The sequence below is a fragment of the Bufo gargarizans genome, chromosome 8, assembly GCF_014858855.1.
Source record: "Bufo gargarizans isolate SCDJY-AF-19 chromosome 8, ASM1485885v1, whole genome shotgun sequence".
Taxonomy (NCBI): Eukaryota; Metazoa; Chordata; class Amphibia; order Anura; family Bufonidae; genus Bufo; species Bufo gargarizans.
This window is the reverse complement of record NC_058087.1, coordinates 140,738,014-140,882,192: the sequence shown is the minus strand read 5'-3', so window position 1 is coordinate 140,882,192 and position 144,179 is coordinate 140,738,014. Positions and strand designations below refer to the sequence as shown.

General features: G+C 44.0%; 1 protein-coding gene across 1 annotated transcript; it reads right to left on the bottom strand.

Annotated features, from left to right (window-relative positions):
- Positions 1-36,788: 36,788 nt before the first annotated feature.
- Positions 36,789-142,310, bottom strand: SYT17 (synaptotagmin 17). Its single transcript, XM_044303750.1, has 8 exons — positions 141,987-142,310; positions 124,433-124,450; positions 120,983-121,131; positions 118,187-118,335; positions 116,397-117,016; positions 75,221-75,341; positions 74,239-74,394; positions 36,789-39,440 (listed from the first exon to the last, which is right to left on the bottom strand). The coding sequence occupies exons 1-8, from the start codon at positions 141,999-142,001 to the stop codon at positions 39,244-39,246; spliced, it is 1,425 nt and encodes a 474-aa protein (XP_044159685.1). The 5' UTR covers positions 142,002-142,310; the 3' UTR covers positions 36,789-39,243.
- Positions 142,311-144,179: the final 1,869 nt, after the last annotated feature.

Below are 144,179 nucleotides of genomic sequence, written 5' to 3'. Positions count from 1 at the left end.
ATTTAACGAAGTCGTTCTTGGTAGGGTTTGAAGGGTTGGCGCTGGTAAAAGGGGGGAGGTGATGATCGGCTGCCTGTATCTTTCGCATTACTGTTGCAGTTAGGTGAGCAGTTGGACGGAGTCTGTAGTACACTGAGGGAGGCACGGATATTTTGCTCGGCTTTCTCGTTGGGTGTTTTTTGGGGCGTTGCGGTTGGGGGAACTAGTTTGTCCATCTGTTCATAGAGTGGAGGTTTATTGAGAGATGATGTTGATGTTTTTTCGGACAGGGTAGAATTCGTTATTACACGATCTAAAACGGATGTGGAAGGGAGAGGTCGCAGGGTAGTGTTGTTTGAGATCCCGGACTGTTTAATGTGTCCAGTGCGTTGCATGAGGGCATATTGTGTTGTCTCCGTTGTTGGTTCATCGGGATGGGTCGTTTCTTTCGCGTTATCAGTTTACAGCGGTGTTTAGACGGTGCTTAGGTCAAATAGGAATGGGGTGGAAGGGGTACTCGGGTCATTCGTTTAGAATAGGGGTGGCAACCGAGGCTGCCAGTTGGGGTTTGAGGGACAACGTTATCAGGAGGATAGGGAGGTGGGAATCTGTACGGTTCTGTTCGTACGTCCAGCCAGAGAGGTTGTGAGGTCGGGAGTGATTTTACGGTTGATTATATATGTTTATTTATATATGGTGGTGGCGTGCGGGATTACTCCTGGTATTCTTCTGTGTTTTCTCGATTTAGGTTCGGAGCCGGCGTTGATTTGGGTTCTTGGGCACTCAAATGTTTTTTGGGGTGCTCTCAGGGCAGCGGTCAGCAGCTTGGTTTCACTCGGGAGGTGGCAGTGGTAAGATTGATAGGTCAACGGGGCATGATATGGAGCAGGGTTTTACCGGAATTTCACAGGTATGTCAAGCAAGATAGGGCCCCGGACGTATTAGTCCTGCATGTGGAAGGTAATGATTTGGCTGCCCGGCCGTTTAGGGAGCTAGTACGGGACGTGAAATTTGACTTGCTGCATTTATAGGCGATGTTTCCAAAAATGGTAACGGTCTGGTCAGACATAGTTCAGAGAACGGTGTGGCGAGGGGCGCGTTCAGTTAACGGTATCAACAAGGCCAGAATGGAAGTTATTAGGGCTATTAGCAGGTTTATGTCTAAGAATGGGGCCTAGTCGATTCGACGCGTAGAGCTTGAGAAAGGGGTTGGGGGGTTTTGGCATAGTGACAGGGTATATCTCAATGCTCTGGGTTTGGACATGTGGTGCTTAGCGTTGCAGGAGGGATTGGAGATTGCTGTGCGTGTGTGGAGGGATGCACAGGCTTAAGTGGTCAAGCCGGTGCGTCTGTGGCTGTGGGAGGTCCCTAGAGTCGGTGAATTTATCAGGTGATGAGGATGGGAGGGCCCCACAGTGGGGGCTGGACTCCCATTGGTTGGTGGGCGGCTGTGGCTGAATTATTGGGGTGAGTAGGCTGGGGTGCCTCCGAGCCAGCGGTCAACGGCTGGAGGTAAGTTGGCTCACCCAGATATGGTTATTCAGTGCTTTTGGGGCTTCAAGGACCTCCCCCTCGGTGACTGAACATTTGGTACAGGTTAATAATGTTGGTATTAAAAAAAGGTTATTTTTGTATGTTTGTTAATAAAAAGGCTGCTGTGGACAAATTAATCCAAAATGCGGTGTCTGTGTCATTATTGAATTAAGGTTGGAACTTAGGAATGTAAGGGGGAGTGCGAGTTAGGGTTAATGGGGGAGAAGGGTCGAGTGAACATAACCAGTACCCCCGTCATGTAAACTGTTTTGGTACCTTAAGGCAGAATTTTCATAATGCAGCCATGGAGGGGTTGTGCACCCCTTTAATCAAAACCATGTAGCAAAACCAGACATGTTTACCTGAGGCATGTATAGATGAAGCACATTGGATCATTAGAACAGCTGCGAGTTACCAGTTGTGGGGGGATGGGGGTGTTACTGCACAGTCTATAGCAGACCTTTGGCAATTCATTCATAAACTTTAAGTGGGAATAATAGAGCAACAACACAACAAAGAAAGATAAGAATAGATGCTCTAGAATGGTTACTACATGGGACAATGCAAGTACCAAGTTTTTTGGACTAAAAGACGCACAGTCTTCTTCCGGCTCCCCTCTGCACTCTGTCTTGACGGTGTACAGCATCAGGACGTAGTGCACGTAGGTGTGCTCTATGACATGACACTGCGCAGTATCATGTCACAGTGCAGCGTGGGCTGGAAGAAGACCAGGGAGTGGTGAGCGAGTGGCAACGATGTCCAGAGCAGGCGAGAGAAGATTTTTTTTTATTTATTTCTGATCTCATGTCTGATGGGGTCTGATCTAAAGCTGATCAGGTCTGATCTGAGACTGATTGGGGTCTGATCTGAGGCTGATGGGGGTCTGTTCTGAGGCTGATGGGGGTCTGTTCTGAGGCTGATGGAGGTCTCTTCTGAGGCTGATGGAGGTCTCTTCTGAGGCTGATGGAGGTCTGTTCTAAGGCTGATGGGGTCTAATCTGAGGCTGATGGGGGGCTGATGTGAGGTCTGATGGGCATCTGATCTGAGGTCTGATGAGCGTCTGATCTGAGGTCTGATGGGTGTCTGATCTGAGGTCTGATGGGCGTCTGATCTGAGGTCTGATGGGCATCCAATCTGAGGCTGATGGGGGTCTCATCTGAGGCTGATGGAAGTCTGATCTGAGGCTGATGGAAGTCTGATCTGAGGCTGATGGGGGTCTGATCTGAGTCTGATGGGGTCTGATCTGAAGCTGATGGAGGTTGGGGGGTCTGATCTGAGGCTAATGGAGCTTGGGGTCTGGTCTGAGGTCTGATGAGAAATACATTTTTTCTTATTTCCTCCTCCAAATCCTAGGTACGTCTTATAGTCCGTTGCGTCTTATAGTCTAAAAAATACAGTAGTTACTAAAACAGACATGTCAGCGGAGGTGACAGCTCCTCTTTGTTGCACATGGCTCCTGACAATATGCTCCAATGACCAGCTGTACCCTGCAGGAAATTCTGACTGCAAGTATTTAACATGTCTGGCTGCACGTATTTAACATGTCACTTTGCAAAAACTGAATGGAAAATATTAAGTTAACATTTTTTAACCTCTTTAATTTTTTTTATGATTCTCCAGACATTTATAACATATGTAAAATCAAGATCACCACAGGCAATCCCTTTGATGAATGCCAGCTGCTCCAGTGAAATACTTACATACTTTATATACAGACCTCACATACCTGAACACATTTCCGTGAATATATTTGCATGTTTAATGTGCAGGATATAAGCTAGGTCCACAGGACATGTAAAGTCTGACATGTTCATGCATTGTAGGCTATGCGGCTCTGGCCAACAGATGACATAACATAGAAAATCTTCGAGCAGGATGCAGCATGTCACATGTATCAAGATATTAACAAGAGGATGTTTCACATGGAATTTTTTTTGATGTCAGTGCTTTCAAATTTCAATAATTTTTACATGCAAAGCAGTTTAATGTATGGATGAATACAAAATACAGGAACTTTGAGGTCGAGAGGGACCAGAAAGCAGAGAGGGGACCTGGAAAGTGTCAGAGTGGGACCGGTAGGGATCGCTAGATGAGTATAACTTCTTTGTTTTGTTTTTATTCCATTCTGAACCTTTAAAAAATGAATGGAACAAAAAAAAAATATTAAATGATTAAAAAAATTCCAATATAAATAAAGAATGATGTCCACTTACCATAAAGGAAAACCAAGAAGCTGTTGTGAGGTAGCTAGTTGGGAGGAGGCCATGCTGTCCTACCCATCTAAAAAGAATGTAAGAAGGGAAAGTGACCAAGCATAAAGGGCTGTGGTGGCATGAACCAGTACCTATCTGCTTAATGTGCAATGAGCCCAGAAGGAGCCAGAGTGGAGGCTGGGAGTGGTAGTGGATCTGGCTGTAACAGTCAATCACATTGACTTTCCTCACACTGTTGTTCCTTAGGGCCATGCAGTGAAAGAAGGGGCAGTAGGGCACCCTTTCTTCCGTCAGGACAGTCTGGTTCTGGGGCTTCTTCCTGATGGTAGTTGAGATGCCTGTGATGTTAGGTATTTGTATTGGTGCAAGACAGGGCGAGTAGAGTGGATTGGCCAGCATATGGTGCAGGAGTCAGTAACCAGGCCAGAGGTAACAGAACAAATAGCACCAGATGCAAAGCGATATCTCCCAAGGAAAGAGATCCATCATGCTAGCGCCACCCTGTGGAAGTGACTCCATGTGAGTCAAAATTTGACTTCTTAACAAGCCTTGGAATAGGACAAGGGAAAATAGCCAAGCCAAATATCCATCCATAGACAGCTGTTTCGGGGTGCTTGAGAAGGATTTTGACTACTGGGAGCCTCTTCCACAATGTGGTGCTAGCAAGGTGGATCTCTTTCCTTAGGAGATAGCTCTTTGCATATTGTTTTTCAATGGAGCATTGCCAAAGGTGGACTGACCATAAACTCTACAGGGAAATTCCCCAGTGGGCAGATGCCCACAGGGCTTCCCAAGCCCTCCAGCCTGTCGCTGGCCAGGTACATAATGATCTGATGGCCCCCTGCTCTGCTGTTCACCCTCATAGGCTATAGGCCAGTATATGAGGCAGTGTACAAATGGCGCAGAGACATGGGCTGGAAGAGGCATGTGACCTGCTTTGGAGAAGGCAGCTTGGAATGGGACTCAGGTACTTTATTTTCTTCTTCTTTTCTTGGCTATTTGGGGAGCATACTACTGGGTGCACTATAGGGTTCATTAGTATGGGAAGTCCAGGCAGCAAGGTGGAGGTAGGGTTGGCTTGGTGCCCCCTGCTCCATATCCACATTAGAGACAACTGGAGGATGAGGACAGAACGTGGAAGCTATTAATGGTTACGACAGAAGGGCAGATTCTAGAGGTGGTATTTTATACTGCACATTGGTATTTGGTTCTTCTGGGATGGTATTTTAAGCAGTAATTTGGTATTGCTGACTCCGCCTACTTGTGTTGACCGCATCTACTTGTGTCAATCTGGACCCACCTACAACATGGGGCCACTTCAACTTTTTTCCAGGGTCATTTTAATTTCCTAGTCCACCAATGAGCATTGCCAATACATCTCCATACCATTGAAGACTTCCAGTGAGTTTTAATACGGGGCTTGTCTCTTTAAGCCAGCACCCAACACTAGATGGGAACACAAATAGTGTGCGTTAAGCTAATGGTGATAACAAGAAGAGGAATAGGACTGATTATAGGACTATGCAGTGCTGGAGTGAAGTGGGTGTTGTAGATGCCTGTGGAATGAAGTAGAAAGAGTAAGATAAGGTTACCCCAAGCAAGGTCTGATAAGATGTGACATAACACAGTGATCCTTGAAGTGTAAAACTGCTTTATTTAACCATGTATCTCTGCACTCGACACCGCATCCTCATCTAGATAAAGGCACCAGGTTCATAATTTGTAATGCTGAGTTAAGGATGTTAAATGATGCCTACTATTATCTCTATTTTGTTTGTCCTTTGAGAACTGGGCAGAAGACGTTGGGATATTATGTTACTGTTACACACATTCATTTAGTAAGAGGTTGTGTGACCCCATAAATTCTTAGAAACAAAAAATCATGCAACAATGTAAACTCATAGAAGGAGTAATACTCACCTTACCAATCACCTGACACTCCGTGCCATTGCTTCACTGGTGCCCCCGTTGGTCTGTAATCTTCCCTATCCAACGGCATGACATTTATCTGCTGCAGCCAATTACTGCTCACAGCAGTGACCTCAGTGGTCTTGACACACCGTTGCTGGATCCGAAAGAGACTGGTGGGGGACTGGGGAAGCATTGGCACTTATTTTTACATTGACCTATAAAAGTGCGAAGTAGTGGAAAGAAGGATTTTTTTTTTTACAGTGTATTTTTTTTTTTTAAACCACTCTTGCCCATAGGCTGTGTTTGGTATAGCAGCTCAGACAATAGTGTGCTGTTTATAAAAGAAAAAAAAAAACTGTGTGTTACCATGGATTGGTGGATGCCTCGACAATGGTCAATAATGGCCCCTTTGTTCCTGATAACTGCCCTGTGTGAAGGTGCCGCCGATCGCCTGATGAGCAAGCAAAAACTTGTTCAGCAGGGGAAGGCATCGCTCTATGCAGACACCTAAGCATAGGTTCTGCAATACCGCAGTAGGACTACTGCAAAGGGTTAATTATTGCCAAAGATTTAATGCAATGTTTTTGAGCTACATATTATGATTTGTTATGTTTATGTACTTAATACCAATGTATGAGGCAACCAAACAGGAAACAAATTGGCTGTGATGATTGCAATGCCGGTTCTTGGTAGGGTTGCCACCTTTTCTTCAAGCCAAACCCGAACACGGGTGGAACGCATCGGGACCGGAAGTTGCGTTCCACAGGCCGGAAGTGGGTCCAGCTGTGGAGCGCAAGCTGTAACTGAGGAACGGGCCAAGCAGACAGGATATCAGAGAGGACAGTAGGGTAAAAGGAAACACAAGGATGAACAATAGCAAAAGAAAACATTTAAAGGAAGGAGGGAGGGAGTGTCTGAAGACAGCGCCGCCCTGCGCTAGCATCACAGCTGATCGTCCCCGCTGCTGAAGCCTCACCGGCCGCCGCCACTGACTAACACCCGACGCTGCCGCTCACCGCCATCTGTCAGGTGTGCAAGTCTGCAGTTTGAATCCTGTGCCCGGGTCTGAGAAAGGCTTGTACCCGGGCACAGGATTACAAACCCGGACTGTCCGGGTCATTCCCGTACGGGTGGCAACCCTAGTTCTTGGCAGTCACTTACTTTTAGCTCCTGAATGGCACACCCAGGGGTGCACCACCAATGAGGCCGGGTGAGGCGATCGCCTCAGGCAGCACCAGGTAGGAGCAAGAGGGGGGCAGTGAAAGGGCCATAGGCAATCAGCGCTTTCACTGTGGCAAATGGGTTAGGTTAAGAAATTGGCATGGGGGGCACTGTTTCAGTTTTCGCAGCAGAAATGCTAGGTGCAACCCTGGGCACAACCCTGAAATCGGCTCATCTGTCACTACTCTGTGAGGTCAGCATAAAGTTCATGACGGGTTTCCATTTAGACATCTACATGTCCATAGACCTGCCAGATCGTACTGTAGAACTTGCTGATGTCACGTACAGTAAGTCAGGAAAATGGAACATGTTCAATAAGGTGTTAATACCAGTCAACGTGGCTTGATTCTGGCTGTAGAATCACCTGCATAGAAAAATCTAAGGCAAGGCAAAATATATTATAAAGTACGTACATTTCTGTCCCAGCAGGCCTGGTAATAACTGGGCACTGAATGTCGATCCTCCTCTGGGCTGGTGTTTTTTCCTAGCAGGGTCAATTCCCCTTAGGAGCTTCTCCGATGAGGTGACGAGATGCAGAAATGTTAAGAAGGTGTTACCATTCTGCACGAGGAATGTCAGCTTCCTATATAGAAATGCAATGTATTATTGCAGGCCGCGGATGATTATGATACAGGTAGCATGTGTTGGTAGGGATGCACTTAGTGTAAACTGTTCTCATGACAGTAATAAATGTACAAAGAATGGTAAAAGCATTGGATCACTTAACTATGTGAGCGCTGGACAATCAGCTACAACAGCAATGCAGTCAGGATTTTTGGGTTTTCATGTACTTAGGCTGTGTTCATATTGAGATTCCATTAGGAGTCTCCGTTACTGAATTCCATCAAAAATACCAGAAAAAAATAGCGCCCAGTACCCCGCCCCTTTAACAGTGACCTCCACAGCGACGTCCCTTTATTAGTGAACTCCACAGTACCCCGTCTAGTTAACAGTGATTTCCACAATAACCCGCCCCCTTAACAGTGACCTCCACAGAGCTCCGTTCCCTTAAAATGTGACCTCCACAACACCCCACCCCCTTAACAGTGACCTCTACAGCACCCCGCCCCTTAACACTTACCTCCATAGCGGACAGTCCCCTTTACTGAGACCTCCACCGTTCCCTGCCCCCTTAACCTCTTCAGGACACATGATGTACCGGTACGTCATGTATAGTTCCGATCACCGCCGCCCCGGAGGGCGGTGATCGGAACCCGGTGCCTGCTCAAATCATTGAGCAGGCACCTTGGCTAAATGCACCGGGAGGTCCTGTGACCCCCCCCCCCACCCATGTCGGCGATCGCAGCAAACCGCAGTTCAATTTAGACCTGCGGTTTGCTGCGTTTCCGGATTATTCGGGTCTCTGGGGACCCGATAACCTGGAACAGGATGGTGATCGGTGGTGTGATAATACACCACCAATCACCATCCTGCAATCCTGAGAGGTGATGGTGACATCACCTCTCAGGATCGCCTCTGATTGGTAGGTGGGCGGGCGGCGGGAGGTTCAAATCCTAGCTGCCTGCACGTGTCGGATCTCAGCCAGCACCCCCCATCTGTCCAGGCATCACCCCATCTGTGCCCAGCACCCGATCTGTGCTCCAGCACCCCTATCTGTTCAATCCGGTACATAGGGAAAGGCTAGGGAAAGGCTAGGGAAAGGTTGGGTTAGGCAGGGATAATAAAGGGAAAGTTAGTGGAAGTAAAAAAAAAGTTTCTGATTGCATCAGCCTAAATCGGGTGTCTGGGGTCCACAGCACAGCTGTGTGACCCTAGACCCCCCCAGGGGTGCTGCAGCTTGCCCCGCACTCAACTTTTTTGGGGGCGCAAGCTGTTATTTTTATTTGTTTCTGTGCGTACGCTGACTGTGGCCGGCACTCTTAGCGTCCGGCCACTGTTAGCGCATCACACACCCCACCGCTGATCAACTTCGGATAAAAATTTTTCCCCTTTTTTTTTGTTTTTTTTTTCTGTTAGTTTTAGGGATAAGTACGCGAACACCCGTGCCCCCACACACACGGACACTGAATAAAGATTTACACGCACGCAGACACACACTCCCCTATGGCCCGCCGGATGTTCTCGGCCGAGAAGGCATACGCCCAGCTTGCCTCCGAGTCCGAGAGTCCCAGTGAGGACGAGGATGACCCCACTTTCCTGTTGTCATCCACGTCCTCCTCATCATCTAGCGATGATGATGAGCCCCCAAGGCGGCGGAGTCGCCGCCAGGTGGAGCAAGATGACCGCCATGATTGGGACCCTGTGGCCCACCCTAGTACGAGCAGCTATGGGGCTCATACTAGTTTTCCGGCCCACCAGTTAAATCCACCGCAGCCCCCTGCCGGTGAACTTGTCTGGTATACCCCAGAGCGATTTGAGCCCGTGATTCCTGATTTTGTAGGCCAACCAGGAATCCAGATTTCCACAGTGGGCTTCGCTGAATATTACTTTTTTAGTCATTTTTTCAGTGACCAACTGGTAAATCTAATGGTGGAGCAAACGAACCTGTGCGCCCAACAGTTTGTTGCTCAACACCCGGGCTCCTTTTTGGCTAGGCCCGGTGGCTGGACGCCGGTCAGTGCAGCCGAGATGAGGACATTTTGGGGCCTCGTGCTGCACATGGGCCTAGTCAAGAAACCTCGTGTCAGGCATTACTGGAGTGGGAACATCCTCTACCAGACCCCACTTTACAGTACGGCCATGACACGCTCCCGGTTTGAGGCCATCCAGAAATACCTGCATTATGCAGATAATGCAGCATGTTCCCCCCAAGGTGATCCTGCCTATGACCGCCTGTACGAAATCAGGCCGGTCATCGATCACTTTGGGGCCAAATTTGTACAGGCCTATGTACCTGGAAGGGAGGTTGCGGTTGATGAGTCTCTCATTGCGTTTAAGGGGGAGACTCATTTTCCACCAGTATGTTCCCTCAAAGCGGGCGAGGTATGGCGTGAAGCTGTACAAACTTTGTGAGAGTGCCTCAGGGTACAATTACAAGTTTCGTGTGCACGAGGGGCGAGATTCCCGTATTCAACCCCCAGAATATCCCCCACTCTGGGTGTTAGCGGGAAACTTGTGTGGGACCTTATGCACCAACTGCTAGATAAGGGTTACCACCTGTACGTGGATAACTTTTATACTAGTATCCCCTGTTTTATACTAGTATCCCCTTTTCCAGTCCCTCGCCGCCAGATCCTCATCCGCTTGTGGGACCGTGCGGAAAAATCAACGCAGCCTCCCTGCCCACCCCCTCTAGGTACCTATCCCCAGGGGTGAGACCCGTGCCCTTACCACTGGAAACCTGTTGCTGGTCAGATATAAGGACAAGAGGGATATCCTTGTACTGTCCGTAATTCATGGTAACAGCATCACCCCTGTCCCTGTGCGAGGTACCGTGGCAACGGTCCTCAAGCCCGATTGTATTAAATTTCTATCCCAATTTAGTCACTGACAATCGGATAAAAAACTGGTTCTCAGACTTGAGACACTAAAACTTAAAAAATATTATTTTGTAAAACTAAAATAAATAAAAAAAGTAGACTTATTAGGTATCGACGCGTCCGTAAGAATCTGCTCTATAAAAATACCCCCCCAACCCCTCAGATGAACATGGTAAAAAAAAAAAAAGTTTTTTTTGTCACCTTACATCACAAAAATTGTAATAGCAAGCGATCAAAAAGTTATATGCCCGCCCCCAAATAGCGCCAATAATACCGTCCTCTCATCCTGCAAAAAATGAGCCCCTACATAAGATGATCGGCTAAAAAAATAAAAAAAATGACTCTTAGACTATGGAGATACTAAAATGTTTTTTATTTATTTATTTATAAAAAGATAATATAGTGCAAAACATAAATAAATAAATAAATAAAAAGTAGACATATTAGGTATCGCCGCGTCTGTAAGAATCTTCTCCATAGAAAATACCCCCCCATAACCCCTCAGATGAACACAGTAAAAAAAAGAACGGTCCAAAAAATTATAATTTTTTGTCACCTTACATCACAAAAATTGTAATAGCAAGCGATCAAAAAGTCATATGCCCCCCAAAATAGCGCCAATAAAACCGTCCTCTCATCCCGCAAAAAATGAGCCACTACATAAGATAATCGGCTAAAAACTATGGACATACTAAAATGTTTTTTTTTTCTTTATAAAAAGATAATACAGTGTAAAAGATAAATAAATAAAAGTAGACATATTAGGTATCGCCTCATCCATAAGAATCTGCTCTATAAAAATAACCACCCTGACCCCTCAGATAAACACGGTAAAAAAATATATATAATAAAAATGGAGCCAAAAAAGCAATTTTTTCGCAAATTTTCCATGTTAATCCGTTTTTTTCACTAAGAAAGCAAGGGTTAACAGCCAAACAAAACTTTATATTTATCACCCTCATACTGCAGTTTACAGAAACACCCCGTATGTGGTCGTAAACTGCTGTATGACCAAACGGCAGGGCACAGAGGGAAAGGAATGCCGTATGGTTTCTGGAAGGCAGATTTTGATGGCCTTTTTTTTTTGGCACCATGTCCCATTTGAAGCCCCCCTGATGCACTCCTAGAGTAAAAACGGCATAAAAGCGACCCCATCTAATAAACTACACCCCTTAAGGTATTCAAAACAGATTTTACAAACGTCGTTAACCCTTTAGGTGTTCCACAAGAGTTATTGGCAAATGGAGATTAAATTTCTGAATTTCTTTTTCTGGTAACCTTGCCTCACAAAAATGTAATATAGATAAACCAAAAATCATATGTACCCTGAAAATAGTCCCAACAAAACTGCCACCTTATCCCGTAGTTTCCAAAATGGGGTCACTTTTATGGAGTTTCTAATTTAGGGGTGCATCAGGGTGGCTTCAAATGGTACATGGTGCAAATAAACCAGTCCAGCAAAATCTGCCTTGCAAAAACCATACGGCGCACCTTTCCCTCTACGCCCTACTGTGTGCCCGTATAGTAGTTTACGGACAGATATTGGGTGTTTCTGCAAACTAAAGATTCGGGGCAATAAATACAGCATTTTGTTTGGCTGTTAACCCTTGCTTTGTTACTGAAAAAAATTGATTAAAATAAAATTAGCGAATTTTCATTTTTTGGCAAATTTTCCATCTCCATTTGTCAATAACTCTTGTGCAACACCTAAAGGGTTAACAAAGTTTGTAAAATCAGTTTTAAATACCTTGAGGGCTGTAGTTTCTTAGATGGGGTCACTTTTATCGAGTTTCTACTCTAGGGGTGCATCAGGGGGGCTTCAAATGGGATATGGTGTAAATAAACCAGTCCAGCAAAATCTGCCTTCCAAAAACCACACAGCGCACCTTTCCCTCTACGCCCTGCTGTGTTCCCGTACAGTAGTTTACGGACACATATGAGGTGTTTCTGCAAACTACAGAATCGGGGAAATAAATATTGAGTTTTGTTTGGCTGTTAACCCTTGCTTTGTTACTGGAAAAATGGATCAAAATGGAAAATTTCTGAAATTGTATCTCCATTTGCCATTAACTCTTGTGGAACACCTAAAGTTTTGGGTGGTTTCTATAATGTAAGCCTCACAAAGTGACTTCAGACCTGAACTGGTCCCTAATAATTGGGTTTTTGAAAATTTCAGAAAAATTTCAAGATTTGCTTCTAATATTCTAAGCCTTGTAACATCCCTAAAATATAAAATATCATTCCCAAAATTATCCAAACATGAAGTAGACATATGGGGAATGTAAAGTAATAACTATTTTTGGAGGTATTACTATGTATTATAGAAGTAGAGACATTTTTTTGACTCCATTTTAACAGTGTCATGAAGTACAATATGTGACGAAAAAACAATCTCAGAATGGCCAGTAAGTCAAAGAGTTTTAAAGTTATCAGCACTTAAAGTGACACTGGTCAGATTTGCAAAAAAATGGCCTGGTCCTTAAGGTGAAATAAGGCTGTGTCCTTAAGGAGTTAACAGAGACCTCCACAGCACCCACCCCCTTAACAATGACCTCCACAGCAGTCCGCCCTTTAACAGTGGCCTCCACAGCATCCCGCCCCTTCATGAGTGACCCCCACAATACCCCATCTCCTTAACAGTGATTTCCACAACACCCCATCCCCTTAACAGTGGCCTCTACAGCAATCTGCCCCTTAACACTGACCTCCATAGCAAACCATCCCCTTAACTGTGACCTCCACAGCAGCCTGCCCCTAGGGTGGCCAGTGGTCTGGTTTTAGGCTGGACAGTCCGGCTTTCAGACTCCCTGTCCCCTGTCTGGCGCAGGGTCTGGACGGACACGGGGATGTCCTTTTGAACAGCTCACTCTCAGACAGCAGCACTGTGCTGTCTGAATGTGAGCTGCAGGGAGAAAGTCACCCTTCCTCGATCCCCTGCAGCTGACAGAAGTTGTTTTTTTTTTTTCAATCCCTGTCGGCTGCGGAGTGGGGGCATGTCCTAACTGGGGTGGGGGCGTTGGTTAGTGGACCTGGGGGCGGGGTTTTAAGTCTGTCTTTTGAGGGTGGCCTGAATGGCCACCCTACCTGCCCCTGAATTGTGACCTCCACGGCACTCCGCTCCCTTAACAGTGTCAGCCACAGCGCCCTGCCCCTTTAAGGCTGACCTGCAGCAGTGAAGAAAAATGGCTGGGTTGTTATGGAAACCTGGTGTAAAACTGTGTGTATGTGGAGACCAAGGGCCTGCGAGCTTCTATTGGCTGATAAGGGTCATGTGACCAGGCTTCTATTGGCTAATGCATTTTTGGGAATATCTCAGGAACAGTATGTGCTAGAGAGCCGAGACCCAGTCTAAAATCTTCCCGGACACCTAATGTATCTGTGTGCCAAATTTCGTGATTGTAAATGCGACGGTGCGGATTTCTTTAGCAGACATACACACATACATAAACTCAGCTATATATATTAGATAGACCTATATGTGAACACATTCTTACAAAAGGTCATATATAACCCTGCTAAACACCATAGATGCATTCACATGTTTATATTAATTACATATGTGTATATATATATATATATATATATATATATATATACAGTACAGACCAAAAGTTTGAACACACCTTCTCATTCAAAGAGTTTTCTTTATTTTCATGACTATGAAAATTGTAGATTCACACTGAAGTCATCAAAACTATGAATTAATAGTGATGAGCGGGAGGTGCCATATTCGATTTCGCGATATTTCGCGAATATTCGAATGAATATTCGTGTTATATTCGTCGAAATCGAATATTCGTAATTATTCCAATTATCGCGAATAATATACGATTTTTTTTTCCGCGTATTGCGATTATTTATCTTGATAGTATAAGGCAACGTTCCTATGCTAATTGACTATGGCTAGGCTAATATGTGTATTTTACGAAATTTCGTGATTTGCTCTAACTTCGTCTCTTAGAATATTACGAATATTCTAAAAGACGAAGTTAGAGCAATATTACGAAATTTCGTAAAATACACATATAGATTGTAATTTAGCTAATATAGTGCTATAATCCCTTTTTTTTCCTCTAATTTTTTTTTGCCTCTTCTGAACTTAAGTTTTGTAAAATATGTACACTATTAAAAAATATTACTATAGCAGTATATTAGCTTAAATACAATCTATGTGTATTTTACGAAATTTTGTAATATTGCTCTAACTTCGTCTTTTAGAATATTCGTAATATTCTAAAAGACGAAGTTAGAGCAATATTAAGAACATTTGCAAAAGCCGAAATTGCGATGCGAGTAATATAATACGAAATAATCGCATGAAGATTTCAACTTACCACTGCTATATTCCATATTCTAGCCTAATATGGAATATAGCTGTGCTAAGTTACCACTGCTATATTCCATACTAGGCTAGAATATGGAATATAGCAGTGCTAAGTTGAAATCTTCATGCGATTATTTCGTATTATATTACTCGCATCGCAATTTCGGCTTTTGCAAATGTTCTTAATATTGCTCTAACTTCGTCTTTTAGAATATTACGAATATTCAAAAAGACGAAGTTAGAGCAATATTACGAAATTTCTAAAAGACGAAGTTAGAGCAATATTACGAAATTTCGTAAAATACACATAGATTGTATTTAAGCTAATATACTGCTATAGTAATATTATTTAATAGTGTACATATTTTACAAAACTTAAGTTCAGAAGAGGCAAAAAAAATTAGAGGAAAAAAAAGGGATTATAGCACTATATAAGCTAAATTACAATCTATATGTGTATTTTACGAAATTTCGTAATATTGCTCTAACTTCGTCTTTTAGAATATTCGTAATATTCTAAAAGACGAAGTTAGAGCAATATTAAGAACATTTGCAAAAGTCGAAATTGCGATGCGAGTAATATAACACGAAATAATCGCATGAAGATTTCAACTTAGCACTGCTATATTCCATATTCTAGCCTAGTATGGAATATGGCAGTGCTAACTTAGCACAGCTATATTCCATATTAGGCTAGAATATGGAATATAGCAGTGCTAAATTGAAATCTTCATGCGATTATTTCGTGTTATATTACTCGCATCGCAATTTGCGAAATTTCGTAAAATACACATATAGATTAGATTGTAATTTAGCTAATATGGAATATAGCAGTAAGTTGAAAACGCCACTGACTGGAGCAGCCAGGAAGCCAGGAATCCAAAGGACAGGTAAGAACAACTTTAGAGAAGTGGGAAAGAAAAAAATATAATAATAAAAAAAAAAAAACGAATATTCGAATTCGCGAATATATAGAACGATATTCTAAATATTCGCGAAATCTCGAAATTGCGATATTCGAGAAAAAAAATTGCAATTCGAATATTCGCGCTCAACACTATGAATTAACACATGTGGAATTATATACATAACAAAAAAGTGTGAAACAACTGAAAATATGTCATATTCTAGGTTCTTCAAAGTACCCACCTTTTGCTTTGATTACTGCTTTGCACACTCTTGGCATTCTCTTGATGAGCTTCAAGAGGTAGTCACCTGAAATGGTTTTCACTTCACAGGTGTGCCCTGTCAGGTTTAATAAGTGGGATTTCTTGCCTTATAAATGGGGTTGGGACTATCAGTTGCGTTGTGGAGAAGTCAGGTGGATACACAGCTGAAAGTCCTACTGAATAGACTGTTAGAATTTGTATTATGGCAAGAAAAAAGCAGCTAAGTAAAGAAAAACGTGCAGTCACAAAAACCATCAAGCGCTACAAAGAAACTGGCTCACATGCTGACCGCCCCAGGAAAGGAAGACCAAGAGTCAACTCTGCTGCGGAGGATAAATTCATCCGAGTCGCCAGCCTCAGAAATCGCAGGTTAACAGCAGCTCAGATTAGAGACCAGGTCAATGCCACACAGAGTTCTAGCAGCAGACACATCTCTAGAACAACTGTTAAGAGGAGACTGTGTGAATCAGGCCTTCATGGTAGAATATCTGCTAGGAAACCACTGCTAAGGACAGGCAACAAGCAGAAGAGACTTGTTTGGGCTAAAGAACACAAGGAATGGACATTAGACCAGTGGAAATATGTGCTTTGGTCTGATGAGTCCAAATTTGAGATCTTTGGTTCCAACTACCGTGTCTTTGTGCGACGCAGAAAAGGTGAACGGATGGACTCTACATGCCTGGTTTCCACCGTGAAGCATGGAGGAGGAGGTGTGTTGGTATGGGGGTTCTTTGCTGGTGACACTGTTTGGGATTTATTCAAAATTGAAGGCATACTGAACCAGCATGGCTACCACAGCATCTTGCAGCGGCATGCTGTTCCATCCGGTTTGCGTTTAGTTGGACCATCATTTATTTTTCAACAGGACAATGACCCCAAACACACCTCCAGGCTGTGTAAGGGCTATTTGACCATGAAGGAGAGTGATGGGGTGCTGCGCCAGATGACCTGGCCTCCACAGTCACCGGAACTGAACCCAATCGAGATGGTTTGGGGTGAGCTGGACCGCAGAGTGAAGGCAAAAGGGCCAACAAGTGCTAAGCATCTCTGGGAACTCCTTCAAGACTGTTGGAAGACCATTTCAGGTGACTACCTCTTGAAGCTCATCAAGAGAATAGCAAGAGTGTGCAAAGCAGTAATCAAAGCAAAAGGTGGCTACTTTGAAGAACCTAGAATATGACATATTTTCAGTTGTTTCACACTTTTTTGTTATGTATATAATTCCACATGTGTTAATTCATAGTTTTGATGCCTTCAGTGTGAATCTACAATTTTCATAGTCATGAAAATAAAGAAAACTCTTTGAATGAGAAGGTGTGTCCAAACTTTTGGTCTGTACTGTATATATAGTGCTAACTGTGACCAGTGACTATTCCCACTTTGCTTGCTTTTAGGCCCAGTCATCTAAGCTCAATCCTTTCTTTTTTTTTCTAGTTAGCAGCTCTCTTTTTTTTTTTTTGCTACCTACAGCCACCAGAGGGAGCTTAAGAGTTTCATTCCATACTTTGATGATGTGATGATCCCTTTAGCCTCAGCTGCCGGCAGCCATTATCTTTCAAATCTGGGTCTGTGCAGGGGATTTGGAGATTGTTTTCAAATGAAGCCATAACTGCTGTATAGATGCATTAAGAAATTAATGAACACAGATCACTTTAGATTAAAAACAGTATTCTTTGGCAGATATTCATGTTGAAGGGTAACTATCAGTTGAAAACACTTTTGATATGTCATAGTAACATGTCAGAAGTTTTGATTTGTAGGGCTCTGGGTGCCAAAACCCCACTGATCACTAAAACATAAGGGCAGAAGTGTCAAGTCTTCTCATCTGATCAGCCAACCTAAGAGGAAATCTAAGAGGACATCTATTACTTACTCTACTCTTACCCTTTTTTTATTTTTTAAGATGAGTATCCTTTAAAACTTTAAAGTGGTTATCCCACGGAAAGTATTACTATGCAATGAATAGAGCATTTTAGATTAAGTAGTATTATAATATACATGCAATAAAAATAATTTATTTTTTTAATGTACGGTACATTTCTCTCTCTGGTAGCGCCCCCTGCTTTTTATCCTTCTGGTCCACCTTCTCCTGCATTAAGAGGTGGACTGACATGCTCAGTAGATTTCCTGCTCCCTGGTGCTCCGCTCAGTGTTGGCGCAGTGCTGGCCCAGACACCTTTCATTCTTTCATCCCTACTACTAAAGTCATATATATATATATATATATAGAATAGAAAAAACGGACTGCACTCCCAAGGATCTTCAGTGAAAAAGAGTTTATTCACCCACAGGTGGCACAAGCGATGTTTCGGCTCTCACATGAGCCTTTCTCAAGCCTATATATATAGCTATATCTCTCTAGACCAGGCATGGCCAAACTGCGGCCCTCCAGCTGTTGCAAAACTACAACTCCCAGCATGCCCTAATAGCTGTAAGCTATCCATACATGCTGGGAGTTGTAGTTTTGCAACAGCTGGAGGGCCGCAGTTTGGACAAGCCTGCTCTAGACAGTGGAGAAGGAAGTTTTGGGGACACTATATACCATATGTATTTCTGGAGCCTTATTTGAGAAACTTTTTTTTTATGTATATGAGGAAAGGGTTACCAAGAGCTAACTGCAATACATCCTGGGAGATGCAGAGAAGTCCTACAGATAAGTGAGTTTTAAATTTGTGGGATAAGCCCTTCAAACCAAGTGTGCATGGTGGCTCAGTGTTTAGCACTGGTGCCTTGCAATGCAGGCGTCCTAGGTTTGCATCCAACTAATGACATCATCTGCATGGAGTTTGTGTGTTCCCCCCATGTGTGTGTGTGTTTTATACTCGTACTCCAGTTTCCTCCCACACTACGAAGACTTACTGATAGGAAATTTAGATTGTCACCTCCTCTGGGGGCAATCTGTAAAATGCTGCAGAATATGTCAGTGCTATATAAGTGGGTAAATAAATAAATCAGTCTGCTTGCAGCCACCACTATAGGAAGCTACTGCATATGGATTTACTCAATGGATGCTATATGTCAGTATGCAGTGGTTCTAGCAGCTATAACAATGTAAAAGCAAATAGGGGAAATGATTCAAGTCTATGTACACCTTTGGGAACAATTTTGTAAATTATTTCATTGTACTAATTTTGAACCAAAAATCTTTTTTTCAATTGGTCTTTTTATAAATGTTGAGCCCCTTTCTCTGTACAGCTTTGAGATTGTCTAGTAGCATGATTTTTGTTTTTACTGTGTTCCGTCAAGCAGTTCAGCTGACGGTTCCTTATCTCGGATCTCCTAAACACTCATCATAGCTCAGTTCTTATCTTACTGATAAGAATGTGTATTAAATAGTTTAGAGATAAGGTTTATTAGATGAACGGCACAAAGTGAAAGTACGATTCACACAGCTAGATGGTTTTTAAGAAAGACCAATTGAAAAATGATTTTTAGCTCAAAATGAGTAAAATGCAACCATAAAAAATTGCCCTGAAGGTGTACATAGCCTTTAAAGTGCACCTGAAGTTTCAGATGAATTTTCTGAAAAAGCTGCAATATGTCTATACAGGTGAGATAGCACTGCATCTGACCATTAAAGGGCTATTCCCATTACAGACAATAGGGGCCTTCGTAGAGTGTCCACAAACATAGATAGTGGACACTGTTGTTACCTAGTATAGCTGGTACCAGCTAATCCGGGCCTGGCTGTTACTTGGAGAAAGCAAAATGCTGGTTGGGTGCTTACTCCCCCTGATCCACTCCGGGGTTTATACGTGGTTCATGTCCACGATTGTGTTTTAAAAGTGAGCAGCAGGAAGCAGGGTGTATCTGTGGAGTGAGAGGCTGCAGATCACACACTGCAAGGCACGTGTGAAGGAAACACTGGCCTGTGGACTAATTACCTTACCTGGCTGCAATCCAGCTGTAGCTGAACTGTAAGTTAGCTGGAACAAGCAATAAACAGTGTTGAAGTGACTTTGTTGTGTCCCTGCTAGTGATGAGCGAGCATGCTTGGCCAAATACCTGTTCAGCTCGAGCATCACTATGCTCGGCAGATCCGAGTGCTCGGCTGAATAATTCGGGTGCTCAAATACAATTTAATACAATGGAAGTCAATGGGACACAACCAGATACCCCCTGCTCAAAAGACAAGAGGGTGTCTGGTTCATAAAAAAAAGGTTAGAATATGATGGAAACCCCATCAAAATGGTTTGGCAACAGTATTAAGAGGACAGCTGGATGTGTATTAGACTCCTATTATGTACAACATACAATAGACAACCACACAAAGGCTATATGCCAAAAGCCGGTAAGTGCCCAATCTATCTATCCATGAGACAGATAACAGCCAGCACACCTTACAATAGCAGTCTTGTGCACTATGAGATATTCCAAACCAGCTCTCATCTGAATGAATGAGAACCAGTAAACCTCAAAGTTATTTTGCATCTGCTGGATGGCTTGGGTGGACCTGCACACCTAGATTAATATCATTAGGGCGACAAAAAGTTTTCTGATTGTCCTAACATAATATTTAATAACCTTTCTATACAGTTTTGTCATGTAAAAACTCATTTTTATAAACATGGGCTTATGGGAAAGACATGCAAATAAGCAGAATCTGCCTTGTTTTTCAGCTGTCATAAGACTATAAAAACCTTCTATTGGTTTCACAGTCTCATGACAAGTCTAATATTATTGTTAGAAGACTATGAAACCAAAAGAGGGCGCTGTTCAAAACCCAATAGACTGAGTCTTATGACAAGCTTATTAGCCTTTTGCATAGAAAATTTGCGATTAGAATATTCACGATCTACACTAGGATGATATCTGACACTGGCAAAGCTGGGTAATAACTCAGTGATAAAATCTGACACTGGGAAAGCTGGGTAATAACTTGCGATCTACACTGAGTTATTACCCAGCTTTTCCAGTGTCAGATATTATCACTGACTTACATAAATATTACATAAAATTCACTATATTGCTATATATTATTTTTTTTGAATGTTACAAATAATTGACTTTCCATTATACTCGGGTGCTCGGCCGAGCACATGAATATAGCAATGTGTTCGGGCCGAACACCCGAATACTTTGGTGCTCGCTCATCACTAGTCCCTGCCTTTCTTTAAAACTGGTCATAGGAGCTCACGGCATTACAATGTGCACTATTGATTTATGCAAAGTTGTGTGATAAGTTAGTGACTAATTAAGTGCTTGCCCTCTCCCTCTATGGGCATCATATGTTATAGAGCGATTTGGAATTTCTGAAGCATTGTCTCCTTTCAAAGGCTGGTTCCACTGATTTAAGAGTAAAGCTGATGCAGCCAAATTGTGTCTATAAGATTTTCAGGTATTATAATGGTGATGAATATTTTGCCTTTCATCTTATCCATTTGTAAGTAATTTCTAGTTTGGTTTCCATCTGGATTTAATATATTTTTTTTACCCAGCTCTGATGTAAGTGGTCTTCAAACGTTTCTCCATCTGCTTTGAACAATACCTTACTTTTCTTCTTTAGGTGCTGCTACATCTTCTGTCTCACACTGCCCAATCATTACATCTTCAAGATCACACACATTACTAATGGTAACAGATATTGATATTTGTGTAATGATATCGCAGTATAAATTTACATGACCGTACTTAAATTTTTATTGGGGATATGTAGTACAGTGCATTTTCTGTATTTTAAAAATGTGATACTCAGTGACACTGATACTCCAGAAAACAATCTAGAATTCAATGTAGTGCCCTGGAGCAGGGAGTAGTTTGACATTTGGACATTTTTGGACATTTGCCTATATCCCCTATGCAAAGTTAAAACTTCTTACTTTATTTCACCTAAAAGGGTTAACTTGCACTGTTTAATACTGTGTTACTGCATTTTATATATATGTTGTTATATATATCCTGTTCATTATTACTGTATTTACATGGCTCTGTGGAAAGGGTTAATGAATACTTAGAGACTGTTAGGGCTTTAATTGAGAAGCTGGTAATTTTGCACAGCTGCCATTGGGTTTAAAGAAGAACATAGTTTGGAGGGAAAACCCAGACTTGTTTACCACCATGTTTTGGAGGGAAAAACCCAGGCTTGTTTACCACCAAAAAGCAGACAGCCTGACCTTTTAAATGTCTGGTTTAGCTCTGTTGTTATGTCTGGAAACTTGTTTTTGTCTGGAAAACCTGCTGTGCCATTGAGTATCATTGAAGCTCTAATGTAAGTCTATAACAGACTGTAGCTGAAACAATGTATTTGTTTGTGCTGAGTTTCTCCACTTTACCTCTATCACTAGAAGGTTCTAGTCTAGCAAAAACTGTATATAAGGAGAGCAGTCAGAGCCCCTTGTGTGCTGCAGTTAGGGACCAGTGTTTGGAAGGGAGACCCATGCCAGCCTGCATGAGTGACCAGAAGAAGACGCTGAGATGGGGACGCTGAGCCACAGACCATGGGTCACTAGCCCTGTGACCAAGGAGCCACCAGAACTACTGAGCTACAGATCATGGGCCCTTGATCAGGATGCCAGCCTTCTGAGAGAGAGAGGGACAGCTAACTCAGGCTTTTCCTCAGCATCAAACCCTTCTTCTGCCAGTTAGGAGACTCTGCCAGACTACTGAGTGACGCTGCAACAATCCCTGGATCACCAGCCTTGGACCAGGGTACCAGCCTTCTGAAGAAAAAGAGGGACAGCTAGCTCAGGCCTTTCCTCAGCATCAAACCCTTCTTCTGCCAGGGAGGCGACTAGAGAAGCCAGCCCAATGCCTCGCCTGTATTGTTTTGTACCAGAATTCCTCCAATAAAGAAGCACCCTTGTTTACTGCAGACCCTGACTCTCTGGAATTATTTCCAATTAGGGCGCACCATGCCTTACCATCCCTTCCAGAGAGCACCAACATGTGGTGACACCTGTCACCGCCAGTTCTGTGAGAAGGTCTGACAGACGTTCTTCTCTACCTCTTGTATGACGTTCTTTGTTTTGGTTTCACTTTGTCATCTCCTTTCCTTCTGCCAGGTGTCACTTATTTAGACTAATCGTCTTCCTTTATATTCCCTACCATACTGTCTCACTTTGGGGTTTATACTACTTCCTGGATGATCAGATAAGTCTTTTCCTTTATTGTGTTTCCTTGCTGGCTTGATTCTAGGTGACCCTGTCTCCGTCCGTATTAAGACCCTTGCATGTGTCACACAGTCTTAGGTACGTGGGCATGCAATCGTCTACCATTGAGACCCTTGCATGTGCATAGCAGTCAGGGAGAGCTCTTAGGGTTTTAAAGGGTTCACCTATATGCTCCTTAGTTTGGGATCAAGCCAATCGGTCTTTTTTTTTAAAAGTTCCAGCTATCTGCAAATTCATCCGTGACAACGCCTCGACGGTGTCCGGGGGCCCCTGCATCAATGTATCTTTATTCCTGACAAAATTATTAACCATTTTCTCTTTGATAGGCCTCATGCACACGGCCATTGTGCAGCTGTTCCGTGCATTAGGGACCGCAATTTGCGGTCCCCAATGCACGGGCAACATCCGTGCGGCGGCCGGGACGGATCCAGACCCATTCAACTTGAATTGGTCCGCGATCCGTCCACACTGTAAAAAAATAGAACATGTTCTATTTTTTTGCAGTGTGGAGGCACGGACAGAAACACCACGAAAGCACTCTGTAGTGCTTCCGTGGGGTTCCATGCCTCCGTTCCACACCGCAGCTCCAGATTGCAGACCCATTCAAGTGAATGAGTCCGCATCCATGATGCAGGGAGCACACGGCCGGTGCCCGCATATTGCAGACCCGCTGTTCGCGGGCCTCAATACGGCCACTGCAGGGCAGCAGTCGTGTGCATGAGGCCTTATAGACACAGATATGGCTGCGAGATTAATACTCAAGGAGAGGACAGAGATTGTGCTGATCTTCGGGAAGCAGCGGATTTCAATGCTCGCCACCCTAACAGACCACCCATCTGCCATGGCACAGTTGGAAAACTGCTTGCCAAATTTCACCAAACAGGTTCTGTGTTGGACCTGACAAAAAGTGGACATAACAAAACAGCCAAAGGCAAAGCAACAACAATGGCCATCCAGGCGTCCTTCAGCAAGAGCTCAATGGTGGTTCAACTGTCACAGTTGAACCACCATTGGGTGGATATTGGCTACACACAAATGGCACCTGTACAAGATCCAGTTGCTGCATCCTCCATGAGGACAATTCCGATTGCCTTGTTGAATTTGGGGAACAGGTGTCACACCAATTGGTGAAATTTGGCAAGCAATTTTCCAATTGTTTCATGGCGGATAGGTGGTCTGTTAGGGTGCCGAGCATTGAAATCTGCTGCAATGATTCGGGTATTGCGCTCCCCGAAGATCAGCTCAATCTCTGTCCTCTCCTCGCATGTTAATCTTGCAACCATATCTGTGTCTGTAACAAAGAGAAACTTGTTAATAACTTTGGCAGGAAAAAAAGTATACACACCAAAACAGCCAGTCCGGATAAGAAACAATAAATACCTTTATTCATACATATCGCACAACATATCATAAATACATTGCATAAAGTGCAAAGTGCTAGTCTGTGGATAAAAGGTACCAAACCTGCCCCTGATGAAGCATTAGGCGAAACGTGCGTCGGGACGAGGGAGATCCAGACTCTGGTCACAAGTATATTCATAGTTATGTAGAGACTTGGTGGTTGTGCGGTGACCCCATATTTCTATTTATGTCTATTGCACATTTCTTGTTATTTCTGGTCATCTCCTGTGCAGCAATTTTCTTGCCCTATGTGTGGTTGTACCACCAACGGATTTTTATTGTGTTTTATGTAATATGTATGAATAAAGGTATTTATTGTTTCTTATCTGGACTGGCCGTTTTGGTGTTTATTATTGGGGTTATATCTGGATCGCACTGATCTTCTTCCCCGACATATATAGGAATAAAAGTATGTCACGTCACATTTAAGCACAGATTTGAATTTCTTATCATATTCTCTAGATACAGATACACAGGTCACATGCAACGACTTGGTTCCAAAATGGTGGCATTCAAAATGGCTGCCTTGTTTGACACAGCCCTTCACAGATTTGCTATCTTTCCCTTAGCAATATGCCACACACAGGATGGTGTTCTCAACCAACGTTTTGCATTTGTTCAGGAGTCTCCCTAGTTTTGGACCACGCTGTATATACCGTATACAGGTCTTATCATTTGGTTGACTGCTACAGGACAATATTTTATATTTGATTTTCGGTGGTATAGTCTTGCTGAAATGAAAAACAGAAAGTCAAAAAGTCTAAAAAAATAAATAAATAAAAATGAATATAAGCTTTTCATATTTGATAGAAGTGTAGTGTCCCACTAGGTAAAGGTGGGCACTGCACAGGTTAATGTGTTTCATTGCATTGAATGTCATGTGCATGTTTTCCCCTGTGTTATCTGGGTGTCAGGCCTGTCAGGGTGTAATTTAGCCTCCCAGACGTTAGAGGGAGCTAGAGAGCCCTAGATACATATAGGAAGGCCCAGACAGGGGAGAGTTAGTTCATTCCAGGGGACTAGAGGAGTTACTTCGTCCACCTGAAGCTCCTGAGGCTAGGATAGCTCAGTAGAGACACCCCAGTGGCAGGACAGAACCTCCTGGGAGAAACCCACAGTCCTTCAACAGACAAGTAAGGAAATCCCAGGGAAAGATAAGTAACCCTGATGGGCAGATGCGTTAGAAAATAAAGCAAGAATCGAATACCTGAGGAAGATATTTACCAAGGATTTAAGCCACTATTTAGGAATCCGGGCCTTGGGATAGAAAGCCAGACAGGAGTTCTAGAAAGAACAGTGTACGCTATTTCTGAGGAAAGGTACAACCTGATTCTGAGTGCATTGTGGATTTACCCTCTGAGTATCTTGCATAATCAATACCTGCCATCTTGTGAATAAGCCTACTTGTGAAGCTGTGATTCTAAGAGACTGTGTACCACCTGCATGTACCAAGTTGGACTGTTCAGTAAAGTAACATTTGGTTCACTATACTACCTGTGTACCTCAATTATTCCAACTATCAACCGGTGTGCCACCGTCAAAGGCACTGGCGTCACGAACCCCACAGGGACCTTGCCCCAGGCACTCAAAATACCCGTAACATCCAGGGCACCACATCCACCATCAGGCCTGGTCCCTACATACAGAGTGTGCCCCAGAGGAACCGTGTCTACCTCTCCTTCACTGCCACATGCCTGCCCAGGGTTCTCCAATACAGTGAGCAACCCTCGATTGCCCATAACTGTGACCTCACTTCGCTATACCCTGCAGGTCTGGCGTGTTGCATAAATTGGCGTCACGAACAGGATCACGAACATTCCTGCGTCATTGCGGATATAAAAACTGTGTGCTATTAATTTCCTTAAAGTGACAAGCCCTAATTGTTTTATTGAAAATTGCTGGGCCAAAGTGAACTGTGATAATTGCGGTGTGAAGATTGCATTGTATGGACTATTTTCAGCGGATTTGAGTCACCGCTTGCTGTCAGTGAATAGACAGCCATATTGCCCACTTAACCTGATCGGATTACAAGTGCGCCTCGTGGAGCTGCTTGGCGCGAAAAAGAGGACTTTGGCGCGAAAAGAATTAGGCGGAGCCATCGCCCAGCCAACAAGGAAGAAGAACGCCGCCTACCTGAGTCCCGGAGCTACGAGAGGCCGCGCCCACCTGCTGACGCGGTACGTAGGACGTCCGACACCCGTAGCTGCGCATCTTGCGAGACCTGGAGCGAGCACCACCGGAGTGAGTACCGACTTTAAAAAACTTTTGCCGGCTTCTCCGCTTACCTTACCGGGAGCTTCCCGACCCCTGTCAGGGCACCGGAGGGACCCCCGCTAGTATTCAAAGGCTTGTCAGAAAAGAAAAAAAAAAAGTTAAAGTTACTGCCATTGCCGCTCCGGTCCACTCCGCTACATTTAAAGGGCCATACCCACCTAGCAACGCCATGTCCGCAGCTGAGAAAATCGGACAGGCAGCCCCCGTCGTGCCTGCTGAAGTACCTGCAGCCAACTCTAGGGCCCCTGCCGCCGCGGCACCGCCCAGCCTGATGCCGCTAACCATGCCGTACTATTTCGGGGCCCCCTGGTTCCCACGTTATTCAGGGGAAGCCCACAAGTTAAAGGACTTCAGGGAGCAGATACTGGCCTTGTTCCGGCTTTATCCCATAACTGCTGAGCAACAAATGGAGATCCTCTTAGCTCAGTTAGAAGGGGCCGCCCGCAGGGAAGTAATGTCATGGCCCCGTTCTGAGAAGAGTAGCCTGGAACAGACCTTTGAACGCTTGGGCACCACATTTGAAGCCAGAACGGTGTCAGAAGTTAAAATGCGTTTCTTCAGCAGAAAGCAGCAGCCTGGAGAGTCGCTCCGCGATTTTGCGGTCCTTACAAGAGACGCTGAGAGCTGTAGTCCAAGTGGATCCTAAAGAAGCTGAGGACCAGGACCGGACTCTTAGAGAGCAATTCATTGCGGGCATAAGTACTGAGCATTTAAAGGGCCAGCTACGGATGTTGTCAGCTCAACACCCTCACTGTACATTTTTGGATTTTAAAGAATTGGCCATCAGCATACTAGGCCAGAACCCTGCTCCAGGGCCAGCAGTTTTCCCTGAGCCCCAGGCTTCCCAGCTAAAGACTGTTAATGTGGGGACTGCAGGAGTCGGTCAAGCCACCCAAGCTCCAGTCACGGATGTAGTGGTAGCACTAATGGAGCAAGTAAACTATCTTACTCTAAGTCTAGAGAAGGTGTGCAAGAAAATAGAGGAGTGGGAGAGACCATTGTTACTAGAAGATGAAGGTCCTTTTCCTCCAAGGCTCACACTTGCATATGGAGATGTATATCCAAAAGAGCCTGATGGGCGACCGAGGTACCGGCCCAGAAGTAGAAAACAGCCTGTCTGCCACCACTGCAAGAAATATGGACATACTGAATCAATGTGCTGGCAGTTACAACGGGCAACCCCTGAGGCAGAGGACCACCCCTCAGGAGGTAGAACAGTAGGTCCAAAAGATCCAAGCTGGATGCCTAAGTATGTAGGATCCCGTCCGAAAATTAATATATGTATCAACGGGATACCCTTTGAAGCCCTGTTGGACACTGGGTCACAGGTCACCACCATTCAACGGCCTGCCTTCGACAAGTTCTGGGATCCAAGTCTCCTCACCCAGCCACCAGAGTCCTGGCTAGATATCATCGCTAGCAACGGTAAGCCAGTGAAAGTGCACGGGTATTGGGAACCTACCCTTCAGGTGGGAGAAGCCACCCTGCCACAGCAAGGCGTGATTGTGGTACAAGCCGGAGATAAAGGAGGACACCCTGTGATCTTAGGGACTAATGTTCTTAAAAATTGTTACTCCGAAGTGCTTGAAGCATTGAATCAAACCATATCATCAGCCTCACCTGCTTCCAGAAAAGTTATTCAAAAGACTATTAGTGTGCTGTGTGCCCAACAAAGGTTCGCCAACAAGAAAGGAGAAATTTGTACTGTCCGGATCCGGGATAACCGGCCGGTAATTTTGCCTCCAAATTCCCAGATCATCCTGTGGTGCCGTGCTGTATTAGGGATCCAGGGCCAGGACTATCAAGCCCTAGTGGAACCTATTCCCATTAAAGATCATCCCTTCATACGGACAGCCAAGAGTCTGGTGACCGTGTCTCAAGGTAAAGTGCCTGTCCGTTTAATTAACTTTGGTGATCATCCCATTACTCTCTTTAAGCATTGCCATGTTGCTCAGCTTTTCCAAGTGTCTTTCCAGGATGTGATCCGTCTGCCTGCCACGGAGGCGTTCCAGACCACACAGAGCAGCAGCACCCCAACGGCATCCTGGTGGGAAGAACTACATGTGGGGAACGAATCCACCCCAAAGGAGCAAATAGAGGGAGTCCTGAAGCTGGTGAAGGAGCACCAGCAGGCTTTCAGCAAGCACTCCACGGACTATGGAGAGGTCAGTGTAATCCAACACACCATACCCACTGGCTCTCACCCTCCTATTAAGGAGAGGCACAGACCCATACCACCTACTACCTATCAGTCTGTGAAAGAGATGATACAAGAGATGAAAGACTCTAATATAATCCGGGACAGTCATAGTCCCTGGGCTGCGCCCCTAGTACTTGTCCGGAAAAAAGATGGCAGCATAAGGTTCTGCGTGGATTACAGGAAAATTAATCAAATCACCCACAAAGATGCATATCCCTTGCCACGCATTGAAGAGTCCTTGACTGCCCTGGGGTCATAAGCCTATTTCTCCACCCTAGACTTAACCAGTGGGTACTGGCAGGTACCCATGGCCCCAGAAGATCGAGAAAAGACTGCTTTCACTACACCTATGGGCCTGTTTGAATTCAATTATATGCCATTTGGACTGTGTAATGCTCCAGGAACGTTCCAGAGGCTGATGGAACGTTGTCTAGGCCATAGGAATTTTGAGACGGTACTATTATACCTGGATGACGTCATTATATATTCCAAAACGTATGAGGACCATCTAGAGCACCTGGGTGAGGTGTTTCAAGTTCTTACTAAATATGGCCTCAAAATCAAGCCATCCAAGTGCCACCTGCTGAAACCAGCCGTCAAATATCTCAGGCACGTTGTCAGCGCTGAAGGAGTACAGCCTGATCCTGATAAACTTGCTGCTGTCCGTAACTGGCCTACTCCTACGACCGTGAAAGAGGTGAGAAGCTTTCTCAGTTTTGCAGGGTATTATAGGCGTTTCATCCCGCATTTCGCACAAATTGCAGATCCCATCCAGGAACTCTTGAGGGGGCATCCAAAGAAGGGCCAAAAGACTCCTATTCCTGTTGAATGGAATGAAGAGCGGGAAATTGCCTTCCAACTCCTAAAGAAGAAGTTGACTGAACCCCCTGTTCTGGGTTACCCAGATTATCAGAAGCCATTCCACCTCTACACGGATGCCAGCAAAAGAGGCCTGGGGGCCGTGTTGGCTCAAGTGCAAGATAACAAAGAAAGGGTAATTGCCTACGCCAGCAGATCCCTGAAGGGAGCTGAGAAGAACGACCAGAATTACAGTTCTTTCAAGCTGGAGTTTCTTGCCTTAGTGTGGGCTGTGACCGAAAAGTTTAAGGACTATCTCGCTGCCACACCGTTTGTTGCCTTCACAGATAATAATCCCCTGGCACATCTGAATACAGCCAAATTAGGGACGCTGGAGCAAAGATGGGCCTCTCGCCTTGCCAACTATGACTTTACGGTGAAATACCGGGCAGGCCGCTCCAACGACAACGCTGATGCTCTGTCACGACTCCCCACTACAGAAGCCCCAGATGAACCTAAAGATGCCTGGGAAGAGGTGGAGATGCCAGCGTTCTATAATAAATTTACCCAGCAGGATAATATACGTACTGAGGATTCCCCTGCTGCTGATCCTTCCTCATCAGATGCTCCTGAGTCCAGAGGCGATCAAGAAAGATGGATTAAGCTCCAGTCCGAAAGTAGAGTCCTCGGTGAACTGCTTGACTTCCTTACCAGCGGGAGAATCCCTGAGAGGATCCGCAGGAAGAGTGCAGACCCAGAACTAGCGAGACTGTGGAGACATCGCCATCAACTATTCCTTCAAAGAGGCCTGTTGCTCAGAAGGAGTCTGGATCCAGTGTCCTATGATAGAGTGTACCAAATTCTCCTGCCACGTCGGGATGCCAGCCTGGTGCTGGATATGTATCACAACCAGTCCGGACACTTCGGTGTGCAAAAGACTGAGGCTACCATCCGCAGAAGGTTCTATTGGATCGGGATGAGAGAAGATATTGAGAAATGGTGCCGAGAATGCACTGCCTGTGCTGTGGGGCGGACTGAACGCCATGACCAGAGGGCGCCTCTCCATCCTATTGTAAGTAAGACTCCTTTAGAACTTGTTGCCATTGATCATGTAAAGTTAGAGCCGAGTCGCTCAGGGTATACATATGCCATGACTATAATTTATCACTTCACCAAGTTTGTCGTAGCAGTGCCTGTGAAAGACCTGACAGCCAAGACCACAGCGGAGGCGTTCTGGAAGCATTTCCTGCTGCCCTACGGCTGCCCAGAAAGGATCCTCACCGATCAAGGGTCTGCGTTTGAGTCCCAGCTGTTTCATGAGATGTGCCTGCTACACAACTGCCAGAAGGTCCGGACCACCGCTTATCATCCGCAAGGTAACGGACTCTGTGAGAAAATGAATAAGACTCTCATTGAAATGCTGAGAGCAGTACCCCCTGAGACGAGGGGAGATTGGCCTACTCTGTTGCCGCAGATTATGTACACTTACAACAACACCATCCATTGTTCCACCGGTTACACCCCGTTCTATTTGATGTTCGGCCGACAAGGGAGATTGCCTGCGGACCACTCCCTAGGGGTACAGGTTCCGGATGAGATCAACCCACTGCCCAAGACTGATTGGGTAGTGGAGCACCAAAGGCGTCTTCTTAATGCTAAGGAGATTGTCCAGGAACGGATGGAGATTGTTCGGGAAAGGCAGCAGAAGGACTATGACCAGACTGCCCATGCGGGACCCCTGGCTCTGGGAGACAAGGTATGGTTGAAAAACAACCACCGGACCAGCAAGTTGGACAGCAAATGGGAAAGGATTCCCTACCTTATTACTGCCATACGCAATGCTGCGGCCCACATTTACCAGGTCTCCAGGGAAGGAAAAGGTCCCCAAGTTGTTCACAGGAACCGCCTCAAGCCCTGTATAGAAGGAGAACCAGCGGCAGAGGAGATGGAGCCTGAGCCTACCGAGGAAGAGTTGCCGGCTCCACCTATGGACCCTATGCAGGCTGTGGAGAACTTGATCCATGATAAAGAGCCGCTCCACTGGGCCCTCATGCCGTGGTTGAATTTATTGGTTCCTGCTCCTGTCCCTGTTAGCCCTCAGCCTCAGGACACCTTACCCCAGAGAGCTCCTGAAGAAGCTCCAGAGGCGGGGGGCTCCTCTGACCTTCCTGAATCCAGGCAGGAAGAATCCCTGTCAGTAAGAAGGTCCACCCATTCTACCAGGGGGCACCCACCTGTGAGGTTTGGGGACTACCTTATGGGCCCAGGTAGCCCCTCATGGGAAACCCCTGTTTGACCTTTGTAAGCCTGGGTACGGACTCATGTTTGTTCTTTGAGCCTCCAAGAATTGTTATTTAAGGTTTTTACATTTTGTATGGACTACAACTGTTCTATTATGGACAATTTGCACTTATGGACTATCCTGGTATCACTGATACACTGCACCAGGTCAGCGCCCCTGTTCTCTCACATTATCCTGAGAGAAGAGAACGACGCCCCTTGTCACCACTCCTTTCAGTGATCCTGTTTTCCCTGATTCTGAGTGCATTGTGGATTTACCCTCTGAGTATCTTGCATAATCAATACCTGCCATCTTGTGAATAAGCCTACTTGTGAAGCTGTGATTCTAAGAGACTGTGTACCACCTGCATGTACCAAGTTGGACTGTTCAGTAAAGTAACGTTTGGTTCACTATACTACCTGTGTACCTCAATTATTCCAACTATCAACCGGTGTGCCACCGTCAAAGGCACTGGCGTCACGAATCCCACAGGGACCTTGCCCCAGGCACTCAAAATACCCGTAACATCCAGGGCACCTCATCCACCATCAGGCCTGGTCCCTACATACAGAGTGTGCCCCAGAGGAACCGTGTCTACCTCTCCTTCACTGCCACATGCCTGCCCAGGGTTCTCCAATACAGTGAGCAACCCTCGATTGCCCATAACCGTGACCTCACTTCGCTATACCCTGCAGGTCTGGCGTGTTGCAGAAGTGTCCCCTTAAAATATCTATATAAACTCCTGTATATAAAAGCTATGCAAACAGTACATAGCCCCCTATGTATATGCGTCATCCATAGAGGCTGCTCTGTGGATTTCTCTCCAGATTTGCAGCTTTAAGCAGCAACATGTTTTTCAGTAAATTCTACCAACTACAGCAGGAGTATCAATATCTCTAAATTAAGTTCCTACCCAGAGGAGCACTTATGGTGGCCTATTTCTATGTGAAATGTCGCCCACTCGGAGAAAAAGAAGGTTGCCTAAATTGTCAGTCTCTCTCAGCTGGAGGGTGTGAGTCAGGTCTCATAGGGTACGACAGATCTTCTTGCTAATAATTTTCCAGCACTTATTCCCTTCCTTTCTCTGAGCTGAAATTCCTACTGAAACTAAATAGTATCTGCTGTCAGGGATTATGTAAAAACTTTATTTTAGGGCACAATCACCCAGTTGGAGCCATTTCAAATGGGTTCTCTGGTTCAAAGAACCTTAGTTATACTCTATTAAGGCATTGTAGATTCACAGAGGGAACCAAGAGTGGGCTACAAAGAGGGACCCTCTTTCTCTGGGGAACACATCGTGCATTATATGGACAGCCCATTGATCACAGTGACCTCAATGTAATGCCTCTTTTCTCCTGTGATGGCACTGCAGATGAACTGAACACTTGCTGCCAGGCTTCCCCGAATCCCCACAGATCCCTGTTGCTCACAGGAGGTCCCAGCAACAGAAAAAATTGCGATCAGCTCATTTTGGTGGTAACATTGTCGCAAGTAAAGTTTTTAAAAGTAGACATCCTTTTTAGAGATTATATTGTGCAGTTACTTAAAGGGAGTCTGTCAGCAGATTTACCCCTTTTTAACAGTTGCCATACCGCTGTAGCCGCAAAACAGATGATTAACACAGTACCTTTATATGCTTTGGTGGACTTTTAAATATGCCAAAAACGAACTTTGATGAGGGCTCGCAAGTGCCCAGGGCGGAGTCCACCGGGTTGGAGCCCAGGCAGCTCTGCCTCTTCGGCTCTTATCCCCGCCCAGCCTCCTCCTCTGCTCGCCTATCTGTTGTCTCTCCCCCTCAGCGAGATCCCGCGCCGACGCGATAACTTCCTTGGTCGGGGCATGCGCACTGCCATGCCCATTGCTGACACGGCATCGCAGTAGCTTATGCGCATGCCCCGACCAAGGAAGTTATCGCGTCGGCGCGGGATCTCGCTGAGGGGGAGAGACAACAGATAGGCGAGCAGAGGAGGAGGCTGGGCGGGGATAAGAGCCGAAGAGGCAGAGCTGCCTGGGCTCCAACCCGGTGGACTCCGCCCTGGGCACTTGCGAGCCCTCATCAAAGTTCGTTTTTGGCATATTTAAAAGTCCACCAAAGCATATAAAGGTACTGTGTTAATCATCTGTTTTGCGGCTACAGCGGTATGGCAACTGTTAAAAAGGGGTAAATCTGCTGACAGACTCCCTTTAAGTAACTGCACAATATAATCTCTAAAAAGGATGTCTACTTTTAAAAACTTTACTTGCGACAATGTTACCACCAAAATGAGCTGATCGCAATTTTTTCTGTTGCTGGGACCTCCTGTGAGCAACAGGGATCTGTGGGGATTCGGGGAAGCCTGGCAGCAAGTGTTCAGTTCATCTGCAGTGCCATCACAGGAGAAAAGAGGCATTACATTGAGGTCACTGTGATCAATGGGCTGTCCATATAATGCACGATGTGTTCCCCAGAGAAAGAGGGTCCCTCTTTGTAGCCCACTCTTGGTTCCCTCTGTGAATCTACAATGCCTTAATAGAGTATAACTAAGGTTCTTTGAACCAGAGAACCCATTTGAAATGGCTCCAACTGGGTGATTGTGCCCTAAAATAAAGTTTTTACATAATCCCTGACAGCAGATACTATTTAGTTTCAGTAGGAATTTCAGCTCAGAGAAAGGAAGGGAATAAGTGCTGGAAAATTATTAGCAAGAAGTTTTGCGGCTACAGCGGTATGGCAACTGTTAAAAAGGGGTAAATCTGCTGACAGACTCCCTTTAATATAATGTTTATATTTAAAGGGAACCTGTCATGTGGAACATGGTGTCTGAGCAACAGGCAGCATGTGATAGAGCAGGAGAAGCTGAGCAGATTGATCTATAGTATTGTGGGAAAGGATACAGTAAAACTTGTCATTTATACATTTAAATTCCTGCTCATTCTGGGCTTTGAAGTCCAGGAGGCGGTCCTATCAGTGACTGACAGCTATCTCTGTATACACAGCCATAGAGGGAAGGCTGTCAATCACTGATAGGACCACCTCCTGGACTTCAAAGCCCAGAATGAGAAGGAATTCAAAAAAATACAAGCTTTACTGAATCTTTTCCCACAAAACTATACATCAATCTGCTGAGCTCCTCCTGCTCTACCCCTCTAGCTTACAATGCATTTTCATGGTGACAGGTTCCCTTTAAATGGATCCCTGTAAAAAACATTCTGTATTCTGCTAATTGGTTATTGAACAAGTGGTGCAAAAATCTCTGCAGTTCTTCAACATATTATGTGCTCTCTCAGCTAAAAACAATTGACGGAAATTCTCTACCCAGTGGCTCCAAAGATGGAGCTTTAGTTCATGAGGCAATCTACCTGTAGTCAACATGCATTACTACATTGGTGTGAAGCTCTTGTTTTCAGAATTTACACTTTCAAAAATGCCACTGTGCCAGAAGGAAACCATTTTACATCCATGTCATTAAAGAGCATCTGCTAAAAATGTAAGTCTGTGCACCTCCATTCTCCACTAATTCTTCATTTCTTATCCCCCCCTCCCCCCCCGCCACCTTTCCCTTGCCAGCAGTTCAGGTGCCTGATATGAAAATGTAGCTGTGAATAGCCAAAGGGGCTTCCCAAAAACTCAAGGGGGAGTGATGTGCACTGTTCTTACTCAATGGGAAAGTGCAGATTCCTAGAGGTATTCAAATTTAAAGAGTAACAATTTAGTTTTTTTCCTAAATGCATAGTACAGCCAAATATAAGAAACTTTGTAATATATCTTATCAGAAAAAGTTCATTCCTTCTCCTCTTATCAGGGTACTCTTAAATAACTTACAATTCACTGATCACATTTGTCTTAAGAGAAGATGGCAGCCTGCTCACTGAAGGATCAGATTACATAGAAGCCTATGAAGATGGGAGGAGGAGAAGAAGAAGAAGAAGGGAGGGGCTGATGGAGACAGGCAAAAACATAGAGACTGCTGTTTACTGTCTAATTTCACTGCTGGATCTACATTTACACAGACCAGTACTGCTATGTGATGACCTCTATCACTGCTACTGCTTCTGAGATTGAATTACAGAGAGTTAGGGAGCAGGGTCTCCTGTTTCTCAATGTGTAGTGTATGGGCAGACATGATTCTAGCTAGTCTCCAACTCTCCACCCACCAGCTCAGAAAAAAGTTAGATGTACAACTGCAGCTGTTGTACTTGCTCCAGTGCTCTACAAGGCTGCGAGGGCAGTGAATAGAAGGGCACAACCCTTCTTCCCAGTGAAGCTCACCCTAGGTCTTTAGGGGGCCTCCTGCCTGGGGGGTGGCTGGGGTGCCCAGCTTGCTTAACATCCAATGCACCCCAGCCAACATTAGGCAGTAGACCGTCTAAAGGCCTAAGGTTGCGTCCTTCTATTTGCTGCCCGCATGGCCTAGGAGAGCACTGGAGCAGGGATTTGCCATCGTGAGGACTGCAACCACCCTCATTGCTGCAGACACCACTGTTATCCTCTCCACCTCACTCCTCCCCTGCATGAGGTGGTGTTTGTGTGGCCAATTACATAGTAACATAGTACATAAGGCCAAAAAAATACATTTGTCCATCCAGTTCGGCCTGTCTTCCTGCAAGTTGATTCAGAGGAAGGCAAAAAAAAAAAACACTGTGAGGCAGAAGCTAATTTTCCCCACTTTAGGGGAATAAAAAATTCCTTCCCGGCTCCAATCAGGCAATCAGAATAAATTCTAGGCATATTTGCAGAGTTTTGGACGGATGTGCGCCTGTATAGTTAATGAGGCCAGCGGGCATTCAGGTAGTATCTCTCAATGCAGGATCCATAGAACTCCGCTTGTATGAAACTAGCCTTATACAGACACATTTCACACATCTTTTAGGTAAAATCTGCGTACAAGATATGGATGGCACAAATAAATATAGATTTATTTTTAATAAATATACATTCTTAGACTACACGTTTTATGAACTATACAATACAGCATTGAGCAGTGCTCACAGACTGCTATTGAAATGCATATTGGAAAAAAAATTCAAGCACAAGCATTAGACTTGCAAACGGTATCTTGTATTTTTTTCTTAAATAATGTGCCTCAATACACATCTTGAAAGAGAACCTGTCACCACTAAATACAGTGCAATCTGCAGGCAGCAGGTTATAGAGCAGGAAGAGCTTTATAGCTCTTTTTATGCACTGGAGTCATATGGGCGGTCCTATCAGTGATTGACAGCCTTCCCTGTGTGCTTGGGCATGCACAGTTAACTGTCAGTCATTGAGTAGGACCGCCCACATGACTCTTAAGCATAAATGGATAAATTACAAGTTTTACTGAATCTTTTCCTATAAACTATATATATCAATCTGCTCAGCTTCTCCTGCTTTATAACAGACTGCCTGCAGATCTGTGGTGACAGGTTGCCTTTAAAGTCATATCCCATCTTAAAAGGGGATTTCTGGGACTTTTATAGTGATGACCTATCCAGAGGTGGAGTGATTGATGGGGGTCTGACACCTGGGACCCCACCGATCAGCTGTTTATGCTCTCAGTAGCGCCGCAGCCTTCTCTCAGGTCACCAAGCACAGCGCCGTCCACTTGATAGTGGCTGTGATTGGTATCTCAGCGCAGCTCCATTCACTTCAATGGGGCTGAGCTACGTCTAAGCCACGTGACTGATAAACGTGACGTCACTGGCCTAGGTTAAACTGAGAGAAGGCCACTGCAAGCACCGGTGCATTCTCGAACAGCTGATCAGCGAGGGTCCCTGGTGTCAGACCTCCACTGATTCAATATTAATGAACTATCCAGAATAAAAGTCCCGGAGAACCCCTTTAAAGAGTACCTGTCGGCTCTCCTGACATGTCAGTTTTAGTAAATCTTTGTATTCTCCCTGAAATAGCAATTCTGGAGCATGTTTTCCTCTTTTATTCCTACTAGAAGTTCAATGAGTAAACCAGCTCCTGGCTGCACCATATGTGGCCTTTAGTTAGCTAACCCTTGTTAATGGTCTTTCCTGCTTCCTAGTGATGATAACCAGTAGATTAACTGGTGAAAATTCATCTGAAATTATTTTATAGGGTCACAGGTTCGAAGCAAGTGATCTATCAATGTAGGGCAAACCCAGGGCTTGCTCATTTTCTCCTGGCAACACCACACCACAAAATGAACATCGTACGCCTCCCTGTGGCTGTGGATAATTATAGGGTATGGCAGAGTCTGGCCCAATGGATCTGTAGTTGCAACACGGTTTTAATTTATGTATTAAAAATGATGTTTTTGGGGCATTTTTCTACAGTGATGGATCCAATTTATTGATTTGCATTATTTATTTATTTATTTATCATTATTATTATTTATTTGATTATTCCTTTGCATTTATTTATCATTGTTTATTTGTATTTTTATTTATTTATTTCAGTGATTTCTTGCTAGAACTTTATGGCTACATTGACAGCCGGGTGTTACCAGTTGGGGGGGTATCTCTATACTCTGTGACACTGTCCAATTAGTGCTGACTGTGTAGGAATACAATTAATTGATACATTTCTGTGGAATAACAGAGGAACAGGGAAAAAAAGCCTCCAGAATTGATATTTAATGGGGAATGCAATTATGTAACATAGCAGACATATCATGAGAGACGACAGTAAGAGAAGGGTAATTGTGCATCTGAAGAGGAAAGATAATTATTCTGCATTGGCCACATGTTCTCACTGCATTACAGTATCCTGGGCGATTGAATCACATATGCTTTATTGTAATATATAGCTTTATTTTAACATTATATATATATATATATGTATCTTGATATATTAAGATATCTTCCAATCAATATCTATAAATACGGATTTGTATTTTTACTGTATAAACAAGTATATAAATATAGATATGTGTCAGCGCACAAACATACTCACGCACATACGTCAACAGATATAGAATTTAACGTATAAGGAGGAAACTGCATTTCGGAGAGGTGCCACGTATTTTCAATATTTTTTTTTTTCATGATTTAATTTTTTTACCACATTCACAAATTAGACTACATATACCAAGATCTCCCTTTAAATGGAGTACAATAGGTTGGATGAATGACAGCGCCCCACAGGCTCGTCTTAACACTAATAGTCCAGATTTTGGGACTTTTATACACAGCTCTCTACGTCTTTTGATTCTCGCGATGGATGGATTAGAGATTGTGATGGGTGTGCAAGGCCTTGAAAGTTATAAGGATGATCAGCAAATCGCAAGACGCGGTCAGAACAAGCTGATTAGACCAACATTTAACACATGATTTGCATCATGAATATGTACTGAGGCACATAGGCTAAATGCCGCCGTTCAATCAGAAGCAGAGGAATAACGGCTCCCGATCCCATGGTTCCTTGCGACTAAGCGTTGCGTGACGCCACTTCCCTCGGATCTCACGTCACCTCCAGTGAGGCTGGTGATACTCTGTCACATTCTGCACGGGACCTCAGGCTGTGCCACTGCTCCACTGCCGTCCTGTTCGAATTCAGCATACGTCGCCAGTGGTTGGATTCTGGGGAGCCCGATGAATACTGACCAATGACTATCCTGCCAATAAAGTCATTGCTGCTTTTCATGTTGTGTCCATACACTGCAAAATAAAAATAAAAATCACATTTTTGAAGGTCATATGATTTTTTTTTTTTTTATCCTATTAAATGCTTAAAGGTGTCCAGTTTAGAAAACCCATTTTCATATACCATTAAGGGTCCATTCACACGACCGTATGTGCAGTACCCCCCAGACCTGGGGTATCTGTAATTGCTATATTATGTATTGTTTGTTATGTTAATGTTATGCCCTGTACAGAAAAGGTATGGTTGGCAGGAACAGGGTTAACTACTCTGGGCTGGTCCTGCTTCCTGCCAGGAGGGAGAGTTTGAGTCCAGACAGTGAAGAGAAAGAAAGCACATGCTTTAGAGATTCCTAGAACTGAGACAACTTCCACCATAAAAGCTACAGCGTGCTTAGTCAGCAGACTGACTAGCAACCACAGTTTTACAGATTCTGCTGCAGGTGAGGGACTACAGGTCAGACACCCATCCAGGCCAATCTAGCTCCAGGCCTGCATCACACCGTGGACACCTATACCCAAAAGTGCCTGCAGGTGTCATTTAATTTGCAGATGAGCAGCCACAATACTTCACCATCTGGTGACAGAGATTGCACTATGTACCTACTACTACTGGAAGTACTAAATTATATTTTGCTCTTTTATACTTTTAATTCTGGCCACTACCAGTCCAATCCACTGCACCGGCTCCTCACGGGCTCGCTGCACGTGTATTTTGCAGTCAGCAAAATATGAATCTGCAAAATAGGGATGGTATCTGCGTTGCATCCATTTTGTTTTGTGGACTCACTGACAATGGCCTTGTGAATTGCATTTTGTGGCCAAGTACAGCACATGAAATATATCTTTTGAATAACAGAAATATGGATGCGGAAAGCACATGGAAGACATCCGTGTGCTTTCCGCACAGTATATCCATTCCAGACCACAGACCCATTAAAGTCAAGGGATCCACAAAAAAGAAAAAATCCATATTTTGCAGATCCGCGTTTAGCAGACTGCAAAATACATACAGTCGTGTCAATGGACCCTAAAGCATACAACTGGCCACATGTGATCAAGCCACACAGACCTGCTACTGCCAATGACCATAGGATTTTGCAGTAAAATTGTGTGACTATTGGCTGCCATAGGTGGAGGTGTCTTGGTCGTATGTGGTCAGCCATGTTGTCAGGCCATACCCTTCGGGAATTCTGAATTAAGAAATGAGGTTTAACTATTCTGAATCCTCATCTCTTTGCCAGATTGGACAGCAGTAACAAGGAGTGTCTCTTACGCTGAATGGCCTATCCTGCCCAGCATTATACAGAATAATAGATTTGAGTGGCCAGGGTGCAATACCTAATTTCCACTGCAGTGGCAGTGCAGAGAGATTGATCACTTACAATCAGATTTCCTCCACGATCACAGCTGATTGCTGGGGATATTAGCAGGAGGACACTTTGTGGTCTGTCTATTGTTAAGAGACCCTTCTAAAAAGTAAGGATTGTGCAAAGTGGAGAACCCTTTAGGGCTCTTTCACACAAGCGGATGCCGCGAGGGTAATCCGCTGCGTGAAAGAGTTTCAAGCCCCGCTCTGGACATAAAATGATTAATAATGCTCTCTGTCTCTCTGTGATCTTTTTACTACAAAATCACAGATAAAGTTGTCACCGTGATTTTGTAGTAAAAAGGTCACAGAGAGGCACGGAGCATTATCAATCATGTTAATGCTCCGTGTCTATGCTGTCCGGATCGGGGCTTGGCTCTCTTTCACGCAGTGGATTACCCGCACGGCATCCGCTCGTGTGAAAGAGCCCTTAAGATGGATATCCAATTTTGGTCTTTAAAATTCTAAAAAGTCAATACCAATGGGAATTGCTACTTGCCATTTGGTGTCAATGGTGTTGCAGTCGCTGCATTTCACTTGTCACAGTGCGACACCATTGACACCAAATGGCAAGTAGCCATTCAACTTATTGTCGCTTGATACATGCAGTGAGCCGCACACAATCCCACTAGCAGAGCTGTATTGTATACTAGATGCACATAGGGGCAGATTTATCAAAACTGGCTTAGTTGCCCACAACAACCAATCAGATTCCACCTTTCATTTTCTAAAGAAGCTCTAAAAATGAAAGGTAGAATCTGATTGGTTGCTATGGGCAAGTAAGCCAGTTCTACTTTACACCAGTTTTGATAAATCTCCCCATAATGTAATTGGCTACAGAAAGAGAGGATCACAGGGGAATTTTTTATTATTGCATTTTACTCATTTTGGGCTAAAAATAATTTTTTCAATTGGTCTCATTAAAAAGGTTTATTCATTTCTGAGATACAAGGATTAAAATCAGTCTATCTGTAAGCTGTCACTTTGTTTTCTTTGAATCCTGTCATCTGATGGCTCAAGCGTAGCTCTTATCGCTGATCTCCTGACCTGATAAACAGTCATTATAGCTCAATTCTGATCACACTGATAAGAATATAGCTTAAATAAGTGTTTATGAGGTCAGGAGATAAGAGCTACACATGAGCCATTAGATAACGGGATTCAAAGAAAACAGAAAGTGACAGCTTGAAAACAGACTGAATATTAACCCCTGTAACTCAGAAACGGCCGAACACTTTTAATTAAGAACAATTGAAAAAATGATTTGTAGTCCAAAATTAGTAGAATGCAATCATTAAAAAATGCATCCAAAAGTGTACATAGCCTTTAAAGTCAATTACTAGGATCAAGTTGGGGATCAAGTTTTCGGATAAGTGGCCTATTATCCAATTTTACCATATGACGACACGTTTCATGACTCTAGACCTCATTTCTCAGATGTTGAGTGGGAAGATTTCCCCTAAGCCAAAAAACTGACATTGTATAAGCACCCGTGGGTTTGCATACATCACACTATATGGCCCATCCAAGATATGTTAGATGAGTAATTGGACCATTTAGGGCGAGAGCTAATTCTAGCTGTTTGTTAGGGAACACGTAAAGCATTTATAATCCAGGCCGTCTGCCATATGATGACGCAGAGGACACGTTCCAATCCTGTAGACGTTAACCCTGTTGAGATTCTCACTCTTTAAGTATATCTGCTGTCAGATTGCTGATTCTCGGATTCCAGTCATGCTATATATGCCAAATATATTTATAGAGGTCTGTGGACATGACATATGCCAATAGAGTGCACTATATGTACGGTATATCTTCCTTTTTAACTGCATTGAAAAGCTTAAAGGGGTAGTCTCATCTCAAACAATGGGGGCATATCGCTGGGACCCGCACCTACATCGAGAACGGAGCCCCGAAAGTAATTGAGCGTGCACTGCGCATGCGCAACCACCCTCCATTCATTTCTATGGAGCCTGCCAAAAATAGCCGAGCGCTGGCTCGACTATTTCTGTCAGGCTCATAGAAGTGAATGGGAGTGGTGGCCGGTCATACGCGGTGCGCTCCTATTCACTTCTATGGGGAGAGCGCTTGGTGATGGCCGGACCAGAGTCCTCCAGCCACCACTTTGCGGGGCTCCATTTTCGATATAGGTGTGACCCGCACCTATCAGACAATGAGGGCATATCCTAGCGATATGTCCCCATTGTCTGGGATGAGCAGCCCCTTTAATTGACTCATCGTTTCAATGTTTCTATACAATAGGAGTCAAAGGGCAAAGTAGAGAAACTGTATAGGTGTACAACCACATACATATGGGGCATATCGCCAACATATTTTCACAGTAGTACAAACAGAACCTAAGTAAGTGTTCACAATAAACTGTCCATTAAAGAGGTTATTTCCCAAAATTAAAACTGTGGTTTGACTCGCCTGTCTGGAGGACTTTCTTTCCTTTCTGTGGGTGAGCAGCAGCTCATTAAGCTCCTGTATCCTAGGATGCATTGCAATTAGCTATTGTTGACCCCTTCCTCCCTTCATAGAAAATAGCCCCTAACGTACAGCCTTAGAAATACATATAGTATGTCATGCCCCCACAACTTCCTTCTCAACTTCTAGAGAGAGATTTAGCTATGTATTTTACACGAATTTAGTAGTGGGGATGAATAACCGAAAGATAGACAAAATTAGTCAAAGGTGAAACTTTACTAAAATGCAAATGTGTCACTAATTTGAATATACAGTGACAGTGTCATAAAACCTGCTTTTAATAATTCGCATAGTGAATAGATGAATATTTTACATCTTCCAGTCTTCACTGTATTACTATAGTTTTCAGTTTACGTTTGTTTATTAGACTGGTAAATTAGTTGTGTAGTGTTTTTTTTTTGTATAATTTTGTATTTTTATAGTATATTTTGCACTGTAGGGCTCCTTGTAGCTTCTGCCTCTGAAGTCATTAACTGAATGCCTTTTACAATCCATACGAAGAGAGGAGATTGCCAAAAACTAGAAACAAATAAGAACTTTGCTGCCCTCAACAGGATTAATGATTAACCTTCAATATAAGGAAATAAAAACCAGTTCTACGTGTTAAATTGCTACATAATAAAATAAAATACAAGCCAATTTGAAAAAAATCCACATTTCTAACATAACTATAGGAGTTGTGTGGCTCATTTTTATTTATTTTTTAGTTTAAAAATGGTCACGATGGCATGAAATAAAGGAAAAAAGAAGTGATGCTCACCCTCACCGCTTGCATTCTGAATTGACTGCTCAGCCAATCACTGGCCGTAGTGGTTGCCCAACGCAGCTTGTGATTGGCTGAGCACTTATTTCCTGTGTGTCAAGAGAGAGTAGGAAGTAGAGTCCAGCAGGACCCTCAGAAGGAAAGTGTCCGAATGGGAGTGGTGAGTGATCAATGAGGTATCATTTACCAATGTATACATATAGAAACCTATACGTCACCTAATTAATGCCCAGGTATCAATCATCAAATTTTTTGAATCCCTAGTTTATTAATGGGTTCCTGCACAATGCTGAAAGTGGTATATGGAGGCTAACATTTTGGTAGGGTCCACCGTTCCCGTAAAAATCCTCAAGACTTGTTTTCTGGAGAGTTTTTAAAGAGGTTGTCAGGTTTACAAACCCATTTTCAAAAACCCTACAGAGCAATGAGGGGAACAAAGAACATATCTCTGACAATTACCTGACAATCTCAAAAAAAAATATGAAACTGAGCATGTGTGTCCACCTAAGTAGATAGACGTGCACATTACTACACAGATTAAGCACCAGTGGGTGCTGTTATAATGAAGTAAAGAGAATACCTCACAAATGGAACATCTTTGTAATAGAAATTACAAATGTAACTCGTTTTTTATGCTGAATTATATTAAAATATCATTTAATCGTGACACAACCCCTGTAAGATGCGTTGCTTTATCAGAATTAAAAATCCTTTCAATTTATGATTTCAACTTTATGATCTTGCAGTCTGGTGGCATGTCAACTCAGCAAACCTCAAATTTTTACCACTAAGTAAGAATCACAAGGGGAGAAAAAGCTTCCTACGATGCCTATATTGCACAACCTGTCGAAAGGGGTTCCCTGTTTTGGACAATACTTGTGTATTAGAAGTGTCCTCCACTGACAAGCATCACCACAGGTCAAAGGAAGCATGACACAGTCCCCATTAAAGGGGCTCTCCGGGATTTTGATATTGACGGCCTATCCACAGGATACATGATCAATATAAGATTGTGGGGGTCCGACTCCAGGCACCCCCTCTGATCAGCTGGATGAAGAGGCTCCTGAGTTGCATGAGCGCTTAGGCCTTTTTCTAGACCAGTGACGAACGTTCATCAGTCACATGGCCTTGGGGCCGCTCAATCCAATGCAATTTATGGGGTAGAGCTGCAATACCAATCACAGCTTTTATCCAATGAATAGAGCTGTGTTTGGTGAGCTCAAGGAGTCTGTGACGCTCACCAGAGCTCTAGTGAGCGCCGCAGCTTTCTCCAACAGCTGATCAGCGGAGGTACATATTGAGATTGCAGGCCCAGAATAGGAGACTCCCCTCTATTAACTCAAAATTCCCTAAAATGGTATTTAAAAGTACTTTTCTAGATGTTGCTGCTACATAGTTATGGTGCCCCCTGGTGTCCTTTTCATTCCCTCTCAGAATGTCCACCTGACAGGCCCAGTGTTGGACACACATGATCGGTAGCTCAGACGCTTCCCCTTGATTCTCTTGTATGCAGACAATGGAGTGAGTCCTGCTATTGTGTAGACCAGCCAATAAAAATCAGAGCAGTGGATGCAACTTCTTCTCTCCACCAGTGGCCACAGGTGGACATTCTGAGAGGCAATCAAAAGAACAGCAGGGAGCGCCATAGCAAGGATGAAACAGCAATATCTAAACGAAAAAGAAATAGTGAACCATGGTACAACCTCTGTAAAAAAAACTTTTTAGTATGTTCACACAGGTGCAGTATTTGCATGGCAGGCCAGTCCCACACTTTGCATTAAAAGCTCTTGAGAGCCTTTGTCATTGAATTATAAAGCACCTCGGAAGATGAAAATCAAAACATGAAGCAATTATTCTTGTCAAGCCTCAGAATTTCCATGCCAGGCATTTGTCCTTGGTTGGTTAAAGCATGGAACATTTCAAAGAAACACAATAGAAAGCAGAGATGAATACATTTTCTTCATCTCGTGGACAGCGTCCAATGACAACCCTCGTGGGCAGCTGGGAGCCCAGAATTTGGAAGAACAATTGTCTACAACATTCTCATGGTTCTTATCTCCAATTGTTGCTTGTAACATTGAACAATATAGAAATGAGGGCAGGCATGGTGGTTCACCCGGCCTGTTGCTCAGCCATCTGCATCACAGAAGATGTTACTCTGTCGCAGCTTGAGCACAGACGATTGCCCATTCTGTATGACTGGCAGGTCCCTCCTTGCGGTATGCTTACCTCTTTGTGCCAGACGTAACTTTGCTATTTTCCATAGAAACGTATGTAGGGCCATTTGCAGTGCATTGGGACAAGCATATTGGAGCTTATTATTCAGTTCTGTTTGGGAAGGGAATCATTGGATGAATGTCCATGTATACCAATGAGATATGGAAGATTGCAGTAGGAAAATCAGAATGAGGGCGTACGTAGATCTCATAGGGCATCATAGCAAAACAGTATGACCCCACCAAAACACACTTCCAGGTAACATTAAACACCTAGCATGACAAATTTACTATTTGTTTATTAAAAAGAAGAAAAGAGTGGGGAGCTCACTGTGTAGGAATTTATACAGTTACCATTGATAATAATGGAAGCTGTAAATAATAATAATAATTTGCACTGAGCTCCCCATTGTGGTGGCAGTGAATCTATGTCAGGAACAGGAGATGCAGTTCAGCGTTTACCGCCCTCCCCCAGGCCCCATAGCTGTTGCATGGTCTACCTTCTTGGTAGATATGTCACTAATCTTACCGATGCTTAGCCATTCTTGGCATCGGATGAGGAAGAGGAGGTAGCAATGGCCGCCACCCAGTGGTCTAACAACAGTACCCAGATCAGCCCAAGGAGGGTGGTCCCCGCTGTTGCTGCCTACTCCGAGATCTCTGTCAGTGGTGGTGAAGTTAAGGATGATGATGTGTTGACGTCACGTGGGTGCCCACAAGATAGGAAGAGGAGGCAAGTTCAGAGGGAGAGACGGAGCAGCAGATAGGGAGGAGAAGGAGGAGAAGACCAACACTCACCTAGGGACGACCGCTTTAAGAAGGCGCCTGGCCTCCCATCACTGAGCCCAGTGGGAGCAACGCCGTCAGAACCCACAAAGCCACATTCCCAGAGCTCCACGTCCTGCTTCTTTTCTTTCTCCTCTCTCCTCCCATTTGTCCTCCACCTTCCACCATCCCGTTGTTGCGTTCATCTGACACAAGGAAGGCTTCTGTGGCCCAAATGTTCGAGTGTAAAAAAATGATGACGCCAGATAATCCTCTTGCCCAATGGCTGACCGCTGGCCCGTCGGAACTGCTAGCACGCCAACTACTGCTATATAAATTGGTGGACTCGGAGGCCTTTAGAATTTTTTTGGGCCATTGGCACACCGCAATGGAAGGTATATGGTCATGTTCAGCGGCAAGTTAATATATCTGTGGCACATAGTGTCGGTGCCAAGATACATCTGACCACAGACACGTGGTCTAGCAAACATGGGCAGGGAAGGTAAGTAACTTTTACTGCCCACTGGGTGAACCTTCTGACGGCCGTCAAGCATGTAACCCGTGGCACCCATGTGGATATGGTGTTACCGCGACGGATTGCATGCAGACCTGCCTCTTCTTTTATTCCTCCTACTCTATCCTCCGTCTCCTCCTCGGCTGACTCCTCCTTTTCCACTGTTACCGCCTCTTCTTCTGCACCCTCCAAGCTCCCCAGAACCTATTCGACATGCCAGGGGAGACGTTGCCATGCTGTGCTGCGGCTGTTGTGCCTGGAAGCCAAGAGCCACACCGATCCTGCACTCCTTTCAGCTCTGCGGTCACAGGCCGATCAGTGGCATTTGATGAGATCACCAAACTGGTCAGTCACAACCAGGGCGCCATCAGTGTCATCGTACCTTACGCCTTCTTTCTGGAGCGTGCATTGCGTCGTGTCATTGATCAAGCCATCAAGGAGCAGGAGCTGGAAGATGAGGAAGTCGCAATGCTGAATGAATTTCCAGGGGAACTACTCCATCTGAGACAAGTCAGCAGGAGTCTGAAGAGGACTCAGAGGTGGATGGTGGCTGGGGGGAGGAGGAGCAAGAAGAGCAGGCTTTAAACTTTTCGGGGATCCCTGGTGTTTTCCGTGGCTGGGGGGAGGATGACATTCTCCTTGGCGATGAGCAGGAGCCAGGGCGCTCCACCGCTTCCAATTTAGTGCAAATGGGGGCCTTCCTGCTCCAGTGTTTGAAGAGGGACCTGTACTGGGTGACAACGTACTTGGACACCCGGTACAAACACAAAATGGCGCACATGTTACCAGCATCACAGAGGGCTGTCGGAATGCAGCATTTCCAGGCCTTGCTGCGAGAGATGCTTCATTCTGCTGTTGCAGGCACTGGCAAAGGAATTTCCACCCACAGCGAAACAGGTGAGGGTACCAATCCTACCGCGCCTGCAAAAAGAGGGCGGTTTGAAGATGTGTTGGTCACTTCGGATATGAGATCATTCTTGCAGCCAACCCATCGACAGCCGACCTCCGGATCCAGCCTCAAGGAACGCCTAGACTGACAGGTGTCCGACTACATCGGGTTAACGGCCGATGTGGACGCTTTGAGAAGCGAGGAAGCCCATAAGAACCTAGGATTTGGAGGAGGAAAATAAGAAAAATATTTTGAACCAAAAGGTGTGCTTTTGGTGGGTTTTAAACTAATGGTGGTCTGTGGATGACACTATTATTGGGGATCTGTGGATGACCCACTGTTATGGGGGCTCTGTGGATGGCACTGTTATGGGGGATCTCTGGATGGCTCTGTTATGGGGGATCTGTGGATAGCACTGTTATGGGGGATCTGTGGATGGCACTGTTAATTGGATCTGTGGATGGCACTGTTATGGGGATCTCAGGATGACACTGTGATGGGGATCTGTGGATGACACTGCTATGGGGGCATCTTATGCTATATATGTGTCATCCACAGATCCCCCCATAACAGTGTCCCTGTGAGTAAATGACCCCCAATAAAGCGGGTGGGGGCCGACATCTGGTGTTGTAATAGCAGCGGGGTCCGGTGCAGTCACTGTATTCTATTACACTGGGTCCCGCTCACTGTAGTATTAATAGGCAACGTGTAGGCATGGGCACTGTTTTAAACTATAGTAATCCTCTGCAGCATAGAGTGCATAGAGTACGGTACTCACTTGAAACTCCTGTAGGCAGGCCGGGCTGGCGACGGCAGCGTAATGTCATTCACTACGTCACGCACCTGCTCCTCCCACTTTATGATTGAAGCAGGTGCGTGATGTAGTGAATGACGTTACGCTGCCGCTGCCGCCGCCCGCCCAGCCTGCCTACAGGAGTTTCAAGTGAGTACCGTAACGTATGCATCTCTAGCCACATAATCAAACCCCTGTCTCACTCCTCTGCCTCTCATTATGGTGGCGTATGAAACGCATTCACCATAAGGACCTTCTAATGTCACAGGGTCATGTGACTGTGCCCCGGTGTTATCCGGTCACTGTACAGAGGTGTTATCCGGTCAATGTATGGCTGTGGTATCCAATATCTGGATGGCCATAACTGTATCCCTTTCCCTGCCCACGCCATCATTTTTTAGACTTGGCATGAGAGTGAAAAATATGCAGATTGCGGTGCTAAGGACCTTATTGTATTATTATTCGGGGGTAGGGATGATATCTTTATATTATATAGATTCTAGTGTATTAAACTGTGCCCTGTATTTCCCAGTAGAAATGATCCTTGGGAAACACAGTCCTCATCCCTGACCACCAGGAATGGGTAGCGCTTTGTCAGTACAAGGCGGCCTCCCCTCCCCGCCACGCTGCTCCGCTGTGTACTGGTGCTTATTCTGACACTAGGGCTGGGTTTACATCCTATTTTTGCCATCCATTTAATACATACCAAAAATGTATGCGCTAACAGATGCCTCAATCTGATGCCGTACAGTGGCGTTCGTTCAAAATACAGTTCCATAAAACAAAAATATCTATGGTTGTCGGAATTAGACGGCGGGCTATCACTCCCTTTCTTTCAGGGATATTACTTATGTGCACAGGTTCAGCGATGTTGTAGATTCACTGATAGTTTATTAGCACAGTATTTGCTGCAGGTTTTGGGAAAACCAATAGAGAATATTTTTACATGTTTGGAGTCTGGTTATTTGGGGGTGAGGAAGTCCCTATTGATTCCTTGGTCCCTACAAAGGGTTTGGAATAAGCTTAAGAGGATTTTGAAAGTCTCTCACTCTTTTGCTTTTACCCCTTTGTGGGAGAATAGGAATTTGACAGAATTCTTTAAAATTACAGATTTTGCTTACTGGTCACGTAGGGGGGTGGTTAATATGTCTCATATTTTCGTATGTGGACATTTTAAATCCTTTTCTTATTATAATTTCACGGGTAATACACTATTAGATGTCTTTATGTATTCACTTTTAAAACACGCCTATGAGGCCTCTAGTAACAAAGGTTATATGTGTCCACGGGAGAATGTATTTTTTTATTATTGTTACGCCCAGATAGATGAGAGGGTTAAGATAGCTAGCCTATATAGTAAATTTCGAACAGCATTAGCAATGGTGACCCTATATAAAAGTTTGAGTAAGTGGGAGCAAGAGTTGCATTGCTCTCCACTACAATGGCCTAGTATTTACAGGAATGTAAGGAAGGCAACATTCTCTAACGCCCATAGATTAATCCAATTTAAGATCCTCCACCGGTTGTACTATACACCAAAAACCCAAGCGAAATTTTCCCGGAATAAAGGCAGAGACTGCTGCTGCCCAAAATGCGGGTATGTGAATGCAGATTTTAGGCATATACTCTGGGATTGCAGTAAAATAAAAAGGTATTGGGAACAAGTTTTCGAAGCTCTACAGAAGGAGTCCTCTTGGAGGTATAGTCCTGGGATGGTGACAGTGCTGCTGGGAGATTATGCCTTAGATATGGAAATACCGGCTCGGGTTAGACAGATCTGGATGAGGGGTTTGATGGTGGCAAAAGTTATTTTAGTCAGACATTGGGGCTCTGTTTCTCTACCCTCGATAAATGAATGGATCCTGTACTATCAACAAATTAAAGTGTATGAGGATATGGAAAGAAAGCGGAGAGCCGCACGTAGGACTTTTTACATATAGTTACTAGTGAGTTGAGTTAATAAAGGTCACTATGTTTACAGTAAGTTTATAGATTATTTTCATACTAGGTCACGCCTCTAACTCTGCCCACAGCATAACTATACACACCCAGTCCCCTTAATGCCCCTCATAGTAATTATTCCCCCTTTATAACTGCACATAGCAGTAATGCCCACACTGTGCCTCCTTCACAGCAGTTATGTCCAGATCTGTGCCCCTTCACAGTAGCTATGCCAGATATGTGCCCCTTCACAGTAGTTATGCCCAGATATGTGCCTCTAACAGCAGTTATGCCCAGATATGTGCCCCCTTCACAATAGCTATGTCCAGATATGTGCTCCCTTCACAATAGCTATGTCCAGATATGTGCCCATTTCACAGTAGTTATGCCCAGAGATGTGCCCCTCACAGTAGCTATGCCAGATATGCGCCCTCCTCACAATAGTTATGCCCAGACATTGTGCCCCCTTCACAGTAGTTATGACCAGATATGTGCCCCCTCACAGTAGTTATGTCCAGATATGTGCCCCCTTCACAGTAGTTATGCCCAGAAATGTGCCCCTCACAGTACCTATGCCAGATATGTGCCCTCTTCAAAATAATTATGTCCAGATATGTGCCCCCTTTACAGTAGTTATGCCCAGATATGGGCCCCCTTCACAGTAGTTATGTTCAGATATGGGCCCCCTCACAGTAGCTATTTCCAGATATGTGCCCCTCACAGTAGTTATATCCAGCTATGTGCCCCTTCACAGTAAATATGTCCAAATATGTGCCCTCTCACAGTAGTTATGTCCAGATATGGGCCCCCTTCACAATAGTTATGTCAAGATATGTGCCCCTCACAGTAGTTATGTCCAGATATGTGCCTCTCACAGTAGTTATGTCCAGATATGTGCCCCTTCACAGTAGTTATGTCCAGATATGTGCCCCCTTCACAATAGTTATGTCAAGATATGTGCCCCCGTCACAATAGTTATGTCAAGATATGTGCCCCTCACAGTAGTTATGTCCAGATATGTGCCCCTCACAGTAGTTATGTCCAGCTATGTGCCCCTTTACAGTAGTTATGCCCAGATATGGGCCCCCTTCACAGTAGTTATGTCCAGATATGTGCCCTCTCACAGTAGTTATGTCCAGATATGTGCCCCCTTCACAATAGTTATGTCCAGATATGTGCCCCTTACAGTAGTTATGTCCAGATATGTGCCCCCGTCACAATAGTTATGTCAAGATATGTGCCCCCTTCACAATAGTTATGTCAAGATATGTGCCCCTCACAGTAGTTATGTCAAGATATGTGCCCCTCACAGTAGTTATGTCCAGATATGTGCCCCTTCACAGTAGTTATGTCCAGATATGTGCCCTCTCACTGTAGTTATGTCCAGATATGTGCCCCCTTCACAATAGTTATGTCAAGATATGTGCCCCCGTCACAATAGTTATGTCAAGATATGTGCCCCTCACAGTAGTTATGTCCAGATATGTGCCCCTCACAGTAGTTATGCCCAGCTATGTGCCCCTTTACAGTAGTTATGCCCAGATATGGGCCCCCTTCACAGTAGTTATGTCCAGATATGTGCCCTCTCACAGTAGTTATGTCCAGCTATGTGCCCCTTCACAGTAGTTATGTCCAGATATGTGCCCTCTCACAGTAGTTATGTCCAGATATGTGCCCCCGTCACAATAGTTATGTCAAGATATGTGCCCCCTTCACAATAGTTATGTCAAGATATGTGCCCCTCACAGTAGTTATGTCCAGATATGTGCCCCTCACATTAGTTATGTCCAGATATGTGCCCCTCACATTAGTTATGTCCAGATATGTGCCCCTTTCACAGTAGCTATGCCCAGATATTGTCCCCCCCCTTCACAGCAGCAGTGTGAGGTCTGACACTACATTGCGCTGCTGCTGTGGAGCCAGGGCCATATTTAGATTTTATGCTGCCTTAGGCACTTCCTCCCCCCACTGAAGTCCATATTTTATATAGCTGACAGTAAAATGCTCCCTAGGCCTTCAGCTATCCCTCAGGACTCCGTAATACGCTTGCACAATCAAAGGGTTGACCTGTTCCATGTGCAGCTGAAGGCATCTGTGTTGATCCCATGTTGATAAGTGCCCAAATTGCTGAGAAAAATTATGTTTTATTATCTTACAGGTCTCCACTGCTGAGCGCTGCCTCTTTCACATGATGGTGATCTCATCACAGGTCCTACCACCACTTTCAGTTTTGAAAAGATCACATGACTATGATGTCATCGCAGGTCCTTCAGCTATGGAGTACAAGCAGAACGGGCAGCAGATTTACAGTAAGGCTACTTTCACACTAGCGTTGTTATAATCCGGCAAACAGTATGCAAAATGATTTTTTTTTTTTCTGGATCCGTTAGACAGATCCGGTGAAATACAGGATCCATCTGATCCGGAATAACTGATCCGGTATTTAAATTTTTTCAAAGATCAAAAGCGAAACTAGCTCCTCCTATATCCCGAAGCATGCGCAGACTGGAAAACCGGATCCGGCGACGCGGAAATTTTCGAAACACTTGGTATCGGATCCGACATTAATACATCTCTATGGAAATGAATGCCAGATCCGGCGAGTGTGGTATTGTTCCGGGATTTTGGCCGGAAAAAATACCGCAGCAAGCTGCGATATTGTGTCCTGTCAAATACCGTACAAGGGAAGGAACGGAAGACATCCTAAAGCATACTGAATGGATTGCTTTTCATTTAGAATGCATTAGGACAAAACTGATACGTTTTTTTTCTGGTATTGAGACCCTTTACCGGATTTCAATGCTGGAAAAGAATAACGCTAGTGTGAAAATACCCTAAGTCTTAATCAGGCCCCCACCCCAAGGCGACCAGCTTACCCTGGCAGAGGCAGGGAGGGAAAAAATAAATAAAAACACCTCAGCTGCACAGGCGATATGTCCACCCCTGCATCAAATGAAGCCATAAGTTTCACATGTTTTAGGAAATGTACTAAGCTCCTTATAAAAAAAAATCACTATTGGTTATCAGCACAGTAAGGTTCTGGGCAATTTCAAGAAGACAATGATTTTTTTCTAGTCAAGACATCATTAACCAGATGATCAGTGAGACATGGGTGACCTGTTGGTGTGCGGTTCGCCTTGTGATAAGGTATAGACGTGGTCTTAATGCTATAAATAGTTGAGTCATCACTCAGCTCCACTTATGTCTCTCGTCACGTTAACAATGTGACCAGTGGTGGGACCTCTGTATAATGAAGGTGTGATAGATACTGTACCATGCTGGGAAGCCTTCCCTGGAGGTGGATGTGTTAGACATTAATAGGACTTGAAATAAATAGTACATGAGGGCTAACTGGGACATATCTGTTCACGAGTTAATTACATACATAAAACAGGGATGTCTAACGGCAACCCCCTCATCGCCCATTTCAACACTATACTGTATCTAACGACACTGCAGCTAACATCTGGTTTAGAGAAAAACTAAAGTAAATTCATACAGTATAACACATACCAACATACAGCATTTCATAAGATTTTTAGAAGCATATGTATGTACCTGAAAAGTTGGATGACTGTGGAGCTGAGGACGGACTGCCGGTAGGCCGAAGAGCCAACCGTTCTCCCCTCTCCCCTCCTTTCCTGAATCCAATGAACTTCCTACAAAACCACACAAAATACTTTCATCTTGGGTGGTGATCGGCCACAACTTTTATTTGTTCATTTGTAACATCATCATCAACCAAGAGCGTTAAACTGCTCCAACCCACTAACACATGCCGCGGTATGCCAGCCACTGGACTCCCAGCTGGCATGTCCGCCCTTTCAGCTTCACCATGTATTCTAGATGTCTCCAAACCGACACGGAGGACTACACCGGCTCGCCCTCCTCTCTCGCCCTCCACCGGCTCTGACCACCACCCAACAAAAACATTGCTTGTTCCACCCAATCCTGCAAACTAGAGAGGAAAATATCTAGACCATTATCGGAGAGATGCACTCCATCTGGCCGCGTCAATGCCCAATTGTCGCCTTTAAGTTGCCAATGGCGAACCACTATGCCTCTCCGGGACGTAATAAAGCGGAAAATACGAGAGTTGACCGTTCTGCTGCATTTTTCCATAGCCTCGGAGTCTCTAGCGCCATGCCAAACCACGTGGGGGATGATCTCCGACCATACGAGTACTATCTCTGGGAAAAAAGAAGCCAGGCGCTCCATGTCAGAATGCATTAAAGTCATGAGCTCAGCAAGCCACAAGGAACAGAGATAATTTCCGCCCGCGTGTATCACGAGGATAACTGGACCTGCCGTGGCCCTGCTAATATCCACCACCTCCGGAAGAACTTCAGACCACTGAAGGCCGCTGATAACCCTCCAGAAAACGTCGACATCACGAAAACCCAGGGTCCGACCATCCGGCCTGCAATCCACTCCGCCCGGCCTGCAATCCGCTCTCTGGGCTGCCCAGAAGACATATGAGTGACCGATGATCCGGAAGGCTGGACACGGGACCCCTGTAAAACAGCATAAACATCTGCATAACTGGATTTTTTTTGTTTATATTTTTATAATAGGGATCACGGAAATTAGACCACCGGCAACAGATTAGGGCGGAGATAGGTCGCAAAACACCTGGAGCATCATCTACCGATTCTCATAACGTCCCTGGCCGCCTCGGTCGCCGCCCCAATGCGGAAAGAATGCGTCCCGAACTCCCGAGTGTCGTAACCAGCGGCTACAAGGCAGCATTTGAAAATGGCGGTAAATTGAAATTTCGTGAGGGGGGAGCAATCTTGGTGCACCAAAAAACTACTGCCGTCAAGGCACAAGCCGCTGTAAGTTGTGACCAAACAAACTGGGCAAGCGTGATCAGAAATCGGGTGAAGCGGGATCCATGCCCCCCTGCCAAAACATATACGTTATAGAGTGCTGAATCCTGATCCGAACAGACCCATTCCCGATCGATACATCGCTGAAGAGGAGGCCTCCTGGCTTATGGCGCGAAGGAGACAATAGCTCGCTGATGCTAAGGGTCCTGAAAAAAGCAAGGCTAAAGCTGACGGATAAGAGGATAGCCTCGAACTGTGAACCGCAAACCGCAGGAAACGACAAACCCAAGCTGCAAAGTAATTGGTATGAAATCGTCCGCCGGCATTCTGAGCGGACACTTTCCTTACACCAAGCCTGCAACGTCTGCGTGATAAAAAAATGTTTTTGGGCGTCGCGCCATCCGAAAAGACAGAAATAAAAAGCAACACCAGACATACGTGTTGGGCAATCGCAAGCGCAATAAGGGTTCTACCGTAATCTACAGTCTTGTGTCCTCCTGACTCACATCCCGAGTGCTGACAGTGTCAAGCCACTCACCCCATGCCTTATTATGTGCTCTCCAAGTCGTCGGAGTGACCGAAGAAGAGATCAGTGACAGTACCTGCTGTCCACCAGCCTCCAGAGGTGCGGCGGGCACAGTATGCCATCCTAGTCCGCTCCCGGAAGGAGGGTCCAAAATTCCTGCCAATGAAAGCGAGAGAGAGCATCAGCAATTACGTTAGAAGAACTCTAAATACCGAGAACCAGTAAGGACGAGGACTACAGGCTATTAATGCTATGGACAACACTCAAATTATCCGTCCGAAAGCATATATGTCGATTAGCAAACTGGGAGCCCCAGATCTCAACCGCCACGATAACAGGAAACCGCTCTAACAAAGTTAAATTCCTACAGAGACCACATGCCCGCCAAGACTCCGGCCAATAGGATGCACACCAAGAATCACCGAAAACAGTGCCAAAACCACAAGAGCCTGAGGAGTCTGTGAACAAGGAAATCTCAGTATTGGAGGACTCGGGGGGCCAACAGACACCCCCCGAGTGGCAAGGGAAAGCCGACGATAAAAACCCTGCCCATAGGCATCACCCGGCATGCAAAAACCAGTAAACCCAACAGGGACTGAAGCAGACAGCTTTGACAATTTGTCCCCAGGTAACCGGAAAACCATCGCAACAGTATCAATCTAAAAGCCTAATAATGAAAGGCAAGTCATGGGACCCTCCGTCTTGTCAGGGGACACTGGAACTCCAAAGCGTTCTATAAGTTAGAAAAAAGTATTCAAAAGGTAGCAACAAGTCTCACCTGAACCCAGGGCAACAAATAAAAAATCGTCCAAATACTGAATAACAGATCGGAAACAGGTAACAGAACGAAATGTACTATTTCGAAAATAATGGAAGGATATGGAGCGACCCATGGGAAGGAAAGTATCATAATAATTAAGACAGTCGATATAGCAACAAGTGATAACAATCCAGATGAACCGGGAGCAGGCGAAAGGCAGACTTAATATTCGACTTTGCCAAAAGGGCGCCGCGACCAGCCCTTCTGACCAGAGGTATCGCCCTATTGAAGGAAACATAGGACACTGAGGCATCCTCGGGAGGGATGGCATTGTTAACCGAGGTCCCCTTCGGATAAGAGAGGTGATGAATCAGACGAAACTTACCTGGGTCCTTCTTAGGAACTATACCCGGGGGGAAACACGAAGGTTCGGATAAGGTGAGGAATTAAAGGGGCCCTCTCTCCTACCCATGAAAACCTCTTTAAACAGCTTATTTCGGAGAGCCTCTGAATGCTCTCGAGCTGACTTAAGGTTCTGTGAAAAAAAAACGGAAACCTGCTCAAAACAAAGGGGATAAAAAAAAACGAATGTGAAACCAAAACGAAGTTGAGCTGCATCCGATTTATTGAGGTAGAGGTCTAGCCAGGGGGTCATCTCGGTGACATTCACCGGGGTCTTTAGAGTCATTGGGCGTGGAGGACTTCTAGACTTTTGGTAGAGGGCGGTTACATCGGATGGCAGCGTAGGGGCCCCCACAAGAGGAGCACTCATGCTTGTATTTGCACAGGCCTGCGAACCGGTAATGACCTTCATTGAAAAACCAACAGGCTCCAGGGTGATGGACGGCCATCGATCCCGTTGCTGAGGAGACCCCGGGAAAGGGTGGCCTCTGAGACAACATAAGGTGGTGCCAGATGTCCGTGGCCTTGCCCCCCACCCTATATCCAGTTGAAGGGACAGCCGGCGACGGAACTCCTCGTCATATCTCCACCACACAGAACCCTCATGAGCCTTATAAGCGCTGTATATGGTTTCCTGATAAATTAAGTGTTCCGAACAACGCTCCAGATGCCGCTGACCCATTACACAACCTAACACTGAAAAGGCTTGTAGCCAGTTATTCATGGTTCTGGTTCTGTTTTTTTCAGACGGACGGCGTTCCTTGTCCACCATATGTTGGTCTATCGTAACTAGGGACCAGATATCGACGTATTGATTTGCCCATATTTTTTCTTTTACTTCTTCTGCCAGGTGCGCCCCAAGCAGGTTAACACCGCAGAAGAAAAAGTCTTTAATCAAGCCGGCTGAAACTGGAGGGGGTTTGTGCAAAGGAGCAGGGGTAGGCGGCCATCTAGCAACCCATGTCCTCAGCTCTATACACAAAATCCCGGTGACAGGTTCCCTTTAAGGGCCATGACAACATCAGAACCCTGGCCACCCGCCTCCCACTCACCTGTATATTGAAACTCACCAGACGCAGCAGGAACCGGAGTCACCGGAGGAACCGCGGATGTAGACGTTGCTGGAATCGTCGCTGGGACCGAGGATGGACGGGCCGGAGGACAAACCAGGCTAGAGACCCTGGAAGATCGAGAAGGCTCCCACCTCTTGCGTATTTAATGGGACACTGCACCACACTACACAGATTTGCCCAACGAAACATCCGAAGATGACAGTGAGCGCCATCTGGAGGATCTGGAGCGCCGTCTTCTCCCAGAATCCTTTGAACGGTGATAGGACTGGCTCCTGCGAAAACCATGCTGGTGCCAACGCCTGTACTCCACAGATGATGAGGAAGGCGAACGGCGTCTGCGTCTATGAGGTACAGCAGAAGTGGGGGCAGGGGGGCCAACCATTAAAGGGGGGTCCTACAGGGTAACGGAGGTTACCGCTGGTGCAGAAGGCTAAATAACCTTCCCCACACCATTATCCTCCAGTGGGAGGGAAGAAGGGGGCTCATTTAATGTGGAGGGACACGGTGGTGGAGAGGGGGGCTGCTCTGCAGCCGAGGATGAGCTATCCTGCGCACCCATAGCTGCTAATACACTGATCTCCCGCACACAGGAAGGCTGCTGGGAGGAAGAGCTGGCCGCAAAAGGAAGGGGAGGGGGTACAGGAGCGAGCTGCACAAAATGCTCTCTCCTCCTACTATGGTTAGAGGCAAGCCTGGGAAGTGATGGAGTGGAGGGATAGGGACCTACAAGGGGAGGGGACTGTGATCTAAGTTGGGGCGTGTGCGCCGTGCAGACCACCACGCCCCTTACTGCAGCTGGAAGTGGGGATGTGAAAACGGAGGGGGAAGGGAAAGGCTGTCAATAAAAGAAGACAGCCAGCCTTCCCCTTGTGATGAGAGAGGAGCCAGTAGAGCCACCTAGAGGGGATCCTCAGCGGCCATCTTGCCTGAGAAGTGCTGCTGGTGAGTACAGAGATTCACAGCGATTCTTCAGCCAAGAAACCGTCCAGAAAGGGGATGGGGGGGATATATAATCTTAAGGCGTGGCTAGCACCGCCCAGGGACCAGGAGGGTGGCAGTCAGCCTGGCTTAACCCTTTCCTTGCCTGCAGTCCCACATCACCCTCCCTAGATGGTCAGGTGCTCTCCAAGAACTACAAATGTAGGTCTGATTACTTGGCAGTTTTTGTTCTCCATTAACTTACCTTTTTAACCTTTTCTGAGTATTCCAATCTTTGGGTATCACACACTTTTTTATATAACCCTTTTGGTAATACAGTGAGGAACAGAAATATTTGAACACCCTGCGATTTCACAAGTTCTCCCACTTACAAATCATGGAGGGGTCTGAAATTCACATTGTAGCTCTGAGAGACAGAATAAAAAAATTAAAAAAAAAATGTATGATTTTTAAATAATTTATTTGTCTTGCACTGCTGAACAAAAGTATTTGAACACCTGAGAAACAGCAAGAATTTTGACTCTGAAAGACCTGTTACTGTGCCTTTAAAAAGTCCACCACTACTCCACTCATTAATCTAACTTAGTAGCACCCGTCTGAGCTCTTTAAAGACCCCTGTCCACCCCACAGTCAGTCAGACGCCAACTACTACCATGGGCAAGACCAAAGAGTTTTCAAAAGACACCAGCGACAAAATTGTGGCCCTCCACAAGGCTGGAAAGGGCTATGGGGCAATTGCCAAGCAGCTTGGTGGAAAAAGATCAACTGTTGGAGCAATTGTTAGAAAATTGAAGAGGCTAAAGATGACTCTCAGTCTCCCTCGGACTGGGGCTCCATGCAAGATCTCACCTCTTGGGATATCACTGATAATAAGAAAGGTGAGGATTTAACCCAGAACTACAAGAGAGGAGATGGTCAATGACATGAAGAGAGCTAGGACCACAGTTTCAAAGGTCACTGTCGGTAGAACACTACGCCGTCATGGTTTCAAATCATGCATTGCACGGAAGGTTCCCCTGCTCAAGTCATCACATGTCCAGGCCCATCTGAAGTTTGCCAATGACCATCTGGATGATCCAGAGGAGGCATATGAGAAAGTCATGTTGTCAGATGAGACTAAAGTAGAACTTTTTGGTCTAAACTTCACTTGTCGTGTTTGGAGGAAAAAGAAGGATGAGTTGCATCATCCCTACTGTGAAGCATGGGGGTGGTAATATCATTCTTTGGGTGTGCTTTTCTGCGAAGGGGACAGGACAACTGCACTGTATTAAGGAGAGGATGAATGGGGCTATTTAGTATGAGATTTTGAGCAACAACCTCCTTCCCTCAGTCAGAGCATTAACCACTTCAGCCCCGCTAGGTGAAACCCCCTTCATGACCAGAGCACTTTTTACACTTCGGCACTACACTCCTTTCACCGTTTATCGCTCGGTCATGCAACTTACCACCCAAATGAATTTTACCTCCTTTTCTTCTCACTAATGGAGCTTTCATTTGGTGGTATTTTATTGCTGCTGACATTTTTACTTTTTTTGTTATTAATCAAAATGTAACGATTTTTTTGCAAAAAAATGACATTTTTCACTTTCAGCTGTAAAATTTTGCAAAAAAAACGACATCCATATATAAATTTTTCGCTAAATTTATTGTTCTACATGTCTTTGATAAAAAAAAAATGTTTGGGCAAAAAAAAAATGGTTTGGGTAAAAGTTATAGCATTTACAAACTATGGTACAAAAATGTGAATTTCCGCTTTTTGAAACAGCTCTGACTTTCTGAGCACCTGTCATGATTCCTGAGGTTCTACAATGCCCAAACAGTAGAAAACCCCCACAAATGACCCCATTTCGGAAAGTAGACACCCTAAGGTATTCGCTGATGGGCATAGTGAGTTCATAGAACTTTTTATTTTTTGTCACAAGTTAGCGGAAAATGATGATGATTTTATTTATTTATTGTTTTCTTACAAAGTCTCATATTCCACTAACTTGCGACAAAAAATAAAAAATTCTAGGAACTCGCCATGCCCCTCACGGAATACCTTGGGGTGTCTTCTTTCCAAAATGGGGTCACTTGTGGCGTAGTTATACTGCCCTGGCAATTTAGGGGCCCAAATGTGTGAGAAGAACTTTGCAATCAAAATGTGTAAAAAATGACCGGTGAAATCCAAAAGGTGCACTTTGGAATATGTGCCCCTTTGCCCACCTTGGCAGCAAAAAAGTGTGACACATCTGGTATCGCCGTACTCAGGAGAAGTTGGGGAATGTGTTTTGGGGTGTCATTTTACATATACCCATGCTGGATGAGAGAAATATCTTGGCAAAAGACAACTTTTCCCATTTTTTTATACAAAGTTGGCATTTGACCAAGATATTTTTCTCACCCAGCATGGGTATATGTAAAATGACACCCCAAAACACATTGCCCAACTTCTCCTGAGTAAGGCGATACCAGATGTGTCACACTTTTTTGCTGCCAAGGTGGGCAAAGGGGCACATATTCCAAAGTGCACCTTTTGGATTTCACCGGTCATTTTTTACACATTTTGATTGCAAAGTTCTTCTCACACATTTGGGCCCCTAAATTGCCAGGGCAGTATAACTACGCCACAAGTGACCCCATTTTGGAAAGAAGACACCCCAAGGTATTCCGTGAGGGGCATGGCGAGTTCCTAGAATTTTTTATTTTTTGTCACAAGTTTTTTATTTATTTTTATTCTGTCTCTCAGAGTGGGAATGCACCTACAATGTGAATTTCAGACCCCTCCATGATTTCTAAGTGGGAGAACTTGCAAAATCGCAGGGTGTTCAAATACTTCTGTTCCTCACTGTATCATTTAGCATTTATGGAGAAACCACATTCAGTCAGAGATGAGCTAAAATGCCAGACACTGGCCAAGGACAAGAGTAGGACCATGTCTAAGGTTGAGTTCACATATGTCAGGAGGTTTGGAGCCATCCCGAAGTGGAGCACTAGATGCCAGAATGAATTTCACTCAGCATCTTCTAGTGTTCAGTAGGCTCAACTAGGCCATGATGCCAGATCTGTCAACTGGCTAGATTTCCTCAGGAGAGGCCATCAATATCTGATTGGGGGCAGGTCAAACAACCCACATTCCTGCCAACCAGCTTTTCTACAATAGCTCCAGTGCTGTAAGATGGACTGCAATGAATTGGGATAAGCTGCAATGCCACACACCCCATGAACAGGTGTGGCTTTACTTTTGGAAGAAAACAGTCATGTTTTTCTACCTCTGGACAATCTCTTTAATTCCATTTCTCTACAATTTATGGTACTCTGTTAATGCAGGCACTGTTTTAGTGATAGCACTCGGGATCAGGTTTCCATTAAAAATATCTCTGTATTTAGCTTTTCTTCAACCCTGATCAGTCTTTCTGACTGATCAGGAAAACACCCCCACAGCATGATGTTGCCTCCACCATACTTTACGGTAGGGATGGTATTGGGCAGGTGATGAGCAGTGCCTGTTTTCCTCCAGACATGACACAAAAAGTTCAATCTTGGTTTCATCAGAACACAGAATCTTTTTAGGTATTGATGGGCCATAAATCCCAGATTGGTGTAGTGCTGCAGTGATGGTTTATCTTTTAGAAGTTTCTCCCATCTGCACACAGGCTATCTATAGCTCAGCCAGAGTGACCACTCTTAGCAATGCCCTTTGTCTCCGATTACTAAGATTTTTTATTTTTATTTTATTTATTATTATTTGGGGTAGCTCTACGAAGAAATTTGCAAACATTTCTAAAATTCTATTTTCACTTTGTCATTAGGAGGTATTGAATGAAAAAATGATTGGGGAAAATTAGATTTTTTTATTTTAGCCACAACATAACAAAATGTGAAAAAATGAAAGGGTCTGAAGACTTTCGGAATGCACTGTATATGCAGCCATTCTTATGGACCATCTTGATGGGACAGGGCTAAATCAGAGGACAAGGAGCTAAATATACTGTATGGGGGGGGGATTTTGATTTTATATGCAACCCTAATGGCATTCATTGTAACTGAATATAAATCATAGTTAAGTCAGAAAGCTAGTGATGCAGGTTGAATACATCTTGAAATAATGAATTCAGCTAAGCCTCAGGTTGCTGTTAAATATTTAATCAGAATTTATAAAAGCTAACAGCAAGAAATACATGATGCATTTCCTATTTTGAAAAGGCAGGGGGGCAGAACACAGGACTTTAATCACCCCTGTTTCTACACAATAAACCACTTATTATGAAGAACGGAATTTTTACTTCTAGCGCCTCATGCTGACCACCAATGCTCCCAGTACTTCACTCACAGCAAAGGCTCTTTTATTCCAGGAATCCTTTGTAAGCGCCCAGTTGGGGAGCGCCTTTCAAAGGGCAGATTTTGTAATGCTGGCAAACACACAACCCTTCGCTAGCAATGATCTGCACTTTCCTTTGAAATTTTCGATTTATAAAAAAAAAAAGTCAGTTTAGCCGATGAAAGAAAATAATGATCACGACTAGAGACAAAAAGGTGAAACATAAATACAAATCTGTCCTTGGTTTTCTCAAAAGCACGTTTGGGGGAATTTATCATTGTAGACATATTTGAAATTAGCTTTTAGACTAGAGTTGCTATGCGCACCTGTGCCAATTTATGAAATTGGCACATAGTAATAATAAATTTGGCGCAGGTGCAAAGTAGTTGGACCTATTTCAGTGAATGTATGCCTGGCGGATGCCTGGTGTGGAGACGAGCGACTTTTCTGCAACCTTTTTAAAAAAAATATATAAATGAGACGAAGAAGTGATCTACAAGGAAAATGCAACCAAATTTTCACTCCACTTCTGAAAGTGGCGCAGAATAGTGCAGGCAGGAAAATGCTGCAACATTTTGCACAACAGAGGCCGTCCGACATCACTTGCGACATTTTAGTGCCAAAGAACTGGTGTAACACATTTGATAAATGCCCCTCTTGCCCCCTCATGTCTAGCGGTTGACAGCTAAGGAATGTTATGATTGAGATGATGGCAGCAGTAAAGCTTGGATCTGTTCACACCAGAAAAGTGTAGCATGGTGTGTCATTACTCTTAGAGGCTCTCCTCTCTCTGCAACTGCTGTGCCCTCTCCACTTTTTGCTGAGCCCTCTCCACATTTTGTAAACATCATCATGCCTGGCCCTGTCAGTAAAAGTGCAGAGGGCGCAGCGGTTTCAGAGAGAGCAGAGACTCTAGGTGTAACAACAACGCCCCCGTTGCTCCTTCAGGTTCATTTGCATATATTAAAACTTCATTTTTCTCAGCAATGCGGGCACATATGAACATGGGACCAACACAGATGTCTTCATCTGCCAAGTGCACATGTAACAGGTCAGCCAGTGTCATAAGGACAAATCTGCTGACAGATGCTCTTTAAGCAAATTATTTGCAGAGTTACTTATGTAGTAAGTTGTATGATAAGTGGTTAAAACACAGTTTTATTTTATGTTACTGCCTCTGGTAATGCTATGAATATTAACAATCTCTTCATAACAGTTATTGTATTACACATCCCTCCAATCCTAAAGGGCATCCTTGAAATGATGGATCAGATGAACTTTAGCAATGTAATTTTTTGCCAAGTCATTAATATGCACAGAGGCCTTTCCTCAACCCAATCAGCTTTTACAGGAAAAAGTGTAAAAACCTTCCTACCATCATACTGTGTTCCCTCTGCTGCATTAAAAGGCTAGCATCAGTTAGATGTGAATCACCTTGTTTAACCTAAGACTGAACGCTGTGACACATCCCTGTCTGCAAGATGCCTTCCAGTCACAACATTCCCTGCCAGCTATCTTTAAAGCCATGTCACAAGAAGATCTAAGTGTGAAGATGACAGGTACTAGAAATCATGTTGAATACAAAATAACATACCAGAGGCAGAGAAGATGCCAACATAATGACGGATCTACAGACTCCTATAGCTTATCTGTACAATAGCTATTGGGCCAAATAACACCAAACCAGTCAATCTCTGAAGATTGACTTGACTAGGACAACCCAAATCAACACGCAGATTGTCTTCTGTATTTTGGGTCCTCCGCAAATGAAATCAAGTATTTATTTATTTATTATCTTCTTCTAATGAATTCACAGTTGCCCTTTATAGTCTTGGTGAATTGTAAAATACATCAAAGAGGATTTCTGGGACCTCCAAAAATTTTACATTAAGCTGGGAATGAAGCCTAACCCTTATTAATCTGCTCAATCCCCCACCATTGTGATGGTCACGGTAACATTTGCTACTGATGCTGCAGTGATCACCTGGAGTAGTTGGTGATGCCAGGTGATCGATGCAGCCTCATCAATGATCTGGGGTAGTCAGGCACTTTGGGGGAAATTTGGTGCAAAGGAAAAAACTGGTTCAGTTGCCCATAGCAAACGATCAGATTGAGCCTTTCATTTTCAAAAGAAGCTCTGAAAAATGAAAGGTGGGTTGCTATAAAGGTCTTCCTTTGCACCATTTTTGATAAATCTACCCCTTATGTTGTTACAGTGACAGTCTCACCACAGGGGTGACATACCTGACTACTTCATATGACCACTGAGGTCAGGCCACAGATTGACTGCAGTGATCATGTGGAGTAGTTGGTGACATCATCACTGCAGCACTAGAAACAAAGACCACTGGGACCTCTGAAGCAGCTGCGCATCCCTGCCCTACTGTGCAATTTTTGGGGGTCCTGGAAAACCCCCATAAAGGTTTATCAAGAATCCATCAACTCAAGGTATTTGGAAGAGTATGAGGTTTTTCCACCATATTGCGTATGACATCACATTAGCACATACCATAACTCATTAATTGGTTTGGGTTTTACAACTGGGACCACCACCAATCAACAGAACAAAGGCACTGCAGCCCTCAGTGCAACTCCTGACACAATAATTTCTGTAAAGTACTGGCTTTGAGACAGCACTCTGCAGTTAAAAAATCCAAAGGGGCCACTGCGCTTTAGTAGACCTGAAGCTCCTTTTTTCTAGAAATACTAGAGGATCCAAGAAGTCAGTGTTGTGGTTATGACCCTTTCTACCAATACAGTGGGGCAAAAAAGTATTTAGTCAGGCACCAATTGTGCAAGTTATCCCACTTAAAAAGATGAGAGAGGCCTGTAATTTTCATCATAGGTAAACTTCAACTATGAGAGACAGAATGGGGGTAAAGAGTACAGGAAATCACATTGTAGGATTTCTAATGAATTAATTGGTAAATTCCTCGGTAAAATAAGTATTTGGTCACCTACAAACAAGCAACATTTCTGTCTCTCACAGACCTGCAACTTCTTCTTTAATAGGCTCCTCTGTCCTCCACTCATTACCTGTATTAATGGCACCTATTTGAACTTGTTATCAGTATAAAAGACACCTGTCCACAACCTCAAACAGTCACACTCCAAACTCCACTATGGCCAAGACCAAATAGCCGTCGAAAGACAACAGAAATACAATTGTAGACCTGCACCAGGCTGAGAAGACTGAATCTGCAATAGGCAAGCAGCTTGGTGTGAGTAAATCAACCGTGGGAGCAATTATTAGAAAATGGAAGACATACAAGACCACTGATAATCTCCCTCGATCTGGGGCTCTATGCAAGATCTCACCCCGTGGGTTCAAAATTATCACAAGAATGGTTTGCAAAAATCCCAGAACCACACGGTGGGACCTAGTGAATGACCTAAGGCTACCATCAGTAACACACTACGCCGCCAGGGACTCAAATCCTGAAGTGCCAGACGTGTCCCCCTGCTTAAGCCAGTACATGTCCAGGCCCGTCTGAAGTTTGCTAGAGAGCATTTGGATGATCCAGAAGAGGATTGGGAGAATGTCATATGGTCAGATGAAACCAAAGTAGAACTTTTTGGTAAAAACTCAACTCGTCGTGTATGGAGGAGAAAGAATGACAAGTTGCATCCAGAGAACACCATACCTACTGTGAAGCATGGGGGTGGAAACATCATGCTTTGGGACTGTTTTTCTGCAAATGGACCAGGGCGACTGATCCATGTAAAGGAAAGGATGAATGGGGCCATGTATCGTGAGATTTTGAGTGAAAAACTACTTCCATCAGTAAGGGCATTAAAGATGAAACGTGGCTGGGTCATTCAGCATGACAATGATCCCAAACACACCACCCGGGCAACGAAGGAGTGGCTTCATAAGAAGCATTTTAAGGTCCTGGAGTGGCCTAGCCAGTCTCCAGATCTCAACCCCATAGAAAACCTTTGGAGGAAGTTGAAAGTCTGTGTTGCCCAGCGACAGCCCCAAAACATCACTGCTTTAGAGGAGATCTGCATGGAGGAATGGGCCAAAATACCAGCAACAGTGTGTGAAAACCTTGTGAAGACTTACAGAAAACGTTTAACCTCTGTCATTGCCAACAAAGGGTATATAACATAGTATTGAGATGAACTTTTGTTATTGACCAAATACTTATTTTCCACCATAATATGGAAATAAATTATTTCAAAATCAGACAATGTGATTTTCTGGATTTTATTTTCTCATTATGTCTCTCATAGTTGAGGTATACTTATGATGAAAAATACAGGCCTCCTTTGTTGAGGAAGGGTTGAGACGTATGCATGTATATCCATGCATGCCCGCAAACACGTGCGGGCATGTATGGTATATATGCATACATTAACCAATGCACCATGGGATGATGTGCGCAGATGTGCCCAGCATCTGCGCACGTCTGCCCATGGTGATCCCCAGGGGCTCATGGTGGCCCCTGTGGGATATATGTGATTTATACATATACAGACGTGGACAAAATTGTTGGTACCCTTTGGTCAATGAAAGAAAAAGTCACAATGGTCACAGAAATAACTTTAATCTGACAAAAGTAATAATAAATTAAAATTCTATAAATGTTAACCAATGAAAGTCAGACATTGTTTTTCAACCATGCTTCAACAGAATTATGTAAAAAAATAAACTCATGAAACAGGCATGGACAAAAATGATGGTACCCCTAACTTAATATTTTGTTGCGCAACCTTTTGAGGCAATCACTGCAATCAAACGCTTCCTGTAACTGTCAATGAGACATCTGCACCTCTCAGCAGGTATTTTGGCCCACTCCTCATGAGCAAACTGCTCCAGTTGTGTCCGGTTTGAAGGGTGCCTTTTCCAGACTGCATGTTTCAGCTCCTTCCAAAGATGCTCAATAGGATTGAGGTCAGGGCTCATAGAAGGCCACTTTAGAATAGTCCAATTTTTTCCTCTTAGCCATTCTTGGGTGTTTTTAGCGGTGTGTTTTGGGTCATTGTCCTGTTGCAAGACCCATGACCTGCGACTGAGACCAAGCTTTCTGACACTGGCTAGTACATTTCTCTCTAGAATTCCTTGATAGTCTTGAGATTTCATTGTACCCTGCACAGATTCAAGACACCCTGTGCCAGACGCAGCAAAGCAGCCCCAGAACATAACAGAGCCTCCTCCATGTTTCACAGTAGGGACAGTGTTCTTTTCTTGATATGCTTCATTTTTTCGTCTGTGAACATACAGCTGATGTGCCTTGGCAAAAACTTCGATTTTTGTCTCATCTGTCCACAGGACATTCTCCCAGAAGCTTTGTGGCTTGTCAACATGTAGTTTGGCATATTCCAGTCTTGCTTTTTTATGATTCGTTTTCAACAATGGTGTCCTCCTTGGTCGTCTCCCATGTAGTCCACTTTGGCTCAAACAACGACGGATGGTGCGATCTGACACTGATGTTCCTTGAGCATGAAGTTCACCTTGAATCTCTTTAGAAGTCTTTCTAGGCTCTTTTGTTACCATTCGGATTATCCGTCTCTTAGATTTGTCATCAATTTTCCTCCTGCGGCCACGTCCAGGGAGGTTGGCTACAGTCCCATGGATCTTAAACTTATGAATAATATGTGCAACTGTACTCACAGGAACATCTAGTTGCTTGGAGATGGTCTTATAGCCTTTACCTTTAACATGCTTGTCTATAATTTTCTTTCTGATCTCTTGAGACAGCTCTTTCCTTTGCTTCCTCTGGTCCATGTCGAGTGTGGTACACACCATATCACCAAACAACACAGTGATTACCTGGAGCCATATATATAGGCCCAATGGCTGATTACAAGGTTGTAGACACCTGTGATGCTAATTAGTGGACACACCTTGAATTAACATGTCCCTTTGGTCACATTATGTTCTGTGTTTTCTAGGGGTACCATCATTTTTGTCCATGCCTGTTTCATGAGTTTATTTTTTTACATAATTCTGTTGAAGCATGGTTGAAAAACAATGTCTGACTTTCATTGGTTAACATTTATAGAATTTTAATTTATTATTACTTTTGTCAGATTAAAGTTATTTCTGTGACCATTGTGACTTTTTCTTTCATTGACCAAAGGGTACCAACAATTTTGTCCACGTCTGTATATGGGCCTGTGCCCCCTTATATAATCTGTGCCCCCTTGTCATCTGTGTCCCCTTTAGATGTCCCTAATATTGATGTATACATGTGTATGGATGTGCCCCAAGCATCTATACACATGTATATTATATAAATCCCCCCCCCCCCCTCCTACACCTGAAACCAGGTGCATCGGTGTGAATGTGCCCCAAGCATTCGCACCGATGCAATCTGGCTAATTACATCAGAATGACTGGACAAGGGTCCGGTCATCCTGATGGATACAAAGAGCTCAGATTCAACAGAATCTGAGCCCTTTGTTGTAATTATCTCCAGCGCCGCTGGAGATAATTACGCATGATAGAAGAAGGGGAGAAGCCTCCCCTCCTCCTATTATGCGCATTCCGACAGTGCGATTACTATCGCACTGTCCGGAATGCTAGGTGCAGCAGGCGGGAGATCAAAGGCATCTCCCGCCTGTCTGCAGCGCGTCCCCGATGTGCTGGCCGGCGCAGTGATGTCATATCACTGCGCCGGCCCACGTGGATGATGGGGGGCCCGCGCGCGCGCCCCCTGGTGGGCGGCGCAGCGCGGGAGTGCGGGCGGCAGGGTTTAAATATCCGGCGGCCCGGCACAGAAGGGAGTGAGGGTCTGGGCCCCCCACGTGGAGGAGAGCGCAGGCAGCCACCCGGGCTGCGCTGCGCTGATAAGGAAGATCGGGACCCCCCCACACCTGGAGGAGCGCATCCTGCACTCAGGAGAGGCCCCCCCCGACCAGACCCCCCCACCTGGAAGGTGAGCGCATCCTGCGCTACGGAGTAGACCAGACCCCCCTGGACGAACGAGCAAATCCATAAGTATCACCCCCTTAGTACCCCCACTCCATTAACCCCTATCCCACCAACAAAATAGCCCTGACTCCATACCACTCCCAGCACCACTTCCCCTGATTAACCCTTTCCCTGCCAGGCATCTAACCCCTGGTGGTTATCACCCCCTATATACCCCTAATGACCCTGGTGGCCCTGATTAACCCCTGGGTTACCCCAACCCCTGCATCCCCTGGTTCCCCTGCATCCCCTGGTTCCCCTGCATCCCCTGGTTAACCCCTGCATCCCCTGGTTAACCCCTGTCTCCCCTGGTTAACCCCTGTCTCCCCTGGTTAACCCCTGCCTCCCCTGGTTAACCCCTGCATCCCCTGGTCAACCCCTGATCCCCTGGTAACTACATTTGCAGGGTATACTGTGTAGCCCTGCAATACTAATCCTTTGTGTTTGTGGTTGGCTTACACCCCTGTAAGACCACCGTTAACCCTCGGTGTACCCCGTAGGGACAGTGCAGACGGGTGGGTTATTGTTAATATTACTTGTATGTGTGTATTGTATAGTTAGTTTGTGGGTGGAATTTGGGAACGTGTAGTGTAGTTGAGTACTGTATATTTTGTGCTGTATTGTTAGTGTATTGCGTGCTTGGTGTATTAAATACCGTTATATTTGTACCCTTTGTGTAGTGTGTACTTGTTAGCGGTAGTGAGTAAGGCGCATGCAGCTAGCGTAGCGATTAGTGTAAAGTATAGCGAAGGTATTGTGTGTTGTTATTATATAAAGGCATAAATAGGCGGAGTCATCACTAGACGGCTCCTCCTATTTAGGAATATTAATTATCGATATTCGCATAATATTGGTGACTAATATTCCCCCTTTACATCCTTCATCTTTTTAAGTGGGAGAACTTGCACAATTGGTGGCTGACTAAATACTTTTTTGCCCCACTGTATGACATAACTTAAGTTGGCCGAACAATGCAGAGAGAGAAGGTGCTCATAGGGTAAGTATGTAAGACATCTCAGTCCCTGAAGTGATGTGTATGCGCTCCCCCTTATTAGGGTGGTGAGTGTGTTGGAGATATAAGGTTCGTAGGTGGAGATGATGACGTTGCTGCAGCCAGTGGCTGTAGTTTTGGATGAAATCCTCCAGGCAAAGTCGCCAAAACGCCGGAGGAATATCACAAGAACAGAGAGGTGAGTAGGGGAGGAGTACCCATTGGGTTCCACCCAACTCAACTGGTTGAGGCAAGCGCAGAAGATGACCAGCAGATGAATAGAATGAGCTTTATTCAAGGGTAATATAAAAAAAACAGACAACGGGTTTCGGGGGTTCTAGGACCCCTTTATCAAGTCTTTTTTGATGAAGTGATATGGTGGGTGCTACTATAGAACTCAGCGATATTTGTACTGCGTGCTGGGAGGCAGTACAGCAGCTGTATCCCCAAACGCATTGTCCAGTTTTTTTTTAATTACTCATCAATAAAGCTCCTTCTATTCATCTGCTGGTCGTCTCCTGCGCCTGCCTCAACTAGTTGAGTTGGGTAGAACCTAACGGGTACACCTCCTCTACTCACCCTTCTGTTCTTGACATTAGTATAATGTCAGCAAAACCGGATGTCCATCTAATATATATGGGTAGAAAAGAAGGACCAGGCAGTTGGAGTTCCTTTTACTAACAGGGAGATAATCCACCACCAGAGGTGTCTGTCAGAATCTTTTTCCCCTCTTCCCATTCAGAGAGGAGTCGGCAGGAATAGCTGAGCATATAGCCATTCTTACTATCGCTCTTTGGGGTACATTATCAACCAACTTGAGACAACAGTATATTTCTATTACAGAATCCATGTGCACAAAACCTTTAGAGGTCGCCATATTGTGCCTTTGTACAGTGCCATATTACAGAAGTAATACAGTGTCACTATTTTTTCTGTCATTTTGATGTGTAAAAAGACCTCCATATGAATTCATGTGCACATAATGGTACAGTAGGGTCCCACAGAAGTCTAGAGGTGCCAGGAAACCATTCATGAAGTAGTTTGCAGAAGGAAACCTCTTTGTCACCAGTAGCTTAGTTAATTCTTTACTATAGTCCGTAATCGATTCGTTGGCCAAGCCCAGAATGCATTGTCGGACTGGGGTGTCTAGGGCCCACCAGTAAAATTTATTAATTTATTTTGGGGGCCCACCGTACAGATACATTCAAATACTACCTGCTCACACAGCAGCAAGATGGTACCAGATGATTGAATATGGGGGTCCCTGCAGCAACTTTTAGAAGGTAGGTCCTGAGGAGAAGAGGACACTGGCAGCTTTCCTCTATACCTAGAAGTCATCTCAGCTCTGATCGTGTCTATAATAATAAACTGTGGAGTTTCTTTGATAATCTATCAAGTTTTTATGTAAACATAGGCTGGTTGAGGTGCTGCACATTGTATATATGTATGTAGTGCAGTAAGTCTACTGTGTTATGTGCCACTGGTGCGAGACGAGGGGCCCACCGGGGGATTCACCTGTACCTCTGTGGGCCAGTCTGAGCCTGCCAGAATGTATTGGGTGTTGTAGTAGCTTACTCCTGATAACCAGAATACACAACATATGGGCCATTTTCTGTGCAGTTCCACAATGAAATATGACAGGGATGGACAGGATAATAGCCAAAGGCTTTCCTGCACTTATCTCTGTGACTGACAAATGCAGCCTGCAAAAACTGCAAGGCCAGAGGCGTCTGCCCTCTGCCGCCTGGCACTGTTTAACCCATGGATCATGATTCAGTGCCGAGATCACTTCCAATACTCTGTCCATATGGTTGCAGCGCTGTGTAGCATCCATCGGGCCTAGCCTAGAGCAGGGATCAGCAACCTCCATCTGTTCTTCCTTCACTTCTAACAGAGTTACAAGAACAGCCAAGTAAGTGTGCATGCTGGGAGTTATAGTTGCATAGCAGCTGGCGTCCTGAAGCTTGATGATCCCTAACCTAGAATCAAGGGCACTTAGCTTGGCTGTAGCACTGCTCCCCCTGCTGGTGCCGTGTTGCAGCACTGTCAATCATCGTTATATCAGATTGCAAAATAGGGTCCTACTGCTTCTTTTCCAAAAATAATGCTTGTCCCCATGCAGCTCAGTCCAGAGTTAACTTAAAGGGGTTGTCCAGCCTTTAGGATTATTTTAATGGTCCACAGTAGCATGCTGTACAGAGGATAGGTCCTCAGTATAAAAGTCTTGGAAACCCCCTTTAAGATCGTAGTTTGGAAACATTTCCACAGGGCTGTAAAGTGCAGACCATCCTATTTTTTTCTCTCCTATTTTCTAGACTTCATCTGACCACTTTCACCTACCTGTAAAGACCAAGCTGGCATTCTCAAGTTCTTCTTGAGGAACTTTGAAGCTGAAGGACTCATTGTAAAAAGGATCAATGGTAGCTCTCATGCAAGATGTCTTTTTGGTCTTTGCTAACTTCAACCCATGAACCAACTGGATTTTCACAAATGGGTCTGGAAAAAAAAATACAGTTCAGCTATAAATATATGATAAATATGCATGTACCTGCATGAAGACAGAGCTTATACAGATCAAAAAGAATCCATGCAAGGTTAGACCTCACAGCAAGAATCGGTGTATGGAGCCTATACGGTGTATCGCCATATGGTGCACTATATTCTCCCCTAAAAGCCATATGCATGCTATGGAACATGACATGATTTTGCAGTCATTTGCCACTCACTTACTTTTTACCGGCTATCTTAAAGGTTTTTTATTAGAAGAAACACAAAGTGGTGGCCATGAGTCAGACCTCCTGCTGCTCTCTTCTTCTGCAGGAAATGTCTCGAAATGCCATCTCAGCCAATCACTGGGCATTTATAGACATTTCCAACCTGTAAAGACGGGATCTGGAAGTCGTGAGTACTAGGGCAGCTTCAGCAGAGCTATTAGATTAGATGAGCATCATTCCATATATTTTTTTTAAGGCACCCTCAACCCACCAATTTTGGCTTTTGCTAGAAAACCCCTTTAAATAATTAATTCTAGACTCTAGACATTCACCGCGTATCCATAAACTAGATCAGTGGGGGGTGCGACCACTGAGATACACACAAGCTGAGCTAGGCTGATCTATAGTTGTCAACTCAGTGCATCTGCTCTCCACTGGTAGGGGATACATCTTTGTGGCTAGAATGCACCTTTGAAGATCAGAAATGTGCAATAAAATCTTTGGGAGGGGGGGGGGATTTTTTCACTGCCATGTCTACCGATCCAATTAAAATTTCTATTCCACAGGTTTTCAGCTAAGACAGATACATGGACAGGCAGAAGCCTTACCAGATCCCTGGCTCATATCAGTCTGAAGAAGCTGTTTTGCTCGGATAATATCCACGTTCAATCTTCCAGCACTTGGCAGGTAATTAAGAGACAGAAGCAGCTCTCCCAGCTCCACTTCATTCTAAAACAAGAAGATATATCAGCAAGACATCTAGTGACAAAGATTCTTCCGTTCTGTTACCACCGCCCCACACTGTGATTCTGTCATTTACAAAGCAGACAGACTAAAGCCATACATCTGGATATTATCTCTATGGAATAGGAATATAATCAGCGGTCGCTGTTAGGTCGTCTCAGTATCTAAGGGTACTTTCGCACTAGCGTTATTCTTTTCCTGTATTGAAATCCGGTAAAGGGTCTCAATACCAAAAAAATGCATTCTTAATGGAAAGCAATCCGTTCAGTATGCATCAGGATGTCTTCCGTTCCATCCCTTGTACGGTATTTGTCCGGCCAAAATCCCAGAACACTGCCACACTTGCCGGATGTGGCATTAATTTCCATAGAGATGTATTAATGCCAGATCCGGTATCAAGTGTTCCGGAAATTGCTGCATTGCCGGATCCGGTTTTCCGGTCTGCGCCGGGACATAGGAGGAGCTATTTTCCCTTTTGATCTTTGAAAAAAATGAAATACCAGATCCATCTAACGGATCCGGAAAAAAATGATTTCTGTTTACATATGGTTTTCTGGATCCGGCAGGCAGTTACGGCAACGGAACTGCCTGCTGGATCCGATCCAAACTACGCTAGTGTGAAAGTACCCTAAAACACTTTTATAGATATTATAGCAATGGCCTACACAATACAGATGGGAGCCACGTACACTACATAGTACAGTGTATGGACACCTGAACAGCACATTAAGGCCTCATGCACACGACAGTTTTTTTTCACGGTCCGCAAAAACGGGGTCCGTGGATCCGTGACCGTTTTTTCGTCCGTGGGTCTTCCTTGATTTTTGGAGGATCCACGGACATGAAAAAAAAGTCGTTTTGGCGTCCGCCTGGCCGTGCGGAGCCAAACGGATCCGTCCTGAATTACAATGCAAGTCAATGGGGACGGATCCGTTTGACGTTGACACAATATGGTGCAATTGCAAACGGATCCGTCCCCATTGACTTTCAATGTAAAGTCAGGAGTCCCTTTACTTTCACACTTGCGTTCATATAATGCAGACGGTGGCTCCGTTCAGAGCGGATCCGTCTGCATTATATTGTTAAAACATTTCTAAGTGTGAAAATAGCCTCAGACGGATCCGTCCAGACTTTACATTGAAAGTCAATGGGGGACGGATCCGTTTGAAAATTGAGCCACAGTGTGTCATCTTCAAACGGATCCGTCCCTATTGACTTACATTATAAGTCTGGACGGATCCGCTTGCCTCCGCACGGCCAGGCGGACACCCGAACATAACTTGAAGCGTCCCCATCACCATGGGAACGCCTCTACGTTAGAATATACTGTCGGATATGAGCTACATCGTGAAACTCATTTCCGACAGTATATTCTAACACAGAGGCGTTCCCATGGTGATGGGGACGCTTCAGGTTAGAATATACTGAAAAACTGTGTACATGACTGCCCCCTGCTGCCTGGCAGCACCCGATCTCTTACAGGGGGCCGTGATCAGCACAATTAACTACTCAGGTGCCGCACCTGAAGGGGTTAATTGTGCTATCATATCCCCCTGTAAGAGATCAGGGCTGCCAGGCAGCAGGGGGCAGACCCCCCCCCCCTCCCCAGTTTGAATATCGTTGGTGGCACAGTGTGCGCCCACCATCGGGCCCCTCCCTCCCTCTATTGTTATAAATCGTTGGTGGCACAGTGTGCGCCCACCATCGGCCCCCCCTCTCTCTATAGTAGTAACAACCATTGGTGGCAGTGTGCGGCCTCCCATTTCCCCCCCCCCCCATCATTGGTGGCAGCGGAGTTCCGATCGGAGTCCCAGTTTAATCGCTGGGGCTCCGATCGGTAACCATGGCAACCAGGAAGCTACTGCATCCCTGGTTGCCATGGTTACTTAGCAATAGTACAATTGTAGAAGACTCATAGTTACCTGCTTGCTGCTGCGATGTCTGTGACCGGCCGGGAGCTCCACCTACTGGTAAGTGAAAGGTCTGTGCGGTGCATTGCTAAAGAACTGTCACTTACCAGTAGGAGGAGCTCACGGCCGGTCACAGACATCGCAGCAGCAAGCAGGTAAGTATGAATCTTCTACTGTTGTACTATTGCTAAGTAACCATGGCAACCAGGGCTGCAGTAGCTTCCTGGTTGCCATGGTTACCGATCGGAGCCCCAGCGATTAAACTGGGACTCCGATCGGAACTCCGCTGCCACCAATGATGGGGGGGAGGGGGGGGAAATGGGAGGCCGCACACTGCCACCAATGGTTGTTACTACTATAGAGAGAGGAGGGGCCGATGGTGGGCGCACACTGTGCCACCAACGATTTTTAACTATAGAGGGAGGAAGGGGGGGGGCGATGGTGGGCGCACACTGTGCCACCAACGATTTATTACAATAGAGGGAGGGAGGGGGGGGGCGATGGTGGGCGCACACTGTGCCACCAACGATATTCAAACTGGGGAGGGGCAGCCCTGGCAGCCCTGATCTCTTACAGGGGAATATGATAGTACAATTAACCCCTTTAGGTGCCGCACCTGAAGGGGTTAATTGTGCTATCATAACCCCCTGTAAGAGATCGGGTGGTGCCAGGCAGCAGGGGGCAGTCTTGTACAAAGTTTGCAGTGTATTCTAACTAGAAGCGTCCCCATCACCATGGGAACGCTTCTGTGTTAGAATATACTGTCGGAAATGAGTTTTCACGAAGTGAAAACTTAGATCAGAAAAAGCTTTTATGCAGACGGATCTTCGGATCCGTCTGTATGAAAGCAACCTACGGCCACGGATCACGGACACGGATGCCAATCTTGTGTGCATCCGTGTTCTTTCACGGACCCATTGACTTGAATGGGTCCGTGAACCGTTGTCCGTCAAAAAAATAGGACAGGTCATATTTTTTTGACGGACAGGATACACGGATCACGGCCTCGGCTGCAAAACGGTGCATTTTCCGATTTTTCCACGGACCCATTGAAAGTCAATGGGTCCGCGAAAGAAAACGGAAAACGGCACAACGGCCACGGATGCACACAACGGTCGTGTGCATGAGGCCTAATATTGATGACCTATCCTCAGGATAGGTCATCAAGATCAGATTGGCAGGGGTTGAACTTTTGACACTCCAGACGATCAAACATTTGTAGAGGTTGTGGTGCTGTGGTGCACCAGAAGGAGCACTACCATTCTTACACCTATCTACTATCTCTAATAGTTAGCAGAGAATGTCATCTGTATATATAATTTCAGGTTTGTTCATTAGGTGCTATGTAACTGTTATGTATTGTATTTCATGCAATGTGCCTGGTTTCTGAATGAAACTTGCCAATCCATTCTCCGCCCTTTTGGGTAGAAGTGGGCTAGTCCTGCTTCTTACTAAGGGAGGTGTTGCATAAAGCTGTAGTTGAGTTGCGAGTAAAGTTGAGATGGAGTGAAGTTGAGAGTTGGAAGGAGAGAGTGAAGCAGCATGGAGTGAGGGAACGTTTCCCCTCACTGCTGCAGGAGCTTTGGGAAAGTAGCTCAGAGAGCAACATACTCCTGATATATAAAAGTACCTCTGGGAGGCAAAACAGACCCTACTCATCAAAACGGGTCACAGGATACCTCACTCTCATAAGTAACTGAAGCGGATAGGCTCCTCCTAGGCCAGAAACCTCATGTTCGATGGTCCCATGACCTAAGCGTAGCTTACTCCCAAGTGAATAGGCAATGAGCTGCAATACCAAACAGCCGGTGAGCCGCAAGGCTAACCAGACTTTTCAAACATCTGACCGGTGGTAGTGCTGAGAGTCAGATCCATACTGATCAGATATTGATGACCTATCCTGAGGAGACACATACATGAACATGATACAGTCTACAGCAGCATCATTACAAAAGTATTGCCATGCCCATGTGCTGGCGGGCATGCTCCGCTGCAGGCAGCACTGCCGGCATCTAGTTGGCATAGATACAGGCTGGGCACTCCCTCGGCAGGAACGCCTGCCAATCTGAATCTTCTCTGGCACATCCTGCACATTAATGTCATGGGATCAGGAGGTGCAGCCTATTTAAACAGAGAACTTGCTGCCAACAGGTTGCCTGTGATTGGTGTTTATCTTCCTGGATAGCCTCACTAACCTTATTCTTTGTTAATGCCTACTAGATTCTCAACCTCTGATTTGGACATTGACCTTTGCTTGACAATTTGGACCCTGACATTTCTTTCTGGTTTGGACCTTGGCTTGGTATTGTATCGGACTTATCTATTTCTGGTTTTCCCTTTCTGTTCTCTTGGTATTGACTTTGGCACGGTTCTGACTCTGATTCACGGCTCCTGATTTGGTTCGGTTTTGTCTCTCGTGGTTCTGAGGTGGCTTGTCTGTTTCCATCATATGCCTGTTTTTGTGGCTGCCGATCTGCCGATAGTTTATTGTTTTTTTTTGTCCTACTGTCCTCCCTCCCGTATAGACCCCTGCAGGGACTGCCAATCAGTTGTGGGCCACCATCTAGGGAAGATCAGCAAATGCCAGGTCACAAGTAATACATTCCTATTCCAAATGATGTGACCCCCTAATAGCATGCTATTACTTGTATGTATTTATCTGTGCTTTTGCGAAGAAACTGTCCAGTCCGATTGACCTTTTGCTCATACAGGTTGTCACCAGAGCATTGTACATTAGGTTCAAAAATAAATGCTATACAAAACCTCATATGTTTGGTTCCCAAGAACTGAAACTGTGACCTTTATACCATTGTTCATGCAATGCTTTATAAAGAAACAAAAAGTAAACTGCACAAAAGCCAAGAACACAAAAGAACCCAAAGGAAATATCATTTTTTTTATCTGATTGGTAACAGGCAGCTTCTATCACTATAAAGGCAGATAATGTATAAAGACTGTAATATATACAATATCACTGCTGAACCACCCAACTGTAAATGTACAAGCAAAAAACAACTAAACTACAGATAAGGATACTCCGAATGGCTTTCCTTTGCATAAACTAGTGCTTACACTACAAGTACCGTACATCTTAATTAGAGATGAGTGAATCGAAGCTGACGAAGTGGAATTAGATCCGAATTTCAGGAAAAAATTGATTCGCAACGAATGCAAATTTCCTCTTGCTTCATGGTAACGAATCGCAATTTTCCTAAAATGGTGCCTACACAGGAAGGCGGGATCACCCATATTGACATGCCTGCATGCAGCCAATCAGCAGCTAGCCAGCCCTGTAATGTCACAGCCCTATAAATACGTTGGCCATTTTACAGTCAAGACATTTTCCAGCATTCAGAGTGCAGGGACAGACGTGTGAAGACGCTAGGGACAGCAATTGGAAAAACAATTGTGGAAAAAAAAGACAGAAAAAACTATTTATAAGTGCAGGGAAAGGATAGGGAGGAATCATTTCACAGCATCTTAGTGCAGGGAGAGATGTCAGAAGGTGCTAGGGACAGTCATAGGAAAGCGATTGACAAGTGCAGGGAAGGATTATTTGGGGATCCAAATAGCCATTAGACAGCTCTGTCATTCCAGTTTTTTGTGATTGGGATGCAAGTGTTATGTTAAAAAGCCTTTAGTGGCTTATATCTTAGTATCTTGAGTATCTTATCTCAGTACTACAAGAAAAATATATTCTCAGTTCACTTCTGCAGTTATTTCTGGTGAAAGCGTCTAGGGGCGTATTTTATTAAAAAAAGAAAAATATATACACACTGTTGCAGTTATTTCAGGTGAAAGTGTATAGAGGCGTATTACAGTAAAAAAATTAATAATATATATATATATATATACACACTGCACTGTTGCAGTTATTTCTGGTGAAAGCGTATTGGGCATATTCCAGTCCTGTCTCATGGGTATCGGTAATTCTCATAGCAGGCCACAGTGCCGGGAAGCCCGGGTAGTCTCTCCCTATTATTAGTTTATAGTGTAGATTGGTGGTGACGGCCACCTCGTGGGTCCACCTGCCAGCAACCGTAGATAGAGACACCATAGCAGTGGGGTAGTCTTTTAAGTCTCCATGAATACACATTACCCCGACTTTCCGGACAGTATCCTCAGCTGGCCGTACCAGTGTAGCCCTTACCAGGGACACCAGACTCCCTGAGTCCATCAACGCCATCGCCAGAGTGTTTCCTACTTCCACCTGGCACAAGTGGTTGTTGTCTATAGTCTCTGGGGTACCGGAGGCACACAGCTTCCTGGTATATAATGAGTGGCGGTAGCCATAGTTAGTGTCCACGGGCTCACCCCGACAGGTACAGTCAGCTCTTACGTGGCTAGGCTCCTGGCACCGCCAGTAGACTATCGGAGCCGGGTCCGTCGGGCGTACATCCTAGGCGGGTTTTGTTGGCACAAGTCGCCGGGCTTGGGGTAGAGATTTCCAGGATTTGACTGCCCCCTCCAAAAGTACCCCCCTGTAGATTCCTGGTAGCCTTATAGCGTTCCACCAGTTCCACCATCTCAAGGGCATTACCAGGAGATACCTGGCCGATACAGTGCTGGAGACGGTATGGCAAAGTCCTCCAGAATACATCAGCCAACGGACGGTCCAGCATAGCAGTGGAACTCAGCACATCAGGCTGCAGCCATTTTTGCAACAGGTGTAAAAGATTATAATACTGATGTCTCGTGGGTTCAGCCGGGTTAAACTCCCTCTGATGCCCCCGCTGGGCCCGGACCAACACATTCACCCCCAGTCTTGCCAGTATCTCACCCTTTACTGTCGGGTAATCGACCGCTTGATCGTCCGGTAAGTTGAAATAAACCTGCTGGTGTCCGGATGCCAGAAACGGAGCGATGACCTCAGCCCATTGATCTCGGGGTAGCTTCTTCCTCACGGCCACCTTTTTGAACACCACCAGATAGGTTTCAACGTCACCCCAGGGGGTCATCTTGGGGATCGCCACACGGACCACTTTCTGGGCATCGTGGACGCTCTGGGATGCTCCTGCCGCCTGTAAAGCCATCACATGCTGTAACAGAAGCTGGTTTGTTTCTTGCTGCTGCTTATTAGCCTCTTGCTGCTGCAGGTTAGCCTCCACAAGGGTTTTCACGACAGCTTCCATTATGTCGAGGGACACAGGTTTTAATCTCGCTGGTTTGATGTAAAACATACAACTGTGCCGGGAAAAAAATAAAACTAAAATTTTACGGCTTTCACTTCAGCCTCACTGCGCTTACCCGCATCCTCCACCAATTGTGGGGTTTCGCTCTGGTAGATAGGATAAGCGGACGCAGTACAGAGGCAAAATACAAGTTCTTAACTCAAACTTCAGTGTTTATTCACACTTGCGGCAGTTGCACAAAACAACAGGTCACTTTGCAGTCTTTGGTGTTAATTCACACACAATGGAAAGTTCATATTGCACAAGTCACCTTGTTGGCAGTTCTGCCTCCAGTAGTCCACAGCAGGCTTTAGGGGGCCTGTGCCCCCTGCACATGGGTCTCAGCCCTCCAGTCCAGCACAAAACCTCAGATCCCAACACAGAGACCCAGCTGCTGAGCCCAGCTGCCTATTTAAGGACAGCCAGGTGCTGCCAAAACCCAGACTGACACTTAAACTCCGGTCCGGTATTTGACCTCACCTGGCTGTCCCAGACAAAACCCCTCACTGTGTCACAATACGCACTGCACTGTTGCAGTTTTTTCTGGTGAAAGCGCATGGGGCGTATTACTGTAAAAAAAGAAAAATATATACGCACTGCACTATTGCAGTTATTTCAGGTGAAATCGTATAGTGGTGTATTTTTACTGTAAAAAAAGAAATATATATACGCACTGCACTGTTGCAGTTATTTCTGGTTAAAGCGTCTAGGGGCGTATTTCATAAAAAAAAGAAAAATATATACGCACTGTTGCAGTTATTTCAGGTGTAAGCGTATAGGGGCGTATTAAAGTTACAAAAAGAAATATATATATATATATATATACACACTGCACTTTTGCAGTTATTTCTGGTGAAAGCATACAGGGGCGTATTCTAGTACTACATGAGAAATATATTCTAAGTTAACTTCTGCAGTTATTTCTGGTGAAAGCGTATAGGGGCGTATTACAGTAAAAAAAAGAAAAATATACACGCACGAAACTGTTGCAGTTATTTCTGGTGAAAGCATATAGGGGCGTATTCCAGTACTACAAGAAAAATATATTCTAAGTTCACTTCTGCAGTTATTTCTGGTGAAAGTGTATAGGGGTGTATTACAGTAAAAAAATAAAAATATATACGCACTGCACTGTTGCAGTTATTTTTGGTGAAAGCATATAGGGGCATATTTCAGTCCAACAAGAAAAATATATTCTCAGTTCACTTCTGCAGTTATTTCTGGTGAAAGTGTATAGGGGTGTATTACAGTAAAAAAATAAAAATATATACGCACTGCACTGTTGCAGTTGTTTCTGGTGAAAGCGTATAGTGGCATATTTCATTCCAACAAAAAATATATATTCTCAGTTCACTTCTGCAGTTATTTCTGATGAAAGCGTATAGTGGTGTATTACAGTAAAAAAAGAAAAATATATACGCACTGCACTGTTGCAGTTATTTCTGGTGAAAGCATATAGTGGTATATTTCAGTAAAAAAATTAAAATATATACGCTCTGCACTGTTGCAGTTTTTTCTGGTGAATTCGTATAGTGGTGTATTTCAGTAAAAAAAGAAAAATATATACGAACTGCACTGTTGCAGTTATTTCAGGTGAAAGTATATAGGGGCGTATTACAGTAAAAAAAGATAAATATATACGCAATGCACTGTTGCAGTTATTTCTGGTTAAAGCGTCTAGGGGCGTATTTCATAAAAAAAAGAAAAATATATACGCACTGTTGCAGTTATTTCAGGTGTAAGCGTATAGGGGCGTATTAAAGTTACAAAAAGAAATATATATATATATATATATATACACACTGCACTTTTGCAGTTATTTCTGGTGAAAGCATACAGGGGCGTATTCTAGTACTACATGAGAAATATATTCTAAGTTAACTTCTGCAGTTATTTCTGGTGAAAGCGTATAGGGGCGTATTACAGTAAAAAAAAGAAAAATATACACGCACGAAACTGTTGCAGTTATTTCTGGTGAAAGCATATAGGGGCGTATTCCAGTACTACAAGAAAAATATATTCTAAGTTCACTTCTGCAGTTATTTCTGGTGAAAGTGTATAGGGGTGTATTACAGTAAAAAAATAAAAATATATACGCACTGCACTGTTGCAGTTATTTTTGGTGAAAGCATATAGGGGCATATTTCAGTCCAACAAGAAAAATATATTCTCAGTTCACTTCTGCAGTTATTTCTGGTGAAAGTGTATAGGGGTGTATTACAGTAAAAAAATAAAAATATATACGCACTGCACTGTTGCAGTTGTTTCTGGTGAAAGCGTATAGTGGCATATTTCATTCCAACAAAAAATATATATTCTCAGTTCACTTCTGCAGTTATTTCTGATGAAAGCGTATAGTGGTGTATTACAGTAAAAAAAGAAAAATATATACGCACTGCACTGTTGCAGTTATTTCTGGTGAAAGCATATAGTGGTATATTTCAGTAAAAAAATTAAAATATATACGCTCTGCACTGTTGCAGTTTTTTCTGGTGAATTCGTATAGTGGTGTATTTCAGTAAAAAAAGAAAAATATATACGAACTGCACTGTTGCAGTTATTTCAGGTGAAAGTATATAGGGGCGTATTACAGTAAAAAAAGATAAATATATACGCAATGCACTGTTGCAGTTTTTTCTGGTGAATTTGTATAGTGGTGTATTTCAGTAAAAAAAAAATGTACATACGCACTGAACTGTTGCAGTTATTTCTGGTGAAAGCATATAGGGGCGTATTACAGTAAAAAAATGAAAAATATATACGCACTGCACTGTTGCAGTTATTTCAGGTAAAAGCGTATAGGGGCATATTGTAGTAAACAAAGAAAAATATATACGCACTGCACTGTTGCACTTATTTCAGGTGAAAGTGTATAGGGGCGTATTACAGTAAAAAAAAGAAAAATATATACACACTGGACTGTTGCAGTTATTTCTGGTGAAAGAGTATAGGGGCGTATTTGAGTACTACAAGAAAAATATATACGCACTTCACTCTAAGTTTTTTCCGGTCAAAGCGTATAGTGGCGTAATTCAGTCCAAGCAGAAAAATATATTCTCAGTTCACTTCTGCAGTAATTGTGGTGAAAGTGTTTAGTGGCCTATTTCAGTACAAAAAGAAAAATATATTTGTCGCTTTTAGGGGTGTTTTAATTTTCGTTTAATTTGTTTAGTTCAGCTACAAGTATGTCAGGCAGAGAGGTGCTAGGCCATGCACAGAGGAGTGGCAGAGGCCTAAATGTTTCTTACTCTGAGTGTGAAATCAGAGTAAGGGGGCGTGGCAGCAGGAGTCGCAGCATGAGGCCTGAGCTCCGGTGTCATCTAGTGGTCGTGTCTTGACCAGCAACCCTGCGGTTCTTGATTGGTTAACTCGGTCATCCACGTCATCCCAAGTGACATCAGACACCCCAGCCAACAGTCGGTGGGTTCGTCAGACACAACCCTTAGTTGGCATGGCCCGGGAGCAGGCTCTGTGCCCTCACCTGTCCTCATCCTGCCTCTGTCCTTTTCTGTTCCCTCACCGCAAGAAGTACTACATGTTGTAGGCTCAGCTCCACTTTTCAGCGAGGACGAGCTACTAGAGGACAGTCAGCAGCTACTGGCTAGCCAAGATCTGGAGGAGACATCCGCTGCTTCCTCCGCTAGGCGGGCAAGTAGTGATGAGGAGAGTGGCGTGGGAGGTGGTGTTGCGAGTGGTCAGGCTCCTGACCCAGAGACCGTTGAGGAAGACATCAGTGATGTGCAGACACTACTCGATGATAATGAAGCCGATCGCACTTGGGAGCCAGGTGCAGAAGGGGCTTCATCATTATCAGTAGAAGAGGGTGGCAGCTTGCCGGTGAGGAAGTGGCTGAGCCAGCAAGGTGGTAGCATGGCTGGGAGTCAGCAGGGTGGCAGCAGTGGGAGGTCAGGAGCCAAACGTGTCCAGGGTACACCACCTGCTTCGCAGCAGCCTACCTGCCCGGGAACTTGTGGTGCAGGGGTTCACGGAGGCAGCGGCGGTAGCAGTCACTCAGTGCAGAGTGTTGGGGGGAAAATCACCTACTCGGCGGTGTGGCAGTTTTTTATTAAGCTGCCAGAGGAGGTTAACGTTGCCATATGTAGAATATGTGGGCCGAAGGTGAAGCGTGGCCAGGGTGCCAATGTTGGCACAACGGCCCTGCGTCAACATATGCAGCGTCGTCATAAAGTGGCCTGGAAGAACCGTGGCTCCGATGTGGTGTTCCAGGTTGCTGCATCACCCAGTGGCACACACCCATTTTCAGCCAGTCAAGGCTCCACCACCTCAGCCGACGGGAGCTGTCTGTCATTCCCATCTTCTGCTGGTCCAGATGCTCACGTTCCACTGCCATGGCTGCTGGGGAGGGGTGCGGTGGCAGGAGCAGTACCAGCTCCACCAGCAGCAGCCTGAGTCTTCAGTCACTGATGAGTAGCTTTCTTCACCTGCATAGTAAAGAAACTACTCACCATCAGCAGCAGCAGGTAGACCTGATGCAGGACCTGAACCAGCAGGTGGTGGCATATTTGGACAGCACCCTGCCACCCCACATTGAAGATCCGCGGACTACTGGGTAGCCAAACTGGATTTGTGGCCGCAACTAGCAGAGTTTGCCCTGGAAAAGCTGTCCTGCCCGGCCAGTAATGTGGCATCAGAGTGGGTGTTTAGTGCGGCGGGGGCCTGTCCACCCAAAATGTGGAAAGATTGGCCTTTGTCAAGATGAATCAGGTGTGGATCAGCCAGGATTTACAACCACCAATTCCTGATACATCAGACTAGATCATCCATGGTGCCACACCAACACTTTGATAAAAGAGACCGGTTTCTTCTGACTAGCTGCCTCAGATACTACTCTTTTGCTGCCACCCGCCTGATGCCACACATCTGATGCCAAGTGCTTTTTCTTTCAGCCACCTTTATTAGTGGGTACTGTTATTGCCTCCCACCACCCCACTCTGTCACCTTGCCACTTTGTGGTCTTCTGATGCTGCTGCCATATCCACATTATGTCACCTTCCCACTCTGTGGTCTCCTGATGCTGCTGCTGCTGCCATATCCACATTAGGAACGAAAGTGACTTAACAAGTCATAGAGATTACACCCCTAAAAGAAGCGCCCAAAAAAAACTGAGTATATCAGAGAGAAATTTTCGTATGCAATTTAAGTGTTCAATCGATAACTACCTGTAAACGGAAGTAAGTCATCTAGCCAGATCAGGGTGACCATGAAAGAAAAGTGGAGTCCATGTACAGTAGGCACACCACTATAGCATATTATAATCAACAATAAGTGAAAGTAGTCACATATAATAACCTTATGGGGGTATAATAGAATAGCCAAAGGTAATAGTCAACTCACTTCACGGGGGGTGGCCAGCTGGATAAGCTCAAGACACCAGCATGGACCAATACCCCCCAATCCGGAGCGCCTGTAGAGTCGTCCAAAGCTGACAGTTGCCCAGTAGGAAATGAAAGGCTTCAATTCAGTGGTATTGTTGAAGGCTTTGGCTTCTTTATTGATTCATAAAAGGCTCAACGCGTTTCGGGGTATGCAGACCCCTTCTTCAGGAGCAAATACAGATAAAAATAAAAATAAGGTGACATATCCACATTATGTCACCTTCCCACTCTGTGGTCTCCTGATGCTGCGGCCATATCCACACTATGTCACTTTGCCACTCTGTGGTCTGATGCTGCTGCTGCTGCCATCTCCAAACTATGTCACCTTGCCACTCTGTGGTATCCTCCTGCTGCTACTGCTGCTGCCATATCCACATTATGTCATCTTGCCACTCAGTGGTCTGATGATGCTGCTGCTGTTTCCATCTCCAAACTATGTCACCTTGCCAAGCAAGCACTTGTAATTACACTACGCCACTGCTCCACAGTAGATGACACGTAGTGTAATGACCAGGAAGTAGCACTCGCATGGAGCACCGCCTCATCTTCAAACAGCTGATTGACGGGGTTCCGGGTGTCGAACCCCTGCCGATCTGATATTGATGACCTATACTGATGATAGGTCATTAATATACTGTACATGGCTGGACAACCCCTTTAATATGGAACTGGTTCTCCTTTGCAGCTAAAACAATTTCTACTCTTCTGAGAAGACTTTCTACAACATTTGTATGTAGGAGTTTTTGTCCATTCATCCAGAAGACCATTTGTGAGGTTAGACAGTGATGTTGGATGAGAGGGCCTGGCTCGAAATCTCCTTTCTAGATTCATCCCAAAAGTGTTGAATGGGGTTGAGGTCAGGACTTTGTGCGGGCCAGTTAAGTTCTTTCAGACCAAACTCATCCAACCATGCCTTTATAGACCTTGTTTTGTGCACTGAGGCACAATCCAGCTGGAGCAAAAAAGGGCCTTCCCCAAACTGTTCCCACAAAGTTGGAAGCATACAATGTCCAAAATGGCTTGGCATGCTGAAAAATTAAGATTTCCTCCTCTACCAAAATTTACAGTTGGCACAATGCAGTCAGGTAGGTAATGTTCTCCTGGCATTCGCCTAACCCACCAAACCTAGACTAGTCCATGAGAGTGCCTGATAGAGAAGTGTAATTTATCACTCCACAGAACATGTTTCTAGAGTCTAGTGAGTGGTGGCGTGCTGTACGGCACTCCATCCAACGCTTGATATAGACCATTGTTTGGTGATGTAAGGATTCCCTGCAGCTGCTCGACCATGGAAAACCATGCCATGGAGCTCCCAACATAGCACAGATGTTAATGCCAGATACATTTTGGAACTATGCAGCTGTTGAGTCAGAAGAGTGTTGGTGACTTTTATTCACGTGTTCAGTGCTGAGCAACTGTGCTCTGTAAGTTTACATGGCCTCCACTTTGTTGCTGTGGTTCCACTTTGCATTAATGCCACTCACTTGAGGGTGGAATATCTAGGAGGTAAAAAATTTCACAAACTGATTTGTTGCAACGGTGGCATCCTATTACCGGAATTCAGTGCACTCTTTGGAATGAGCCATTTTTTAACAAATGTTGGTAAAGGCAGAATGCATGGCGTGAGGCTGGCTTTTATACACCTGTGGCAATGGGACTGAATGAAACACTTGAACTCATTGATTAAGAGGGGTGTCCTAATACTTTTTCCCATATAGTGTATCTATCCCAGTATTTTCGCAGTTTGCTCGTTAATGTCATCATTGTTAAAAATTTATGAGGAGATGTGGCAATGAGTAACAATAATCTTTCAGCCATGTTAAAAGATCTGATCGACAGAAAAGGAATGATCTACCGCTCGTCATTCGATTGTTGCGTGCTAAGATGATTGCTCAATTTTTAACGATTATATGAGAATTCATGTAACACACCCTTTGGTACGTTCACATTGCTAGTAGTTCCATCAGATCTGATTGGAAGAATAATACTGATTACATATGGAGTTTTACTGATGGTGACTATACTTTATATACAGTATTTTGAACTGATTGTCATAACGTGCGTCAAGATGGTTGCACATTGTATAGTAACAAGTAAAGAGATTTGGTCCCGTGTTTGATATTTTTTTACACGGTGATACCTTGACAGCTGGAAGACCTTCAATGCACAAGGCCATTCGCTGTGATCAGTCAAAAACTGGATTTCCATACATGTGATACAGGTCATCCCTCTCAGAAGTCTGGTTTCATTGTTGTGTTACAAGAAAAGTGCAAAGGAAATACTGTTAGTGCAGCAATTCCTTAAGGATCCGGAGCAGAGGTTTGGCCCAGTAGTAGCTCACACCTTCTATCACAGTGGCTGTCTCAACACTGCTCCCTAGGGCCAGTGCAGGGCAAGGATGGGGCATCCTTTCTCACCTCTGGGCATACCCTGATGGTATTGTAGCTGGGGTGCCCATGATGTTAGCTGTTTAGATAGGTGCAAGACAGGGCATGCAGTGCAATGGCCAGTGTATGGTGTAGGAGTCATAAAACCAGGCCAACATCCCTTTTTTACTTAGAGAAAAATAGGGGTTGTAGTACATCCAACAACAATATGGACACAATGCAAATCCTTTCCCCAGATAGAGAGGTATGAAGGCTGGCAAAGTGGCAAACAATGGCACTCTTGGTATGCTATCTTGCTAAAGTCTTTCTCACTAGAATTTTTCACTGATAACTGCAATCTGGCAATTTTGTCTGTAGTGTCCACTCCACTGCAGGATAAAGGTCTTTAGGGACTCGTCTGGTTAGGATGTGGATGTATGACGGGTGTTTTAACTGTAGCCGCACACAAGCAGCAAAGTCTGGTTAGCTGTAGTCGCAGATTTACTTGCTGACTCCTTTTTTTTCTCTCTTTCTTGATGTAGCATAAGCAGTAACTTTCACAGAGATCAGTTAGTCTCTGAATCCTGAGGCCTAAGAATAAAGAGCACATGGACTTGCTTCCTCCCTTCTCACACACTAGTCTCTACCCTAATCGGGAAGTAGGACCAGTCCATTCTTGCCTCTCCTTAGAGGGATGGAACAGGATGATTAACCCTGTCCCTGCCATCCCTTCCAGGCCATGATGAGTGTACATTACATTAAACGAGATAACATTTGCAGATACCCCGTCTGTACTGGGGTCCCGCATTAGCACAATCCTGTTATGCATAGGGATGCATAGGATTGTTATGGGGGCCCTGGAATCATCATTAGTAAACAATGCTGCATCTATGACTGTAATCCATGTTGTTGGAATTGCTTGCATAAAGTTTTCAATAAATGAATGAATCAGAAAAGGATATAAAATCAAAGTGTGATCAAAAGGAATGCACCAGCGAGTTACACAACATTTTTTATGTAGTACAAGAGTAGCTGCTGAAAATATAAAAATGAAAGAAAATGCTATTAACATGACTGTGCAAGTGTAACAAAAATCAGGAATAAATTGTGCACAAACCTTTCTGCTGACAATATATTCCTCCAAAACAGAGGACAGAGCCAAAAATCTGTTTTCTGCAAAATTACCGGTATATGAGGGATTATACAAACAGCCTCAGACTCTCAACAATATATGACTTGTTGATGAAAATACCTGGCCTGAAATAACACTGCATTATCTACAGCTGTAGCTGGGAATCTCCCTACTCGGTGTAAAGCATACATCTGAAGTGAGGGATGCAGGAGACCAGTGCAGCACCCCTTTTACCAGACCCTGCCCTTATTCTGCAACCATGCCCCTTTTCATATGGAGCCCATCTTATTTCATATGGTGGTCCATCATTTCCCCACCACCTCAATGCACTTTGAAAGGTGCGGCTGCCTTCATTCTAATGACGCAGTATCATGGCACTGCATACTGTCAGAGTGCATTGAAGGCTCCTTTCCAGTGGAATGCAGCAGTTCATAGTATGCCCGGGAGATCTGCCAACTGTACTGGGAGGTCTCTCCTTTTCCCAGGAGAGTTGGCAAGCATGGTATAAAGATTGCAGTTGATAAATCCGGAGTGAAGTTAATTAACATACCAAACCACATCCACTTTCCCATCCATTGCAGGACTTAATAAATTACACCCAAGGTTTTTATTATCCAGACATCACTGTATTTATCACCCGTCTACAGTGACATCACAGTGTTTATTATACCCTTATTGTGACATCATTGTATTTATTGTTTTATACTGTGACAGGATGGTGTTTAATATTTACTGCACTGTGACATCACTGTGTTTATTATCCTGTACTGTGACATCACTGTGTTTATTATCCCTGTACTGTGACATCACTGTGTTTATTATCATGTACTGTGACATCACTATGCTTATTATCCCTGTACTGTGACATCACTGTGTTTATTATCCCTGTACTGTGACATCACTGTGTTTATTATCATGTACTGTGACATCACTACATTTATTATCCCTGTACTGTGACATCACTGTGTTTATTATCATGTACTGTGACATCACTGTGTTTATTATCCCTGTACTGTGACATCACTATGCTTATTATCCCTGTACTGTGACATCACTGTGTTTATTATCCCTGTACTGTTACATCACTGTGTTTATTATCCCTGTACTGTGACATCACTGTGTTTATTATCCTGTACTGTTACATCGCTGTGTTTATTATCATGTACTGTGACATCACTGTGTTTATTATCCCTGTACTGTGACATCACTGTGTGAATTATCTCTGTGCTGTGACATCACTGTGTTTATTATCCTGTACAATGACATCACTGTGTTTATTATTTACTGTACTGTGACATCACTGTGTTTATTATCCCTGTACTGTGACATCACTGTGTTTATTATTTACTGTACTGTGACATCACTGTGTTTATTATCCCTGTGCTGTGACATCACTGTGTTTATTATCTCTGTACTGTGACATCACTGTTTATTATCTCTGTACTGTGACATCACTGTGTTTATTATCCCTGTACTATGACATTACTGTGTTTATTATCCCTGTACTGTGACATTACTGTGTTTATTATCTCTGTACTATGGTATCACTGTGTTTATTACCCCTGTGCTGTGATATACCTGTGTTTATTATTTACTGTACTGTGACATCACTGTGTTTATTATAATATAATTATAGTATAATTATTACTACTACTATACATGTAGCGGGATATCATTGAGTGCATTATCCATGTTCTTTGACATAAACTTAAGAATAATTCCTGTGTAGTGAAGATGCTGTAGGTATGTCTGGTGCTAGTGGTGGCCCAAGGAGGGTACCACCAAGCGGTGCAGTTGTGTGGCACTTGCAACGCAGCTGGGCTGCATTCGTATCGCACCGCCATACGGGCCACAGCGGGCTCTAATTAAACTAATAAGACTACACTAAACAGTGCGGTCTAGGTTTAATTACAGCCCGCTGTGGCGTGTACGGCAGAATGCTAGTGATGGCCTTGCGGTTCGCCCGGCGGTTGGTTTTGGCGAACTTTGCGCATTCGCAATCCCCTAAACATGCGAACATATGGCGATGTCTGCGCGCGCCATATTATTTTGCATTGCGCCGAATTTGACCCATGACACATCCATCAGGTGGGACAGGACAGCCAATTGAGATGTTTCAGCACATGGACACACCCCCAACCCTATAACAGAACCCAATCTGGCAGCCATTTTACATTATGTGTTTGGCCAGTGTAGGGAGAGGTCGCATTTTGGAGCAGGGACAGGCTGTTAGTAACTTAGGGACACCAAACGTTAGCTAATAGGGCCACAAAAGTCTTTTTAAGGACTGGTAACGTTGCTATCGGTAGGTGTGATACACAGAGGGGTGTGATATACTTATAATATACTTTCTAACATAGAAAGTATATTATAGTGCAGTTGTATGCTTCCAGAAAATACTGATTGAGGGCTGCGATCTATCAGCTTCCACAAAATAGTGATAGAGGTTCTCCATATACCTGCGTCCACAAAATTACTGCTTGAGGGTGATATACCTTCTTCAACTAACAACTGATTGACGCCTTCCATTTATCAGCTTCCACAAAATAGTGATAGAGGTTCTCCATATACCTGCGTCCACAAAATTACTGCTTGAGGGTGATATACCTTCTTCAACTAACAACTGATTGACGCCTTCCATTTATCAGCTTCCACAAAATAGTGATAGAGATTTTCCATATACCTGCGTACACAAATTTACCTTACCGATGCGTAGCTATTCTTGGCATCGGATGAGGAAGTAGAAATGGCCGCCACCCAGTGGTCTGACGAGTGCCCAGATCAGCCCAAGGAGGGTGGTCCCCGCCGTTGCTGCCTACTCCGAGATCTCTAATGTCAGTGGTGGTGAAGGTGACGATGATGTGTTGATGGACGTCACATGGGTGCCCACAAGAGAGGAAGAGGAGGGGAGTTCAGAGGGAGAGACGGAGCAGCAGATAGGGAGGAGAAGGAGGAGAAGCAGACAGAACTCGCAGTGCACAGGAGGCAAAAAGCACACTGCAAATGTATCTGGAGTGAGCCATCCACCATGCGCAGTCACATCTTGTGCTCCCAGGACACCGGCACATGGCTCCGCAGTGTGGGCTTTTTTTACGTGTCAGCTGCTGACAATAGTGTTGCCATCTGCAGCCTGTGCTGTCAACGCATAAGTCGCGGTAAGCCCAACACTCAACGAGGGACGACTGCCTTAAGAAGGCACCTGGCCTCACATCATCGAGCCCAGTGGGAGCAACGCCGTCAGAACCCACAAAGCCACACTCCCGGCGCTACACATCCTGCCTCTTCTCCTTCTCCTCTCTCCTCCCATTTGTCCTCCACTCCACCTTCCACCGTGCCGTCGTCTTGTTCATCTGGCACAAGGCAGGCTTCTGTGGCCCAAATGTTCGAGCGTAAAAAAATGATGATGCCTGATAATCCTCTTGCCCAACGGCTGACCGCTGGCTTGTCGTAACTGCTAGCCCGCCAACTACTGCCATATAAATTGGTGGACTCGGAGGCTTTTAGAAAATTTGTGGCCATTGGCACACTGCAATGGAAGGTCCCCAGAAGGAAATATTTCTCCCAGAAGGGCATCCCTGAAGTATATGGCCACGTTCAGCGGCAAGTTAATATATCTCTGGCAAACAGTGTCGGTGCCAAGATACATCTGACAACAGACACTTGGTCTAGCAAACACGGGCAGGGAAGGTACATAGCTTTTACTGCCCACTGGGTGAACGTTCTGACGGCCATCAAGCATGTAACCCGTGGCACCCGTGTGGATTTGGTGTTACCGCCACGGATTGCATGCAGGCCGGCCTCCTCTTCTCCTCCTCCTACTCCATCCTCCATCTCCTCCTGGGCTGACTCCTCCTTTTCCACCGCTACCGCCTCTTCCGCTGCACCACCCAAGCTCCCCAGAACCTATTCGACATGCCAGATGAGACGTTGCCATGCTGTGCTGCGGCCGTTGTGCCTGGAAGCCTAGAGCCACGCCGGTCCTGCACTCCTTTCAGCTCTTCGGTCACAGGCCGATCAGTGGCTAACCCCGTTCAATTTGACAGTTGGTAAAGTCGTGTGCGACAACAGTGCCAATCTGCTGAGCGTGCTGAAAATTACACACATGCTGTGCTTGGCACACATCCTGAACTTAGTCGTGCATCAATTCGTTGCCAAATACACCGGGGTCCAGGATGTCTTGCGGCAGGCCAGGAAAATCTCTGTCCGTTTTAGAAGATCTTACACGACCATGGCTCACCTTGCTGACGTTCAGCAGCGACACCACTTGCCCTTCAGACGTTTGATTTGTGACTGCCCATCACACTGGAACTCCACCTTTTATATGCTCGATAGTCTGCTCCAGTAGAAAAGTGCCGCTAACGACTACCTGACTACTGGTCAGTCGCAGCCATGGCGCCATCAGTGACATCGTACCTTACGCCATCTTTCTGGAGCATGCATTGCGTCGTGTCATTGATCAAGCCATCGAGGAGCAGGAGCTGGAAGATTAGGAAGTCGCAATGCTGAATGAATTCCCAGGGGGGCTACTCTATCTGAGACAAGTCAGCAGGAGTCTGAAGAGGAGTTAGAGGAGGATGGTGGCTGGGGGGAGGAGGAGGGGCAAGAAGAGCAGGCTTTAAACTTTTTGGGGATCCCTGGTGTTGACCGTGGCTGGGGGAAGGAGAGCAAGAATGACATTCTCCTGGGCGATGAGCAGGAGCCAGGGCGCTCTAGTGTTTTAAGAGGGACCCCAGTATAAAAAGTATAAAGGTCAAGGACCTGTACTGGGTGACAACGTACTTAGACCCCCGGTACAAACACAAAATGGTGGACATGTTACCAGCATCACAGAGGGCTGTCAGAATGCAGCATTTCCAGGCCTTGCTGTGAGAGATGCTGTGAGAGATGCTGCATTCTGCTGTTGCGTGCACTGGCAGAGGAATTTCCACCCACAGCGAAACAGGAAGCGGGTACCAATCCTACCGCGCCTGCAAAAAGAGGGCGCCTTAAAGATTTGTTTGTCACTTTGGATCATTCTTGCAGCCAACTCATCGACAGCATCCCTCCGGATCCAGCCTCAGGGAACGCCTAGACCGATAGGTGTCCGACTACATCGGGTTAACGGCCGATGTGGACGCTCTGAGAGGTGAGGAACCCTTTGACTACTGGGTGTGCAGGCTTGACCTGTGGCCAGAGCTGGCACAATTTGCCATGGAACTCTTGGCTTGCCCCTTGTCGAGTGTCCTGTCTTAAAGGACATTCAGCACAGCTGGGGGGCTCGTGACCGATAAGCGCACTCGCCTAGCTCACGACAGTGTGGACTACCTCACATTTTCAAAAATTAATGAGGCATGGATCTCAGAGGAATTCAACACCTGTGATGACCACGTCTAATTGTATTTCCTCATGCCAGCCCACACATATCCGCCACCACACAGAACAAAGAATGGTCCTTGCCTTATGTACAGTATATACAGCGGCATAAAAGGCCTTTTATGTCAGGTGAATGCTAATTTTTGGGGCCTGTACTGGCCGACAGTTACATATTTATCCTGTGACCGTCTAATGTACCTCCAGCCACAGAATCCAAAGTTCTTTGCTGTCAGGGGAATGCCTATTGCCTAATTTTTTGGGCCTTTTACTGGCCGACAGTTAAATTTTTTATCTCTAGACACATAATCATACCCTTGTCTATCTGCCTCTCATTATGGTGGCGTATGAACCGCATTCACCATAAAGACCTTCTAATGTCACAGTGCCCCCCACCCCGTACTGTGCCCCTCACCCCATACTGTGCCCCCTTATAACCTGCATTGTGCCCTCTTACCACATCCTGTGCAGTGCCCCTAGTCATTCCCTGTACTGTGCCCTCTTATACCATTTTATCCAGTCACAGTATGGCGGTGTTATCCGGTCACTGTACAGAGGTGTTATACGGTCAATGTATGGCTGTGGTATCTAATAACTGGATAGCCATAACTGTATCACTTTCCCTGCCCACGCCATCCTTTTTTAGACCTGGCATGAGCGGGAAAAATATGCAGATTGCGGTGCTAAGGACCTTTGCGCCACAATCGGTGTCAGAAATACACCTAACATAGACGTATTTCTATATAATAAATGACCACCTAATTGTATTATTAATCGGGGGTAGGGCTAATATCTTTATATTATATAGATTCTAGTGTATTATACTGTGCCCTGTATTTCCCAGAAGAAAATGACCCTTGGGAAGCACAGTCCTCATCCCTGACCACCAGGACCAGGTAGCGCTCTGTCAGTACATGGCGGCCTCCCCTCTCCGCCACGCTGCTCCGCTGTGTACTGGTGCTTATTCTGACACTAGGGCTGGGTTCTCATCCTATCTTTGTCATCCATTTAATGCATACCAAAAATGTATGCATTAACAGATGCCTCAGACTGATGCCGTACAGTGGCGTCCGTTTACCATACAGTTCCATGGTAGAAAAAAAAAATACTTTAACGTATGCCTTTTTTTTTATGAACTCTACAAAACTGTGGAGTGCTGCACATTTGTATACATCAAACCGATAGGAAATAAAATATTTCTAGGATCCAGCAGGGCACATATTTGAGAGTTTCCCTTAGACACATAAAAATAGCGCCTGATTAAAATACATATTTTTTGTGGGAATTTTTGCCAATGACCCCCCTCTGGTATATCACTGTCCATGTTGTGGGACTATTTGTGTACTTCTAGTAAGTGTTTGCTGGCTGCAAATATGACCTGAAGGTTTTTCAGGTTCGCCTGCCATTACAGTGAATGGGGCCCACCGCGAACGCGTGGTTCGCGAACATTTGATCGCGAACGCGCATTCACAATCGCGTATTGTCCCGGCCGATGTTCGTCCTTCACGCAAGCACCACACAACCGCACAGTGTGGTTGTACCCCAAGTGTTCCTCAAGAAACATATAACATTACATTTATATTTTGTGTAAAATTGGAGAGATGGGTCTCCTGCAGATTTTGCATTAAATTACACTTCTTGGTAATTTAGAAATTTGTCATTGCCTAGCAAACAGAAGAGCTAAAAAATGATTCTTTAGGTAGGACTCCAGTTTTCTCCGGAACTGTGTGACTGACCCAGTGGAAGGGAAATAACATCAGAATACAATGTTCAGTACTGCATGTTCACATATAACGTACATGTCCTATTGTGCACAGTGGTAGAATATCCTCACTGCAGGCACAAAGCACATTTGCAATTATACATCAGGACATGACAGAACATGCTTCATGAAACCACCGCAGCGTTCCTAGGAGGAATAAACTGTATACGAGCAGCGGTCTGATGCCAGTATACAAGCAGCGGTCTGATGCCAGTATACAAGCCACAGTACACAATGGGCCAGATTTATCATGACTCTGACAGCTCACTCCACTTTCACATACGGCTAAAGTCAGTTTTAGCCAAGTCAGATTTATGATCGGCCCTTTAACACTGTAATAAATGTGGTTTGATGGTAGCAGTTTATCCGTCAGTCAGCAGCTTTACAAAAGTCGCACGTCTTTACGAAAAAGTCGCATCTTCTATTAAAAAGTCTCATAAGATAAGCATGTTCCTCACTAGAGTGAAACTGTGCATTTTTTGGGGATTTTTTTGCGACTTTTTAAATAGTCCCAATAGTAAATCTGTCTAGAGATTCATTTACATAGGAAAACACACCCACTTTCAGAAAACTGGCGAGCATAGTGCAGAGCAGAAAAAAGTCGCAAATTTGTGCGCAGTTTTAGCGATTGCGCAAAAATTTTAGACTTTTTCACTCCATTATTCTGACTTGAGCTAATGATAAATCCGGCCCAATGTATTTAGCTAAATCCACCAATCAAATACATAACTTGATGCTACTGGGCCCTGAAACAAAATCTGTAACTGGGCCCCCATCTATGTGCTATGTATGGGGTCTCCTCCTGAAGACATCCAATGTCCATAAAACCCTTTAGATGTCATAGAGGGGGGGTCCCTGTGCATGGTCCACTAGTTGCTCCAGTTTCAGTGGAGGTCAGGCTCTCTCTACTGCAGTCTAAGGCCTATTGCACACGAATGTGTGCGCTCCGTGGCCGCATTGCAGACCGCATTTGTGGATCCGCAATACACAGGCACTGTTTCCGTGTGCATTCTGCATCACGGATGTGGACCCATTCATTTCAATGGGTCCGCAAATCCGGAGATGCAGAATGGTGCGGAACGGAAGCACGGAACAGAACCCTACGGGAGCACTACGGAGTGCTTCCGTGGGGTTTCGTCCCGTACTTCCGTTCTGCTAAAATATAGAACATGTCCTATCTTTTTGCGGAACGGCTGGATCGCGGACCCATTAAAGTGAATGGGTCCGCGATCCGCTGCGGCTGCATTGCGGCCCGTATTTCTCCTGCACGTTCGTGTGCAGGAGGTCTAAGGCAGAACATTGTGTAGTGATGTGAACTGTAAAATGCATGGGAAAGTCCCGGAAGTGGGGTATATCTCTCCCAGGTTCCTCAACTGGCTGAGGTGGGTGAAATCCAGAATGACGCAGGCTTAGTAAATATAGGTGCTGGAGCTATTTTCTTTATTTATTTAGGGCTGGATTTTACTTGGATTGGGATGGTAGGTTTTGGCAGTGGGACCTCCCAACCAGTCCGGGGCAGGTTGTCCCTAGCAGGAAGGGATCCCCAGGTGAGGCCTGCTCTAATCAGGCTGGGATCAAGCACCTCCCAGTGTGTCAGTCTGGGGAGAGAGAGAGAGAAAGAGTGTTTGTGAAGCAGAATTTCAATAGTTTCTATGAGGAAGTAAGTTCTAGACTTGACAGCGGCGAATCAATGGATGTCGTATATCTGGACTTCTCCTAAGCATTTGACACTGTACCACATAAAAGGTTAGTATATAAAATGACAATGCTCGGACTGGGAGAAAATGTCTGTAAGTGGGTAAGTAACTGGCTGAGTGATAGAAAACAGAGGGTGGTTATTAATGGTACACACTCAGATTGGGTCACTGTCACTAGTGGGGTACCTCAGGGGCCAGTATTGGGCCCTATTCTCTTCAATATATTTATTAATGATCTTGTAGAAGGCTTGCACAGTAAATTATCAAGTAATTATCAAGTAAGTAATTAACACTGAAGAGGACAGTATACTACTCAGATGGATCTGGATAGATTGGAGGCTTGGGCAGATGAGGTTTAACACTGACAAATGTAAGGTTATGCACATGGGAAGGAATAATGCAAGTCACCCGTACATACTAAATGGCAAAACACTTGGTAACAGTGACATGGAAAAAGATCTAGGAATTTTAATAAACAGCAAACTAAGCTGTAAAAACCTGTGTCAGGCAGCTTCTGCCAAGGCCAATAACATAATGGGTTGCATCAAAAGGGGCATAGATGCCCGTGATGAGAACATAGTTCTACCACTTTACAAATCACTAGTCAGACCACACATGGAGTACTGTGTACAGTTCTGGGCTCCAGTGAACAAGGCAGACATAGCAGAGCTGGAGAAGGTCCAGAGGAGGGCAACTAAAGTAATAACTGGAATGAGGGAACTACAATACCCTGAAAGATTATCAAAATTAGGGTTATTAACTTTAGAAAAAAAGACGACTGAGGGGAGATCTAATTACTATGTATAAATATATCAGGGGTCAGTACAGAGATCTCTCCCATCATATATTTATCCCCAGGACTGTGACTGTGACGAGGGGACATCCTCTGCCTCTGGAGGAAAGAAGGTTTGTACACAAACATAGAAGAGGATTCTTTACGGTAAGAGCAGTGAGACTATGGAACTCTCTGCCTGAGGAGGTGGTGATGGTGAGTACAATAAAGGAATTCAAGAGGGGCCTGGATGTATTTCTGGAGCGTAATAATATTACAGGCTATAGCTACTAGAGAGGGGTTGTTGATCCAGGGAGTTATTCTGATTGGAGGCGGGAAGGAATTTTATATTCCCCTAAAGTGGGGAAAATTTGGCTTCTACCTCACAGGTTTTTTTTTTGCCTTCCTCTGGATCAACTTGCAGGATAACAGGCCGAACTGGATGGACAAATATTTTTTTTTGGCCTTGTGTACTATGTTACTATGAGTCCTGCTGAGGCTCTGGGTGTGTGATCTCAGCTAGCAAGGCTGAGGGGCCACAAGGCTAGGGTATAGCCTGAAGTTTGGGGGATGCAGTGACGCCTGTGGAAAAAGGGTCAGGAAAGCCGCATATGATGTCCATGTGTGAACTGTGCTCTACGAGTGAGGTAGGGACGTATATTTAGAAATATAGAACAAGTCCTATTCTTGTCAATTTTTCTGAAATTTCTATAGAAGTGGGAAAAAAATGGCAACATGCACACGGCCAGGATCCATGGTTTACAGACTGAAGGCTAATAGCAATTCATTCATAACTTCTATTAGAAATAACAAATGAATGGCACAACATAAGAATAGTCATAAGAATAGATGTTACACGGGGAATGCATGAAGCTATTAAAACAGGCCTGTCAGGAACGGTTAAAGTCCTCTTTAAAGCAGCTCTGTCACCAGGATCAACCCTATTAAACCAGACATACTGGCTGCTAGGGCTCATCATGCTGAATAAAACCCTACCTTTCTTTTGTCTGTACGTTAAACGGCTGCAGAGAAATGTGCGTTTGTATTCATATACAAATGAGCAATTTGAGCACCAGGAGGTGGGGCTGAATCATCGGAGCACTGCTCTGTAACACACCCCCTGTGCTCTGCACACGCCCCCCTCCACTTGACTGACAGGGCTAGACATCAGAGGGCAGAGCGGCGTCCTGGCTATACATATCTACTCAATAGCGTACCGTCAATAGCAGCAGACCACACAGTTTCTATGGGGCCCGTGAGCTTCGGGGGCCCGGCCAGGTTGAATGGCCCTGCCCCCTTTCCGACCTGAATACGCGCCACATACAGATGCTGGACAGATAAATGCCAGCCCTCCTGAAGCCCCCTGCTACTTGCCACTGCTGCCAGCATTAGCTTCCATCTGTGAGAACAGTCAGCTAGCCAATAAGCAGGGAGATGCTCTGCTCCTTACTGGTCAGCTGACTTGTAGGTGGAGCCACCAAACCTCCACTAACTTTGCCTGCGGATGTGCCTCAGTCCAGCGTCATTACAGGAGTAATGAGAGCACTGTGTGAAGGCTCTACCTGCTCCAGAGTGGCCCTCAGCTCTGTGTAAGGATACATGCACACGACTGTATGTATTTTGCGGATCCGCAAAAAAAAAAGGATGACATCCGTATGCCATCCGTTTGTTTTTTTGCAGATCCATTGTAACAATGCCTAAAACGGACAAAAATAGGACATGTTATTATTATTTTTTTGTGTGTGGCTACGGAACGGACATACGGATGTTGATAGCACATGGTGTGCTGTCCGCATTTTTGGCGGACCCATTCAAGTTAATGGGTCTGCATCCTATCCGCAACAAAAAGGAACGGAAACAAAATACGTTTGTGTGCATGAGGCCTAACTGATTAAATCCAAGGATCCAACACCCTGAACCAACCTGCTGGTGAGCTGACATGTAGCTGCAGCATTCTTCACATTGTGTGTAAGTGTAAAAAGACACATAATACTGCAATGTGGAGGGGATGTGCTGGAGTCTATACATACAGTACAACTATACACAACCCCCCATAGACATATACTTCAAGTTCTGAGACAGGTCCAGTCACTGCCCCTTATTGCTCTATTAGTAATTGCCTATTTCTATTAGGGCAATGTTGGGGGGGGGGGGGGGGGGCACATACAGTTGCAAGAAAAAGTATGTGAACCCTTTGGAATGATATGGATTTCTGCACAAATTGGTCATAAAATGTGATCTGATCTTCATCTAAGTCACGACAATAGACAATCACAGTCTGCTTAACTAATAACACACAAATAATTAAATGTTACCATGTTTTTATTGAACACACCATGTGAACCCCTAGACTAATGACATCTCAAAGAGCTAATTGGACTGAGGTGTCAGCCAACTGGAGTCCAATCGATGAGATTGGAGGTGTTGGTTACAGCTGCCCTATACAAAACACACCAGTTCTGGGTTTGCTTTCCACAAAAAGCATTGCCTGATGTGAATGATGCCTCGCACAACAGAGCTCTCAGAAGACCTACGATTAAGAATTGTTGACTTGCATAAAGCTGGAAAGGGTTATAAAAGTATCTCCAAAAGCCTTGCTGTTCATCAGTCCACGGTAAGACAAATTGTCTATAAATGGAGAAAGTTCAGCACTGCTCTACTCTCTCTAGGAGTGGCCGTCCTGTAAAGATGACTGCAAGAGCACAGCGCAGACTGCTCAATGAGGTGAAGAAGAATCCTACAGTGTCAGCTAAAGTCTCTGGCATATGCTAACATCCCTGTTAGCGAATCTACGATACGTAAAACACTAAACAAGAATGGATTTCATGGGAGGATACCACAGAGGAAGCCACTGGTGTCCAAAAAAAACATTGCTGCACGTTTACAGTTTGCACAAGAGTACCTGGATATTCCACAGCTGTACTGGCAAAATATTCTGTGGACAGATGAAACCAAAGTTGAGTTGTTTGGAAGAAACACACAACACTATGTGTGGAGAAAAAGAGGCACAGCACTCCAACATCGAAACCTCATCCCAACTGTGAAGTATGGTGGTGGGTAGTGTTGAGCGAACTTTTGTTTTAAGTTTGGCATCTAAAGTTCGGGTTTGGGTTATCGAAAAATCGCGTTACGGATTCCGCTACCACGGACATGGTCCATGGTAGCAGAATCCTTAACGCGATTTTTCGATAACCCGAACTTTAGACGCCGAACTTAAAACAAAAGTTCGCTCAACACTAGTGGTGGGGGCATCATGGTTTGGGGCTGCTTTGCTGCGTCAGGGCCTGGACGGATTGCTATCATCGAAGGAAAAATGAATTCCCAAGTTTATCAAGACATTTTGCAGGAGAACTTAAGGCCATTTTTCCACCAGCTATAGCTCAACAGAAGATGGGTGTTGCAACAGGACAACAACCCAAAGCATAGAAGTAAATCAACAACAGAATGGCTTAAACAGAAGAAAATACGGCTTCTGGAGTGGCCCAGTCAGAGTCCTGACCTCAACCCGATTGAGATGCTGTGGCATGACCTCAAGAAAGCGATTCACACCAGACATCCCAAGAATATGGCTGAACTGAAACAGTTCTGTAAAGAGGAATGGTCAAGAATTACTCCTGACCGTTGTGCACGTCTGATCTGCAACTACAGGAAACGTTTGGTTGAAGTTATTGCTGCCAAAGGAGGTTCAACCCGTTATTAAATCCAAGGGTTCACATACTTTTTCCACCTGCACTGTGAATGTTTAGATGGTGTGTTCAATAAACATGGTAACATTTAATTCTTTGTGTGTTATTAGTTTAAGCAGACTGTGATTGTCTATTGTTGTGACTTAGATGAAGATCAGATCACATTTTATGATCAATTTGTTCAGAAATCCACATCATTCCAAAGGGTTCACATACTTTTTCTTGCAACTGTACATGGTGCAGACACAGGAGTAGAGCTTGCACCATTACCTGTTGGTGTCCGCAGCTGGCAGGATTGGAGCTAGTTCCAGTTCTGCCATAGTAACACTTTAGATGCTGTGTGCTGACATAACAAACATAATACACATACAATTTTATTAAAAGTAAAAAAGACTCACGAAAAACACTTCACAAGCTTTTTTTCTCATTAATATCAGATTAAACCCCACACCCCAATGAATCAGCTACAATAATTCAATTTTTTTATTGGAACGGGGGGGCCCAATTCTGAGTTTTGCTATGGGGCCCCATGATTTCTATGTACACCCCTGTATCTACTGTATATATGTGTTTTATACACACTCTGTGCTATAGCTTCATCACACTGAGATCTGCTTAGAGGTCTGCTATAAATAGGGATGAGAGAATCGACTTCGGATGAAACATCCGAAGTCGATTCGCATAAAACTTCGTTCTAATACTGTAAGGAGCAGGAGCTCCATACTGTATTAGAATGTATTGGCTCCGATGAGCCGAAGTTAATACTTCGAAGTCTCGCAAGACTTCGCATAATAACTTCAGAAATTGATTTATACTGTAAAAAAAACATTTCCTGAACTCGGGTTTGGTTCCAAGGTAATGTTTTTTTTACAGTACAAATTAATTTATGAAGTTATTGCGCGAAGTCTCGTCAGACTTAGTGAAGCAATAACTTTGGCTCATCGGACCCAATACACTCTAATACTGTACAGAGTAGAACCAAGTTTTATGCAAATCGATTTTGGATGTTTCATCCGAAGTCGATTCGCTCATCCCTAAATATAAAGACAATGGTTATAAACTTTTACGTGGCAATGCTATAGCTTAGGGGATAAGAAACTGGTTTTGTACGTGAAGATTCCAGGCTTCAATCTTAATAGAGACTTTGAGGTTTTTTTTCTTCAGATATTTATTTTTTCTTCCACATCTATCGCATAAGAAAAGTCTATGTCCTTATTATATCGAAAATTAATGTTTTTTTTAGAAAGCTAATAAATATTACTCACAGGGAGTGAGAGAAAAGAACGCAACCGGCACTGCTACATGCACCCATGCAGTCACTGGAGCACATAAAACACTTGGATCCCGAACCTTCACGGTGGTGCTTTGTCGGTGGTATAGTAGTTATGATGATAGCAGAAGAAAAAAGCACCGCGGCACTCACCACTGGTCACAAAGTTGCTGTTTGCAGTTTTATTTTTCAAATACACATCGTGGACGCAGACAGGACACCAGGGAATGGATAGGCTACAGCTGTTTCGTGCTGTGTTGCGCTTTGTCAAGCCTTGACAGCTGTAGCCTGTCCATTCCCTGGTGTCCTGTCTGCGTCCACGATGTGTATTTGAAAAATAAAACTGCAAACAGCAACTTTGTGACCAGTGGTGAGTGCCGCGGTGCTTTTTTCTTCTGCTATCATAATAAATATTACTGGTTTCTTCATAATCATGTATTGTGTCTATGAATAAAGCAGTAACAGGTTTTAGAAAGAAAAACACTATTCTCAATATAGTAAAGCCTTGTTATTATATAATTATTTATTATAGTATAGCCTTTAATATATGGTTTTAAATAAAAAGAAAAAAAAAAACATATACCGGTACCTCTCCTGAGACTTGAACGAGGAATGTCTAAATTCTAGGCAGATCACTATACCACTAAGCTATAGCAATACCACATAGAGATGGATGGTTTTCTATGCTTATAAACTCACAGCACAGGTGTCTCCATAATCATACATTCTGCCTGTAAATACATCAGTAATTATATATATATATATATATATATATATATATATGTCAGGTCCATAAATATTGGGACATCGACACAATTCTAACATTTTTGGCTCTATACACCACCACAATGGATTTGAAATGAAACAAACAAGATGTGCTTTACCTGCAGACTGTCAGCTTTAATTTGAGGGTATTTACATCCAAATAGGTGAACGGTGTAGGAATTACAACAGTTTGCATATGTGTCTATAGCTATAAAGGGGTTGTCCTGATCCATCTGCAGTAAAGAATAGATCCTGCACCGTTACTCCGGTTCTCTTAGCAGGGTCCTGTTTACCAGATGCAGCAGTGATGTCATGTTAATAACATGTCACCATTGCAGGTGGCACGGCTGAGGCCACCTACATGATGTCATCGCTGCAGCCAGGTAAGCAGATCCCAGACAGGAGAAATGGAGAGGCAGCATGGGAGTTGACAGGTATGTAACAAGCTGTACTTTATTAGAAGTGGATCACATATGTTGTTCGGTTTCCTCCTGGACAACCCCTTTAAATCTAGGTTGAACAATGATTGCTAAGCGCACATGCATAATATTTAGGTAGCATTATATTGCCAGCAGGTAACTGTTTTGGCTGATCAGTTGTTTGAATGATTTTAAAACTGTGAAGGATCCCTTGCCTAGCCTCCAGGAGGTGGAAGCCTTAGGCCTCTTTCACACAGGCGTCATGGATTTGGGCCGGATAAGATGCGGCTGCGTCGCGGTAAAATGTGCGATTTTTCAGCGCAAGTGCAAAACATTTCCGTTTTGCACGTGTGTGAGAAAAATCAGCATGTTTGGTACCCAAACCCGAACTTCTTCACAGAAGTTCGGGTTTGGGTTAGGTGTTATGTAGATTTTATTATTTTCCCTTATAACATAATTATAAGGGAAAATAATAGCATTCTTAATACAGAATGCTTAGTACAATAAAGCTGGAGGGGTTAAAAAATAAAAATTATTTTACTCGCCTTAATCCACTTGTTCGCGCAGCCCAGCTTCTCTTCTGTCGTCTTCTTTGCTGTGCAGGAGGAAAAGGACCTGCGGTGACGTCACTGCGCTCATCACGTGGTCCGTCACATAATCCATCACCATGGTGATGGACCATGTGATGAGCGCAGTGACGTCACCACAGGTCCTTTATCTCCTGCACAGCAAAGAAGAAGACAGAAGAGAAGCCGGGCTGCGCGAACAAGTGGATTAAGGTGAGTTAAATTATTTTTTTTATATTTTTTTTTAACCCCTCCAACTATGCATTCTGTATTAAGAATGCTATTATTTTCCCTTTTAACAATGTTATAAGGGAAAATAATAATGATTGGGTCCCCATCCCGATCATCTCCTAGCAACCATGCGTGAAAACGCACCGCATCCGCACTTGCTTGCGGATGCTTGCGATTTTCACGCAGCCCCATTCACTTCTGGGGCCTGCGTTGCGTAAAAAATGCACAAAATAGAGCATGCTGCGATTTTCACGCAACGCACAAGTGATTCATGAAAATCACTGCTCATGTACACAGCCCCATAGAAATGAATGGGTCCATATTCAGTGCGGGTGCAACGCATTCACCTCACGCATTGCACCCGCGCGAAAATCTCGCCCGGGCTTTGGACACCTTAAATCCATTTTCCTATTGAATTGATTGTACTTTTACAAATAAAACCGATTGCGGTATATAAACTACAATGCAAGCTGCTTGATGCCATTCTGTGCTAAATTCCTCACATGCTCAGTCTGTCGCTCCTCCCTATGCTTTCATAAGGATAAACTACAGGTGGCCATTCATATCAGACATATGTTAGCCGAACACACTCATTTCGAGGGACTATCCAACCATCTAATGTGTATGGGGCCTCTTGACTTCCCTGACGGCTGATGTGTTTCATCAAGTCAATCCTTTTTTTCTTAGGAGATAAGCAGCTTCCAGAAATGTCTGGCTCTCCTATTAAGAACACTAGGGATCGGAAGGGACAGTTGTTGGCTGATAGCTATCTAACATGATGGCCAGCTTAAAGGGGTATTCCCATCTGAGACAATGGGTGCATATCGTTAGGCTATACCCCCTTGTCTGATGGAGTGGGCGCACAGCGCATGTGCTGCTGCCTTTCAATAATTTCTGTGGGGCCTCCTAAAATAGCTGAGCGCTGGCTTAGCTATTTCCGTCGTCCCCATAGAAATGAATACATCGAGAACGGAACGAGGAAGGTGGTGGCTGGAGGACCCTAGTTTTTTCCGGGTCCGGCCACCACCAAGTGCTCTCCCCATAGAAGTGAATGGGAGCACGGGGAGCTTGCGCGGCCACTGCTTTCATTCATCTCTATAGGGACGACCAAAATAGCCGCTCCAGCGCTCGGCTATTTTCAGTGGCTCCATGGAAATGAATGGAAGACAGCCGCGCCGTGCGCCCTTCTTCACTTTGCCAGCTGTGTTTACACGATAGGTGCAGGTCCCAGAGGTAGGACCCGTACCTATCAGACAATGGGGGCATATCCTAGCGATATGCCACCCCCCCCCCCCATTGTCTGAGATGGTAATACCCGTTTAAGCTCAAATCCTTTTTGGTTAATGTTAATTTTATTTGGTTTTATTTTTTAGATTTGACCTTAGATTAGCATCAAGAGAGTTCAGAAAAAAACTGCAAAACTGAGCCATCAGACAGCTTATTTGTCACAGAATGGCATAAAGCAGCTTTCTCTGTAGAGTATATACCTGCAAGCTGCAAAAGACAAACAGCGGAACCTTTTTACTGAAAGCCAATTGTAAATCAATTTTATCTGTAAATGCATGCAAGCTGCAGAAACCAAACAGTAGATTTTATTTTTTAACGCAAACCAACCGCAAATATGTTTTACCTGTAAAAGCCCATGCAATGCAATAAAACTGGGTAGAAAGGTGCCCATAGCATTTCCCAGAGCATATTTACCCTTAGGAACTAAACCCAGTAGAACCCGGTTTGCTAATTTCATGGCATCTATCATAGCTGCTCTTCTCCGCTGATGGACAGTTCCGGTCCGCCATCAATAGATAAGTGGACGCGCATACAAGCAGTCTCTATATACTACGTGACTGGGAATTTTCCATGGGTCATTCTTCTTTTAATTAGATCCCACTGTATTCCTGTCACAGCACACTGTCTAGCAGCTGCCAGCTTCAATTCCCCATCCCTAAAGGATGATTTAATAGATATTTCCCTGGATTTTTTTTTCACCCGAGCATAATATTGATTCAAAATTGCTTCTCGTACATAGAACCAGGGGTCATCAGGGTCCATATTGCTGTTCCCACCATTAAGCCCTGGTAATCCGTTCAAGCTTTTAACACTAATTACCAGAGTTATCTGAAATGAATAATGATTTACTCCCCCGATTCCAACAAGAATTATTGGGTCAAAGCGGCATACAGAATGCCCATTTTCTATGTGCTAATAGGCACTAAAGGGGTACATTTCCTCTGCCAGTCACCCTGCTGCCCTCCACCACCATCTTGGAAGCTTCTTCCTCTGGGAACCTTCACACCAGTCATTCAGTGGAGACATGCACTGTATAGCACAGCTGCTTCAGAACATCTTGAAGAAGGATGCCAATCAAAGACTGACATGAAACTGTGTCTTCCCTCCACAAAGAGGGTCTGCGGTAATGGAGCTGGGTGCTGTACAGTTTGTAGTTATATTGGATTCCTCATCTGCTGCAGAGCCTCGAAAGACATTCACATCAAAACTGCCGCAGAACCTCTTTAAGAAGGGTGGTGAATTCAACTTCTTCAATCAATGATTTGCACGACATTCCCAGTTCCTACTGAAAGAGGTTCTGCAGTAGCTGACGAGTGTATTTCAGGACCTTTTTAAGAAGAGTGGTGAATTCAACTTCTGTAATCAATGATAGACTTGGCACTTCCAGTTCCTATTGAAAAATAGGTTCTGCAGCAGCTGAGATGTGTATGACAAAGCTTCATGAAACAATATCATTGTATCAGTTTTCTCATCTACTGAAGAGCCTCATTACACATTCACATCACAGCTACTGCAGAACCTCTTCAAGAAATGTAGTGAATTCAACTTCTTCAATCAGTGATTGGCAAGATGCTGCCAGTTCCTACTAAAAAAAAGAGGTTCTGCAGCAGCTGGAGTGTGTATTACAAGACCTCTTTAAGAAGGGTGGTGAATTCAACTTCTACAATCAGTGATAGATCTGACGCTTCCAAGGCATCATGAAAGTAGTATTAGTTTTGTCACTTGCTACAGATCCTCATAACACATTCACATCAAAACTGCTGCAGAACCTCTTTAAGAAATGTAGTGAATTCAACTTCTTCAATCAATTATTGATCGGATGCTCCAAGTTCCTATTGAAAAAAAGAGGTTCTGCTGCAGCTGGGGTGTGTATGACAAAGCATCTTGAAAGTATATAACACATAACACATTCTCAACACAGCTACTGCAGAACCTCTCTTAAGAAGGGTGGTGAATTCTTCAATCAATGATAGACTTGACACTTCCAGTTCCTATTGAAAAATAAGTTCTGCAGCAGCTGGGGTGTGTCTGACAAGTCATCATGAAAGTAGCATCAGTTTCCTCATTTGCAGCAGAGCCTCATAACACATTCTCAACACAGCTACTGCAGAACCTCTTTAAGAAGGTGGTTAATTCAACGTCTTCCATCAATGATTTGCATGACATTCCAAGTTCCTACTAAAAAAAAGAGGTTCTGCAGCAGCTGGGAAGTGTATTACAGGACCTTTCTAAGAAGGGTGCTTAATTAATTTTCTACAATCAATGATTGACCTGACACTCCCAGTTCCTAATAAAAAGGAAGTTCTGCAGAGGCTGAGGTGTGTATGATAAAGCATCATGAAAGTATATCATATCAGTTTCCTCATCTGCTGCAGAGCCTCATAACACATTCTGCAGAGCCTCTGTAAGAAGGATGCCAAATTCAACTTCTTCAATGGTTGACATGATGTTTCCAGTTCCAATTGACTAAGAGGTTCTGAAGCAGCTGGGATGTATATTACAAGGCATTATGAATTTCAGCTGTTTAGTATTAAAGGGGTTCTGAAGGAATTAAGAAAATGCAAATACCCAAATATTACTTTATTATAAATTTATTCCCAAATACCTTTAATTTTTTATAATGGCTCATTTTGTCTAGGGAGCAATCATTAGGAGAAATAAAAAGGCCGCCGCCTATTAGTAAACACAAAACCCGTCCTAATCACACAGGACAACTTACTTCGGAGCAGTGAGCTAAAGAGCTGCCTCATCCTCCTCGCTGCTCTGCTCGTCAGGAATTATGATAATGAACACAGTTTAATATGACCTATGTCTGATGACTAATGAATGTCTGTAGGAATGTAGTTCATGAGGACACGTGAAGCACAGCGATGAGGGACAGGACAGACCATGATTATGTGGTGCTGTGGTAATGGAGACTGCATATAAGAGCTTCTGCTCATTATACACCCCCCACCTCATCTCTGTACTTCATGTCTCCTCATGAACTCCATTCCTACAGAGATTCAGCTAAAGATCTTATCAGCTGTATTCAGGATTCTAACCCTTAACAAGCAGAGAGGAGGATGAGGCGGCTCTTTACCTCATTGTTGTGAAGTAACTTGTCCTTCTGTGTGATTAGGACAGGTTTTGTGAGAACTAATAGGACGGCGGCCATTTTATTTCTCCTAATTATTGTTTCCTAGACAAAACGAGCCATTATAAATAATGAAAAGTATTTGTGAATATATTTCTAGTAACGTAATATATAACTGTTTTAATTTTCTTAATTCCCGGAGAGCCCCTTTAAAGGTTTTTTTCAAGTCCCTCCCAGTCACTGCAGCCATGACCTCATCTTCTTGGCTGCCATGATGACGTTCCCGTATACACAGGGCACAACTTTGGCACTGTTTACCCAGCTGCAATGTGTCACAGCGGACGTACACTTTGTACCAAAGATAACACACCAACCAGGCTCTGGACGAGAGACAGGGGAAGGGTCACCTCCTCGCTTATCCCTGACCTCTTTCCCTGCACTGCTCAGCCCACAGCAGACCTTGAAGGTAGGTGTGCTAGTGTCCTCCAGCCTGGGCTAACAAAAACCCTGAACTCCCTAAGATGGTGAAGTGGGGAGATAGGAGCAGTCTGCTCGCACAGAACCTGGATGGACAAGAAGACACAAACAACCGAACTAGCAATGACACTTATCTCTGAGAGCAGGAACTGACAGCCAACCTTCTCTCCAAGCTTCCCAGACCAGAATGAACAGTATAATCCGCTCAGGGCACTGGGCAGTGTGCTATTTAAACTAGAGACCCCACCCAGTGCACCTGAGAGAGGCGGATCCAGCACGGCTCCAAAGCAATCACTAAACTCGTGCTGCTATCCTGGCTGACCTCCGCACATCGTCAGAGAGGGGCATGACACAATGATGACATCACATGACCATTGCAGCCAATCACTGACCTCAACAATATTCGTCATGTGGAGTATACGGGCAAGTCATCGCTGCAGCCAAACAAAGCTCAGAAGGGCGATACTGGAAGCGGCAGGGGGTGAAATAGGGGAGTATATGTTTTTTTTAGTTTTTTTTTTTAGGACAGTTTCTGCCTGGGGGATTATTTTTTTTCTTTTTAGAACTTGAACAACCCCTTTAAGAATAGAAGAGGCCTCCTTGGGTGTAACAGCACCCAACCTTGTGTTTTGTAGTGTCACACGTCTTTAAATTCCCTGATTTTCCTGTATATAAAAACAAGTACGAAGAACAGCAGTGTTTTGCAGAATTGCTAAGTGAACATAATTGTACAAAAACAGCTGGTTGCATAGGAAACTTTAATTGTACATTAGTTGCCCTGGATACTGCATCGGTCAGACCTGCTCCAAGGGTCCTTCTCATATCTGGCACAACTGCTTCATCATTATAGCCAGAGCCAGAACATATGCTGCTAATGTTTATTTATGATGCAGTGGAAAGAGCAAATCCATGAAGAACATGATGTTCAAGATCATTCACTAAGAATGAGTCAAACAAAAGTGGAATTCCAATTGGTTCTCCTAATACCTTCACGGAAAAACTCTCCAGGTCTACTTTATGGAAAGAACAAGTTCATCTTGACATGCTCTCCAATGACCCAGAACAGAACCAGGTGAAACCTCTAAGAATACTTCCCTAGATATGGAAATAGGCAACATCCATCTGTATTCGACACATACAAATCTAGGGAATGCGTATATAAGTTTATGTCGGTGCTTAAGACAGCGAGCCATGCCCCCACTGACATGGTCCCAGGGTTATTCCTTAATTATTATTATTCCATAATTTAGCGCAGCTCTGGAATACCACTTAGAAAATCCCTTTAAAGGGATTGTCCAGTTTCAACGAGTGGATGCACTGGGGAATAGCCTAAAATAAATGATTAAGCAGTGCTTACCTAGAAGATCCAGACTCAACACTTTGGTTCTCCTGGTGGTGCTCTGTTTGCCCAAGTGACATCACATGGACAACGTGTGATGTTGAAGCCAATCAATGGCCTCAGAGGTGCATTTTAAGAGGCCAGTGACTGGCTGCAATGACCGCCCATTGTGAACATAGGGTCATCCAGGGGCGGATTGGGAACTCAAAATGGCCCTGGAAAAAAAAGGTAATAGTGGCCCCATGTTGTGGGTGGAGCCAAATTGGTGGAAGGTGTGACCAAGACAAATCGACGGGGTCAGCAAACCAGCCTATTTTGCACCTTAGTGACAAAGCATTCATGTTATTTTTCTTCCTCATGTCCCAAGAGAGCACCTTTCTTATTTTTACGCCAATGTAGCTGTAACGCTCATCTCTCCGGAACCCCCATAGAAATGAATGAAGCAGCTGCAAGTATGCCCGACAGGCCGTTCCATTTATTTTGGGTGCTCCATGTGGCCCTTGCTTCTTTTTTTTTTGTTTCACCAAAACCTGGCTTTGTGTCATTCATAAATGACCCCTATTATTCCTGAAGGTCTGAATGCACAGATTGCCTTTACTTGATCAATCGAAGGATGCAGTAAACTGCCAGTTTATAAAGGGCGCTGGCACATTTAGTGGCTCTGCCGCATTTATGGTGTGGCAAAAAAAGGCAACAATATACCTGCATTAATTGTGCGTTTTCTTCCAGTAAACAGCAGACCTAAATTTTGCTGTGTGTTTTCCTTTTGCTGGATGAAAAAATGCATCATAAATGCAGGTATATTGTTGTGTGGTGCATTTTTTTTTTTTCCGTTTTTTTTTGCTGTACCAAAATGCACTTATGCGGGCCCAACTTGAATGGGACTGTGATCTATCCACATCGCTAAAAAGTAGAACATGTTTGAACATATTGAATAAAACTTTGAACATGTTCTATTTTTTTGCAGTGCGTTGGCACAGAGAGAAACCCCACGGAAGCTCTCCATAGTGCTTCCATGTGGTTCCGTTCTGTATGATACCTTCCAGATTGTGGACCCATTTAAGTGAATGGGTCCACATCTGTGATGCGGTGCACAAACAGCTGGTGCCATGTATATTGCGGACCCGCTGTTTGGGGGCCGCAATATGGGCTCGGTATAGCTTTACTGCCGTTATACAGGCAATCCAATGGATTCCTCTGGTCCTGGTGTGCATAGTGAAATTGACACCTATTTACCACATTGAAGACAACCTACTGACACAAGTGTAATGTCATGTTTATGCAGGACATTATCTTGTTCAGCTATGGACAATTGATTTACAGCTCCGTCAAAGGGATGGTGGCCAGTGCCCTCTCCCCCCCCAACAACCCTTCCCCACCGTGAGGACTCGGCAGCTCATAAAGATAATGTGAATTAAATAATCATTGACCAAACAACTTCTAAACTAAACTACACACAGTCAGACAGTCTGAGAGCTAACCATCATTTTCCCCTCCTCAGGGTAGGAGTGGTCTGGAACTTTTCAGTCGCTATCTCGTTATCATCACAGGCAGAATTACAATGACCGATATCACCTCTGTATAGATAACACAGGATTCACCATAGATGATATCAAAGCTTATCTGCCCCCTCCTGACCACTGCACAGGTAACAGAGCATGCCTAGAAACCTCTCCCATAAAAGTCAATGTGGTCCCCTCTTGTCCATTGTGTCTATAGTCCATGTAGCTGCTCTCAAAGAGCAGGAAGTCTTAAAGGGCATCTGTCAGTAGATTTGTACCTATGACACTGGCTGACCTGTTGCATGTTCGTTTGGCAACTGAAGACATCTGTGTTGGTCCCATGTTTATATGTGCCCGCATTGCTGAGAAAAATGATGTTTTAATAAATGCCTATGAACCTCTAGGAGCAACGGGGGCGTTGGCATTACTCCTAGAGGCTCTGCTCTCTCCGCAATCTGCCACACCATCTCCAGTTTGATTGATGGCCCAGACATCATCACACCTTTTTAGAGTTTTATTTTTTTTCATGAGAACTGCTTGTGGATGTGGCCTCTGTAGGTGCACTGTTCCAGGAAAAGAGACACCAGGACCTCAAGTTGTGGAAGACAAATATGCAATAGTGTCAATCCGCACCGGGAAGGGGACACATTTTTTATCTTTGCTATGGACCACCACATCTACTGAGACTATACATGACTGATGAATAAAAAATGTAAAAAAAAATTACCACTATACACAAAAAGCCAAGCCACACCTCCCAGAAAGCAAGTACTTATCCAATACATCAGTCATTTTTTATTTCTCAGCAAATAGACCCCCCACCCCCATGTGCTCTTTCCATCCATGAATATATGATGTTCAACCTACCTGGGAGCTTGGTATTAAAGCTTTCCACCAATGTCCTCCTTTCACAAGGTCAACCTCATTCAACGGCATGGAGACTTTCCCAATAACACAATGTCGTGAAAACTTGTCAAAATCCACCACGGTCAACAGCAATGTTCTTCTTTGGGCTTCTAAAAATGGGATGTCAAAAGTGTATCTCTCCTCAAATACTGGATTCTGAGTCTTACGTTTGACTCCAGTTTGCTTAGAGTTCTTCTGATCTGGCAGTAGACATATCTTCACATACGGGTTTGAATGAGCCATGTCTTGCCTGGAACCATCGTAAGATATGGGTAGTGGTAGGTCCCTAGCCTCTATCACTCTGACAATCAGATAGTTGTGAAGCAGATCATACTGAGTGCTAAAATGCAGCATGCCTAATTGATACTTGGTTAGAATTTCATCATCTGTTAATGAGTCTACATCATCGTTACTGGAATCGACAGGATACAGATGGGGTTCAAATTTCCTAAAATAGTCCTCAGGGGTATATGTTTTCCTCAGTACGGTTGGTTGCACAATTTCTTTTTTTGCCCCTAATGCACCAAACTCAATTGGTTTAATGTCAATTAATGGAGAACTTGGTCTTCTGGATTCTAAACCTAGAAGATAACAATATATGATATTTTATGTAAATACTATACAGGTATGGGCGCGCTAATAAAACTAGATAAACATCTCACAATCTGTAACACAAAGCCATACAATGAAAATGTTATACTAATGCCCTTTATCGAGTGTGCAATCTGGTTACTGAACTGCAGAATAAAGGTGTCAAAGGCATTATTCTCCGGTTCCTTAAAATCCACTTATTAAAAGTCCATCAATATAAGATCTTGGTGTCCAACTCTCGACACCCGACTGATCAGCTGTTTACTAGATTCGGCTTCATACATTTAGTAGCAGTTGTCCCATATTATAGCTGTGCCCTGTTCAAGTTAATAGGACAGAGGTGCCATACCAGGCACAATCGCTACTGAAAGTATACAGCTGCTCTATGTGAAGCAGTATGAAGGCCCGCAGTGGTCACTGGAGCACCGTGGCCCCTTCAAACAGCTGATCAACAGGGTAACGAGAGGCTGCACAAAGGGGTGTGCCCATCTCAGACACCGATGGCATAAGTGCAAGGCCGACCTCTGGAACTCGCTCCTATTTCCAGAATGGGCCCTTCGAAGTGAAGGGGAGTGTACCGCTCAAGCATGGCCACCCTCTGTTCACCACTATGGGAGTACTGAAAATAGCCAAGTGCTGACTCGGCTACTCCTGGCAGCTCTATACACATTAAAATAACAAAATTGTTATTATATTGTTATATTGGTTATCACATCCACCTAATTGCTATCTTGTGTAGGATGTCTATTGTGGTACTTGTGGTCCGCTGCGAGCATCCTCCACTGTATGCATTTTTGCTGGAGATTGCCATTAGCAACGGGCTACAAGTGCAGGATTTGCTGCCCTGTATACACATAAGGGTTTGAGCACTTCCTGCCTGTTTAACACCACGCCATTTCTTCTGTTTATTAGCTCTATACACAGCTGCTACCATCCTGAAAGACCCTCTTCATATCACACGCAGATGTTCAATGTGCCCTCTAGGAGAGTTCGGCTTTGCCACTAAATCCATCACTTGATTACATTGTAAAAAAAAAATTCTACAGACTCAAGTAGAAGAATTCTTGAGTCCAAAATATTAGAGCTTTATACCTTTAGTGCTAGTGGTGGGTTCAATAATAAAAGATGTATACATAAGTTACAGTATTGAGAAGTCTTACTTGAAATGCGCCTAGTAAGACTATATGTAGATCTGGATGTATCTGAAGAAGATCGTCTTCTGTCAGGTGATGTTTCCTGTGGAGTCGAAGGAGGCTCACTTGTTGCATTGTCCAAATCTCCTTCCTTGTCTTCACTGCGATTATTTATCCTGGTAAGTATAATGAACCACACATTTGTAACAACATGTTGATATATAGACAATGGAAAATAGGCAGTTCAGGTGCTTGCCTGGGACCAGAGGACCAAATTGCACAAAGCCTTGATGCACATTTTGGTTTTATTGTGGTTTCTGAAGGACCTACAGAAGGACCTCCATATGGTTACGTGACCTCTCGAGGTCCTCAAGCCAAGAAGGAAGATCAGCAGCTAGGCTAAGCAGAAGCTGCTGTATAAGTTTAGGTGGTCTATATTTATGCAATGTGAATTTATTTAGGTCTACCCTGAGTCTGTATGTAGTCTATATAGTGCAGGGGTGCACAACCTGCAGCCAGAGGGTCACATGCGGCGGCCCTCAATAACATTTTGTGCTGCCCCCCTACATCTGATAACAGATATGTATGTCTAAGTCTTGTGGTTGCTCACATGTATTATTTTATGTATTCTCCCATTAGATGGGAGTCCTGGAAGTTTAACGAGATATTTGTGGCATACATTGTGTTTTCGATATGCAATAAATGCAGTATTTCAGTTGGTTATACCCTTTTAATTTTTATTTCCGACCCTTGTGGTTGGTTCAGTCTGACAATGTAGTCCCCAACCATAACATGTTGTGCACGGTGCACCCCTGCTCTAGGGTCTGTATTAGTTTAGAGGGTCTACGCTGGGTCTGTATTTAGGGGGTCTGGTTTGGGGATCTGTACTTAGAGGGCATGGTCTGTAATTTTTTTTTCTTAGCAGGGGTCTGGTCTGAGCACTGTGACATTATGCCCTCAACAGTATTTTTTTGTTGCATATTTACTGCAGAGTTTACCCTGGCAAAGGGTGAAATCTCTGGTGAAAATCTGTAGTATAAAATAACATGATGCAGATTTAAAATCCGCACTGCAGGTCAATTTCTGTACGTATTCTGTGCAGATTTGCTCTGTGCTGATATTATAAACGCTAGAGTGTATCCACCCTGTATGGATGTACCCTAATATTTTAGGGTTCTGGGATCTCTATTTTTTTAAGAGGCATATAGACTGTTTAGGGGACTGGGGCCTGTATTTGGTAACAGGGGGAAGGGTTATATTTATTCCTGGGTCTGTATTTATTCTGAGGATTGGCCTGTAGACTTAATTTATTTATGTTGCTATATAGGTTGGGGATGGCTGCAGAATCAAGAGGCAAAACTCTGAGGTCTTGAGGAGCAGTTGTCATGGCAGTCTGGGCTGGACGGAGAAGAAAAGGAAAGATAAACCATGACCTATGAGTCACTGGCTCTGTTACCTCTCCTGATGTGTCTGATTGACAACTTCGTGTTACAATTCTCCTTGTCAATTGGATGTCTCCCTACACAGTCTGATACTATCAGCGATGACCGAATGCTGTCAGTATTCAGGGACAGGGGAATGATAACACCCAGTTGTCAATACTAGAAGAGAGAGGTGATGTGGAGTATGTGGAGTGATGTGGAGTATAAACACAGTGAGGCATGGGAGGGCAATACCATTGGAAAAACCTAAAACCTATAGTTTACTTAATCTGTAACACTATATATATATATATATATATATATATATATATATATATATTAATATAGGAACAATCTGTGCAAACACTGATGCAATGAGTTATATCTGGTGAGGAGGCTAAGGGGATAGTTCCTGACAAGGTGATTCAATGAACCCCAAAGTATACTTTGGTCATAAACTGATACCTTGGACCCTGCAGTACCATAACACAGGATCAGGTTTTCTTGGAGCATTCCTTTAAAATGTTGCATGTATATGTTTTGCAAATTCTGCCATACAAATAATACTACTACTATTTTCATACCTGTCAGTCATCTTGGTTAAAGCTATATATATATCCCAATCACCCATACTGCTACATAATGAGGCAGTGTTAAGGACTCACTGGGGCAGATTTACTAATTCTGTATATGACATAAACGTAGACCAGACGCCTAGACCTGCAGCAGATTTATCACGAGGTTAAGTCTGGATGATAAATGTTGTGCAGGGAGACGCCTGTTTCTCTGACTCTATACCAACTATTGTTGGCTTACTTTGAGACAGAATTTTATGCTAGAATTGTAGCACAGTTTTGGCAGAAAACATCACATTTTGGGCCGCACCCATTTCAGGCACAGCCACACCCTTTGCAGTAAGCCACATCCTCATTTTTACACTAGGTGCAAATAATTTCTCAAAACCTAGATGCGTCAAATTACGCAACAGTTTTGACGTAATTTACACCAAAATCTAGGTGTACGTACATTAGTAAATATGCGCCTATTTTTATTGTTTACCTCCACCTCCCCAAAAAAAAAACATGCAAAAACAATAATGGTACGGCTACACGGTGACACTGGTCAGGAGACAGCTGTTGAGGCCAGGACTACAGGGGCATCACAGTTTAGCAGTGATCCTATAGAAATGAATGGGGTCGCAGCATGAGTCGCACATTTACCGCGACTGCAACCACTGAATAGCAAAGCAAAATAGCAGACCCCACTCATTTCTATAGGATCACCGCTATACCGCAATGTCCCTGCGATCCTGGCCTCGACAGCTGTTGCACGACCAGCGTCGCTGTGTAGCCGTACCTTCAAAACAAGCAATACAGTATCATGCAGCCGCCACTATACTAACAGCCATGGTGGTGTTTGAGCAGGAAAGGGCCCCAGGATCTCCACTTCATCTTCACTTGACTGGCAGCAGCTGCATTCGTAACACTTCTGACAGCAGTTTCTGCACGTCCACCGACATAGCAGCAGATCAGAGATTTTGGATAGGAAACCCTGTGCCCAAACATAGCAACAAGTAGCAATTTGTTATGTTGACATCGTACTATAGAAATGATCAAGAGATTACATGGTCAAATCCCCAAACTGGGCTAAAACAATGTAAAAATGTATAAACTGGTTAAATAATAACATGATCAAAATTTTGAAAATAAATAAATGAAAGGAGGCATGATTAGTATCAACATGTCTGTAATGACCCAAACTATACAATTATCATGTTTAGGGATGAGCAAATCGACTTCGGATGGAACATCCAAAGTCGATTCACATAAAACTTTGTTCTAATACTGTACGGAGTTCCTGCTCTGTACAGTATTGGAACGAAGTTTTATGCAAATCGACTTCGGATGTTTCATCCGAAGTCGATTCGCTCATACCTAATCATGTTATTTAAAGGGCATCTGTCAGCAGATTTGTACCTGGTTGACCTGTTACATGTGCACTTGGCAGCTGAAGGCATCTGTGTTGTTCCCATGTTCATATGTGTCCGCATTGCAGAGAAAAATGATGTTTTCATATATGCAAATGAGCCTTAGGAGCAATGGGGGCGTTACCATTACACCTAGAGGCTCATTTGCATATATTAGAACATCATTTTTTTCAGTAATGTGGGCACATATGAACATGGGACCAACACAGATGCCTTCAGCTGCCAAGCGCACATGTAACAGGTCATAGTTACAAATCTGCTGACAGATGCCATTTTAACTTGCACAGAGAACACCATAAAAATGTAGGAAATGCTATTTTTTGTGTCATCCTACCTCCCAAAAGACAGAGTAAAAAAAGTAATCCAAAAGGCTATGTAATATGTACCATAAAATGGCACCAATGACAGTCAACTCATTCTGCAAAAAAAAAGTAAAACATAAAAAGTGTATTAAATTTGGCATTGCCAAAATTATGCTGACACTTGTAGCACACAGTGGATTCTATTAAAGGGGCTGTCCAGATTCAGAGTTGAACCCGGACTGAACCCCTTCTTCACCCATTCAGTCCCTATGCTCCCCCTTGCCCTGTGCTATACAGCTTGTTTTCAGATCCAGTGATGTACTGGGGGCTTCTGATGGGCATGCTAGGCAGAGGTTTCCACCTAGCAGTCAGCCTGGTGACATCACCGGCACTAATGGGCGGTCTTTAGCATTGCCCTAGCCTGTAAAACACTCCGCCTAGCAGTGTGCCAATGTAAACAAATAGCCTTTACCCTGCGCTAGGCGGAGCATCGGAGCATGAAATGGCTGAATGGGTGAAGAAGAGGGTTATGTCCGCTTTCAGCTCTGAACCCGGACAACCCTTTTAAAAACAAAATTCAAAGAATTGCCGAATTGCTGTCTTTTCTCATTCATCCCCCATCCCAAAATTTTTTAAAAGCTTTTCAATATATTCAATGTACCATGAAATGGTAGTTTTTTTTAGAAATGGGGAAATCTCTAGCATTTGATTAATTAATTAATTAATAAAGAGTATAGATTTTAATCTTTAAAAACCTACCTGCGGAGTCCGTAAAATGGTTCCCATTAAAAATACAACCCTTTCCCCAAACCACATACAGGTCCTTCTAAAAAAATTTGCATATTGTGATAAAGTTCATTATTTTCTGTAATGTACTGATAAACATTAGACTTTCATATATTTTAGATTCATTACACACCAACTGAAGTAGTTCAAGCCTTTTATTGTTTTAATATTAATGATTTTGGCATACAGCTCATGAAAACCCAAAATTCCTATCTAAAAAAATTAGCATATTTCATCCGACCAATAAAAGAAAAGTGTTTTTAATACAAAAAATGTCAACCTTCAAATAATGATGTTCAGTTATGCACTCAATACTTGGTCGGGAATCCTTTTGCAGAAATCACTGCTTCAATGCGGCGTGGCATGGAGGCAATCAGCCTGTGGCACTGCTGAGGTGTTATGGAGGCCCAGGATGCTTCGATAGCGGCTTTAAGCTCATCCAGAGTGTTGGGTCTTGCGTCTCTCAACTTTCTCTTCCCAATATCCCACAGATTCTCTATGGGGTTCAGGTCAGGAGAGTTGGCAGGCCAATTGAGCACAGTAATACCATGGTCAGTAAACCATTTACCAGTGGTTTTGGCACTGTGAGCAGGTGGCAGGTCGTGCTGAAAAATGACATCTTCATCTCCATAAAGCTTTTCAGCAGATGGAAGCATGAAGTGCTCCAAAATCTCCTGATAGCTAGCTGCATTGACCCTGCCCTTGATAAAACACAGTGGACCAACACCAGCAGCTGACATGGCACCCCAGACCATCACTGACTGTGGGTACTTGACACTGGACTTCAGGCATTTTGGCATTTCCCTCTCCCCAGTCTTCCTCCAGACTCTGGCACCTTGATTTTCGAATGACATGCAACAGTCCAGTGCTGCTTCTCTGTAGCCCAGGTCAGGCGCTTCTGCCGCTGTTTCTGGTTCAAAAGTGGCTTGACCTGGGGAATGCGGCACCTGTAGCCCATTTCCTGCACACGCCTGTACACGGTGGCTCTGGATGTTTCTACTCCAGACTCAGTCCACTGCTTCCGCAGGTCCCCCAAGGTCTGGAATCGGTCCTTCTCCACAATCTTCCTCAGGGTCCGGTCACCTCTTCTCGTTGTGCAGCGTTTTCTGCCACACTTTTTCCTTCCCACAGACTTCCCACTGAGGTGCCTTGATACAGCACTCTGGGAACAGCCTATTCGTTCAGAAATTTCTTTGTGTCTTACCCTCTTGCTTGAGGGTGTCAATGATGGCCTTCTGGACAGCAGTCAGGTCGGCAGTCTTACCCACGATTGCGGTTTTGAGTAATGAACCAGGCTGGGAGTTTTTAAAAGCCTCAGGAATCTTTTGCAGGTGTTTAGAGTTAATTAGTTGATTCAGATGATTAGGTTAATAGCTCGTTCAGAGAACCTTTTCAGGATATGCTCATTTTTTGAGATAGGAATTTTGGGTTTTCATGAGCTGTATGCCAAAATCATCAATATTAAAACAATAAAAGGCTTGAACTACTTCAGTTGTGTGTAATGAATCTAAAATTTATGAAAGTCTAATGATTATCAGTACGTTACAGAAAATAATGAACTTAATCTAAATAATTTTTAGAAGGACCTGTACAGGTATGCTGATGGAAAAAGTTCTAAATGAAATTTAAAAAGAAATGCTGCCTTCTGAAGGCCAAAAGAGGCCAAGTACACCGCTCTGCTATCTCTGGACCCCCCATAGAAATGAATGGAGGGGCTGAGCGCTGAGTGGCCGATATCCATCCACCTTCCATGATAAAATGTTCGATTTCCACTCACCTCATTTATTGGCTCCAACTGTCCTTTTTGATATCCGCAATGAATTCAATGGGAAAGCATTAAGAGAAAGAACAAAACCAATTTAGTGTTTTTTTTTTTTTTCACAGAATGTTGTCAGGACAAATTTGTGACCACCTGTCATGACTATCAAACTTAGACTATCAGCTTCCATAATTGATTTATGTGGAATTCAAAGAGAATGTTCTAAAAGTAGCAACCATGTAGAGACTGTCCATTTAGGGTTACACAGTAAATAATTCCCAGGGAGAATGAGGAGGGGGATGCAGCTCCAGTCTCTCTCTGTCAGACTGCATGCTGTGAGAGGGAGGGCTAGCTGAAGTGGGGAGACACCTGCCTGGGTTATAGTAGTGAGCATAGCACCAGCATCACACCGAGAAGAGCCCGCTGCTCAGCAGGCATGGAGAAATAAAAGGCAGAAAAAGGAACAAAAAAGATCTAAAACACACGTTTTTGACTGCACTAAAATTGAAGGGGTTGTGCAGAGCAAAGATATTGATGATCTATTCTCAGGATAGCTCATCAATATCAGAACAGCAAGGGGTCCGGGTCCCGCCACCCGCACTCAAGAGGCTGTTTCCGAGCACGGCTTTGGCTTCAAAACTACCCGTGTCGTCTCTTTTGCAGCGCTGCAGCAATGTAATTACAACAGCGCAGTGCTAATTACACGGCACCTCTTCTACAAGCGAGATGGCGCACAGGTAATTTTGAAGAAGAGACAACGCTCACACACCTGCCGCTACCTCTTCGAATAGCTGATTGGCGGGGGTGCATGTAGTTGGAGTCCCTGATCTGACACTGATGATTAGTGTTGAGCGAACTAAAGTTAGACCTCTTGCACACAAACGTTTCTTTTTTCCGTTTCCATTCCGTTTTTTGCGTTCCGTATACGGAACCATTCATTTCAATGAGTCCGCAAAAAAAAAACGGAATGTACTCCGTATGCCTTCCGTTTCCGCATTTCCGTTTTTACGTTCCGTTCAAAGATAGAACGTGTCCTATTATTGTCTTCCAAAACGGACAAGGATAGTTTTTATTAGGGGCCAGATGTTCCGTTCCGCAAAAAACGGAATGCACACGGATGTCATCTGTATTTTTTGCAGATCCATTTCTTGCGGACCGCGAAATACTGAAAAAGTCCTACAGTCATGTGCAATAGGCCTTAACGAAGTGGAATTTGATTCAAATTTCAGGAAAAATCCGATTTGCCACGAATCCGATTTTCCGGGCACTTTGTGGTTTCCGAATCAAGTTTTCCTGAAACGGCAGTAAAAAATAAAATACATTCACTGATGACGGGCTTTTCGCGATCAAATGGATGATGTTTTTTATTTTTTTATATTTTTTTATTTGTTTCAAGCCCTGATTAATTCTCTGATATGTGACTCTCAGATGCTGCAATCAGTGTTGAACGCGGCATCTAAGGGGTTAAATGACGGGGGGGCAGCGTGATCGCCGTTCCCCTTCATTGCTCCTACTCTATACAATGGAATTGCAATTCTTTGCAAAGTAATTCGAAACAAATCAAATTTCTTATCAAAGTTTGGCGTAGCAGCCGAATCGAATTTTTGAAAATTTCGCTCATCACTACTAATGATATGATATATCCTGAGGATAGGTCATCAATATTATATACTATAAATATATAATATTATACACATGGTACATGGTAGAATACACCCGTAGGTTCACTGTCTGGAGGATACAGAAAGTAGTGTTCCTAGTAGATAGGTCTGTGTTATTAGAAACTCATCAGGGAACATAATTGTAAATGGTCCAGACACATTGATCATTAGCCTGTGATTACTAAAGCACTAGGCACATTAGATAACAGGCAAATTAATGAGTGGTAAAGCTTAGTGCCGCTATATGCCCTTTTTGTTAACTATGCAATAATGACCAGCGATTAAGCCAATTACAAGGGGAGAATTAGTATTCTGCGATCAGGCTGCTAATTATATTACTACAACTTAGCACCGACAGTAAATTACCCTTCATGCTACTAGGCAGGTGTGTACAGGGAGGAAAGAGGGACCAACAGCAAACATTAAAGACTATGGACACCTTTGGGGGGATTTTATTTTCTATTACTGCATTTTACTCCTTTGGGCTAAATATGTTTTTTTTCAATTGTTCTTTACTAAAAAAAAAGTTTTTGTTCCCTTTCTTGTTTTTGGGTCCGTTTCTGATGCATATACCAGTCAAATTTTATAGAAATACTGACGCTGCCATTCAAGTTGACATTCAAATGACACTGCCATATAATAGCTAAGGCTACTTTTACACTAGCATTAATATTTTCTGGTATTGAGTTCCGTCATAGGGTCTCAATACCGGAAAAAAAAAACGCTTCAGTTTTGTCCCCATTCATTGTCAATGAGGACAAAACGTAACTGAACAGATCGGAATGCTCCAAAATGAATTCCGTTCTCATACTGGAGATTTGCTTTCCGTCCTAGGATGCGGAGCAAGATGGATCAGTCATGACCCACAATACAAGTCAATGGGGATGGATCCGTTTTCTCTGACACAATGACGGATCCGTCTTGGGTATGTTAAAGATGATACAACCAGATCCGTTCATGACGGATGCAGATGGTTGTATTATCAGTAGCGGAAGCGTTTTAGCTGAACCCCGCCGGATCTAGCAAAAACGCTGGCGTGAAAGTAATATAATAATGTAGACACATACAATGTCTTCATAATATAGCCTCCTGTATATACATAATACTGGAACTTAATGCTAAATTATTACTGATATATACTGTACAATATACATAATACTGCCACATATGTCCATATAATTCTGCAATTTATCACCATACATGACTCCATAATATTTGTGTATTCATCCAAATAATACTGCCATATAACAGCTAAATAATATACCCATACTGTGTCTAAATAATACTTCCTTTTGTACATACATAATACTGCCTACTGTATATACATAATACTGCCACTTAATGCAAAATGTTTGCTGACATATACTGTACACATAATACCAACTTATACGCCCACATAATTCTGCACTTTACCACCATACATCACTTAGTAATACTTGTCCATTCAGGCATACCAGCAGATTGCTGGTGAAGGGTCATGCCTGCGGCGATCAGGTCATGCTGGGAGTTGTAGTACCTAAACATTTGGCGGACCACAGGCTACATACAAATAAAATAAAAAAAAGAAGAAGAGTAATAAAAAACTGAAAAATCACACCGAGCGCCACGAATATAGACAACATAACCAATGTGCTATTGTCCCATATTGTTACAAAATTTAAACAGCTATTTCAACAAATATGGTAAAGGATGGGGAAACTGCGTGAAAAATGCTGTGGCCTATAATTTACTTATGTAACTATAAATAAAGGGTGACAAGGATACCAATCAGCTGAAAATAGGTGGGAGGTTCAGTATGGATTTTGTAGCTCAGACTTGGGAGATTGTCACTGTCGCCCATGACCTTCTCGTGGCCTCCCAGTTCACCGTCTAGTAATAGGGGATGGGTGATTGCAGGATTGTTTTTCCATCAGAGGAAAGATCTTAGCTTACAAATTAACGGAGGATGTAACCATAGAAACATCTGCAAAGGATGGCACGGCCACAGACCCTCTCACCTCTCCTGGGAGACAGGAATCAGACACCACAGATGATTCCTCTCGTTTGCCTTCAGCATTTGCAACAAGTAAAAAAATAAATAAAAATCAGACACTCCTCTCGACGTACGGCGCTTTATCACATAAATCCCCAGCAGGGCTGGTGGGCATAAATCTAATCATAGTGGATACAAGCCGCTCACTGAGCCAGTCTTGATGAAAACGAGAGAGGCCTGTCTTGTCTTATTGGCAAGGTTATTCAAAAGTCCTTTAATATCAGATAGTTGAAACAAGAAGGATGACGTCATATAACAGTGAGCTCAGGAAGCTCCATATGTCGCTGTCTAAAAATTTACATGGGGAAAAAGTCTAATTACAGTGGGAAAAAAATGTCATTCACTTCATATCTAACACAACATGTTAGTTTTGGTGTATCTCCATAAGGTTTCTACAAAGAGTTGGTAACATTTTTTGGAAACACTGAGGGGAATTTACCACAAGGGTAATATTTGACAAAAGTTTCTGGTTGTTTCATAAACTTGTCTCTTTGAAGACTACGGGCACCTTCAGCAGGGTTGGACTGATCCTCTGGTACTCTGGTGGGCCAGTTCAACCCTGCTGAAGGCTCTGACAATAATAGACCCCTATTAAAACAGGGCTGTTAAGGGCCTATGTACATAAAGGGTGGGCCCTCAAAATCATTTCCTCTGGAGGGCCCAAGGAACTTCACTCCAACACTGAACTTTGGGGGATTTTTTTATGATAGCGGTTTACTCTTTATCTTCATTTAAATTTTAAAGTAGTTTTTATTATACATTTGGTTACAAATCAGTCTATTTGCCAACTGTGAGGCCTTATCTCTGATCTCCTGACATTCATTTAAGCCATATTCTTATCAGTTCGATAAGAGTTTAGCTATAATGAGTGTTTATGAGGTCAAGAAATCAGAGATAAGGCTTCACATAAGCCATCAGCTGAACTCAGGAGTAACAGTCTGCAAGTAGACTGATTTTTAACCTCATGTATCATAAAAACTGCAGATTTTTTTTTTATAAAGACCAATTGAAAAATAAAAAAAGATGTTTCACTCAAAATGACTAAAATGCAATCCTAAAAAATTGTCCCGAAGTTGTCCAAAGCTTTTAAACCTGACTAAAAAAGCTACTCCAGTTTTCCTATGCCACCCATTGTCACGGACGGTGTACAGGAAACAAGACAAAGCAACATGCATATGACTGAGTGGATCCAAAGCTAAGGAACCAAAAGGGAGACCCCTGCACAAGACCTGAGACTTTCCCTGGCTGCTCAGCCTATGCAAAGATCCCAGAGGTGGATGGTTGCATATCCACGTACCTCGACTATAAAACCCCTGAACACCCTACAATAGTGAGGGGACACTACCACCGGCTCCCTACACCAGACACGGAGGGGGTCAGGGTCACCTGGGATCCAGCAAACAGAAAATAACAGATAAATGTTCAGCACTTAACTTTGTAGCAGACTGGAAAACAAGATCAGCATGCACACACACTCCAGGAAGTAGTATAAGCCGCCCAGTAATGCACCATGGGGAGGAATTTAAAGGGAAGCAATCAGTCCCACTACATGACAGCTGAGAGAGGCTAACGAGATGAGGAACTGAACAGCACAACAAAGAGAACTCAAGGAGGAGGTTCTGAAAGGCTTCTGTCAGAGCTTCTCAGCTGTCTGGTTGTGACACCCATCTACTAAAAAATCTCAGTGATAAATCTGGAATTAAACATAGCTAACCATTCCCACTTTCTCACCCATAATTCAAAACTAGAGTAAGTGAGTCCCAAAAAGTCATGAAAGCACCAGTTTGGGACTTTTTGAAGGCCCACTTAGTATTTATCATAACACATGGACTGCAAATGAGGGACGACAACTGGTTATGAGATGAGCTATGAAGAACTCAACAGTTGTCCACGTCTGTCATAAACAATACCTGTATAGCAGAGCTTGCCAAACTTCTTTGGGTCAAGGAACCCCAAACCAGCTAGAAACCACACTAAGTTGATTTCACCGGATCAGAGTGGTCACTTGGTGGTCCATGGTGGAGTCCCCACTGTGGACTGCAAATGACCACCGTATGGGCAACACATTGTCCAGCAGAAAATTAAAGATAGACCAAACTTTTTAAAGACACGTGCCCTGATCCTTTGTATTGACAAAAACCCAATACTGCCAACCTAATGCCTGAGTAGTGCCCATGACCCCATTTATCAGACTTCTTCTTCAGTCTCCAAAATGAATTCAGACACATGCTGATGCTGGGTGAGGATAAAGCAACATAGCCACCCAGTGAGACTTCTTTACCCAGGTCCCTATCTTCTCTGGTGCATGTCCCTGAATGGTGCAGGCATATGGTACAACGGACACCATTTGGAACCCATAGACCCTGTCACTGAAAACTGGAAAAACACTGTTATATTCCACACCAATATGTATTTCAGTAAAAAATAAAAATAAATTAATGGAGCCTTACAAGACAATATATTTTACACATATTATAGTTGACCTAATATACTTGGCAAACGGTCCACACGTTCTATTAATGGAAGAGATATAATATCATCTGTAGTAATTTATAGATATCGGTGATATAAAATATAAATGAAATAGATGCAAGTCATCTGAACACAAGACAGCAGTAGTTGATGTGATAATAGCACATCTAATACACTAAAAAACAACCGATACAAAGTAACCATGATGATTATCAGATTATAATTGACTACATTAGGGATAGCATAGAAGATTCTTCCCAACGATAACTTTCCCTAATTCAATTTGTTACATTTTTTATGCCTTCTCACAAATGATTTGCACAAATCATATACCAAGACCACCCTTACTTATGAAATATCCCCTTGTTAACAAGGTAGAAGGTACATACCCAAACCTGATCACCAACCCCATGTATCTACAGTATCTCTGTAATCAATATTAAGCCAAGCTCAATGCTAGTCATACAGTCGTACACACCCTTTGAATCTTTCCACAGAGACGCACAGACAAGGATCTGCCTAGGTGGTCACACAATGACTTCAATGATCTATATAGTTTTATAATATATGACTACAGGTTCCCGGTATCAACTGATGGCATTATAATTAGAAAACAATAGAATATACCGATATAAATCGATGACATTTAGCAAATTATTCAATGCTATAGGAATACTTACAATCATTGTCTTTGGTAATCAATGCAAGGCAGAGTGTGCGTGTGCTGCACTGATATTCCAGACCCACTGATATATTAGATTACATTTGATTACAGTGAGATGAGATAGTTGCGTAGCAGTGGCTGCTCATAGATTATGCCAGAGAATCCTTCATACATATATATATATATATATATATATATATATATATATATGTGTAGAATAATGGGTACTACGGACAATAGAGATGGTCTAAAAAGCAAGTGGTGGGAGGGATGATAATTGGCACCGAGGAGATAGATAAGTGTGGGAGGGAAATGGAGGATAAAAACATGTTGAAGGTCAGAACTTGTATGGTATTGAAATGATGGGTTAGGACTTCAGGGATGGGAGGTGGGGAACAGCAATTATGGGAGAGAACTTGGTAAATGTGGAGGAAACAGCATGGAACAGGACTGAGAAGGAGGAAGTGCAAGCTAGTTTGAAAGTTAAACTGAACCACACACACATTTAAACCCTTTTTCTTGACACTTGGTCCTCCTATGGTTGCCCAAGATTAGAACTTGATTGGGGATGTGCTTCAATACCAGACACGGCCCATGGACAAGAGTGACACTGTTTCAGGAAAACTAAAGCAGACCTTTTTTTTCTATATTTTCCTAATCCTGAACAACCCTTTTAAATGCCTGGTGATTTTCCAACTAGTCCTCTAGTTCCAACTAGTTCTTTAGGTTACTTTGTAAACCTAGTGGATCTAGTTGTCTTTTTTTTGTGTAGCTGGTTCAGGAATTTGTGAAGCACTAAAGGATGCAGCATAAATGTAGTCAAAAACTAGTCTAGACATAAGGTAGGAGTTCAGAAGCCAAACATGGTACAAGGGGGAACAACCTAATAACTAAAAGTTAGGAAACAGAGAAGATTAGCCATTCAGACGAGGTACCAAGAGGTCAGAAATTAGTATAGTTAAACAATCCATCTCAAAGGGTATATGATGAGCAAGGATAAGTTAGATAAGAGCAAGGTACAGGGTGGGGCCACAATAACTGGCAAGACCAGCAGGACAATAGATTTTAGTAGAACAATGTCTTCTCTGATTGGTTGGAAAGCCATATACAATGGGTATTGGTGCCACCTGGTTCCTGGATCGGTCAAGCTACAGAGAGCAGAGTCATGTCAGGACCGGGAGATGCTGGCCTGGTATGTTTTTTAAAGGAAGAAAATGGAAGAAATGGTGGAAAGGATGTATAAATGGAAATACTGAGATGAACGTAGATCAACTGGAAAACTTAATGTGATTGACAAAGTATAACATGCTTGGTCAATACTAATGTCAATGCACCGTTTATTTTGATTTCTGCAGCAGGGTATATGTTAAGGCAGGGTCACATTACTACTGGGTGGCATCTCCTCTTACTGTGATACCACTCTGGCATGATGACGGTCATAAGGATGCTGGATATTCTCCTGAGGTATGTCATTCCAAGTTCTTTCAACTTGGACCCGTAGTTCAGCCAAAGTGGCTGTTGGCTGCTGTCCATGGGAGATCTGTCACCCCATCTAGGAAATTCTCAATAGGGATGAGATCTGGAGATCAAGCTGGCCATGGGTGCTGCTGGATACCCTGAAGGGTACGTTGTGTAGCGCGGGCAGTGTGTGGATGAGCAATATATTGTTGGAACAGCACATCTCCTGGTTCCAAAAAAAGGCAGTAGGACTGGTTACATGATGTCCTCGACATACCGAAGGCTGGTCAAATTTCCCTCCATGAATACAAGACAGGAACGGCCATGGTAGCTAATGGCGCCCCACACTAAGTCAGCTGGTGTTGGTCCTGTGTGTCTCTATCCATGGAGGCAGTAGGCCCTCTCCAGCCTCCTGGGAACTCTGATATAGAAATTATGGTAAAATAAACCAGAAAATATGGCAACATATGTCCAGTCTATAAGAGCAGACATCTAGCACTGAATGGATCATGAAACAATGAATGGGAAATCTTCTTGTCTGATGTAAAAAAAAAAGAGTCCTCCATATAAGTGTGAATGTGCCGTGTACTACACCGTAGCCTACTCACATTCGCAGCACCAGGCCCAGTCACACTGGAATAGACTGTAACTGCATACACAATTACTGGTCATCAGCGCTCCAGATATTGATTCCTGTACAGTCACACACACTAAAGCGGTGTTCACACTTACGTCTGAGGTTTTGCCATCAAAATGACAGAATCTGATAGACTCCGTCAACGGGGTCCATTGTTCACCACCGGTGTCCATTGTAAAAAGACTTTGGCACCGCGTCATGGTATCTGTTGTTTAACTGAAACCATGATGCAAATGTAAACAGAGCCTAGGCCAAAAGTAAGGGTGCAACCTGAAATCACATCCATCCTTCACAACATCTCAATGCATAACTATTATGTTTCAATGGACCTTTTTCCTGTTAAAACTGTCTCCAGTCTTCCATCCACTAGATTCTGGGCGCAGGAATTTGAATTAAGTAAATAGAAGAATTGGCAATGCTCCAGTCTCACAGTACCTTCTCTAATCCAACTACAAAATATCAGGGCCTTTAAAGGTAGGTTACAAACTCATGTTCTGGTATTAAAGGAGGTATTGTACCATGAACAATCAGCAGAAGGCATTCATTTAGATATTGCCATATGGCCCATTGGGCCCTATGTAATGTGTATGATTGAAGTCATTGAACCCAAGAAGCAGAATGGTTGCCCAGAAAGTGGACAGAACTATGCCATGATCTTCTACCACAGCAGCTGAGCTGATCGTTCCACTCTCAGTGGGGACTACATAGCATTCACAATCACAGCACACTGGCCCACAGCCTATACAGTACATTTATATAATAGTATCACGTTACCACAGATATACATTACACAGCGATCAGCCATAACATTATAACCAGAGGAAGGGAATAACACTGATGATCTCATGGCGATGACGTCTGTAAAAGGGTTGGGATATATTGGGTAACAAATGGATGTGTTGGAAGTCAGAAAATGGGCAAATGGGGTCATAGGTGACCTTAGCTCATTGATGAGCCTGGGGAGTAATGGCTAGCCCAACTGGTCTGATCCCACAGAATAGCTAGTGTAGCACAAATCACTGAAAAACCTACTGCTGGCTATGATAGAACAGTGCCTGAACAAGCAGGGCATTGCAAGTTTCTGCATACGGGACAGTGTAGCCAAAGACTGGTCAGAGTGTCCATGTTGACCATGTCCAAAATGGCAGAAGGTGGCCTGATCTGATGAATTCCATTTTTTTCATTATGTGGATGGTCAGATGCATGTGCGTAACTTACCTAGGGAAGAGATGGCACCAATGTTCTGCTGAGAAGCTTGGGCACTGGCCTTCAGCTGGACATTTCTTTGACATGTACCATTTACATAAACATTGTTAAAGACCAAGTGTTGCCCTTTGTGACAGAGTATTTCCTAATGGCAGTGCCTCCAACAGTCGGGTAATGTGCCTTGCCTCACTGCAAAAATAGTTCGGGAATGGTTTAATGGACAGGGCAAAGAGTGCAAGGTGATGGCATGATCTACAAGCTCCTCAGATCTCAGTCCAGCTGGGCACCTGTGGGATAAGTCCGATCCATAGAGAACCAACCTCAAAGGCCTTAGATTCCTGCCGCTAACATCTTGGTGCCAGATACAACAGGACATCATTAGAGGTTTTGTGGAGTGCAACCAATGCCGGGTTTTAGCTGTTTTGGTCTCATGAGGACGACCTGCACGATACAGGGCAGGTGGTTTTAACCCATAGGCAACATGTGGCTTATGTATATATACGGATTCACTGTACATGTACAGCGCTGTGATGGCACAGGCTCAGGAGCTGGGCCCACGCCATCAATAGTAGATGTCAGCTGCAATAGCCAGGTTCTGAGATACCTCCAGTCCAGGCCATTTAAGCTCTTAGACGCCACATTCAATAGTAACCAAAGTATTTAAAGGGAACCTGTCATGTGGATAATTGATTATAATCTAACTAATTATATACAATCATTAACTACTAAAAAGTGCCTTAGATGTATTCACTTACTGGTGTGACAGATGGCTACCTCATAATATACACACAAAGATGCCGCATGCTAATGAGATGATTTGAGTCCGGCGTGATGTCATTGAGTCCAGCGTATATTTAATTCAGAGCTATAGCCACTCCCCTGCCCACCTGCTGCTGATTCATATGGAAACAAACTGTCATTCAGCAGCAGGTGGGCGGGGAGAGTCAGGAGCTCATGAATATTCAGGACTCATCATTATCAGCTGGAGCTTTTCAATACAAGATGTTGGCAGATTGACTGGGTCAATTAAAGAAAGTGACCCAGCAGTTTGCTAAGAGAATCAGTCACTTATTTATGTTGCCCTTAGTTAGGACACCATAAAACTGGTGACAGGTTCCCTTTAAGGGATAGTCAAAGGTAGGGGCACTCTCTGTCAATCCTGCAGCGATTGGTTGCTATGGGCCTAACAATGTTCCCCAGGTTTGCCATCTTGGTACATCTATTAGGCCCTGACCTGGTGGGATTAAAAAAAGTTTAAAAAGTTTAATAAAAGGTTTTAAAACACACACATATAAGGCTTCTTTCACACTGGTGTTAGGCTTGTCCGTAGTAACATTTGCACAAGTGTGCTCCCGGAAGTCCGCCCCAGCTCCAATCACCATAATGGGAACGGGACGGAAATACGGCCGCAGGACATGCGATGACGGGCCAGACAAAATCCTGTATGGTAAAGCACTTGGGCTAAGACATAAACTTCCTATTTAGCTGAAGCAGTCTGTAAGCGGTTTCTCCTGGAGTCCTGTCTCACTCAGCTCCTCCTCACTCCTACCCCCCTCCCCTCTCCATAGAGGTGTACTATAATCCTTCTGTGAGCTGCTGGACAGATTCAAAGATAGCAAGAGGGGTGGGGGTAGAGGTAACCAGCATCAGAAGTAGACCTTCCTCTCTTGCACGTAATATTGATTTATGCAAAGTGGTGTGATACGTAGTGATTAGAAGATGAGCGAATTTCATATTTAGAAATTTGTTCACGCTTCATTGGTGGTTAAAAGCAGAATTGTGTTATGGATTCCGTTACCACGGACCATAACGCAATTCTATCATGGAATGCATAACGGAATGGAGGCATTCCTTTATTCATTCCATCATAATAGAAGTCTACAGGCTTCGTTATGCAGGGGAGTCCGGAACAGATCTGTTATGCAGCCCATAGACTTCTATTAGGACGGAATGAATAACAAAATGCCTCTAAAGGCATTCCGTTATGCATTCTGTCATAGAATTGCGTTATGGTCCGTGGTAACGGAATCCATAACGCAATTCTGCTTTTACCACCAAATGAAGAGTGAACGAATTTCATAACATGAAATTCGCTCATCTCTAGTGGTGATCAATTATCTGCTCATTTGCATATGGATTATTTTGCTGCTCGATAAGTGAACGGTATCATTCCATTCAGCTGAGCTAGCCCTACAGGACATTGCGTCTGGTTTAATAGTGAATTTCCTGGTAACAGGGTTCTCCTTCAGACAACCCCTTTAATGTTCTGGTTATAGAAGTTATGATATAAATTATTATAGCAAATATTTGTGTGTATGATGAAATACTCCGTGTTTGGCGACATGTCAGAGCGTAATGCAGGTTACTTCAGGATGATAATAGCCCAGGTGACAGATAGATGGAAGCGTTACACAGATACTGAATAGCCAGTGTCAGCACGGTGTGCAGCAGTAGAATAGAATGCGAGGATACCGTCGAGAGTATTAGTCATGGGTAACCTGACATGGCAGCCCATCTGTAACAAGTGAGTAACATCTGCTGCCCACATGTTCAGCTGTTACTCCTCACCATGTGGGCTCTAAAGCCTTGGGGCCCATTCACACTTCTGGATCCTTTTTGCAGATTCAAATATTCGGACTGTGCTGCATCGGTAGTTGCCAACTGTCCCGAATTTGCAGGGGCTGTCCCTGATTTTCAGAGACAGTCCTGGCAAATTCGGCCAGTTCCGTGTCTAACGTGGGCATGGCGAACTATGGCACCGCCCACACGTGGGTGTTTCCGTGTGGAGTCAGGACTTTCCCAGGGGCGGGTGCATCTGAGTTTTAAATCTTGTAAGGTCTGTGTTAAAGGGGTTGTCCAAGATTTTGATATTGATTGCCTTTAAGGATAGGTCATCAATATCTGATCAGAGGGGGTCCGACTCCCGTTTGTGGTCTAGGTGGCGTTGTGGCCTATGTGAAGCTCAGTCCCGTTCAAGTGGATAGGTCTGAGCTGCAATACCAAGAGCAGCCACTATACTTCAGGCTCTTCCAACAGCAAATCGGCAGGGGTCTTGGGAGTCGGACCCCCACAGATCAGATATCGACCTAACCCGAGGACAGGCCTTCAATATCAAAATCCCAAACAACCCCTTTTAGGCTACATGCACATGACAGTGAAAAACGGACATGTAATGTAAATTTTTTTAACGGCCATCACACGTCCGTTTTAAGACCAATGGTAGTCTATGGGGTTATTCATACAGCAGTTTTTTTGACTGTCAGTGAAAAACAGACGTCAAAAAATGAAACATGTTCTATCTTGTCTGTTTTTCACTGACAGACTGCCCCCATACAATTGAATGGGTCCATTTTTAAAGGGCTTCTGTCACCCCACTAAACCGGTTCAGCAGAATTTGTTAAAAACGTAATTTTAAAATATGCAAATTACCTTGCTACCAGCAAGTAGGGCGACTACTTGCTGGTAGCAGCCGCATCCTCCGATCCTAAAGACGCCCCCGCCGCATGTTGATTGACAGGGCCAGGGAACGGGATCGTCCTCTGCTGGCCCTGTCTGCTACCAAGATCTCGCGCCTGCGCCGTAACGGTATTCAGTCGGCGCAGGCGCACTGAGAGGAGGCCGCTCGCTCGGCCGCTCCATCCTCAATGCGCCTGCGCCGATGATGTCACATCTACACACGACGCAGGCGCATTGAGGATGGAGCGGCCGAGCGAGCGGCCGCCTCTCAGTGCGCCTGCGTCGATTGAAGACAGGTACGGCGCAGGCGCGAGATTTTGAATTCAAACAGGGACAGCAGAGGACGATCCCGTTCCCTGGCCCTGTCAATCAACATGCGGAGGGGGCGTCTTTAGGATCGGAGGATGCGGCTGCTACCAGCAAGTAGCCCCCCTACTTGCTGGTAGCAAGGTAATTTGCATATTTTTAAATTACGTTTTTAACAAATTCTACTGAACCGAAATGATTATTTAGCTTATGTATGCAGAAATCGCACTATAGGGATTATAAGTAAACCCAAAAAAAAAAAACGGTTTAGTGGGGTGACAGAAGCCCTTTAACATCCATTTCTCAGAAAGGCATCAGTGAAAAAAACGTCTGTTAAAAATATTTGTTGTTAACAGATTTTTTTTTTACTGTCGTGTGCATGTAGCCTAAGGATGTGTGCACAAAAAACTGAGTTTTTTTTTTTTTTTTTACAACTTCTACATCAAGTGTCCATGCAGTGAATCAGTGAACACGGGGCCATCTGTGTGCCATCCATGGTTAGGCCTCGTGCACACAAACATATTTTCTTTCCGTGTCTGTTCCGTTTTTTTGCGGACCGTATGCAAAACTATTCACTTCAATGGGTCTGCAAAAAAAACTGAAGTTACTCCATGTGTATTCTGTTTCAGTATGTCCGTATTTGCGTTCTGCAAAAAAAAATAGAACATGTCCTATTATTGTCCGCATTACGGACTAGGATAGGAATGTTCTATGAAGGGCTATCTGTTCCGTTCCACAAAATACGGAATGCACACGGATGTCATCCGTATTTTTTGTGCACCACAAAATACATACGGTTATGTGCAAGAGGCCTTAGGGGGAGATTTATAAAAACTGGGGTAAAGTAGAACTGGCTTAGTTGCCCATAGCAACCAATCAGATTCCTCCTTTCATTTGTCACAGCTCCTTTGGGAAATGAAAGGTGGAATCTAGGGGCAACTAAAACAGCTTTCCTTTACGGCAGTTTTGATAAGTCTCCCCCATAGACTTCTAGGGGAGTGTTTGGTCTGGAAGATGGACCGAAGTAGGGCGCGTCTGCAGTGTTTTTCCATTGACCCATGGTCAGTGGATACGTGGAGAACATGGACTGAACACAACCTGCCTATAGTATGCTTGTGTAGGATGAATGGGTGGTCTCTACCCTGTCTTCATGCTTAGGGCATAGCAGGGATACCTAGGGTTCTAGGTTGGTGAGCATGAGCCCCCTTACCTTCTGAGGCGGCTCATGCATTAGGAGTTTAGGGAGATCTTCAGGGTCGCGTTAGGAGGTGACCTGCTCCCTGTTCCCTGCTATCCGGCATAGCAGCGACTGATATTGTACGTGGTAAGGAACATTCAGCTGCTGCTTAGCACAGAAGCCATGAGCGCCACTACCACCATCAGGCATCCATGCCCCTGTAGAGGCTGACAGTGACAGGACTGGGGTGTACACTGACACTTCAGCGAAGAGGATTTGGTGGCGGTCTCTATACATGGAACACTTATTTCTCCATATTTATTATTATTTTACTGTGCTGGATTCACAAGGGGCTTAATTCACTCTAGGAGTTCACAACGACGCGTCACCTCCATGTTGTCGCACCTGCTATAGTTTCCCAAAGGGAAAAACGTGATCTCACAACTACTGTATCTGAAAGAATTTCCAGTAGGGCTGGATTTTATGTCATGGTTGTAAGGTCGCTTGTGACTTTCTTCTTTTGGCGAAAAATGGCTGATGGATTATAATGTTACTGCATCTCCAGAAGATGATCCATCACAGTGTAGGGGATGTCTAATATGTGTCTATAGGCACATACATGTATAACAATATGTCATGTACATGATAGATAGATATTGCAAAAATATCTCAAATATCATGTTTCCATATGACAACATGTAAACCTGCTATTCAGCTCTGCTACATCTCATCTGAACATGTAATTGGCATATTATAGATCATGCATGTAATACACACAGAGTAAACTTTCTCATTTTTCTTATAAAACTTCTACAAGCATTTTTATTTTCCTATATACAGTATATTAGGCATACACGTGTATATGTAAGGTATTTATGTTGGATATACAGTATATGTCAGGTATACATATTGTGATTATATGTTTGGTATGTTAAGTATACATGTGTATATATGCTGGATATGTTTGGTATACATGTGTATATATGCTGTGTATGTTAGGTAAACATGTTGTGTATATATGCTGGGTATGTTAGGTATACATGTTGTGTATATATGCTGGGTATGTTAGGTATACATGTTGTGTATATATGCTAGTATGTTAGGTATACATGTGTGTATATATGCTGGGTATGTTAGGTATACATGTTGTGTATATATGCTAGTATGTTAGGTATACATGTTGTGTATATATGCTAGTATGTTAGGTATACATGTGTGTATATATGCTGGGTATGTTTGGTATACATGTGTATATATGCTGGATATGTTTGGTATACATGTGTATATATGCTGGGTATGTTAGGTAAACATGTTGTGTATATATGCTGGGTATGTTAGGTATACATGTTGTGTATATATGCTAGTATGTTAGGTATACATGTTGTGTATATATGCTAGTATGTTAGGTATACATGTGTGTATATATGCTGGGTATGTTTGGTATACATGTGTATATATGCTGGGTATGTTTGGTATACATGTGTATATATGCTGGGTATGTTTGGTATACATGTGTATATATGCTGTGTATGTTAGGTATACATGTGTATATATGCTGGGTATGTTTGGCATACATGTGTATATATGCTGGGTATGTTAGGTATACATGTGTATATATGCTGGGTATGTTTGGTATACATGTGTATATATGCTGGGTATGTTTGGTATACATGTGTATATATGCTGGGTATGTTTGGTATACATGTGTATATATGCTGGGTATGTTTGGTATACATGTGTATATATGCTGGGTATGTTAGGTATACATGTGTATATATGCTGGGTATGTTTGGTATGCATGTGTATATGCTGGTATGTTGTATATATGCTGGGTATGTTTGGTATACATGTGTATATATGCTGGGTATGTTTGGTATACATGTGTATATATGCTGGGTATGTTTGGTATACATGTGTATATATGCTGGGTATGTTTGGTATACATGTGTATATATGCTGGGTATGTTTGGTATACATGTGTATATATGCTGGGTATGTTTGGTATACATGTGTATATATGCTGGGTATGTTTGGTATACATGTGTATATATGCTGGGTATGTTTGGTATGCATGTGTATATATGCTGGGTATGTTTGGTATACATGTGTATATATGCTGGGTATGTTTGGTATACATGTGTATATATGCTGGGTATGTTTGGTATACATGTGTATATATGCTGGGTATGTTTGGTATACATGTGTATATATGCTGGGTATGTTTGGTATACATGTGTATATATGCTGGGTATGTTTGGTATACATGTGTGTATATATGCTGGGTATGTTTGGTATACATGTGTATATATGCTGCTTATGTAAAAGTTCTGCACCATGGATGGTCCACCCATAAAGCCAGCTGTATTCTCCTATGTCATTACCTGGCAGTCACAGCCCATCCTCTGCAGCCTGCGCCCATTGACTTGTTCATTGGCTGGAGCTTTGCAAGTTCTAACCAGAGACTTGATTTTCAGCAATCAGTAAAAGTGTGAAAGCCACCTACCTGTATGTATGCCATCTTTGCTCACCGTACCATCAGGGTTGCCTGGGCATGACTTTCCTCTTTGCCCTCTGTTCCCTCAATAGAAACCAAAATGACAGAAGAAAAGACCCAGAGGTGACCTGTGGCTGCTCAGGGAGCTGGATGGCTCTTCTCCTTCATGGTGACACTTCCCCAGCAGTAGACAGGAGGCTGCTCTTACTTGTGGCTTGCATGTCACATCAGATGTCCCCAGCTTTATTTGGGGGACAGTTTCAGTGGCTGAGCCTGCTTCTGGGGAAGGCTTCCTCCTCCCTGTCACTTACACACTGTGTTGCATTGATTAAAGTGTCCTTTGCTTGCTCTCCCTGTTTTGTTTTGAATAGTGCCTGATCTCCCTAGCTTACACTCACTGTCCCCACCTAGTGGCCACCGGTGGCATTTTTGTTTGTCTTTTACTTTTATAAAAACCCTTAGGCAATGTAAAAATGAACATAGATGTAATTGTTCTGTTGTGTTTCCACCCTCAGAGGCAGAGTGGATCTGCTTGGTAATACAATTTGCCTTACAGTCATTTCTACTTGTCATATTTTATGTTTATTGTGTTATTTTGCATTTCGAATTTATATTTATTATTATAAACATTGTTTATACGTAAATACATAATTACTACATGTCAATTTATTATATTACAATGAGAATATTGCTGTTATATATTTTTCCCTCTGGGATCCTCGCGTGTCATGGAGCCACGGCAATCACTTAGGCCTCTTGCACACAACCCTTTTTTCTTTCTTTTTTTCGTTTACTGGCCATTTTTTGGCGTTCCGTATACGGTCCGTATACAAAGCCATTTATTTTAATGGTTCCACAATAAAAAGGAATGTACTCCGTATCCATTTCGTTTCCGTATTTTCATTTTTCCGTTCAGTGTCCTATTAGTGCCCGCAAATCACGTTCCGTGGCTCCATTCAAGTCAATGGGTCCACAAAAAAAATTTGAATACATACGGAAATGCATGGACTTCTGCTGCCTATTGCAAATATACAATATGGGCGCTGTCGCTTTAAATTTATTAAAACTGTCAGGAGGCTCCGCAGCAGGGACATAGATTGCCCAGCTTATTCTCTAGAGTACTCCCAGTCAGGGCAGGTAAGGGAATGACTCTGGATAGTGGAAAACTATGTCGTGGGAGGAAATGGTGTCTGGGAAATCTGAGCGAGACTCATCCTCCTAGGTCAGGGGTGGGCAACCTCCAGCACTCCGGCTGTTGTAAAACTACAACTCCCAGCATGCATAATTGCTCTGCTCCTCTCAGAACTTCCATAGAAATAAATGGAGCATGCTGGGAGTTGTAGTTTCTGGAGTGCCGGAGGTTGCTGATCCCTGTGAAAACAGACATTTATTATTGGTATTTTATTGTATATTACAAAGCTTTTTAGTGTAAAAAAAAATCCAAAAATAGACAGAACAGTTGGATAAAATCAACCAAAAACATAAAGTAAATTTTAAAGCTTCTTAAAGTAAATTTCTTCTCACACAGTGTGAAGACTGGCTTCATAGCGCCACCTTTTGGACAAAGTGCAAATAGTTTTTATGATCATTTTTATTCTCAGTAATGTTTTGATCTCTTAAAGGGATTTGCCAGGATTTTCATATTGATGACCCATCCTCGAGACCCCCGGCAATCACACATTTAGGGCTCATGCACACAAACCTATTTTCTTTACGTGTCCGTTCCATTTTTTTTGCGGACTTTATGCGGAACCATTCACTTCAATGGGTCCGCAAAAAAAAACTGAAGTTACTCAGTGTGCATTCCATTTCCGTATGTCTGATTATTGTCCAGATTACGGACAAGGATAGTACTATTCTATTAGGGGCCAGCTGTTCGGTTCCGCAAAATACATACGGTCGTGTGCATGAGCCCTTATCTTGTATTCTATGGATAGAGGATACATGTTTGTAATGGGACAACTCCTTTCACTGCCTCTTAAATAAATACAGATAATGAACGCTGACAAATTTCTATGAAATTGTGCTGGCTATATCGGCAAAAGTGACATCAGAAGTTCAGCCGTATTTTTCCCTGCATATCTCCCAGCTCACACGTTTATTATCTATGGTGCATAGTGCAGTGAGCCACTGATGAGCTGGTGCAGAGGGTGGGACTGGTAGTGATCCTGGTGAGATGCTGCGTCACGGTGTACTCTCTAA

What these genes read in the sequence shown, in the direction of transcription:
- SYT17 (XM_044303750.1), bottom strand. An exon ending in GCTCAAACACCACCATGGCT is followed by an intron (nt 118,336 to 120,982) that starts GTTAGTATAGTG and finishes TATACTTACCAG; the next exon opens with GATAAATAATCGCAGTGAAG. An exon ending in TGATATGAGCCAGGGATCTG is followed by an intron (nt 74,395 to 75,220) that starts GTAAGGCTTCTG and finishes TTTTTTTTCCAG; the next exon opens with ACCCATTTGTGAAAATCCAG.